The sequence below is a fragment of the Electrona antarctica genome (genome assembly GCF_951216825.1).
Source record: "Electrona antarctica genome assembly, chromosome: 17".
Taxonomy (NCBI): Eukaryota; Metazoa; Chordata; class Actinopteri; order Myctophiformes; family Myctophidae; genus Electrona; species Electrona antarctica.
In genome coordinates, this window is record NC_136798.1 from 8568543 (window position 1) to 8712721 (window position 144179).

Here is a 144179-nt window from a genome sequence, read left to right on the forward strand (position 1 = left end):
TGCCGTTCCCAAACTCCTTTACTTCACATTCTAGCCTGTCCTCCCCCTCCCCCTCCCCCTTGCGTCTTCGTGGCCTGCTGTGATTAATCATGTCCTTATAATTCTACATTGATATTCCTATTCCGTTAGTCCCTCAATCCTCACCTCTTCCCCCCGATGTGTCCTCTATACCTATCTTTATCTGCCTTCCTTTCTTTCTTAATTACACCCAGAGTATACAAATTAGAGTAACTATATTGGATAAATAACAAAAACTCCCTTTCTCCATCGCCCCACATTTATTTTGCCCTCTGTATTTGCCTCTATGTGTGACACTCTGCACTTGCATCAGTCAGTGCTTTCATGTGTCCCTGCTCAACATTTCACGAGGAAGAAAAATGCCTGTCCTTGGCAAGTAATATGGCAATCTCTGTATTCAGCATCCATCCTTCTCCTCCCCCGGCGCGCGCGCGGCTCAGGCAGAGACGTTGCGATGTGTCACCGCGCGTCGGCTGCAAGGACGGAACCCGCGCAAAATTATGTAATACACAGAAACCTGGGGAGAGTGAGGGAGGGGACGTAGGCACAGAGGGAGAGAGGGACACCCCCCCCCCCCACCACCCCCTATCTCTGTATTCACAGCAGGAGAATTCACAAAACATGCAAATGGAAATGCTCACAGACATGCCTGCATGAAAAAAACCACCACCGCAAAGCCAAGCCAGGCAGGGAGAGGTGGGTAGGACCTCTAAAAATAACCATGTATAAGAGAATAGAAGAAAGAGCATACCTTGCTCTGCTTTCAGGTGCGCGAGGCCTTGAAGAAAAATATGGACAGACAGGGACAGAGAGAGGATTTCAAAACACTGACACGCCAATACTGCAGTTGTATTGATATTATGCATGCTTTGCATGAAGGCAAACCATGGCTATCACACCTAAGATGAAGTTTTCTCTAAGTGCATGAGAAAGCTTTCTGCAAAGAATAGACAAGTATAGGGAAATATATATACTGTATATACAGTATAACATTATCTATGAAATGTTTGTGTTTAAATGTATTATAATGATACAATGCATTTACTCATTTAATAACTAGGCTTAAACTGAAGAATGAAAGTGTTGTCAAAGCTATACTAGTTAAGACAAATTACTATCACGGGTGGCTTGTGTTCTACAGTTGGAGGCCATCGATATTGTCCTTTTCTTTTAGCTGAGGTTTGCGTGATCTGCGCAAAAGGACAGTTAACCCATTTTGGGCGGGAACCCCTTTTGGTGTTTTAAACATTGTTATAATTTAGCTATTGAAAAATAGCAGATCTACAAGCTCATAGCGCGCCACCGAGTGGCGCGCTACGAGCTTGTAGGTCTGCTATTTTTGAAAAATTGTGAATGTAGAAGGATTTTTTCAGGATTTAGAAGGATTTTTAAAAGTTTTGAGGTCAGGCCTAAATGGATCAAATGATAAGGGACAATATCGGTGGCACCCAACTGTACTAGTTAAGACAAATGACTATCACGGGTGGCTTGTGTTCTATCATGTCAATCATTACTCAGTCCTGGTGACTCACCTGGTGTTCTCTGGACTGCTGTGGAGTTGAAGAAGGAAGAGGAAGAGGAAGAAGAAAGAAGATGCCTCGCATTAGAAACACACTATTCCTGCTGTTGCATGGGGTCTATCATGCAAACCAAAGTTTCCACACCGCTAAGCGAAATACCGTCATGTAAGGGGCAGAGTTGTGCCCCTTGACATGCCAAATAAACATTTCCAAAACAAATCCTGTGGAGAGAGATTGTATTATGTTCATGTAAGGGGGGCTCCTTGACATGCGAAATACCGTCATGTAAGGGGCAGAGTTGTGCCCCTTAACATGCCAAATAAACATTTCAAAACAAATCCTGTGGAGAGAGTTGTATTATGATCATGTAAGGGTGGGCCCCTTGACATGCCTGATTTAAATAAAGACAATCCTGTGGGAAGAACAAAAACAAAATCATCATCTGTTCAATCTGTTCAGGGAACCAGATCCACACTATTATTACATTCACATTTTGCAAACAACACTTTCACATTTTTCGAATATCGTTACAGAGACATAATATTCTGCATCTTGAATCTCACAAGGTGCCGCACACACACACACACTAACAGAGACTCATAAATCCAAAGATCCAGAGGATTTATAGTGTTGTGAGGGTTGTGGCTCTTTCAGACCCAGAGGTCTGCCCTCCACCGCTGTACCTCCACATCTGCTTCCATACTGACCCAAATCCATGTGCCACAATCTCTCCCACCCACCCGCTCCCAGCCTCCCACCCACCCGCAGTGTCTCGTTTATAGCTAGAGGAATGCTCGCTGTTGTGCTCCAGCAGTTCACAGTGTGGTTTTAACATGAAGATAAACCACGAGATAAATTCCAGATGAAACGGCATTTCGTACTTCCGTATATCGTGATGTATTTCTGAATGAAGGGGGAGAGGCAAGCGGCATATATACAGCAATAATTCATTTGAACGTTGAAACGTGACATGACAGACATGGCGAATTACAGTTAAAGATTGATTGATGGGTGGAATTATCATGATATTATTGGTCAACCGTGGCTGGTTCAAGCCCGTCATATTTTGTTTTACAGGAGGAAAACACGATTGGATTTTGATATTATATTACAAAGAAATTGATCTTTGATTTTTGCCAACAACATATTGTTTATTGGTGCACATTAATGACCTGGGATGTGATCAAAAAGTGTTAAAAGGGCATTTCCTTTTATTGCCTCGTGCATTTAACCCATTTTGGGCGGGAACCCCTTTTGGTGTTAGCATTATGTTATGCTTTAGCCATTGAAAAATAGCAGACCTACAAGCTCGTAGCGCGCCACCGAGTGGCGCGCTACGAGCTTGTAGGTCTGCTATTTTTGAAAAATCTGGGGTGCTGCTCGCCTTTCCTTTGGTTTCCCATCGCTGCATGGAACTGGGGGATATTCGTCCCATGTGTTTGTTCCTCTGCGTTCCATGTTCAATGTAAAATGCTCAACAAGGGCCAGAAATACCCTTCAGGAAAGGCAGAGGGGGGAGGAGGAGGAGGAGGAGGAGGTGGTAGTGGTGGTGATGAGGACTAACTAAGACCACATCTCCTTTAGGGAACCCAAAATGGCTGCCACTACTCATCCTCCTCTTGCACGTGAAGGATGACATTGGCAGAGGCGGGAAGGACGGTGGAGGGAGGTGGGGGAAGGGATATTATGGTGGCTAACTTAGGGACAGAACACTGCTCCAGCTCCCCACATGCATGGATGCTGAGCCCCTATTAGTGGTCTGTTCGTGCGTGCACCCACACACAAAAGCACGTGTTTTTGCCCTATACGTGCAACGACAAACGCAATTTTAATTTGTATGTTGATGATGAGTGTGACTGCTAATATTTACAATGCATTATGTACCGTGTGTGTGCGTGTGCGTGCTTGCGTGCGTGTGCACGTACGGGTGTGCGCGCAGCCGCGCACGGGGTGTGTGCACTTGCGTTAACGCTCAGTCACCCATGTAGATGAATCTCTCTTTCTTTGATGGGCCAACAGCGTGCAGGACAAGCCTCTCAGGACATGTGGTCCTATTGTAATCCCCTGCTCCATTTTTACCAGCATCTTCACCGTTCAAATCCAAACATTCCGAGCTTGGCCACTAGACACAGATGCCCTCTGCGGATGAATCAGGCCCTACATCCCGTTTGTCCTTTTTTCCTCCCCCCCCACTGACCTATTTTTTACAGTAAGATTATTGTAACTGTCATTTTTTCCCATGTCTGTTTATTAATCCCCAAAGCTAAGCCCGAAGGCACCGTTTCAGCACTTACTTTACCAGTTAGCTTTTCCCCCGGCTTTCAATTACTATAGTAGTCTCCCATCAATTGTTTTTTTTTCTTCTCCTTAACATTAAAATGGAGCCTTAAACTGCTCATTAAAACAAAACAGGACATAGGCTATAGTGATGGAGGCGACGGCCGTTCATTTTACACATCCATTCAACAGTCCGATGTACTGTAGCTCTTAATATCCTTAACCTTACGCATATCTCATTGTAATAGGAAAAACCCCAAGGTATTCACAGACTTCAAGATGTCAGCTCTATTAATATAATTGAATAGAGCGATGAACAAAAAGACTTCCAGGCCATTTCCATTAAAGATATTGTAGTTTGGGGAGCCAATAATGGGGAGGACAAATTAAGTCGTCTTTAGAGATGACTCAGCAGAAGTTGAGTTTTTCCATCCTTTATTTCCCCCTTCTTCTTTTTTCTTTAGGGTTAATAACGTTGTGCGGCACATGCGGCGACAGGCAGCGGATTTGGCTGCCAGCACTGAGTCGTGAGGAGAGTGAGCGAGCGGTGTGTGAGTGGTGTCTAATTTCAGCTCCTCACACTGACACACTCGGTCACAGCAGATACACCCTGATCCACAGGGAGGGACAGATTGAACATGTGTTTTATGGCCCTAATCTGCCTGCTTCTCCGTGGACGGTTCGGGGATGGTCACAGCGCTGCAGGAACTGAAGAGGAGAGCGGAGGAGAGAGCGAGAGAGAAAGTAATGGGGGTGGTGAGACTGAGAGAGATAGAGTAATCTCTTGATTATCTCACGATTATCATGCCACTAAAAATTATGATTTAGCAGCAGGCAGATGAAATGGGCAGGCTGTGTATGACAGACTAGTGGGTACATTTTTGATTATCTTGATGCTGACGTAATTGAAGAAAAGAAACAATTAATGCATTCCCTTGCTGAAATTCATTTCAGCAGTTGCACCCTCGGGATTTTCGAATTAACCGAACATCACTGTAGATTAAACCAATGTGAACATTGTGTGGTATGATTGGCCATAAATTCAAGGTGATTAGTTTAGTATTATTTCTGCAATCTGCACGCAAAGCTTAATTGGCTGAGGAGGTTAGGATGTACAAACCTCTATAAAGACAACCATATTATGGCCATTCATTCATGGATAACATAAACTTCACAGTATAGCATTGTGTCAAAGCGTGTCTGAGATTGACCAAAGCAAAGAGAGGAGATTCAGGTGGCAAAATCCTCACTGTATACGGTGGGCGCGGTCTAACGCTCAGAACAAAGCAGAGCTCCATCGACTAGAATCATTTTGTCCGCAGAGAACATGTTTGGTTTACTGCAAGAAATGAAAATGGACTTATTTTGAAGAATGCTTCCAGCGTCATTCTGTAGACCGTTTTTACCTTCCAGACTAGCGGGCTAGCAGGCTATCATACAACATACGGCTGGCTAAATGCTTCCTAGACCCAGCCCAGTCAGTCAGTCAGCCCGCCATCTGCCCATTTTAAAGAGACACTCCGGGGGCCTTGCTGATGTGCGTGTGCGTGCACATGCCATGTGCGTGTGAGGGGCGTGTTCGAGTGTGGCTATGCTAGGGCAAGTGCTGGGTGTCTGTGTGAGGCTTTGGCCACACATAGTTTACAAATATATACTCAGAGGTTTGACAGATTGCACTCATTGCCAATTAGCATACGGCATAATCATCTGTGTACACATTGCCGCATTAAGTAGCTATCCACCTCTAATTACACTAATGATGAGCAAATGTTAGGTGAAAATATGTTGCCGTTGAATGACCCACAGAAAGCTTGCTTGCGGGCAGAATGAGGAAGGAACAAGTGCTCGGGCACTTGTAGACATAACGGAAAAAAATCTCTCAGCAGTTTGCTGACGGATGGGCTGAATTTACAACGGTGTTTGTGCAGGCGTTTCCTGGGCAAATTAGCCATCTCTGTTCTCATTATCCTCATAATTATGGCTCCCAGTCTCAGCGGTGTAATCAACAATCCGCCACATCAGTTAATGGGAACTAACAAAGAGCGTGAGACAGATCAGCTATAGCGACATGGGTAGAATGAGAGGAAGAGAGAACGCTGTGGAGGGAGAGAGGGTGAGTGGTATGTGAAAGGTTTTTGGGAGGATAGGGGGTCATGGGCACAGGTAAACTCAGTGCTCCCTTCTGCTCTGATGGCAAATCACCCAGGGACAGATTGGGGTACAGGCAGGCTATGGCGAGTTCAGCCTTTGTACCGTCTCTGCCCTGAGGATGAGGGGTCATCTCTCTTTGTCAAAGCTGCCCAGCCGAATCACAGGCACCCTCTTAAAAACATTGATTGTTTTAATACAAGTTTGTCATCGCTCCCCCTGTGAGCTCTTAAAGGCTCCCAGATGAATGAGCCTCCTTCTCCATTGACCACTCGGATAAAGGTGATGAGCAAATGGGATGAAGCGAATAGGGGCAAGCCCGGTCTGTCCGCCTGACTACCCCGCAATCCGTACGCCACGTGCCGTCATGAGCAATGCCACAGGCCAGTGCCTGGACCTTTTCAGCAACAAAAAGCTCTGTTTGAGCTCCATGATTATTATTATTATTTTTTTAATATCTTTTTTTGTGGCTTTCGCCTTTATTTTATATATTTTTATGGAGGGACAGACAGTAGGCTGACAGGAAATGGGGAGAGAGATGGGGGGAAGACATGCAGTAAAGGCCGTCGGGATCGGGAGTCGAACCCGCGGCACACTGCCAGACTGGATTACCAGCCAAGGTGCCTGGACCACTGAGCCATGGCCCAGGCTCCAAGATTATTATTATGAAGCCGTGACACGCACGCAGCAGAGACCATATAGTGTACCAATCGCTATATGCAACACATGAAAACCCTCCCTTGTTCTAATACCGTAGTAGCCCATAACCGTGGAAATGTAAAGGCTAACAAATGGACACAGGTTGAAAGATGCTGAACGGCCAGTGCTGGAGCATTCTGCGAGCATTCCTCTTATTTGTTTGTTTGTTTGTTTGTTTGTTTGTTTGTTTGTTTGTGTCATCCCTCAGCAACGTCAGACAGGATGTGGGTCAGCAGTGGAGGAAACTCGACATGGGTCTGTACAAACACCCTTTATAGCCCTCACACACAGAAAGAAGAGCCAGAGAAGGAAAGTTGCTGTTGGAATGCATTGTCTGTAGTATTACTAGTAGTCTGAATATTGTGAAGCAGAATCAAGTTCCTAGATTTGAGAGGTACAACAACTTGGCAAGGGCAACGTTATTATTGGCGTTAAGTAGGCATTGATCTCAAAGCCATGGCCAAGGGTGTGTTTTCCAACTTCAAGCTGTTCTATAATAATCAGGCCTTGTTCGGCAGGGGGTCTATAATAACTAGCACTATTATTTAAATCATTTACTGCCTCTGAGGAAATATTGTATTTTGAAGAAATGTAGAGAGAGCTACTGTGTGCAGAGAAGGAACTACAGCAAATTAGGGAGCATCGCAATTCTTAAAATGGTTTGTAGGAATAAGTTTGAAAATGCATGACTTAAAAAGTAGTCAGTATATATGAACCACTGTGAGAGGGATGGAGGTTATTAAATGGCCTAATAGAGATGGCCTTGTCATAGCATCAGAGAGGAGGAAAGATACGTGAATATGTTTTTCATTCAAGCATTGTTGCACAGTACTGTATACCTCCGGGTCCCAGCACCACCTTGCAAGAGCTGAATACATTTGATGGAGAGAGGGTTGAAGGTTGAAATTTCAGTCTTATCACATTCATAGGCAATACTTGACTGTATCCCTGCATAGTTTCCTCATGAAAAGTAATAATGCATAAGCCTCAAATTCGGCACCCACATGAAACACAGTATCTAAATACAGCTCTAATATACAATCCCTATACAACACACATTCTGCACAGTACGATCCTCAGTGTAAATTATCTGATTTTAACTAGAGTGTACATATGTAACCAAATGGACCCATAGGGCAGTATTATGCGTGTCTTAAGTACCAGGTCTTATGACTTAACTTAAGACCTGGAGGCGTGATCAATGCCATTTGGCTATTCTGAGTGGCCAAACAGCATTGACCACGCCTCCAGGTCTTAAGTTAAGTAATAAGACCTGGTACTTAAGACACGCATAATACTGCCCTATAGGGTCCACTTTGTATGCTCTCAGAGTTAAATGAACACAGAGGATTATGGAGTGGTGTCCTATGGGAATTATGTAAATCTTTGGAAACATGCAAGTTATCCTCAGAATTGTCCCGCTTTGGACATGGTTGGTATGGCACAACCAAGGCTCGCTTGTACATGTGACAGATTCTTGATACTAGAGCAGTGCACATTGAGGAGAATAATGTAAAGCAAATCATTGCTTGGCTGTAATATTATTATGAAATTATACAAAAATAGTAAAAAAGTAAAAAAGTGTCAATTTAACTCTACACTTTCAGAGTTAAATTAACACTCAGGATTCTGCACCGTACAACCACCCACTTTGCAGAATGTACAGTTGGAGGCCATCGATATTGTCCTTTTCTTTTTGCTGAGGTTTGCGTGATCTGCGCAAAAGGACAGTTAACCCATTTTGGGCGGGAACCCCTTTTGATGTTTTAAACATTATGTTATAATTTAGCTATTGAAAAATAGCAGATCTACAAGCTCATAGCGCGCCACCGAGTGGCGCGCTACGAGCTTGTAGGTCTGCTATTTTTGAAAAATCGTGAAGATTTAGAAGGATTTTTTCAGGATTTAGAAGGATTTTTAAAAGTTTTGAGGTCAGGCCTAAATGGGTCAAATGATAAGGGACAATATCGGTGGCACCCAACTGTACAACCACCCACTTTGCAGAATGTAAGCAAAGGTGGAGTTATATTACATTAGATTACTTCTAAATTGAGAAAGATTCCCTCTGAATTTTTAACTAGTCCTTTAATCAATATTCAACACTTGACACAAACAGCTGGAGTCAGAGGGCTTACCTTCGGAGCAGTATCGACCTACATATCCCGTTTTGGAGCAGTCACAGTAGCGTTCTCCATCCGCCAGGGAGCAGGTCCCACCGTTCTCACAGGGGTTCTCCGTGCAAAGGCCCAGCATCTCCAAACGCACCTTCCGGCTGTCGATGAGCGTGGCCGGCTTGTTCCCGTAACTGAGGTCGCTGATAATTCCCTTGAACGGCGGCAGCTCGCGTACCGAGGGCAGGGTGATGGCCGACGTGCGGATGTCCCCCGGGAGGCCGCCGAGGAACAGGTCGCTGATGATCTTCATGAACTGGCGCTGGGGCCGCACCTCGTCCGCCTTGGTATGGCCGTCCAGGGCCAGGACCGTCCGCAGGTTGTGCCTCGCGACGGTGACAAAGTGCCAGCGGCTGTCATTGACCATTTTGTCAGAGGTGACGGTGGTCTCGGCACAGTCGATGCTGAAGTGCAACTGCAGCTTCCCGTCCGCTACCGTCAGAATGAGGAAGTCACAGAACCCACCGTCGTCGAAGTATAGGAGCAGCCCGTCGGAGGTGGCTGTCTTGAACTGGAACATCAGGTCACTTCTGGTACTGGCATCCCAGCGCAAGAAACGAGCCCACTGGCCCTCCGAACCAGTGAACTCAATGCTCACGTTCAGGCCAAGCATGGTACTGAGCAGGAAGAGAACATGACCGAGGCTACTGGAGGGATTCATTGTAGTGAACAGTTGAGCGTGCCGGTATAAGGATAGAGATCGGAGAGAGATCCTCAAAGTGATAATAACATTTGACTATATGTGGGCTCCAAGATTTATCTGCTGAATGTTGTATTCCATAAAGGTAATCTTATAGTCAAGTAGAGGATGCAATATTGTTTTGATTTGAGATGCAGATCTAGTACTGGTAATGGACAGAATCTAATCTTCTCAGCGGAGTCTGAGCAGAGTCTTATGGGAAAATATCCAATTCAAACGGCTAAGATGAAGCTGATCCTTAGTGTATTCTGTCAGTGATTCAGAGCTCCGTTTGATGATTTTTCTTTGAGGCGACTTCCTGGATATAAGCACATTGCCTCCATCTTTGGACCAGTGCCGTGTCCGTGACCCATGGTTTGATCTCTGGTTTCAGGCCCACCTCTGATGCAACTGTGAAGACAATAAATGAATAAATAAATATACAGTCAGTTCAACAAATAAAACTATATTTCAAGTTAACTGTGAATGGTTTTCCTAAAAAGATTGAAACATGGCTTGGCATGATATACAGTATAAAAATCACACCCGTGTGAACTGAGTGGTGTAAGGTCTTATATAGACTGATCAGCTGTGGTCTGACGTAATGTCTGACGTAATGAAATCAGCATCAACCAATCAGCATCAACCATGCTCATTTGTTGGTACGAACAGACGGACAGACAGACGGACAGACACGTAAACTAACAAAGCCAGTTGTAGGAGTGGTTTACACCACTCAAAAAGCAAGTAGTGTCTACACTTACAAAGCAGTCACATACTGTAATTGGCATTTAATGAGTCCTAATGATTAAGCAAAATAGAGTGATTAATGCTTGCTTTTATGCCAGAAAATCAAATAAACAAACAAATAAATAAAGCCACAGTATGGGATTTACATCCAACAATAAAGAGGGACAGTGGGCGGAGAGTTTAAATGCTGATTTGATCACTTCTCAGTGGTCATTAAATAACACTAAGTAACCAATATTAATGTCCATTAAAGGTTTACGAGCATCTTTATGTGGCCCGCCATGTCTTTCCAATTACCCATTTTATTTGAATTGCAACTCAATTCATTCTAAACTTTTTACGGCTAATAGTCCAGGGTGTTTAAGTCGAGAACAGTGTTGGTCCATCATTGAAGGTGCTGCCAATACACAGCAAAGTCCCGAGTGTATAGCTATGATGGGTCATTTTACGCTTTCAGAGCTCAATTAACACTCTGATTATCTGAATTTTACAGTGTTCTCGTTGATAAAATGATGAGTGGAAATCCAATAAGGTGAGCCGAGACATGTGTTTAGCTGCATTACATCAGGCCGCTATCTCTAAGGGCCTGCTGGGAACCTGATAAATAAGATTAATTATCCGCCACCACTTTCCCTCTCATTTGCATGTCTTTGGGGGATTACAATCATAAAGAGCTATTCACAAAGATGTTAGGATGGGTAACCAATTCATATTGAAATATCCCATCACTCTGGCCATTTATATTCTCTATGCATATTCAAGCCCAGCACACTTTCTCCCCACAGAAACCCTACTGGCGTACTGTAGGGGAATGAGCAATAGGATATTCTGCTTGAACAGAATAATAACCATCAGTTTATAGCACACGCAAGCCATGTTCAAAATGTGCTCAATAGGCCCTCAGTTGATTCACATGGAGAAACCTTATATGTGTGTGTACTCTTCCAGGCCTTTGCCCTTGCAGTTGTTTTGGCAGGGGGCTGCCCACCAGACAATGGCTTTGTCCAATCATGACGGTGGCAGAGCACCGTGCAACACAATCGGCCCTTTAACCACCTGCCCTGAATAGTTAATCTAGCTGCAGCAGGCAGGCTATTGAGTTCTAGTAACCGATACCTATGCTAATGCACTGTGTAGTGTGTGTGTGTGTGTGTGTGTGTGTGTGTGTGTGTGTGTGTGTGTGTGTGTGTGTGTGTGTGTGTGTGTGTGTGTACGTACGTGCATGCGTGCGTGCGTGAATGCATGTGTGTCTATCTTTGACAATGCTGCGATGCCTGGCTGGATCATTGTGTTTGTCTTAAAGGTGACTATGAGACAGCGGGCGAGGTTAAAAGGTTCTGAGAGGTTGAAACCACCCCTAAACAACGGCACGTCCATTCAGTCCCCTGTCCATAGATGCGCTGTGGGGCTGATAAGGCGCAGGCGGGGCTATTTGTATACGCCATTTCAATAAAGCGACGTTCTGAACAGCCCGTGAAACCTGAGATGCAGGCTCCTATGAAGAGTGCCTGCGCGCCCTCTATGCAATTAACATGACTTATTGTGTGCATTGCCTATACAGTATATGTAGTATCAGATGTCCCATTGAATAAGGAACCCTAACACCACTGACAAGGGGTTTCTTTGTTACCTAAAACACTGACGGAGAAACACCTTTTATTCTGTCAAATTGGCGAATGAAGAAGAAAAAAAAGCTGCATTCAATTGTGTGTTTATTCACGAAGCCTGATATGTGACTTATGTCAATGCTTTCTAATCAATCACTGTCTGTACTAGACTTGTTGTAGGTACTGTATACCTGAGGTGTCATGTCACACTATATAGGGCTGTATTTTGCGTGTCTTATAAGTACCAGGTCTTATTACTTAACTTAAGACCTGGAGGTGTGGTCAATGCTCTTTGGCCACTCAGAATAGCCAAATGGCATTGATCACGCCTCCAGGTCTTAAGTTATGTAATAAGACCTGGTACTTAAGACACGCAAAATACAGCCCATAATATATGTCCCAACTCAATCTCCAGTGTTGGGAACATCGTCAGCCTGCATGTCGTGCATGAAAACACCATTTAATGTAAAGTGATGCATTGTTTTTGCCTGTCCAGTGTTACTCTGCAGTGATCTAGTCCATACACGAGAAATTACCCTCATTATGGTCAGTTAGCAACTTAGCATTGCTAGCATTCCCATCCAAACCAAGGTGGAGACAAGCTTCCATTCAAAAGGTCACTATTGCTTCATATAGCCTACCACAAGGTCCCATACTCCATAGGGTATGGAGTTATATGCTATATTTCTTAATTTCAAGAGGGGGGAAGCCTGAAGCCTGAAGTGTCTACTGGAGACTGACCAGCTCAGTGGCCTTGTGGTTAGAGTGTGTGCCCTGAGACTGGAAGGATGGGGTGTGATCCCCAGCCGGGTCATATATACCAAAGACTGTAAAAAGATGGGACCCAATGCCTCCCTGCTTTAACCTGACTCCGCCAGATGGGGCAGCAGAGAGTACACTGGGTTCCCCCCTCCTGCTCCCATCTGGGAACTCTCAGGCAGACTTGATGCCCGGCCACAAAACGGCCTGGCCAAGCTAGAAGCTGCTGCTAGAAGCTGCTAGAAGCTGCTGCTGATTGGCCAGGCCGTTTTGTGGCCGGGCATCAAGTCTGCCTGAGAGTTCCCAGATGGGAGCAGGAGGGGGGAACCCAGTGTACTCTCTGCTGCCCCATCTGGCGGAGTCAGGTTATCCCTGCTTGGCACTCAGCAGCAAGGGTTGGACTCGGGGGTTAGATCAACTACAAATGATTCCAGAGCGTGACACGGCTGCAGCTCACCGCTCCAAGAGATGGGTCAAATGTGGAGATTTCGCATACAGCACCAAAGGCCGACCAACGTGCTGTAGGCTATACAGCAAAATAAATAGATAAAATAGTAAAAAGTATACACATCACACAAAACATCAAGGTTAAAACACAGCCTTGAATTGAGTCGTTATGTTAATTATGTTACAATGCGCATATTCTCCGGGATAATACATGTTGCATTATTAAATAGCAGAGGATATGAGACATCATAGACACTAAACTGGGCATAAATGATGCATCTAATGTTAATATGTGTGGATTTATTGACGTGGTCTTTAAATGCATGGCCTTGTGTGTTCCCACTCCAGCTGTGCTCCCAGTCTGTGACAGACTGTCTGTCTGAACTTCAGACCTGAGGAACCAGTTTGACTGAAATCACGACAGACAGGATAGCCTCGGAAAGCCTCGGCTACTATATACTATTTATATTAGCCTATCGTTCAGTATAGTTAATTTGAGAAATGATGTGAAATGGCAGTGAAACTGTAGCGTGGCCTGATCTGTAAGGCCAAATAATTAAATAAAATGATAGATAGATAGATAGATAGATAGATAGATAGATAGATAGATAGATAGATAGATAGATAGATAGATAGATAGATAGATATACACTACATTATAGTCTGAAGTAGCATAAATTAACCCACGCGCAGAAATACAAATCCCAAAATTAATCCGTTGGATACAATCCATCAGACACACGTGCATGCGCATATAATGCACTATATCCCAGCAAGGCTCTGTATAGCCTATAAAGGGAATGATGTTGCTCTTTTTAATCATTTAAAAAATATATAGAAATATATAGTATAGCATAGGCTAAAACACACACACACACACACACACACACACACACACACACACACACACACACACACACACACACACCTACCCACCCGCGCACAGTCACACACACAGTCATACACACACACAGTCACACACACACACACACACACACACACACACAGTCTCACACAGTCTCACACACACACACACACACACACACACACACACACACACACACACACACACACACACACACACACACACACACACAGTCTCACACACACACACACACACACACACACACACACACACACACACACACACACACTACACTTCTGCACCAAAAGCATCTATAAGAGCGGACTCTTTTTTTTCGCTCTCTCTCTCTCTCTCTCTCTCTCTCTCTCTGTGCAGCTTTATTCCCTCAGTTTCTCGCATGGTGGCAGTCTGACATGAAAACCAAACGTTGTTCACAACGATTCGTTAATTGCTTAAAATATTAACCAGAAACGCTGCCGTTTTCTGTTAGTTATTTGCAGCAATGGTAACCCCACCAATGACTAATTATGTCGTTTATTATGTCTTTGTCTCAGATCCAGTCCCTATCGGTTTAGAGGTATAGTATAAGCTACGCATTTCGACATCGTTCAGTCAGGTGAAACTTTCGGTCTCCGCGCTCTGATCCTCTCGTGCGTCGAGAGACGGTCGAGTCACGGAATTTCAAGTATAGCTATGCCTAAATTCACTTTTGACACTTTTTACACCGTCATATATTGAATGATTTATAGCCTATTATGATTGTGTGCTGGTTTCTCCCGTCGTTGTTCGTTTAACTGAAGATAAAGCACACAGACTATAATCCTATATATTAAAATCAGTATAGCGCTTGCTTGCTTTCCTATAAATCCACGGCGCATCAGCATCACAAACTCACCAAATTCTATATAAGCAGCAGCACACAAAACCAACAAACCTCGCCAAAAAAAACTTCCAGGCACGGACCATCACAAATTAATGTTTTTTCCCCTTCTTCATCACATTAAGTGAACAAATAAATAGCAGCAGTCTTACCTTTTGTACCAGTAGTAAATGATCCCGGCTAGATGTGTATAGCCTATAAAATTAGAGCAACAATCCCGTCTAAAAATGAAAAATCCAACATGAAATAGCGCTTTAAAAATGATATCGTCGTTATTATAATCGTCCGCAGTCAGTCCTGCATGTGCCAGAGGCGGAGAGAGAGAGACGGCGAGGTGATGGGAAGGTTATTACCAATGAAGCGCGATAGAAGGAATGGTCCTCCTTCCCTGATGTGAACGCGCATATCGCTCAGCTCAGCTCAGCTCGGCTCGGCTCGGTTCGGCTCACTCAGCGCAAGTGATGATGGGCCGGTGCTGGATTCTCCCACACAAGCTGTGCTGCTGGCCCGCCCTATAGGCATGCATGGTGGAAAAAGTATAGCTATAGCCTATATATACTCACATTTTGTACTTGAGTAAAAGTATAGCCTGTCAATACAAATACTTGATTACATGTAAAAGTGCGGAATTCAAATTGTAGCCTGAGTGAAAGTACAAAAGTATTGGCATCGAAATGTACTTATAAAGTACTAAAAGTAAAAGTAGGCTATACTTAACTTAAAGTTGTAAAATAAATGTAGTGGAGTAAAAGTACAATATTTGCCACTGTCTGAAATGTTGTGGAATTTAAGAAAAGATTACTGAAAATTGGAAATACTCCAGTAAAGTAAAAGTACCTCAAAACTGTACTTAAGTACAGAGTACTTAAGTAAATGTACTTAGTTACTTTCCACCACTGCCTATAGTCTAATCTAACGTAAAACCCATAGAGTATTCAACGCTCGGGAGTTTACAGTATAGGCTAAAAAAGGGGGGAAAATACAAAGGGGAGAAAAAAAGATCATCATTCCCCATCTTTCTGATTTTAATGCCCGCATAGCAGGGATAGGCTATGAAATATATGGAAAGTAGGCCCTCAGGAAAACTACCATTAACGCAATTGATATGAGTTGTGATAATACGTTTTCAGTGCTGTTTGAAGCAAACAGCCCCAGCGCTGTGTCTGAGAGACGTTTTGTATAATGTCCCCCTGAGTTAAGCGTGTAGTGTGTGTGTGTGTGTGTGTGTGTGTGTGTGTGTGTGTGTGTGTGTGTGTGTGTGTGTGTGTGTGTGTGTGTGTGTGTGTGTGTGTGTGTGTGTCGTGTCTGGATGCTGGCGTGGAGTGGAGGAGTGGCTCTCTCTAGTCTCTGTATGCGGCATGCCAGTGGTTCCCAAACTTCTTCTTGTAAAGGGCCGGCCCCCACATTGACACTAAATAGCCTGTGGACCCCCATTTGAAAATATATGCTGCCACTAATGCCATGGACCCCCATAAGAGAAGATTTTTGGGCTCTAGCAGAGATTCTCAACCCGTTAAATTTCAGGGACCCCCAGTTTGACATGAATTAGTCTACAGACCCCCATTTAATGCCATTTCTATCGTTGGGACCCCCAATTCATATTGTAAAATCAATGTTAATTTAACTCTGAGAGTGTACAAATGGAACCAAATGTAGGCTACCCATTTGTACACACTCAGAGTTACAGACCCATAATGGTCCATTTGGTTCCAAACTATCATTTATCTGTGGACCCCCTGGAACTGCCTCAAGGACCCCTGGGGGTCCCCGGACCCCACTGTGGGAACCACAGTTCTATACTGGATCAGCTGGGCCCAACAAGCAGCTGCTATATACGACGACGAGACAGTGAAAGTGAAAATCCGACCTGTTTTTGCGGTGTCATTCAAGGAACGTGACCGTTTCACTCCGTTTCAGCAACACAAACACCATATAGGTGCTGTCCGGAGTTCTGAATTCTATGAAATGACACGGTGCTGTCCATGGTACTGAAGTCTACTCGAGCGTAACGAGGGCAGAGTGGAGGACTGGCTCAGCTGCTGCAGCCTACTGCCCTACTACTGTACTACTAGTAGCCTAATGATGGCCAGTGGTCAGTGGAGAATAGTAAAGTAAAGTAGCAAAGTCAATATTAGTATTAAAAAGTACAAATTACTATAAGTAATATCAATGTTATATTATTTGCTATGCTGAAATTTAGAACATTTTCTCAAAAATTTCAGACATTTTCTTAAATTGTGAAAACTGTACAAGCTCACAACGCATTGCAATTGGATGCATTGTGAGCTTGTAAAGCTGCAATTTATATTTGAAATGGGACCCTATATAAGTGGTTCATTCATATAATATAATAAAGTGTCCAGTTCTACAGACTTATAGGCTACTGTCCATCATTGCAAATCATTTTCATGGCAGCCATACTGACATGTAATAGGGTTAACCCAGGTGCCACCAATGGTGCTAATTAATGTTCCATTTAGTAGCAAGAGCCTTTCCAGTGAGCCAGCATGCACAGTAGCAGGTAGCAGCACCCTGACTGTTTGATTTGAACCTGTTTCCCTCCTTACTATTTCATGTAAAAAATCCATGAGATGGTCCGGGGACCCCCAGGGGTCCATGAGGCAGTTCCAGGGAGTCCACAGATAAATGATAGTTTGGAACCAAATGGACCATTATGGGTCTGTAACTCTGAGTGTGTACAAATGGGTAGCCGACATTTGGTTCCATTTGTACACTTTTGTTTGTTGCCTTTATGCAACAAACGTTGAGCCATATATATATATATATATATATATATATATATATATATATATATATATATATATATATATGGTTTTAATTGTGTCAGACAGAATGCTGACTATTTGCTGATTGCCAGTAAAATGTATGACTCATCCAAGGACTCACCATTAGAGTTAATCCTGTGTGGTGACATAATATGTCACCACAATATTAATATTATTAGGCAGGTCCCAGGGGCTAATTAAAATGGAACAGCCCTGAAAAGATCACCAGCTCTCCCTAATGAGAGAGACTAGAGACAGAGAGGGAAAAATACAGAGACAAGCCCTTCCCCACAGAGCGTTCTGGGGAAGCACGGCTTGTGTGCACACGCTTGTGTGACACGCAACAACACAGTCCGCCCAACCTATCCCAACACAGGCAAGGTTGGGTGTGCAAACAAACTGTAATTTAATAAGCAATTTAAAACACACAAATAAAAAGAACACGCCCGAAGCGCTCTCGACTCCCCTCTTACACATGCATGCATAGTGCTCGCGAGCTCTTTTCCCTTGCCCTGTAAGAAAAAGCATATTAAATTCAAACTCCATCCCTGATGACTGCAGCAGACTTGGCTTCTTGTTTTGCTTTGATACTGTATAGCATGCTACTGTACTAATGCTAAAAACCTAATATTCAAATGCTCAGAGCTGTTGTAATATTTAACAAGTGTATTTTATACATGCAAAGTCTCCCATTAAACATGGATGAAACATATAGTATGTCTGTGTGGCTCTGCGCTTAGTCACTATGTGGTAGCACAGTGTTGCAGCAGCCAAACCCTCAGTGGCTGTGACATCATGTGCCTTGGCTTCCTGATCCAAGAGGTGACAGGTTGTCCCAGGCAATCCAGCAGGGGCTTCTGAGTCATGACATGCCCCCTTCCACAGTTTCTGCCCTCTCATCTCTTACTGCTTCCCTGTCTGTCTAGTGTCTACAGTACATCTCACATTCCGCCGCACATGCTGCCATATCTGTGTGTGCATTCCTCTCGGCATGCAGCTTCAGCCTTCATTGTACATATCTGTGTGTGTGCATTCCTCTCGGCATGCAGCTTCAGCCTTCATTGTACATATTTTCTTCTTCTCTGCCTCGCCTTTCTTTCTCTTTCATCGTCACATCTTTGTTTATTGAAAGGTGTGTGGGACAAATTTGTTTTGGTGAAATTGGTGGATATTTGTATTTAATTATTTGCAGCTATTTACTTAAAGGTATGAACATGAGCAGAAATATAAAGAACTATAATACAATATATACATTATGTGTCTACTACAGACAGGCGTATACAGTAGCAGTGTACCAGCCAGCCAGGTAGATATTCTTTTTCTCACTGTCAGGAGTATTTTAGCAGGAACGAATTCAAAGTGCAGGATAGAGTAGACATTTATCTTTCCAGTCACCCAGAAATACAGGAACATACAGGCATGGGTACAGCCAAGAAGTGTAAGCAACAGGCTTACTCACAAGGCAAAGGACAGCAGCAGGGCTACTCATATAGACACAGAGGGCAGCAGGGCCGGATTAACACCTCTGAGGGCCCCTGGGCACTGAAGCTCGAAGGGCCCCCCCTTCACGCACGCGCAACATTTTTGCGGTTTTGGGGCAGTTTTATGCCGTTATATTTAGTGATCGACCGATATGGTTTTTGGCCGATATATCCGATCACCGATTAGTGGACAATCAAAAAGCCGATAGCCGATATTATGAACCGATTAATTTAAGTTAAAACATTTTTCTTTTTTACAGTAACATAAATTCCAACACAAGAATTCCTTTAAATGCATTGGAGAATATTTATCGCTTATAAAAAAGTGCAAGAAGCACCAACATCGTTTCAGTAACACTTCCCCCCTCCATCAAATGCAGCTTTTTTTTTAAATTCAAGTGCAAACATGTACTGTAGCAGCATATATATTTTTTTCCCCTCTATCTATCTATGAATGCACCAAGTGTGTGTGTGTGTGTGTGCGTAATTGTCCAGAACCACCCCAAAAAGGCCTCTGCCCGGGCTCTGGGCCGGGCCCATGCGGCGCCCAGCGTCCATATATGGAGCTGGCCTGTTCTGACCTCACAGCACTCCATATTTGGGCATGCCTGACACAGAAGACAGAACTCCACAAGCTGGCTGCATACTCCCTATTTGGGCATGCCTTACAAAGAACTCCATATATGGGCATAAAAGGGAGACAGACATAATATCTGGGTGGGGCATTCATTTCCAACTTGTATCGTTCCAAGTAGGTCAGTGCCCAATGGGCTGTAGAGGCCCTACGGGCACCGTTCTAGTTTATCAAAATTGGTGATCTACAAGCCCACAGCACATTGCAGCATGACATGTTGAGAGCTTGTAGATCTGCTCCCCAAACTCTCCAAAGCCATGTGACCTTGTTATTTTTGCTCCACCACTGAAATTTGCCACTTTCAAGATAGTGATCTTTTTTAATGCATGTAGAATTTGTTTTTACCATTCATTTATAGCAATAAAAGACAATATGTCTCAAAACACTGGCCAACAGTAAAATTATTGGCAACTAAATTAATATGAATTAGAAATTAAGACTGACAATGCTAATGATTGGTCCATTCTTCATTGGCTTGCAGTTAGTTATTGCATATAGCCAAAATGCAATAATCATAATTAGGCTGGTCAGGATGGGGGGGAAACGTTGTCCTTCAGTTGGCTGACACAAACACACACACACACACGACAGGCAATCAATAGACAACGTGTTACAGCTGTTGTTTGCAGCGTTAGCAGGCAGCAGCTAGCTTGGCTAACGTAGTTCTACCACTACTCTCTGTGCCTCTCGCGTGTGGATTTTATTTTGGTTAATTGAAGATAAACAGCAAAGCTTTTTATGGTTACAAGGTTAGTAGACTATAATCCTTTCTCCTTCCTGCAGTCAGTGCAGTGGCCCTCTCTCTGACTCCGTGTGTGTGTGTGTGAGAGGAGACGTCAGTGCAGAGTGTGTGTCTGACTGTCTGTAGAGCGGAGCCGTGTCTGTCTACTCCTCCGGGGGTGGAGTGGAGGCGGAGCACTGGGAGAGTCAGACACGCAGCTATACATCTCCTTACAACCGTACTCTACCGGATTTTCAATGAAAGTGGTTGTTTCACCATGTTTGCGCATTTATGAGAAATATAATAATCGGCCGTTTTTTTGTTTTTTTTTTTTTTAGGGGCCCCTGGTGGCCAAGGGCCCCTGGGCACGTGCCCAAAGTGCCCATATGGTAGATCCGGCCCTGGAGGGCAGTATTATGCGTGTCTTAAGTACCAGGTCTTATTACTTAACTTAAGACCTGGAGGTGTGATCAATGCCATTTGGCTATTCTGAGTGGCCAAACAGCATTGACCAGGTTTTAAGTTAAGTAATAAGACCTGGTACTTAAGACACGCATAATACTGCCCAGAGTGCAGTGAATTTACTCACAGTACATAAAACGACTGACACCAACAGACACAGGAGGACAGGGCTTTTTAAATTTGATAAACACAGCAGGTAATGAGGGAACACGCAGCAGGACTTTGAATGGTCTGTTTGTAAATACATCAAAGATGCGATTCTAATCCATTTCTAATGGATTGGAAGAGAGGTCATCAGGTGGATCCAACGTTCTTCAAGGAGACACTTCATGCCTTTTGCAACCAGATCTTATTTTAATGATGTTACAAGATACAAGAAACACTTTCCTGGGGTTTTTGTGTGTGTAATATGTGTTTTTAGATATTTTAGTATTTCAAAGTGTCCATGATGTCATGGACACAATTCTCATAATGCTTTGGTGCACTGCTCCTCCTTGTGGATAGGGGGGGGGGGTGGGGGGGGGGGGGGCTGTCTTACTGAGACAATATGTAGTCCAGGAAGTAGGTGAGCCCAGTGTCCATGACATCATGGACTAAAATATCTAAAAACACATATTACACATAAAACCCCCAGGAAAGTGTCCCAAGCTAGGTAACATTATTAGGAGACGGGAAGAATGTTGGAGTCTATTCATTTCCAATGGGAGAATGAACGTGAACACAGCTTCTGAACCATTCCTTAACTCCATGGTCACTGAACTAAATACTGGACCCAATCATCACAAGGCACACAATATTTACAAGATATTCATAGTAAAATGGATTCTTTTAGCGAGACAAATCAGGTGAAAATCTACTTTGTTAATGGCATTTCTATATCCCAGCAACAAACTCTCGTAAGATTTGAGATGAGTCCGGAAGCCTCTCTCTGTCCATCTGCAATTTGACAGACAACACATAGGGGGCTCTGGCCCCAAATTTATGATGATAATATGTGAATATTAATAATATTCACATAACGTGAAATTAATTAACATACTGTATTACAAGTGAAATAAAATGTGTGTTCCAATGCTTAATAATATGATGTTCCATAACTGTCTTAGACTCTTGGTTGATGGGGGCTGATTTGGGAAATGGCATTTGACATTTGCCAAATCATGCTCTCAATGCTCCACATGATCTGTCCTAGTGAGTCTCTCTGCCTCCCCTCCTCTCTGATAGGTTCAGGAATGTGGGAGTGACCATTCAGTGAAAGACAGACAGATGAAACGGGAAAAGCACATGGTGGCAGAAGAGGCGGGAAACAGGAAATAGGTAGCAACCTATTTTCACATGAGGGTCGACAGTCAATAACATATCATTTTTGGGGTATAGAAACATACGTTTTTCAGAAAACTGCCATGATTTAGAAGACATTTGTAATATCGGCCTCAGGTCTAAATGGGTTAAAAAGGAGAAGAATCTTCATGTATGTGAAAAAATGCGAAGAAAAATGCGAAGAAAAAATGCGAAGAAAATGCGTCTGCAAAATGCCTAAATTGTAATTGCAGAAACGTTGTATGTTCAAAGTGGTTACTTTTCAGGAAACAAACAAACAAACAAATAAGATTTAACCTGTAAAATACACAATAAAGTGCACAACATGGTTGTACTATTTCGCTAATTATGTGCCTATAATAATGCATTATGAAAAGACAAAAAGCTGAAATATTATGGAGACACAAGGTTTCTGCTATAGACAGCGACAATAAGTAAGAGGCAAGCGTGATCTGCGTTTGTTCCGACGTGTGCTTAGCTTACAGTATATATACCTGGTATACGTTACCTGTAACTGCAATACATGTCAAGCCCCCCCCCCCCCCCCCCCCCCCTAACTGGCTGCCACCTGTTCCTACAGTATCCATTAACAATGAGTGCCTAATTATGCTGTATCATGGTTTACCACCCCCATGTTGCCATATGGTCCCATTATACACGCAGACACATACAGTATACTGTATACACAGCTATGCATCGATACAAACACACACAATTTATCCTGATTGCACTTTATCCCATTCTGGACGGGAACCCGTTTGTGTTTTAACTAAGCATCATTTAGCTATTGAAAAATAGCAGATCTACAAGCTCGTAGCGCGCCACCGAGTGGCGCGCTACGAGCTTTGTAGGTCTGCTATTTTTGAAAAATCGTGAAAATGTGGCACAAATCTTTGAATATATATTCTTTCAGAATACTTTTTATTATCCATGGTCAGGCAATGCCCTTTTGATTGTTTACTGTATTACGCCAGGGCTCCACCGGACGCGTTGCGTTGCGTCTGCGTCGCGTCAAAAAACGCACCGGTTCAATTTTAATGCACGCGTCGCGTCTCCGTCAACGCGGGCAGTGGAGCCACCCTTCATTGATTAAAAAGGGAACATTCCCTGACGGTGACGGAGACGCGACGCTGACGCGCCCGGTGGAGCCCGGCCGTTAGTATACATATGATACGGTTGATGATGCTGCGTGTTTGGTCGTGTAAACTAATTTAAACTTTTAATTTGATTTATTTGTATTTTTATTTGTTTATCTTGTCTATCCTTGTTTTATATTATGTTTCTGTGTTCATATATAATGTCCATGCATACGTATTATGTTGTTGTTGTTGTTGCTTGTGTTCGTTTTTTCTGTTTTCTGTTTTTGTAAAAAATCCAAATAAAGTACTGATCATAAAAGAAAAGAAGACTTTTTATTTATTTCGACGTCAGGCCTAAATGGGTTATATCAAAGCCCAGCTGCCCACGCCTACGTCTGCCTCCCTGACCGACTGGCTATGAGGACAATCACCGACGGTGTCGTTGGTGGGTCAAAGTGATTACACTACCAAGGACATCTATTAAATACTGATTGGGCCAGGTTGGGGTCGTAAACAGTCACGGCGTATCCACCATTAATGGACAATGGACATCCATTTATCTTCCATTGTTTGAGAGCCGTTGCATGCGCGAGGTCCACAGCTTTAGGTGCTAAGCAGGATGGATGTGGTAATTTAGATCAATAGGCCTCTCTTCTTATGGGGGAAAATATGACGAAACATCAATGATAAGAGGGCGATATTTCTTTATAAGTGTCAGCGTAATGTAGCCATCAGCGCCCAGGGCATAAGACGATACGTTGTGCATGTACAGTATGGTCATAGAGTATATATATATGATGTGGCTCGCCTCTTACAGTATGGGGTATATGGAACTTAACCCATTTTGGGAGGGAACCCCTTTTGGTGTTAGCATTATGTTATGCTTTAGCTATTGAAAAATAGCAGATCTACAAGCTCATAGCGCGCCACCGAGTGGCGCGCTACGAGCTTGTAGGTCTGCTATTTTTGAAAAATCGAAGAACGACTGACATAGAAACATAGCTTTTTCAGAAAACTGTCAGGATGTAGAAGACATTTGTAGAATCTGATCTCAGGTCAAAATGGGTTAAAGGCTCAGCTTCCAGCTCCACCACTCACACTGGTGAGAGTCAATTGGAATAATGAAGAGAAGCAGCTGTCACTCTTGGTTATCTTGAGACACCAACCGCAGTCCCAACACCTACTTCTGAACGAGAGAGAGACTTACACTCAGACAAAGAGAGAGAGAGGTACTGTACAAAGAGAGAGAGAGAGAGAGAGATCATGCATACTATGAACTCACTGCACTACCTGCATGTTTATTTAACAGCATCCCTCTGAGCTTGCATAGACAAACGACAGAGAGGTTCTGCAGCGCGTTAGTCAGCCGCGGCACGTGAACCTGCTGCCTTACTGAGATCAGATCCCTGTCTCCCTCCATGACCAGCGCTAATGTATGCCACTTGAAGTAAGTGCACATGCCTTTCATACGAAAAGAGCCTGGCAGTGTAAGGCATGAGTACACATGTGTAGGTTCATTTCAGATCATTAGCTGACTGACACCACTATGATGATCACCCTATAGCACACAACGGTATAGCAGCAGAGCTCAACCCTGTGACTTGTGAGTTTTTTGATTGATTGAAATATTTATTAACAGTTTGCAGAATTACAGTACATTTCAAGCACAAACTCAATACAAAGACTGTTAACTGTGAGTGGACGACCCAATTAAGCAATTAAGCTGCTTGAGTCTTGAGGTGACAAATCTATCTTGAGTGGTCATTCCCAAAAATAGAAGCAATGGTACCAAAGGCATTTGTTTTAGAGACTTGACTTCTGCTTGGGCATTGATGGCCACAATGAAAAGTTCTATTACCCGTTGTTCCACTGTGAATCATCCCTTTAACCTCGACTGGCAGTTTTAGTGTCATGTTCAACCCATTGAGCCAGATACGATTCAGTAATTAATTCTGAATGGTCCTTCATTCTGTCTCAACCATTCTTAGAAACAATATAGCCACACTAATTACAGCCAATTGCTTAATTAAGGACACTTCACTTGATTTGACTGCTGCTTTGGTACTGATGGCAAAGGCAAACTGGCCAATATTTTCTTGTCACAGCACCAGTGGCGGCATTATAACACCTGAACCCTACAGTCCCTATTCTGGGCATGTCAATAGGCAAACATTAGGCAAACATAGCCAAACAATTATCTCTGTGAAAAAATAGCAGATTTACAAAGTCACAACGCTTCGCAATGCGACACGTTGTGAGCTTGTAGATTTGGTGGAGGAGGGACCAAGCACAGACTCTAGCCTAGGAGACCACAGTCAACTATATGGGAGAAGACGTTCAGAGGCGGCTGTTGAGTCAGTACTGCTGTATGTATGGGGCCGAGACATGGACCCTCACAGTGGAGTCAGTACTGCTGTATGGGGCCGAGACATGGACCCTCACAGTGGAGTCAGTACTGCTGTATGGGGCCGAGACATGGACCCTCACAGTGGAGTCAGTACTGCTGTATGGGGCCGAGACATGGACCCTCACAGTGGAGTCAGTACTGCTGTATGGGGCCGAGACATGGACCCTCACAGTGGAGTCAGTACTGCTGTATGGGGCCGAGACATGGACCCTCACAGTGGAGTCAGTACTGCTGTATGGGGCCGAGACATGGACCCTCACAGTGGAGTCAGTACTGCTGTATGGGGCCGAGACATGGACCCTCACAGTGGAGTCAGTACTGCTGTATGGGGCCGAGACATGGACCCTCACAGTGGAGTCAGTACTGCTGTATGGGGCCGAGACATGGACCCTCACAGTGGAGTCAGTACTGCTGTATGGGGCCGAGACATGGACCCTCACAGTGGAGTCAGTACTGCTGTATGGGGCCGAGACATGGACCCTCACAGTGGAGTCAGTACTGCTGTATGGGGCCGAGACATGGACCCTCACAGTGGAGTCAGTACTGCTGTATGGGGCCGAGCCAGGGACCCTCACAGTGGAGTCAGTACTGCTGTATGGGGCCGAGACATGGACCCTCACAGTGGAGTCAGTACTGCTGTATGGGGCCGAGACATGGACCCTCACAGTGGAGTCAGTACTGCCGTATGGGGCCGAGACATGGACCCTCACAGTGGAGTCAGTACTGCCGTATGGGGCCGAGACATGGACCCTCACAGTGGAGTCAGTACTGCCGTATGGGGCCGAGACATGGACCCTCACAGTGGAGTCAGTACTGCCGTATGGGGCCGAGACATGGACCCTCACAGTGGAGTCAGTACTGCCGTATGGGGCCGAGACATGGACCCTCACAGTGGAGTCAGTACTGCCGTATGGGGCCGAGACATGGACCCTCACAGTGGAGTCAGTACTGCCGTATGGGGCCGAGACATGGACCCTCACAGTGGAGTCAGTACTGCCGTATGGGGCCGAGACATGGACCCTCACAGTGGAGTCAGTACTGCCGTATGGGGCCGAGACATGGACCCTCACAGTGGAGTCAGTACTGCTGTATGGGGCCGAGACATGGACCCTCACAGTGGAGTCAGTACTGCTGTATGGGGCCGAGACATGGACCCTCACAGTGGAGTCAGTACTGCTGTATGGGGCCGAGACATGGACCCTCACAGTGGAGTCAGTACTGCTGTATGGGGCCGAGACATGGACCCTCACAGTGGAGTCAGTACTGCTGTATGGGGCCGAGACATGGACCCTCACAGTGGAGTCAGTACTGCTGTATGGGGCCGAGACATGGACCCTCACAGTGGAGTCAGTACTGCTGTATGGGGCCGAGACATGGACCCTCACAGTGGAGTCAGTACTGCTGTATGGGGCCGAGACATGGACCCTCACAGTACAACAGGAAAAAGCCTTGGATGGAGTCTACACAAGAATACTACTGGCACTAGATGTCACATGGACGGACCGCATGATAAATGTGGACCTCTATGGGGACCTATACCACGGGTAACGGACAAAGTCAGAGAGAGAAGGATGAGGCTGGCAGGGCACTGCGTCAGGCACCCAGAACTTGAGGCAAGTAAATTGACCCCATGGGAGCCAACCCAGGGCAAAGCCAGGAGGGGAAAGAAGCGTACCACCTATGTAGACGAGACGTGCTGCGGGGCAACAGCTTGGCTGACAACACTGCTCAAGAACCTGATGATGCATAGGAAATTGTGGAGGGCAGCGATCCAGGAATCCCGAGTTGGTGTTGGCTAGACCTCACTCTCACAGCAACAAACAACAATAGGGTTTAAGTGGGCATGTTTCAAGAGCTAATGTAGAGCCCCTTCCTTGTTATTCATGCACTGTTTTCCTGGTAAGAGTGTTTAACCTTAAATTATTGCTTACAGATTACGTGTACTTCATTTGCTTGCTTTAGTTGGAGAATGTATGAGTTTGACAACATTATTAGTGTTCATGGAGTGTAAGAAATGACTTGCCATATACCATTTTGCTGCGCATGTTGAGTTGCTTACTCGTGACCGCAATTAAAGCCTCCAATTAGCTTTGAAATGTTTAGCCAAGTCTTCTGGGAATGCGGGGCCGGTGAAAAATAGCTAAAGCCACCAATGCACATAATGGAACACTGTTAATGCTGGAAAACGTACGAATGGCATTTTATATAATAGTTTTTCATTGTGTGCTGTGGCCTTGCAAAACAACACTTAAAACACAATAAAAGGTGGCACAGTGGGTCATAATAGTTGATTTCCTACTGAACTGGAGACTACAGAGGCTTGCAGTGACTAAAGATCAGACTGAAAATAGATTTTTCAGGCCATGCTGTTCCTTACACTCAACCAGAATCAAGTGACCCCTTAAAGGAGTAGTTCACCCAAAAATATATATATATTATAGTATTTTCTAACAATCACACACCCCATGAAGCCTTCAAATAATGGAGATTTGTTTGGTTTTCGTCGCATTGCTGAGCCAATAATTTGATGACCCTGTGGCTGGCTAGTAGGAGACTCCTCCACTCATCAAATTATTGGCTTAGGAACCAAACAATCTGCATTAATTCAAGGATTCATGGGGTGTATAATCTACCCTTTAAGGCCACTTAAAGGGTACAAACAAATATGTTTATATATTCACATTTGAACCGCATACCGACGACCGACCCAAACAAAACAATGGACGTACCACTCACATGCACACGCGGCACACGCACGCACGCACGCACGCACGCACGCACGCACGCACGCACGCACATGCACATGCTGGGAGACTGAGAGAAAACATCTGAAGATGTCACATCTAGTTGTACACAGGTGATGGCAATATTATGATCAAGGCTTGTTCCTGTGAGTGGAGTCATGTCTTTGATCCACTTTCTAGTTCCTCCGTATACCTACTTTAATGTCTGTTATCCAGTCTCAAACTTAATATCTTGTCAACTGTCTCGTCAACAAGAACGGACCACGCTCCTTTTATTGACAATGAAAGAGGCCTTCAAAGTGTTATGTTAGTAGTAACTTCTTGTCTCTGCAGCCTGCCTTTTGGGGAGTGAGAATGTGCTGTGGTGCATGAGAAGTATGGCTCCCTCGTAGACCGCCACAAAAGTAGAACTGCACTCTTGGAGAAGCGTCAACAGGCTTCGGGGGGTGTGTGTGTGGGGGGGGGGGGAGTTAAGTGTCGTGCTCAGGGACACATACAGTTGGAGGCCATCGATATTGTCCTTTTCTTTTTGCTGTGGTTTGCGTGATCTGCGCAAAAGGACAGTTAACCCATTTTGGGCGGGAACCCCTTTTGGTGTTTTAAACATGTTATAATTTAGCTATTGAAAAATAGCAGATCTACAAGCTCATAGCGCACCACCGAGTGGCGCGCTACAAGCTTGTAGGTCTGCTATTTTTGAAAAATCGTGAAAATATTTATTTCAGAAAACTGGAGGATTTAGAAGGATTTTTAAAAATGTTGAGGTCAGGCCTAAATGGGTCAAATGATAAGGGACAATATCGGTGGCACCCAACTACTCACATGAACCGGGGACATTCTGTTTCCCAGACAGCCTCTCTGCCCATTCTTCAGCTATGGCCAAAGTAAACGTTAGTGTCCTGTGGAGGATGAATGCACTGAGAAAGCGCACGCCATTGATTAAACCTTGTATTCATCTTATAAGTAAGTGTACTGTAAATGTTGGCCTATCCGTGGGGCTACACGAAAGCCCATGGGGTCACCAAATGTTGGCCTATCCGTACGTGGGGCTACACGAAAGCCCATGGGGTCACCAAATGTTGGCCTATCCGTACGTGGGGCTACACGAAAGCCCATGGGGTCACCAAATGTTGGCCTATCCGTACGTGGGGCTACACGAAAGCCCATGGGGTCACCAAATGTTGGCCTATCCGTACGTGGGGCTACACGAAAGCCCATGGGGTCACCAAAGTCAGGGCTCAAGTTCATTCATAAACTGTATGCACATTACTGTGATCTCACAATCTAATAGGCATCTTATGTGAAAAATAAAAACATTGACCTAAGCCGGGTAAATGGTAAATGGTGCATTTATATAGCGCCTTTATCCAAGGCACTTTACATAGATTGTGTATTACATTCCACCCATTCACACACACATTCATACACCGATTGCAGCGGAAGCCATGCAAGGTACCAACCAGCACATCGGGAGCAATTTGGAGTTCAGTGCCTTGCCCAAGGACACTTCGACATGTAGACAGGAGGAGCCGGGATTCGAACCGCCGACCCATGGATCATTGGACGACCTGCTCTACCTCTTGAGCCACAGTCGCCCCAGGGTGGCACTAGACTAGAGGAAAGGTCATGGGGTCACCACAGTAAGCAGAATCCTTAGAGTTGTCATGCAGGGACCAAAGTGGATGGAACAGACTGACAACACCTTCCTTCAAAATAGTGACACATAGTGTACAAAGCCAAGTACTGTACATCATGTGTCATGTCACATGTGGCTGTAGAGGTAAAACTTGTCACTTGTCACATATAATTGTCACATATAATCCTCAACACTACTACTGGCTCAGACAGCAGATGTATCATTAATACAGTGTGTTGGAGCTCACACACTTCACAGCTGCGATATGTACTGGTATCTATCTTCCATTTTAAACAAATTATAGATGTGTTCCTGTTCCTTATAAGAAACACGTACTACATGTGAGAATGCTATTCGTTGACCACAGGTAAGCATTCAACACCACTGTGTCCTTTAACCCATTCTGACCTGAGATCAGATTCTAAAAATGTCTTCTACATCCTGATAGTTTTCTGAAAAAGCTATGTTTCTATGTCAGTCGTTCTTCGATTTTCTTGAAATAGCTTTTTTTTTTTGGAAAAAGCTATGTTTCTATGTCAGTCGTTCTTCGATTTTCTTGAAATAGCTTTTTTTTGGGGGAAAAGCTATGTTTCTATGTCAGTCGTTCTTCGATTTTCTTAAAATAGCTTTTTTTTTTGGAAAAAAGCTATGTTTCTATGTCAGTCGTTCTTCGATTTTTCAAAAATAGCAGACCTACAAGCTCGTAGCGCGCCACTCGGTGGCGCGCTATGAGCTTGTAGATCTGCTATTTTTCAATAGCTAAAGCATAACATAATGCTAACACCAAAAGGGGTTCCCGCCTAAAATGGGTTAAGCATTCAACACCACTGTGTCCTCTAAGCCAGTGGTTGCCAAACTGTGGCTCAGGACCCACGCGAGGCGTTGTGAGCTACTAGGTCACAATATGTATCTGTGAAACCGAGTCAAACTAAACGCATTGCCTAATTCCAAGTGCTTGTCAGGGTCCCCAGTGACTCCCCAGTTCAAATATGATTATTTTCGAGGGTTTGTGGCCTGAAAGCTCTAAGCTTGTCGCTGAGCTCAATCACCCAGGACTCCACACTGTCCTGTGCAACAGGATATTGGACTCCCTGACACTGGTGCAGTACAGTGGCACCAACAAGTATTACAAGTATAATATTGAATCTAAAGCCCAAACCACAACAAAGGGTCGCGTTGGGACAAAACAGTTTTTAACCCATTTTGACCTGAGATCAGATTCTAAAAATGTCTTCTACATCCTGACAGTTTTCTGAAAAAGCTATGTTTCTATGTCAGTCGTTCTTCGATTTTCCAACAATAGCAGATCTACATCTAGATCTATAGCAGATCTAGATCTGCAGATCTAGAATAGCAGATCTAGATCTGCTATTTTTCAATAGCTAAAGCATAACATAATGCTAACACCAAAAGGGGTTCCCGCCCAAAATGGGTTAAGGTAAACCACACCAATGCAAGTCATTGAGTTGCAATGAGTTGCATTGGTGTGGTTTACCTTAAAAAAAACGTTTTGTCCCAACGCGACCCTTTGGTGTGGTTTGGGCTTAATTTAGCACTGGAGACAAGGAGGTGTGATCCTCTGCCTCCTGTGCATCCTGTCCATGGCCACAAACAATGCAGGTTTACAGACAATACCACCTCCATTGGTCTGCCCTGATTACAGACGATGATGAGTCGGCTTACAGAGAGGAAGTGAGGGCCCCGACACTGTGGTGTCAGGATAACAAGCTCGAGGTCAGCAAAACAGGAGATATATCGTGCACTACAGCAGGCAGCAGGGATCAAACACCTCTATTTACATAAACAGGACTACACTGGAGAGAGTGAACCATTTCATGTCCCCCAGAGTTCACATCAGCGAGGGCCTGGGCTGGTCACATCACGACTCCTCTTCCTCCACAGCCTGAAGTGGTACGACAAGGACTACAGAGTACTCCTGGCAACTTCTGCAGGTGAACTGCTCAGATCGGTGAAACAATATTATACAGCGGTAACTCCATGCGCTACCCACCCCTCTAGACCAGAAAGCACGCTGGCTGGGCCAGGCTACCATGCACCTAAAGACTCTCCGTTTAGCTTTTGGGGTGTTGCAGGCATTCTGTTTTCTCAACTCCTACAGGTGCACAATATAGTGTCTCGACACCCAGATGAGTACCGTCAAGGGCCCAGAGGCTCGTCAAAGATCCTAGTTACCCATGTGACAGTCGGTTCACTTGGCTACGGTCTGGTAAATGTTAGCAGAGCATCGGAATTTGGTTACTATCCCCTGGCTGTAGGCCATGAACTGTGATCTTCTACAAATGTGATACAGATTCTTCTGTTCACATTTTAAAATGTTGACTTTACTGCCACCAGTTCACTTTACTGCCACCAGTGTACTTTACTGCCACCGCTGCAGAAACTGGGCCTTTAAGTCTGGTTTATTTTATTCTTCGTTTTACTTTCTGAGAAATCTGCCTGAGCAGTAATTCCACTGTCTGAGTGCGTGCGTGTGTGTGTGCGTGCCTGTCGGAGGGGGGGATTGGAGTGTGGGTGGGTTAAAAAAAGAAAGTACAAAGGGTTTCCTGTTAGTCGCTTTAATTGCTGAAGTTTTTATAGGCATTTCTAAAGGCTTTGTCTAGCATGGTGATTATATACAAGCAAGTCAGTGCATCCATTTGGTGGTTTCAGATAGTTCTGAGGTTGTGTATATAGTTGGAGAAATAAAGCACTACATTGTTATAAAAAAAAGAAAATGTACTATTGAATACTTGAGTATTTTTTAAAAGCAAATGCTCCAGTACCTTAACTCAGGTAAAAACACTGACTGGGCAACTACTACTTTGGTTGCCTAAAATGGTAAATGATAAATGGTGCATTTATATAGCGCCTTTATCCAAGGCGCTTTACAGAGATTGTGCATTACATTCACCCATTCACACACACATTCATACACCGATGGCAGCGGAAACCATGCAAGGCTCCAACTAGCACATCGGGAGCAATTAGGGGTTCAGTGTCTTGCTCAAGGACACTTCGACAGTAACTCTGGGGGAGCCCGGGTTCGAACTGGCAACCTTACGGTTACCATGCACTGCAGGCACTCTACCCCTGAGCCACCGCCGCCTCCTAACATTTGACCAGGAGTAGACTATCTTTACTTTGACTCACATAACAGGCTTATGTACTTTTTCCAACACAGGTCATGTACAAAACAAAATTGGTCAATGATAGTTCTGTGCTTTTTCTCCTTTCATTATGAACGTGATAATTCTTCTCTTAACGTCACACTGAAGCTTGGCACGAGCACTGTGAAAATCATAATTAAATACAAACCACTACAGCAGGGGTGGATGCCCACACATTATATACAAACCACTACAGCAGGGGTGGATGCCCACACATTTATATACAAACCACTACAGCAGGGGTGGATGCCCACACATTATATACAAACCACTACAGCAGGGGTGGATGCCCACACATTTATATACAAACCACTACAGCAGGGGTGGATGCCCACACATTTATATACAAACCACTACAGCAGGGGTGGATGCCCACACATTTATATACAAACCACTACAGCAGGGGTGGATGCCCACACATTTTATATACAAACCACTACAGCAGGGGTGGATGCCCACACATTTTATATACAAACCACTACAGCAGGGGTGGATGCCCACACATTTATATACAAACCACTACAGCAGGGGTGGATGCCCACACATTTATACAAACCACTACAGCAGGGGTGGATGCCCACACATTTATAATACAAACCACTACAGCAGGGGTGGATGCCCACACATTTATATACAAACCACTACAGCAGGGGTGGATGCCCACACATTTATATACAAACCACTACAGCAGGGGTGGATGCCCACACATTTATATACAAACCACTACAGCAGGGGTGGATGCCCACACATTTATATACAAACCACTACAGCAGGGGTGGATGCCCACACATTTATATACAAACCACTACAGCAGGGGTGGATGCCCACACATTTATATACAAACCACTACAGCAGGGGTGGATGCCCACACATTTATATACAAACCACTACAGCAGGGGTGGATGCCCACACATTTATATACAAACCACTACAGCAGGGGTGGATGCCCACACATTTATATACAAACCACTACAGCAGGGGTGGATGCCCACACATCAAACCACTACAGCAGGGGTGGATGCCCACACATCAAACCACTACAGCAGGGGTGGATGCCCACACATCAAACCACTACAGCAGGGGTGGATGCCCACACATCAAACCACTACAGCAGGGGTGGATGCCCACACATTATACTGTATACAAACCACTACAGCAGGGGTGGATGCCCACACATTATACTGTATACAAACCACTACAGCAGGGGTGGATGCCCACACATTATACTGTATACAAACCACTACAGCAGGGGTGGAAGCCCACACATTTTTGACATGAGAACTACATTTAATATGACCAGCTCAACAAGATCTACAGTACCAACAAAAAATAATTATCCTGTTGCTGAAAATACAGAATGTACCTGAGGGGGCTGTTAAAAATGTCCCTTCCCGTTTTACCTGGTGACGCTGGCATTACATAATGGCAAACTCACTCACTTCCTCCCATTCGTTATGGAACTGGTATAGGTTTTTGTCTTCTTTATTATGTTTGCGCTCAACACTCTTGAAAACAAAGCATTGCATTGTGGGTTTGTCTACTATAGACGGTGCAAAGGGAACAGACATGCAGTCCTTCATGTCAATCAATCAAATCACCTTAATTCAAGTGACAGAAGCCAAAAGGAGTTGGAGTTTTGTGATTTATTTTCATTCATTCTTCAGGGGCATGGTGTGTGTGAGTGTGCGTACATGTGTCTACCTGCACAGCCTTTGTGAAATTGTGATCTAGTGGTACTACTGGTAGCCATCTACCTATTTTTGGACAACTGCACTACAGCATGATCAAGATTGTGCCGTCTTTTGCTGCCCCATTATCAATGTCATTGTGCCTCGGGGGCTGGATACCGTGTCATCGTGCCTCGGGGACTGGATGCCGTGTCTATACTTTGGTAGGAAATGCACATTTCACATGAGCGTACTGCTGTTTATTTAGTCAAGACGAGGTGAGCAACTTGGGAGGATGCTTTCCAAAGTGAAATACTACTTCCTGTGCCATGAATCCAGATGGGCAGAGGTCTTGGCGAGACAGCCCTGCCACCTGGGTACCCGACTCCCTGACACCTGGCAGGGCCCATCGTGGGTTACCTAAGTGCTTCAGACTGTATGTGGCCAGATGGTTGCGTGAAGATACATCACACACAGAGACACACACACTCACATACACACACACATTCATGATACTCATGCGCACACACACTCACATACACTTTGGCATACAGGTGCCTGGTATACAAATTATTAATGTGAGCCAGACGCAATGCTATCTACTGTACACTGTCTCACTCATAGGTGCAGGCAGACGTGCGCACTGCGCACACACACACACACACACACACACACACACACACACACACACACACACACACACACACACACACACACACACACACACACACACACACACACACACACACACACACACACACACACACACACACACACACACACACACACACACACACACACAAGGCTTTATACTGTATATCCACATGGTATCCATTTGAGATGTATTTTTTATAGACTTCCTCTTAGTCTTTATACTCATATTATGAAATGTAATGTTATCACTACTGTACATTGACAACTTTACTGACTCAACACGAGACCTTTGGCAAGACTTCAGCCCTAGTAATTAATACTGTTGTCTCCCATGAACGTCTTGGGATTGAATCCCACTCGGGGACAACTGAGGCCATTCCGTGTGGAGTTTGTGTCTTCTCCTGGTGTCTTGTGGGTTTCCTCTTGACCAAGACCTGACACTAAGCAGAAAACACTCTGTATATTCATACAGTAAATGGCCATGTGACGAGTGGATTTCGAGCATATCCATATTTGGCCCGTCGTTTTCCTGCCATTGCTGAGGTTAATTTGTTTACAACATGAGTGTCCAGAGAGAAGGGGAATGAGAGAGAGAGATAATTAACAGAGTCCGACACAATCAAACCCTACATTTCACCCTATATACATTAAACCAGGGCTCATAGAAGACGTGATCAATTCATTATTTTCAGAAGGCAAGAAGAGAGAGAGAGAGAGAGAGAGAGAGAGAGAGAGAGAGAGAGAGAGAGAGAGAGAGAGAGAGAGAGAGAGAGAAAGTAAGATAAAAGAGGGACAAACTGAAAACCAGTCCAAAAGCAGTGACACATCTCTTACAGTCTTGGAGAGAGCACGTACTTATCAAAGCTCCATACAACACAACACAGACGGGACATGACTCATTTCTCCCTTTGTTCTCCCAGCTATTGCGACAGGATTCATATGGCACATAAATCATGTGGACATTTCCTTGTTTCCAACACATGCAAAATGCCATATGCTTTCAAGAGGCCAGAGTCTGTTATTCGAGGGGCCCCTTGGAAATAAAAGATGGTTTGTGTGTACAGTATGTGTACTGGTGTGTGTGTATGTGTACTGGTGTGTGTGTGTGTGTATGTGTACTGGTGTGTGTGTGTGTGTGTGTGTGTGTGTGTGTGTGTGTGTGTGTGTGTGTGTGTGTGTGTGTGTGTGTGTGTGTGTGTGTGTGCAACAGTACATGCGTGTGCGTGCATGTGAGATGAAGGCAGAAAAAGCACAAAAGCAACGGACATAAAATTCCCAGTTATATTGAAGTTGCCTCCTATCGAAAGATAAAACCCGATGTGTATTATGAGTATGTACTATACTTCTGTCTTCTATCAAAGCTACGCTGTGACGCTACACAGGGGGGTTCAGTTGGAGGTACAGAGCAAGGGGAGAGGGAAGAGGAATCCCACTGTTCCTACTTCCCACAACGCTCTGATGTGGGACTGGTGCGATCCGACTGCCTCAGTAGCACTGCAGCTCCTGTTTCTTTATCACTTCTCGACCCTCTGTCTCTCCGCGATCACTTCATTCATATTCTCCACCTTCCGCCTGCGAGGCAATCACTCACGTCCTGGTGGTAATGGAAGGTACAGCAGTCACTCACGTCCTGGTGGTAATGGAAGGTACAGCAGTCACTCACGTCCTGTTGGTAATGGAAGGTACAGCAGTCACTCACGTCCTGGTGGTAATGGAAGGTACAGCAGTCACTCACGTCCTGGTGGTAATGGAAGGTACAGCAGTCACTCACGTCCTGGTGGTAATGGAAGGTACAGCAGTCACTCACGTCCTGGTGGTAATGGAAGGTACAGCAGTCACTCACGTCCTGGTGGTAATGGAAGGTACAGCAGTCACTCACGTCCTGGTGGTAATGGAAGGTACAGCAGTCACTCACGTCCTGGTGGTAATGGAAGGTACAGCAGTCACTCACGTCCTGGTGGTAATGGAAGGTACAGCAGTCACTCACGTCCTGGTGGTAATGGAAGGTACAGCAGTCACTCACGTCCTGGTGGTAATGGAAGGTACAGCAGTCACTCACGTCCTGGTGGTAATGGAAGGTACAGCAGTCACTCACGTCCTGGTGGTAATGGAAGGTACAGCAGTCACTCACGTCCTGGTGGTAATGGAAGGTACAGCAGTCACTCACGTCCTGGTGGTAATGGAAGGTACAGCAGTCACTCACGTCCTGGTGGTAATGGAAGGTACAGCAGTCACTCACGTCCTGGTGGTAATGGAAGGTACAGCAGTCACTCACGTCCTGGTGGTAATGGAAGGTACAGCAGTCACTCACGTCCTGGTGGTAATGGAAGGTACAGCAGTCACTCACGTCCTGGTGGTAATGGAAGGTACAGCAGTCACTCACGTCCTGGTGGTAATGGAAGGTACAGCAGTCACTCACGTCCTGGTGGTAATGGAAGGTACCTAGCGCTAAGGTAAAAGTGCAATATATCAGCTACCTAAGGAAATAGGCAGGGCTGGACTGGGACAAAAATTCGGCCCGGGCATTTTCGCGTGAATTTGGCCCAGACCGGCCCACCACAACCAGCGCGCAGATAGGCAACATAATATTATGTGGCCCCCCCCCTGCACTGCACCGCCGGGGGGGGGGGTCAGGGGGGGCGCTACCCCAGAATGGCAGCACGCCCGGACCTTTCCTGGTGGCCTGCCGCCTATTGGCCTGACTGCCTGTGGGCCCCCTACGGTCGCGGCCCACCGGGAAAATGCCCGGTATGCCCGGTGGCCAGTCCAGCCCTGGAAATAGGTAGCTGATATATTGCACTTTTACCTTAGCGCTAGGTATACTCTTGGTTGCTTGTTCTTGCAGAAAATGCACTAAAGACTTATGGTGATTAGTAGTTTTTGTTCCCTACCTATGTTGAATACACTTATTGTAAGTCGCTTTGGATAAAAGCGTCTGCTAAATGACTGTAATGTAATGTAATGTACAGCAGTCACTCACGTCCTGGTGGTAATGGAAGGTACAGCAGTCACTCACGTCCTGGTGGTAATGGAAGGTACAGCAGTCACTCACGTCCTGGTGGTAATGGAAGGTACAGCAGTCACTTCACTCACGTCCTGGTGGTAATGGAAGGTACAGCAGTCACTTCGACCTGCTGAGAGGGAACTCCTATTATTTCCCCATCACACTGACGGATGATTCTTGGATGCGATAGAGGGGGGGGGGGGGGGGGGGATTAGACAGAGTGGGGGAAAGAAAGAGTGAGAGAGAGAGAGAGAGAGAGAGAGAGGGCGGGCGGGTTAGAAAGAGTGGGGAAAGGAAAGAGAAAATAAGGAGGCAGAAGTATGATACGCGGCCCACTAATGTTTGCTTTCAGATTTGAAATAAAGCTGCTGGCGCATGCAGGGAGATGGGAGGCAGATCCATCAGTGCGTGCAGGGGAACAGGGAACAGGGCTAGCATTGCGGGGCTAACCAGCAGATTCGTCTCTCGGGGGGCTGAGATGAAATTGGACATTCATATACAGAGATGATGGGTTATGAATATCGGACCGAGCAGTTGATGAAGAGCCACAGCGATTTGGTCTGCCATGTGGCCATTTCTACAAAGAGCCAGGAAAGATTGGTCATATATAGGCCTACTGTAACTAAACACATTGGGCAGTATTATGCGTGTCTTAAGTACCAGGTCTTATTACTTAACTTAAGACCTGGAGGCGTGATCAATGCCATTTGGCTATTCTGAGTGGCCAAACAGCATTGACCACACCTCCAGGTCTTAAGTTAAGTAATAAGACCTGGTACTTAAGACACGCATAATACTGCCCATTAACTCTGGCGTCCCGGTTCTGGGCAAGTTTTCTAGAATTTTCCATTTAAAAATACAAAAATAAAAAGGACTATAAAACTAGTGAAAATAGCAGATCACAACACGTCATGATATGACGCTTGTGTGATTGTGTGTATACTGACATCTTTATATAATGCTTTTCCTTCCTTTTTTTGCTTTCATCTATCTTCTTATCCTCTATGTATGTTTTCAATATGCTCTGTGATGTGAAGCACTTTGGTTCGACCTCGGTCGTTGTTAAGTTTGATTTGCTTTGCTTTGATTTGATTCAGGTATTTGTTGCTACCAGCTCATAGGAATTGAGAAGCAATTGAGTGCAACTGTTTTGCTGTTAAATCATGCCGGTGGCGTGCTATAAGCTGTGTCCTATGAATCAGCCTTGTCCTTGTGATTCATAGGAGCTGATGTGGATCTGAAATGTCCTTCCCTTCCCATTCACGCTATCTGATTGGCCTCCTAATGCGGCTTCCTCCCATCTTCTTCCATTTATCTAATGAAGAGACTATTGATCAGTGACAGACAGATGGATGGACAGATGGACCACTAAGGTCTAGGAAAGAAGGCGCATGCAGACTCCAGACCGATAGACAGGAGGGCAGCTAGCTAGTTAGGGCTGGGCAATATAGAGCGTCGCAGTCCCTTTCATGACGACGCCAGGCCCAGGAAATAATTCACAATTCATTTTTCCCGTAGACATTTCAAAAGGTATTTATTTAAAGACCTTTTAAGCGTTGTACAAAACCAACTCGAGTCGTGACAAATCATGACAATAGAGGGTATGCGCATGCTTAAAGTGAATGGCACATCGAGTGGCAAATCGAGTGGCAAAGCAACATGCAAAGTGAGTTTAACATTGTTTAACGTTGTTTAATGCAATCAGATATAGGACTTTTCTGTTTGGATGCATGGGTTGTCAAGGCCAGAAAGTAGTTTTTGCCACTCAGTAGGCATTCCTGCCTAACTTCCGGGTTTGATGATGATGTCACGCGCATACCCTCTATTAACACAATATTTTAGACCAAACAAATAATTACAAAGAAGAAAAACAAGAAAAAAAACCTGCCATTTTCTTCTTATTTCTAATTATTTGTTCGGCCCGAAAAATTGTGTTTGTTGTCATGATTTCTCACAACTCGAGTTGGCTTTGTACGACGCTTAAAAAGGTCTTTAAATAAATACTTTTTTAAATGTCTATGAGGAAAATGAACTGGGAATCATTTCCTGGGCCCTGGTAGGGGGCGGGACTGCGACGCTCTATAGACAACATCAAATATCACGGTATATGTTTCACCAAATACCTCAATACTGATATTGTGGCGATAATAACAATTATTTTTTTTTGAAAATTTCAAAACAATTGCTAAAATAGCAGATTTCAACATGACGGATTGCTAAAAGAATGCAAAAAATTATCTCTCTCTATAGGTCGTCCTCAGACTCAGACGAGCCCTCCATCGTCGCTTCCTAGTCATCTCGGTTCTCCATACATCTGGCCAGTTCGTTGGTACTTTGCGCTCCTCCATCGTTCTTGAGTACATCCACGTATGTTAGTGTGGGACGTCCTTGTGATGGATGCCCGTGTGTTGGTTCCCAGAGCTCCAGTCCGCTGGCCAGCAGCTCCTGTTGCCTTTGGCAGTGTCCTGCTAGTCTCATCCTCCTGGCTGCCGTGTTCTGGCTCACCCTTGGTATTCCCTCATACAGAGTCTTGTTAGTAATGTACAGTCTTGCTGATGTTAAGTACTGCACGCAGCATTCTGGTGTAGCACCCGTCAAGGGACTTCTGCAGGGTTGGCTTCAGGGTCCAGCATTCACTGCCGTATAGGAGAACAGACGTAGAAAAATTATGCTATATTACAATATATACCAGATATCTACTCTCATATCACTCTTTAATAATAATATAATGTATAATAATATTATGGGTATACACAATATTATATTGAGCTTGAAAAACATAAATTTACAGTCAATATTGACAGAAATTGGGTTTCTTTTGAGAAATGATCTTGTTTCCCATTTTCACAGGACAATTATTGTTGAAGCAGTTAGGCCCAAACCACACCAATGACTCGCCATGCAACTCCTTGCCTTATAAAGCTATCCTTCAATGAATTCCGCACATCTCTGTGCACATGCTTGTGAGTGTGCATGTGTATCTGTCCTTCACGCCCAATGGATCATGAACTCGCCGTGCGTTTCACTGTCACTGAGGACCCGAGGGGAGTGCGGTGCGCGCCATTAAGTCGTCGATCGGCGGTTGTCCATAACTGCGGAGCCGACCGATATACAGTATGCCCTATGGGGATATATGGAGAATAAGAACGCGTCCGTGTGTATCTGTTTGTCCCCATTATATCTTAAAAATCACACCCGTGTGAACTGAGTGGTGTAAGGTTTTATATAGCATGATCAGCTGTGGTCTGACGTAATGTCTGACGTAATGAAATAAGGTAAGGTATTATGTAGCCTGATCAGCTCTGATCTGACGTAATGAAATCACACCCGGATGTGATTTCACAACTGGCTTTTTCTGTGCAGAGAAAATGACCATGGTTGCTACGGTCATCCAGTTCACCCGGGTGTGATTTAATTACGTCAGAAATTATTTTGAACATAGCAACCATGCTCATTTTTTTCTGCACACAAAAGCCAGTTGTAGGAGTGGTTTACACCACTCAAAAACAGTCCAAACAATCAACCTTGGTCAGTACCTAGCTCTGGTCCATAGCCTTCTACTGCTTCTACGATTCTGCCCTGCAGTATAAGGCTATGGGAATTTCATAGATCTCATAGATTTAAATCTTAAATGGAAATCAGACCAGCCTCTCCTCTTTTGTGGAAATCTCACAAACGTTTGACCAAAAAGGGATTTTGTTTCCACCGACAAAAAAAAACTTTTAGTTACTCCAATGCGCCCTCTACCGATATTGCCCAGAGAACTGCCTCATAGAGAATATTTTTCCCCCGGTGAAAAAAAAAACCCTTTCTGGCCAAAAAGTACCGTTTATACGTGTGGTGGGGGGCTCCACTAAGGAAAGTAGGCTTTCTATTGACACAACCCGTCTTTGTATTGGTGAGTAGGTCAAACGTTCGTGAGATTTCCACAAAAGAGGAGAGGCTGGTCTGATTTCCATTTGAGATTTAAAACTGAAAGTCCCATAGCCTTATACTGCAGGGCAGAATCGTAGAAGCAGTAGAAGGCTATGGACCAGAGCTAGTCAGTACCCATGACCCAACTTAGTGCAGTAGGCTACCCATTTCATTGTACTTGGAGGCCAGTCTATGATGTGATCACTCCATGTATGGGCATAAAAGGGACACAGGCAGACAAGACAGACATGTATATAGGCTAGAGATCTCCATATACATTTATGCCCATATCCGTCAGTCTGCTGGAATGTTGCTAACAAACACGCTCCCAAACATGGTTCACCATGAAGGTTCCAAGAATCAGTACAGAATGATTTAGATCGGCCGTCTGCTACTATGTTCCACATGTTTGGAATACGCTTAGAAACACTGGTTGTCCACGTTAACCCCACTGCAGTTCCAAGGTTTCATTATTGATTTTAATAACATTGTATACTCTTTTTACATTATGTTGTGTTTTTCTTTAGCTACGGTTCCTACATTTTATTTTTTTATTGTCTGCATTTGCATGTCAATATATTGTATTGTACCTTGAAATTGAGAGTTCAAAAGGTGGTGTTACTGATAGCAGAGGGTATATCATTTATATGAATCATTGTCACATGACCCAACTAAGCTGTTTGTTCTTTTAACAGGAATGCTAAGAGACACCTTGACGTAACGCACGCACGCACGCACGCACGCAGGCACGCACGCACGCACGCACGCACGCACGCACGCACACACGCACGCACACTGTGATGAAATTCCGACAACAGTTATATTTCCAACATTGTCAAACAGTTGCAGCATACAGAGCCTTCCAGCATCATTTGTAAAACAGCTGAGAACACGATCCCATGATGACTGCCCCCCCCCCCCCTTTTGCCCTGTGAGTCACTCTCATCAGATTAGATCGCCCTGCTCTACGTCTCTCACTTCCCCACTTCCCTCCCTCTGTAGTCAAACCCCCTGCAAGACTGGACTGTGAGGGAGCTGATCTCCCATGATTCCCCAGGACTAGCAGAGAGAGAGAGAGACTATGGAGAGAGAGAGAGAGAGAGACGGAGAGAGAGAGAGAGAGAGAGAGAGAGAGAGAGAGAGAGAGAAAGAGAAATAAAGAATGAAGAAGGGGAGGGGGGAGGGATGGAAACTGTATATATTCACTCAGCGGCAGACTTGTTCGTCTGAGTCAGAGCACATTGCTCTCCCTCCTTCAGAACTTTTGTATTCTTCCCAGAAGCATGCTATAGTATAGGGCTACACTACAGCGATGGATGGAAAGGGAGGGGCGAGACAAAGAGGTGTGCGGGTGGTGGTGGGCCGGGGTAGGGGTGGGGTGGCAGAAAGAGTGCCTCTGCATACAGAGGGAGATCTGGTACAGGGGGGAAAGGAGAGAGAGAGAGAGAGAGAGAGAGAGGGTATATGCACAGGAAAAGAGACAGGAGCCAGGTGGTACAAGGAATGGAATAAAAGAAAAGAGAATTGAGCCCCACTTGTCCTCGTTCCGTATTGAGTCTCTGAAGGTTACTTGAATATATTTCCATACATCAAGTAAAAAAAAGAAGAGAAAGAAAGCTGATTAGATTTTGAGACTGATGCTATATAAGTATATATGGAGTCGCAGTGCACCTGCACGCACACACATGCACACAGACAAAAATGGTGCACTTTTGGTAGATGTATATGCCGTCTGCTTTTCCACAGACCCTAAGTATGTTATTTAAATGTAGATAGTATGCTATTCAGATGTACGCTACGTTTGAGATGGTTACCTGCTGTCCTTGTTACTTTCTAGCACGTACTTGTTCTCAAATTCATAGAATTCTTTCTATCTGTAGTTCAATCAGGACAACTCATGAATGGACGGAATATATATTTGTTGAATATAAAATGAGCAAAATATTTATTATGGTTTGGCGATGAATTGGATCTGCTTTTTAGGTACTCTGATCAAGCGCATCGGTCCCAACCAGTGGCATGGATCACTAACTATACCTCTCAGGCAGACTGCAGTATGTGAGACTGCAGGGTTGTCGGTCAGAGTTGCTGGTGAGCAACACGGGTGGCCCCCAGGGCACTGTGCTTTCACCCTTCCTGTTCACCCTCTACACATCGGAGTTTTGCTTCAACTCTGACACCTGTCACCTTCAGAATGACAACGTGGTGGTCAGCCAAATCTCCGGCGACAACACTACGGAGCATGATGGTGTAAGTAAGTAGCCTTGCCGAGCCATGAGGCCCATAGGGGCAGGAGCCTATCTCCTGTTTCTGTAGCGTGAGGCAGCTTGATGTACAAGTACACCCCCTGGACATGACGCTAGTATGTCGCAGGGACTTACCCCCAATCCAACCCTTGATGCTGAGTGTCAAGCAGGGAGGCACTGGGTCCCATTTTTAGAGTCTTTGGTATGACCCGGCCGGGGATTGAACCCCGACCTCCCAGTCTCAGGGCGGACACTCTAACCACAAGGCCACTGAGCTGGTGAGCATGATGGTGTGGTGAGGGACTTTGTGCAGTGGAGTGAGGCAAACCACCTCCGGCTCAATGCCAGCAAGACCTCGCAGATGGTGGTGGATTTCCGCAAGATCAGGAGAGAACCTCCGGTGCCCAGCACCATAAAGGGGGAGGTGGTGGAGGCAAGTGGCATGGCCACCGGTCGCGGTCGAACTTAGATCTCGCCCCTCCTGGGTGGTGGACAGGTACAAATGTCTTGGAATACACCTAAACAACTCACTGGACTACGCTGGACAACGCTGAGGCACTTCACAGCAAAGGAAAGAGCAGGTTGTTCTTCCTAACCTGACTCCGCCAGATGAACTTGAAGCCTGGCCACAAAACGGCCTGGCCAATCAGCAGCAGCTATCCCGCCTTTAGCTGCTGCTGATTGGCCAGGCCGTTTTGTGGCCGGGCTTCAAGTCTGCCTGAGAGTTCCCAGATGGGAGAAGGAGGGGGGAACCCAGTGTACTCTCTGCTGCCCCATCTGGCGGAGTCAGGTTATGTTCTTCCTGAGGAGGCTGAGATCGTTTGGCATGTCTAACAGAATGTTACATACAGTATGTTCTACCAGTCTGTTATGGCGAGTGTTCTCTTCTTTGGAGTAACGTGCTGGGGCGGGAACAACAGAGCGGGTGACACTCACAAACTAAACAGGCTTGGGAGAAAGGCAAGGTCTGTTGTGGGGTCTCGCCTGGTGGCTGTGGAGGAGGTGGCTAGGGTGAGAACAGCAAGGACGCTGGATGCCATCCAAAATAATACCTCCCACCCCCTCCACCTAGAGATAACTGGGTGCTGGAGTAGGCGCGGGAACGACAGATTCACCCTCCCTCATATACAGTTGTTTCATGACTCTGACCTCTTAAGACATTCCTAGGGGGGGGGTTCTTGTGGTGTCTTGTGTGTTTTCACGTATCACGCTTTCTTGCACTGACCATTGGACACTTTATTGTTTGTCTTTGCACTGTTGACTGTTTTTTCTCTTGTCTTTCTTATGACAAGATGTAGAGATACACTTTATGACACACTGATTAACTGTATATAGACACCTTATTTGTTTACCTTTGTTTGCTCTGTAGTATTTTTATTATTATTATTATCCCTTGATGGATCTTGTCTTTCTTTTGCCTTGTTTCTACTGTATAGTACAGTACTTTTTATTCTTTCCTTATACTTACATGTAAGTTGTAACCAGTGGCGTTTCCAGGAATTACATTTTGGGCAGGCAAGAATTACATTTTGGACAGGCAAGATGTGTTAATTGTCGTCTCCCCGTGCACAATCGTAGCACTAAAGGTTTTCAAAGAGATATACCTGCCAGACGAGTAGTATACAAAGGCTGAGAGGCTTGCATTTATGGGTTATTGAGGGTCGCGCTCTACCGCGACGGCCAATCAGCTGTCCACTAATAGTTCTCATGTCTTGTTTTTGTCCTCTTTTTTTCTCATTGTATGGATTTTGCCCTCGCCTTATTGTAGATACGCCTCTGGTTGTAACCTTAACTGCTGTGCCACCTCTGGGCGACTGATTTCCCCCCGCAGGATAGGTATCTATCTAACCATAGGGACTCCGAATCCCCCGTACCTAAACAGCAGATCCAAAACGACAGGTGGTAGCTGGGGTGGAGGAGGGTGAGCAGCAGCAGCAGAGCAGTATCAGTGTGCAGCACTGATAAATAAGCCGGTATGAAGATGGAATGAGTGTGTGATTGGACGAGTGAATCATGTGAATGAGAACGTGATGCTGAGGCAGTCCAATGAACGATGAGCTTATGTCATTAAAGGCTGTGACGCAAGCATGGGCGCGCGCCGTCACGAGCAAACAAAAATGTTCGTTGCTCCAACTCATTTGAGTTGGTCTGTGCCTCATGTCGATGCTCCAAAATAGAGATATAATCATCCGAGTGATGCGTCAGCAGGTTGTGATGCGTCAGCAGGTTGTGATGCATCCGACAGATGCCTCCAGTGTGGCTGAAGCCAATGTAACTAATGGGTGTGTTTGATAACGCACCCGTCTGACGCTTGCAGTGTGTCAGACACTTCACTCTGATCTGGCAATTTGTCTAAATTGTAAATTAAAATGGATCAGGGTGTATATAATCAGAGCGAGCGAGCGAGCGAGCGAGCGAGAGAGAGAGAGAGAGAGAGAAAGAAAGAAAGAAAGAAAGAAATAGAGGGCGGGAGGCTGAGTGACAGAGGGATTGAAAGATTGAGAGATGGAGAGCGAGGAAAGAGAGAAATGGAGAGAGGGAGTACTTCTCTGCTGCAGCTTCTAATTGATTTGGCTTCCTAATCCCCGTTGGATTGAGTGAGCAGAGAGTGCAGTGTGATTGAGGCATTTGCATTTCCCCTGTGAGATGCAGAGAGACAGCACAGAGGTCAACTTCAACTGACTGTGGATCAGTCAGTCTCTGTGTTGACTCAGAGCATTAAGCCGGATTTATATTTGGTCGTGGGCCAACGTCATGCATCAACAATAGCAGATGTACAGGCTTGCAACGTGTCACAATACAGCATGTTGGGAGCTTGTCGATCGGCTCTTTTCAGTGTGCGACACCACAGCACAGTGAAGTATATATCAAGCCGTTTAGGCTGTGGCTGACAATCAAAAATGTTTATACAGAGGATCAGCAAGTCCATCTATGACTGCAGTGTGTGTGCGTGTGCGTGTGCGTGTGCGTGTGCGTGTGTGTGTGTGTGTGTGTGCGACTGTGCGTGTGTGTGTGTGTGTGTGTGAGTGAGTGAGAGAGACACCATGTCACTTCCGTTGCATTAGTGTGACATGTTATTCACAACAGTACTGACATGTGATGCCAGACATGGATTATTAACATAAACACTGCGTAAGGAGGAGGCACCGTTCACACTGTATCCACATCAAACAGTACAGTGAAGAATGTGAGCGGTTGTTTGGTGTCCTGGTTCGATCCCCGCATTCTCCTGGCTTCAAAGGTGTCCTTTTTTCCCTACATTTTTATCCCACAATTTTTGTGTCCCATTTTTTTCCACCCAATGTCAATTATCTAATGTAATCCTGGGCGCTACACTCCCTCTGCCAACCTGGGGAGAGCAACGGACTGACCGCATGAGCAGCTAATCGCTTCTTTTCAACTGACATGGGGGAGTTTCCCCGGTTGGACGTAGCACATGGAAGGAACACGTTATTCCAACCAGTTCCTTCCCCCTCCATCAGGCGCATGCAAACTCCATACAGAAAGACCCTTTTACCATTCAAAAGTGTCGTTGACTAATACAGTGCATTTGCCGGAAATTTTTCCTTTCAAGCGGCAGTCAATCTAAACCAGGTTAGGTTTAGGCAGTAGGTCGCATATTACTATAACAACCTGCAAAACCTGTCCGTCGTTCCGTCAGTCACGCCACCATATATGGCCGTCAGTCCCTCACGCCTTGCGACACGTCACACCACCATATGTATGGCGCCGTCTCCATATGTGACTGAGGCTCACAAAATGAGGCTCAACTCGGCTAGAATGAAAAGGCAGAAAAATAAATTCGATTTTGTTTTTGTGTGATTTTCGTTATTTTTTTCTTCATATTATATTAACACAGTTTGAATGTTGAAGAAGGTTTATATTCCAACAGATGGTTGATTTAATGTCATTAAATGGTTACATTCATTATGCTTGTTTTTTCGGTTACTTGATCCGTGTTTGGGGGGAGAGGTACAAGAAGTATTGGACTTCGTTTGGTCTTAGAATGCATTGTCCTCTGGTTTCACTCTGAGCACCTCCCATACGGCGTGTTTGCTTGTAAACACGTATTCTTCAACATGGCTATAGTAACTCGAGCGACATCTTGCTTAGTTCATGATTTGAATAAGTAAGTAGCCTTGCCGAGCCATGAGGCCCACAGGGCAGGAGCCTATCTCCTGTTTCTGTAGCGTGAGGCAGCTTGATGTACAAGTACACCCCCTGGACCCCCAATCCAACCCTTGATGCTGAGTGTCAAGCAGGGAGGCACTGGGTCCCATTTTTAGAGTCTTTGGTATGACCCGGCCGTGGATCAAACCCCGACCTCCCAGTCTCAGGGCAGACACTCTAACCACAAGGCCACTGAGCTGATTTGATTTGAATGGAGGAGCATTTTTTATTTTATAGCTACACGGTGGAAGTAACTCCGAGTCTCTCTCGGCTGGAGATAAATAGACACCTGCTTTGAATATCACAACACTGACCTCATCAAACCCTGGATAGCCATATATGGAGAAGACTGGATCATGCACCTAGATCTGCATATATGGAGCCGGGCCAGCAACTCTACATCTGACCTCAAACCTCAAACCCTTAGATCTCCATACTATATGGAGCTGATCCTTAATGCGTGGTTGTCACAAAAAAATCCCAAGCCACAACTACTTACGGCACCCCAATGAGACTCAGCACACTGTTCTTTCACTGTACCCTGCATGGTTTCAATGTACCAACAAGCGGTTCCACTGTTGTAGTGTGTGTGTGAAAGTGAAATACATTGTATAGCCTTTGAGTGGTCAGAAGACAAGAAAGGCGCTATAAAAATGAAGTCCTTTTACCATTTACACAATCATGCTCATGCTCCGGCTACTCGTCATCAAGCTCTTCCAAACAGTTTGGGATGCCTGGCGCATAGCGCGAAGAGAATATCGCCACAGCCAGCAGTGACTATGGCTTCTCTTTGACATTATGAGGTTAAGCACAAAAGGAGCACGTATTGAGGCTTAGCTCCGGACTAATATTGGAATGTGACCATGAAAGACATTTCTAATCTGCTCAACCAAAATCACATTAACTCCCACTAATGTATTTTCTCCACACTAACAGAACCCGATCCCGGAACATTTTTTTTTAATGGGAAACTTTTTGTGTTGGTGGGTTAGGGAGGGAAGGAGTGGAAGAGAATGAGAGAGAGAGCAAGCGGAGGACAGTAAAAGATGAGGGACGGTGACGGGGGACAGTGGTAGAAAGAGATGTGTAGAGAGTGCTAAAGAAAAGGCAATCTTCTTGCTCCACTGCTTGCTCCGTAACTAATCCATGGCAATTTTTTGGTAAACTGGTTAAAAAAAAAAAGAAAGAAAGAAAGAATGTGTACACTTGAACACAGACAGAACTGCCATTGAATAAGTGTTTTGCTTAAATACAAGTAGAAATACACAAATTCTCTTACAAGTAAAAGGCCTTTATTCTTAGATTTCACTTAACCCATTTTGGTTGTAGATCTGCTATTTTTGAAAAATCGTGAAAATATTTATTTCAGAAAACTGGAGGATTTAGATTTTTTTTTAAATTTCGACGTCAGGCCTAAATGGGTTAAAATAAAACGAGTGGGCATCAAAGTACAAAAAAGGGCTTAAGTGGTAATGTTATAATGTTCTGTAATAGTAATCTAAATCTGCAAAATAACTTGTAACTAAGGTTTTCAAATAACTATAGTGGAGCTAGAAGCATCATATTTGCCTCTGAGATGTAGTGGAGTGCAAGTATAACATTTTGGAAAATGGAAATAATAATAATAAAAAGAAAAGGTAAAATACTTCAAAATTGTACTTAAGTACAGTACTTGAGTAAATATACTTCCACCACTGCAGACAGATTATGAAGGGTTGCACACACCTCCACCACCAGCACCATCACCATCAGCAACACATGGCCACAAATCTGTCAGGGTCACTCCCTCCACACCGCCACTCTCACACCCCCAGGCGGTCGTCATTGCCACAGGAAGAAAAAAGAGAGAAAAACCCCACTCTGTTGCGACTGCAACAGCCCTCCGGGGCAGGCGGGAGGAACGGTGAAAAATGGCCTCCTCCTGGAATGTGAAGTGGAACAGGAGCGCCCACTTGGAAGACAGATGATTGGCTGCTGGGATCTCTCTAAGTCTCGCAGATCACCACACCGATCACGCAGCAACTCCACCCAGGTGCCCCGGGGGGACTGGGAGTAGAGTCCACACAGTGAAGAGGAGGTCATTAGGAGTTGCTTTAGCAAGTGAGGAAGAGAAGAGGAGTTTATGTGTGTGTGTGTGTGTGGGGGGGGGGGGGATTGTGGTAGCGGTGGTATTGGTGGGGGTTTGAGATGAGCCACAAGACACTCTCCTACAGACACACTCCTACAGGCCTGCATCACTTTTATGAGTGGTGTACTGTAAACCACTCCTACAACTGGCTTTGTTAGTCTGTCTGTCTGTCTGTCTGTCTGTCTGTGCAGAAAAAATGAGCATGGTTGCTACGGTCACCCAGTTCACCCGGGTGTGATTTCATTACGTCAGACATTACGTCAGACCACAGCTGATCAGGTTATATAAGACCTTACACCACTCAGTTCACACGGGTGTGATTTTTATGACTAGAAGGTGCATCATATGCTATATCGTTTTCAGAAGCACGGCACACAGCAACAAATGCAATGAAATGTACACAGTTACGGTTATTTGATTTTGGCTTCTGTAGTACATAATTTCAGTTCGGGGACTTTAACTTTCAAAGTCCCCTTTGGTTTGGCTACAGTTGCACGTTGTTGGCTTACACTTACAGTACCGTTATAGCCGTGGAACTTGGAAGTCACACAATGGGATTCTTTGAAGTGATATTAGGCAGGCCTGGAAGCCCGCTCTGACGCAGGTTATGGTGATGAAAGGCCACAGTTGAGAGCCACCCGGTTTTGTTTACTGCAGAAGAAGTGGAAAGCCTGATCATTAACTTTGAACTATGAAGCTCTATTTTAACAACATTATAAACTAGTCTAGGTTTCAGATCTAGTAGTATCAAGGAGCCCAGACTAACAGCATTCATTTTTTTGAGCAACACAATTCAATATTGCGCCAATGTAAAATGTGACATGAGCAACATTTCACTTTTCATGCCACCCGTGGTGAAGTGAATCACCCCCACACTCCCACCCACAGGCTGGCGTGGAATTGTGACAGAATGGTGGCTGACGTTATGTTAATTTAAATAGCATGTAATATTTACATTCATGTATTATGTGATATTGACAGCCCGGTGGACTGTTATGAAGCGACAGTGGGGCATGTTGGAGACACTACAAAGGGACTCTGTAGTATGAATGAATGAATGGACCATATTGTAAAGCGCTTTGAGTAAGCACGTAGTGCATAGAAAAGTGCTATAAAAATGCAATCCATTACTTTGTGGTAGACTGTATTTTGTGATGCACTAGCTTTTACCATAGGGAACGATTTCAGAGGTAGATACTATAAAGTAAAGTACTGCTTGCTGTGCATTCAAGATTGGCGCTTTAGATACAGTGACTGTGATAATAACAGGCGTAGCAGCAATGCTGATAGCCCACTAAAGCCATTCTAAAATAGAACAAACGTAGATAAGACGCTAATCTCAATAATGGCAGAAATGGCTTTTGCTATATTGCCATGGAAAAGAATAGGGTAAGAATTGGTAAAGCCTAATGTATGCTCAGTCGCCGTACAAGCTCACAACGTTCATTGCCCCTCTGAGAGCTGACTTTGTGTGATCTCACTGGTCCTAATAGCCTGCTTTATGATCTTTGTAGAAAATGTTTAAGACACCCTTCCTCTTCTCATGGTCGAAGTCCAAAGCTGTTTTGTTTTTGTCCCCCTCAGCAATATTGTAAATACTTTCGTTTCTTGGTTGTTGTTGTTTTTTTGTCTTTTGTCTGCCCACTCTTTCTTCTTTTTCTCCTTCTGAAATGTTCACTCTGAAGCGATATTGCCCTTTGCCCCTGTTAAGTGTTGACCTGATGCCATATGTAGTCCTGAAGAAAGCAAGGATGTTACAGAGACACTGGAGATGGAGTCACTTGGAGGGGGGAGGGAGGGAAGAGGGGTGAAAAAGAAAATCCTGGGAATTGCACTTGTGTCCTATGAATACATAGAAATGTTGTTATTGTACTGCTTTTTCCAAATAAAATAAATATTATAAAAAAACAAAACAAGCTCACAACGTTACGTGCCATGCATGTGCCACGCGTTGCATCGAACATCGCGATGATTCAGGCAGGCACGGCAGTCAGGTGGTTCTCCACACTCACTCAATCTCACTCGCTAACAAATACACCCTCAATTCTTCCTGGGTGGTCTTTTTAAGCAGAACACTTTTTCATTTTTCATCACTTCAAAGTTCACATGCTTTTCTCACAGCACCGTTCCTGCAGCCGGTCTGTCAGTGATCAAACTCCCCGTTCTCCAACCGCCTCCTTGTGCCATCTGTTAGATCTGTACATTTTAACTTATGAACTTGAATTGTTCTGTATTATTTTCATGCTATCTGCTTCAGGGGGGTAGGTGATCTTAGATTCTGTGTCATGCTTTTGCGCAGATAATCTGTAGTATCACACGAGCAGTCACACCCCCAAACTAATACAATGTCATTGCAATAAATGGTCAGTCCTGATGAAAGTGCGATGTACGAATCAGGCTTAAAGGACCACTTCACCACTTCACCACTTTTCAACCCATCTTCATATAATTGGTCCTCACTAATAATCATGATAAAATGGCACCATTTTTTTCTACTCAGTCTGCAGTCTTCTCATAGGAGGACTGTGGGCAGTTCAGAAACCCGTCCACCAGTGACATCATCGTTAGGCAGATTTTTTTTAAACAATATTTTTCTACAAAAATGTTTAGATTTGTATTATCGTGAGAACGGTGGCTTCCATTTTCGCATTGCAACTTTTCAGGACTAGAAAGCCTGCAGTTTCTAATAGCTTGGATTCCCCATCGATGATGTCACTGGTGGACGGGTTTCTGAACTGCCCACAGTCCTCCTATGAGACACAGACCGAGTAGAAAAAAATGGTAGCCATTTTATCATGATTATTAGTGAGGACTAGTATATGAAGATAGGTTGAAAAGTGGTGAAGTGGTCCTTTAAAGCCTCAACAACAAAATGGCTGACCGTCAGCAAGATCAGTTCTTCTCAGAGACCTTTTCAGCATTGCAGGGGGAAAGGGAGAATGTCACATTACCTCACCAATGGCGGGGTCAGAAGTGTACAGTTGACCGAACACTGGCAAATAGACCAACTATTACAGATGCAGTTGAAAACAATTGCCTACCAGAGTCAGGGAGATTGTGCCAAAGGTCAAGTCTCAGAAATTGTTAGAACGAAAGAGCTAAAATGTGGTTTCTCCAGGCATTCTGAGGCGTGATACAGCTAATTGCAAATTACCTCAAGTAATATAATACAATGGCAACTGTGTCTCACAAGAGTGGGTAATGAGACCAGTCGGGATGCCACGGAAACAGCTGACTCGTGATTTAAACATGGTGGAAATTAAAATGTGAGGGCACAATAGCATTTAGCACCCTGCCGAGGTAATGGAGAAATTCAGCGAGGCAGAGGAGAGATTTGTTCCAATAAAGAATTCAGGGATCCAATTATGTATTTCAGACTCGACTACCCCCCACACCTCAATCATCTGTGGGAGAGAGAACAAGACCAGAGACAGAGTGACAGGAGAGAGAGAGCGAGAGAGAGAGAGAGAGAGAGAGGCCAGAATGGAAAAACCAGGTGTGTGTCCGTGCTTCATGCGACCATAACATTCCCTGGTTTTATTCTCTGACCTGGAATTAATTGACACGAGGTGCCATTAATCCATTTTGACCTGAGATCAGATTCTATAAATGTCTTCTACATCCTGACAGTTTTCTGAAAAAGCTATGTTTCTATGTCAGTCGTTCTTCGATTTTTCAAAAATAGCAGACCTACAAGCTCGTAGCTCGCCACTCGGTGGCGCGCTACGAGCTTGTAGATCTGCTATTTTTCAATAGCTAAAGCATAACTAATGCTAACACCAAAAGGGGTTCCCACCCAAAATGGGTTAATCTTGATGGACTTGGTGGAGCATTGTAGTGAGTCTATTGTCCGCCAGGCCCAGTATACCACCTCAATTACCGCCTGCTCAATTCAGCGGTGCCCACTTGCAGTGCAGGGCCTTTATTATTCAGACGAAAGGCCCATTTTATTCAGCACAGCATTCAATATTAATAGGACAAACACAAAATTACAAACACCCGGGCCATTGTGAATCCTCCTTCATGAAATGGGTTTCAGCTCGGAGGAGGATAATATCATTGAATAAAATCTCAGTGGACACAGTAATATGTAGATTAAGCTCCTTGATGCGGCGGCTCTCTAGAAATTACCTAGATGCTGTTTAAAGTGCTTGTGCTAATGTATTTATATCCACACAAATTGAGTAGAGAGGGTTCAAATGTATGACAATGGCTTGAAATGCCATGAGATAACAATGGCTGTATGAGCACGCACGCACGCACGCACGCACACACGCACGCACGACTCACACACACACAACACGCACGCAACAGTGTGCTCTCTCTCATATCGTTTATGCAAAGCACTTCAACCAGCATTTATCTGCACTGTGTCAATCCAAGGTCAACACGTTCAAAAAAGTCAAGTCAAAGAGGAAAAAAAGGGATTTCCTCTTGACTTTTTCAATAGAAGAGAATAATGCACAGCAACCTGTTCTTGTGACTATCTAGATAAGAGTGTCTGCTAAATGCCTGCATTGTAATTGTAATTATATTTGATTAGCACTCAACACGTCCCCCAGCTTAGTTCCGGTTGTTGAGTTCCTGATTTGCATTATCATCAACAACCCAGTCGTTGCTTTCCTGTACTTCTATAGTGTCCTGTCTAAATAAAGAAATGCAAAAAATATACAGTATAATTATACTGAGAAAAATAGTATCATACAAATCAAAAGAAAATGCATGCAGTGAAATTCCCCAGTGGTTATTTAAGTCAAAAGGAACCCGTACTGTAAGTATCCCCACTGTAGATTTTTCCTACTGTATGTCCCTCAGCTAAACCTTGCACCCTGACCCTACACTTTAAGTCATACATGGGCAACTGGCGGCCCGGGGGCCACATGCGGCCCCCACCATCACTTAATGCGGCCCGCACCATCACTTAATGCGGCCCGCAGGTTAATATCACAATACTAAGATATTATTGATTTCAGCTAATTACTAGTATTAAAATGTTATGGTCTTTTTTATGCCCAATGTATTTAGTTCATAAAGTTAACATAACTATAACTAAATGCATTTGAAATTAAATAAAAAGGTTACTTTTCAGGATTCCAATTCAAAAATAGCAAAAAATGTATTCAAATATAGCAAAAATAGCTGCTCTACAAGCTCAAAATGTGTCGCACTGCGACACGTTTTGTGCTTGTAGATCAGCTATTTGTGCTATGACATTATGCAATGTGGCCCTCTGGAGTGAGTGTAGAAATATAGTGGCCCTCTCCATCGTCAAAGTTGCCCACCCCTGCTTTAAGTAAAAGTTACATTTGAATGCCTTACACATTAAAGTCATCCATTAAATTTCGTCTGATTTGCATCCCCTTATACCATTTTGTGTCCCCAGTTGAATTGGACCATAATGCTAATGAATCTTGATGGGCAAAATGTCTGCCAAATGCAAATAGTGCAAATGGAAGCTACACCACATCAACCGAATGCAAAGGAAGGACACTTGGGCCACAAAGAAGACATGAGTAATCTGAGTGTCCAAATGTCCCTTTGGACCCCGCCGTGTTTGCATTGATTGGATGGAGACGTAATTAAAAGTGACAGCCACACAATCAATAACAAACCTCCTTCCTATTGGGAAGATTGCTGCAGACCACCTAGGAGACACACACGCACGGGCACGCAAGCAAGCACGCACGCACGCACGCACGCACTCACGCACGTGTTGGGCCAATAGTGAGGTGATTTACTTTAGAACAGTGGTTCTGAACCTTTTCCCTTGGACCCCCCCTTCTTACATTTTGAAGACGCTATAAGACCACCCCCAGAAAATAGCGAAAAATACCCAATCTGCAAGCTCACAATGCATCTCGTTGTGAGCATGTAGATCGGATATTTTCACAATTTTTGAAACCTTTTGAAATAACGTTGACTATACTGTATTTGACTATTTAAGAGAATATAATGACATACCCAAAATAGGGATGCAAGGTTACATTTTGACTATGTTTTCTTTCTGTCCGTCCGTCCGTCCGTCAGTGTGTGCAGCTGTATCTGTCAGATTTTTCATATTCCATCCTTTATCCATCCTGATTGGCCAAGATGGCGGCACAATGTTGCAGGAATAGGCACCCTGGGCAAGACCTACGCTGAAAAGACTATCAGCGGAAGTGGCGGAAGTGTTGCGTGTAAGATAACTACGTCACGCGATGCGGCTGTGTAGGAAATGTGGAAATGACGTTGATGCTTTACAAATCAGTTCACATTCTCCGCGAATGAAACAAGTGTTGTGATTGGTCGGGAAAATATCGTATCCGGGGGAAATACATCTGATGGATGTTCCGGAGGATACGTCCGCCGATAGCTTCTTTGCCTTACGTTGTGACCAGGCTCTTCTTTTCGCAGATAAGTGAGCATGGGACCGAGGCTAAGGAATAGGCCGTTTTGAACGAAATGCCTCAAACCCCATTGGACACATCGTCCAATTAATTGCAGTGAAACTTTGCCCACACATTTCCCACTAGGCCAGAAATCACCTGATGGTAGCACTACAACCGCCCACTTCACATTTTTGCCTATAACACTACAGCCATGAGCACACACTGCCCAGATCTCCTTCCGTACCTGCGATGCTCCAACTACAGTATTGGTTGAGGCATTGTGGGAAAGTTGCATAGGTGGGATTGCATAGGTGTTTTCAACATAACAATAATTAATAAACATTACCACATATACCCTGATTGGCCCACTATACTGTATATTATATGGCAGCTGAGCAATCAGCACAGCTGGAAGGGGCTGAGCTGGCACCATGAGCAACCTCTCTGCTTAACTCAGAGGTCTCTAGAACTTATATTAAGGAGCTAACCGTGTCAAAAGTAATGGTGTGGTAGAATTCTCAGCTGAGGAGATGTTGGAGTTCATCCGGGTGCAAAAGAACCAAAACAAACTAGGGACATTTGACGGTTCACAGAATGGCTGTGTAATGGCGAGGTTGGCTGCCAGCCAGCCAGCCAGCCAGCCAGCCAGCCAGCCAGCCAGCCAGCCAGCCAGCCGTGTTTTCAAACAACTCACTTCCTACACTGTCAAAAAATCCCAGCAGGACCACCTTTTCATTTGTCTGGGCAGTTTTCCACAGTAGTATGCGAAATCTTGGATGTTGTTCAAGTTCTTATTAAGCCACACAGCAGGTTTTGACAGCATGTCAAGCAAAGAGAAGCCATGGAAGTACATACGTGTGTACAGTTGGGTGCCACCGATATTGTCCCTTATCATTTGACCCATTTAGGCCTGACCTAAAAATGTTAAAAAATCCTTCTAAATCCTCCAGTTTTCTGAAATAAATATTTTCACGATTTTTCAAAAATAGCAGACCTACAAGCTCGTAGGTAGCTTGTAGATCTGCTATTTTTCAATAGCTAAATTATAACATAATGTTTAAAACACCAAAAGGGGTTCCCGCCCAAAATGGGTTAACTGTCCTTTTGCTCAGATCACGCAAACCTCAGCAAAAAGAAAAGGACAATATCGATGGCCTCCAACTGTATGTATGCACTTGAGAACTAACGTTAAACCACACTGATTCATGTTTCAATTATACTGTTCAGTAAGTAAGAAATTCAAGGTTACATTAATGTTGATTTATATAAGCAATAACCATGCATATTCTCCCCCTTGTCTTTGAGAATAATATAAATTATTACCCAGCTTTCGTCATTGCCCTCACATCCATGGCAACAATGACATATCAGCCCGAGCGATGTTACGGCTAAAAAAGCTAAACAATCATCTGTGGTAGTTGTACCTGAGGATGAATGATTATAACATTGAAAACATTAAAATGTCTACTACAGTATATAATCATTTACACATTGATTGTATTTTTTTTGTTCACTTCCTATATTTGTGTCTCATGACATTCTCACGTACAGCACAGTGAACCGAACTATGGTGGTAGTGTACATACTGCATACTTCGGAAGCATGGGTCATCAATACAGTATGTCCATACACGGACAAAATGTGTCCAATATGACATGACTTGTCAGCTTGTCTGTCGCAAATTTCATATTTTGTTTTTAACAGTCTGCCAGTACAGTGGTTCTCAAACATTTTATTTTCAAGGACCACCTCTTATTGTGTACAAAATGACCCTACGGGCCATTTGGTTCCATCTGAACACACTCAGCGTTACAGAACTGTAATGGTCCATTTGGACCACCTTCAAGGAACCCTGCATGTTCCTCAACCCACTTTTAGGACCACAACACTAGTAGTATACATTTAGGGCTACTGTAGCTCTGTTTCTGTAATATTTGTATTATCCATGACAAAAGAAATGTCCTGTGGTGGACATTCAGAACGAAGCCATAAATCCTTGTTGTGCAGGTGGAAAAAAATGTGTCAAAACTAATTCTGAAAACAGTGTTGCCATGATTGGCAAGAAGCAAGATTAGCCTTCATTCTTTCTGGCAGACCAAGCTCTCAATGTGAACAAAGTAAGATATTTGGGTCATGTTATCAGGAATGAGTTATGTGATGATGACGATGTGCGGCGCCAGTGTTGCAAATTGTAAGCACAATCCAATATGCTGGCATGCAAATTTCTGTCTGTACTCTCTGTATGTCTACAGATTATATTAAAACAGCTCTTTTTAAAGCCTACTGTACTCCACTCTATACAGACCGCCTGTGGTGCCAGTTAGAGTACAGCGAAAATATAAACGCTTCAGGTGGCATTTAACCCATTCTGGACTGAGGTCGATTAAAAAAAAGGCTTCTAAATCCTAACATTTTTCTGAAAAACCCATGTTTCTATGTCAGTGGTCCTCAACCTTTTTCATGTCAAGGACCCCCAGAATTATCTCTATTGGGCCACGGACCCCCATCTCAAAATATGTAGTTTCAGGGACCCCCCACAAGCCACATTTTCACGACTTTTCAAAAATAGCAGACCTACAAGCTTGTAGATCTGCTATTTTTCAATAGCTAAAGCATAACATAATGCTAACACCAAAAGGGGTTCCCGCCCAAAATGGGTTAATGAGGCTTTCTTTTAAGCTCCCAAGTGCAAGTCACATGTACTGTATGTGTAATGTTCCCACCTTTCATGTTGTGTTCATGTGGATTTCAAGAGGGGAGACGACCGTATAGTCAGAGTGTGCCAAGGTTGGCCTTCGGATAAATGCCAAGAAAACTGAGGTCACCACCTATAACATCTTATTGGAACATCCACAACAGGAGGAACTGCTCTGAAGGAAGTCAAGGACTTCAAGTCCATGGGTCAACTCAACCGAGCAAGCTCTGAAAGTGAGGAAGGCACTTGCATGCAGGGCCCTGAATGGCATGACCAATGTATAGAACTCCTCCATCTCCCCCAACAAATCAAACTCAGCTTCTTCTATTAAATCTATTCAACAGAGAGTTTGTTCTTCTCTGGCAGTGAATGCTGGACCCCGAAACCAACCCTGCAGAAGTCTCTAGACTACACCAAAATGCTGCATGCAGTACTTAAAGGACCACTTCACCACTTTTCAACCTATCTTCATATAATAGGTCCTCACTAATAATCATGAAAAAATGGCGCAATTTTTTTCTACTCGGTCTGTGTCTCATAGGAGGGCTGTGGGCAGTTCAGAAGCCCCTCCATCAGTGACATCATTGATGGCGAATACAAGCTAATAAAAACTGCAGGCTTTCTTGTCCTGAAAAGTTGCAATGCGAAAATGGAAGCCATCGTTCTCACGGTAATGAAAATCTAAACATATTTGTAAAAAAATATTGTTTCAAAAATAATCTGCCTAATGATGATGTCACTGGAAGACGGTTTCTAAACTGCCCACAGCCCTCCTATGAGACACAGACAAAAATCGTGCCATTTTATCATGATTAAAATGTATTAGTGAGGACCTATTATATGAAGATAGGTTGAAAAGTGGTGAAGTGGTCCTTTAATATCAACAAGAATGCATTGCACATGTTGCCAACAAGAATCTGTATGAGGGAATACCAAGGGTGAACGAGAAAATAGCAGCCAGTCAACAAATTGATGCTGTAGGAACCAACACATGGGCACCCACCAGTCCCAAGGACGTCCCACACTAACAAAAGCAAAAAGGAAAACACAAACTATTTATTTTTAAATTAAATTGCAATATCGTTATCCATATTAAAGATCAAACAAAAATAATACAATTGGACAATCTTTTCAAAATATAACTGAAAATGTTCAACCTCAGTTTTTCCCCCCTCAATGTTCCTTTAGATGTGTTCCAAGAAAGAATAAAGTATTTCAAAGTAATCTCAAAAAAGTAATCCAAGCGTTGTAGTTCTTCTCTTTTCTCAAATCAAGTAGTAAGTTATAAAACAAAAATGATTTGTTCAACAAAAAGCATTGCCCACCGAAAAAGGAAAAGGTAAATATCCTCCTTACCCAATGTCAGGAGTCGTCAGCTGGTTCCTTTTTTGTTCATAAAGTTCTCCGTTCAAAGGTTTATTATTGGTTTAGTTCTGATTTATTGCTTAGTATTGGCTTTAAATTAGTTTGTTTACCACCAAACACAAACACTCTTCTTACTGCCCCTCACTTCCTGTACCATTATAGCTTCCTGGCACCTCACTTCCTGGAACTATTTCTGGAACTACTATTGCTCACGTTGTTTTTTCCCCCACAGCTCCCCCTATGATCAAACGTAGTCAACAGAAAATGGATGACCAATGTCACAAAACACAATGTATTCTCCGTACACTACACATGGGGTTAAATATTCAACCATATTTTAACCAATATATTCCCTTGTTATCCCCCAGTATCATTTTCATCATCAGTTTCATTTTCTTTCAATACTCATACCACGACAGGAAATACATTTGTTCACACATTTATGTGGCAGTGTCACAATTGGAACAGATGTTGGTACAGTATGAGTTTTAATTTAACATATTTCTTAATTGTGTGGCCTTGTATTGTATTTTATAGTTTTTACTTAGTTGTAAAGCCATGTAACCTGACTCCGCCAGCTGGTGGCAGCAGTGAGTTCCTCCTCCTGCTCCCATCGGGTCCCTCTCGGGCAGAGACCATGTACTCCGAGCCATTTCTGACCGGAGAGATGTGGCCGTATGCGGCCGCTAGAGGCGGGATCAACGCGATACCGATGACGCATTGAAGCGCTGCCACAATGCAAATGTAAACACAACCTAACAAGACTACAACTACTGCCGCAATCTGGCAGGTTATAGAAGCCATGTGCGACTAGAAATAAAGATAAAACATCAGTATTCAGAGTAGGTCTGAAGAAAGACATTAAATTAAAGCAAGTGAATGCATTAGAGGAAAAGGGTAATATTATGTGAGGATCTGGCAGAACCACTGCATAAAGAACAAAATGTTGGAAGTTATGTTAAATGTGATGGTGAGGACTCGGAGCAGTTAGACTGTGAGCAGGAGGCAGGTGAACAGGATGAGAAGAACACTCCCGCTAGGGATCAATTAAGTCACACTTAAAACTTCAGTTGAGGATGTTGGAGGTCAAGGCAAAGGAAAAGGGACAGGTAAGACAGTTTAAGATGGAACGTGAGCGATTGAGGTTGGCACATGAGAGGGAACTGAAGGGGATAGAGTTTAACATCTAATCCTGGAACTGGCTCAGTTTCTTCTCGGTTTGATGTTGAGTAAAAGTCAGAATTTGTTTCCCCCTTTCAATGAGAAGGATGTTGAAAAGTACATGTGCACATTGTGAATGAGTAGCTACAGTACCACTCTGAAATTGCCAAATGAACACTGGACATTATTTTTGGCAGAGATTGTATTTTCGGTGGGGAAAAAAACTGAAACTACTAAAGTGGCTATTTTGCACACTTATACGTTGGTGCCAGAAGCTTAGGCAGCAACTCTGAAGCTACACTATCAGAAGGTAGAAAGGCAGCCCCCATGTAGAGTGCCAGCCCAGAATCCGATTCAATAGATCTACTTCTCAGAAAGTTGAGACTGCAGGGTTGCAACAGTTGATTCAGTTAGAGGACTTTAAAAAACAGGGCGTCAGATCTATCTATTTGAGTGAGCAACTTAAATGACTGATCGAGACAATGGCTGCGACAACGGAGACAAAGAAGCATAACTTAACAGACCGTGAAACAGAAACATTCCCTGAGGAGGAAGCAAATGAAAAACAGTATTATTTGGCAGCGTAGTAGTGGCATATATATGAAAATAAAAAAAGGAGTGGGTGAAATTGGCTCATGCTGTACTTTAAATATATTTAGGCTATAGAGCTGGCTCAGAGCGATGCTTTGAGGAAGAAATAAAAAGGTGCTGTGACTTCAAGGCTGGGTCAAAAAGAAAATGAGTGCCCATAAAGCACGTGTCACATTCACTGGAGGAGAGGTGACTGTATCATAATAACAATTAAAAGTGTGTTAAATAAATTGCATTGCGTATAAATACATGTTTTTACCCTTCTGCAGGTTTTAACCACATCCCAAAAACAAACTACACAATCAGCAGTGTTATTATGCCCCTTTCATAGCCTTATACACCTTTTTCTTCAATGCACCTTAAAGGTATATTCAGTGATTTCACTTAATTCAAATATCACATATTTTTTCTTATTTTTTGGATAATCCTCCCTACTATAAAGTGTGCTGACCATATAAGGAGTTCCTCCCTGTCCCCAGTGAGCCCCTGGGGTCAAAAACCCTAGTTTCGGTTTGGGCTTTGGGTGGCAAAGCCTTCATCCAATCAGGATGAGAGGGGCCTTCTTCCAATCATGATCGAGTGGGGCGGGCATTGGTGCACGTGCTGTTGGTCTGTTGTACTTCCCCCACTGTAGAGCGTGTGCATGTGCACATCTTGTTACCGGGTGGACCGGGTTTTTTTCCAAATCACCCAAATCACTGAATGCTCCTTTAAATCTGATGTGTCTGTTATAATGCTGAGAGAGTAAGAAACAAATGTAATAACAAAACTGAACAGAACAGTCAAGCGTCGTCGCAACTGTTACCAAACATTAAAGTTAAACTGTCTATACTGCAACGTTCTGTAATTTCACTGAACAAGTGAAGCTTTTGTTTCAGGAGGACAGCTTTGAAGCATGACTCCACGTTTTTGCATTACACATTCAGGTGGCTCTTCGCCCAGAAGTTGCGCTCTAAGAACCAGCTGAAACTGGTATGCATGTCTGCTCCCAGATGCCACGTGCCAGGCTGACATCAGAAAAATGAACCCACATCTAATGGAAAACAAAATGGGAAATGTGGAAGCAACCACAACATGTTTCAGAATTCTTGATGAAAACCTGAGATGGATGCTCCTGTGAGTGACTGCACTTTATTAAGTGGGCTACTGTATATCATGAACAAATCAAATTTTCGACAGCTGTGTTAGCAATGACTTACACATTGTTAATTCATATTCCACAGGCGTCAGACCCTGTGTAACATACCCGGCTTGCACAATAATGGGAAAGTGATCAATGTGTACTAAATCTACAGTGTTAAAGTCATAACGGTGTCAGAAATGGTATATGTGTTAATAATTTCTCGTACACCAAAAAACATTTATGTGGAATGGCTATTGTGAAAAATATATTTGCCTGATGAAGACCTTGTAGGTCGAAACGTTGCAATTGTTGCCTCTTAATAAAGTAAGTCTCGGAGCTCTAGAAACTAGTGGGCGGATGTTTTTTCTCCGCTTTATTGTGAACAATATACCAGTGAAAAACAACAGTTTAACAGTATGACTTTAATTTAGCACCCAGATTATAGTGTGGGTGCTAAATTATACTTTTTCCCATAATGTTTCCTATATAGACTTTAGTTCAAAGTGTTTTACAATAGACAATGGAGAATAGACAATACAGTATGGTTTGATCATATTATTGTTATTGCTATCATACTGCATATACAGTACAGCACAGTTTTTACTGTTGTTGCTCTTTGTTGCTTTTGCTTGTATCTCCTCTCTGTCTCTCTCTTCCTCCTCCACTCATCCCCCCCCCCCCCCCCCGACATGGTCGAGGCAGATGTCCGCCCACCCGCCCACCAGTCTAGACATTTCTTCCATTTTCTTTTTAATTCATTTGCCACTGTTGCAAAAATTGCTTGCTCAGGGTGGGACATTAATGTCGGTTCTCTGCTCTATTATGTAAAGAATTAGAATTTAATCAGACTGATTTCTACAAATTATATGAGCTTGTACAGTAGATTGGATATTTGTGGTGCTCCACTCAGCGTACAGCCAAGTAAAAATCAGGCATAAAAATGGTGCATTTATATAGCGCCTTTATCCAAGGCGTTTTACATAGATTGTGCATTACATTCACCCATTCACACACACATTCATACACCGATGGCGACGGAAACCATGCAAGGCACCAACCAGCACATCAGAAGCAATTAGGGGTTCAGTGTCTTGCTCAAGGACACTTCGACACTAACTCTGGGGTGCCCGGGTTCGAACTGGCAACCTTGTGGTTGCCATCCAGCCACTCTACCCCTGAGCCACCGCCGCCACCGGCATAATGCCATTGTCACCTAATTATAATATATATATAGAGTATATGGTAGATTATGTCTGTATCCGTGTTTGTGCACTCCTTTGCTACACCATCCTAGTGTATGATGATGCAAATAGTGAACCGTAGGAAATGTTGATGTATTTTTACTTCCTTGCCGTCTGGTGACACACAGATAGACTCAAAAGAAAGGCTTCCCTGAGGATTCATGACATTTATTTATGTCATATTGATTACGTCAGTCTCAAAATGTGAAAAATATTAATCCATTCTGGTCGGGAACCCCTTTTGGTGTTTCAAGCATTATGTTATTCTTTAGCTATTGAAAAATAGCAGATCTACAAGCTTGTAGCGCGGCACTCGGTGCCGCGCTACGAGCTTGTAGGTCTGCTATTTTTGAAAAATCGCGAAAATGTGGCACAAATCCTTTGAATATATATTCTTTCATAGTGAACTTATTTTTTTTTTATAATATTTATTTTATTTGGAAAAAGCAGTACAATAACAGCATTTCTATGCATACAAAGGACACAAGTGCAGTTCCCAGGATGTTTTTTTTTCACCCCTCTTCCCTCCCTCCCCCCTCCAAGTGACTCCATCTCCAGTGTCTCTGTAACATCCTTGCTTTCTTCAGGACTACATATGGCATCAAGTCAACACAGTGAACGTTTTTAACTCAAATCTTTGCTTCTGAGGGGTTCCTGGAAGTAACAAAATATTTTCAGATGCGGCTCGGTGGCCATTTAAATTACATATCATTTTTGGGGTCGTTGACATGAAATATTGAGCACCACTGATACAGAAACATGAGGTATCTCAGAAAACTGTCAGGATTTAGAAGATTTTTTAAATTTCGAGGTCAGGCCTAAATGGGTTAAAGGTGCATTAAATAGCACTATACAGTTGGAGGCCATCGATATTGTCCTTTTCTTTTTGCTGAGGTTTGCGTGATCTGCGCAAAAGGACATGTAACCCATTTTGGGCGGGAACCCCTTTTGGTGTTATAATTTAGCTATTGAAAAATAGCAGATCTACAAGCTCATAGCGCGCCACCGAGTGGCGCGCTATGAGCTTGTAGGTCTGCTATTTTTTTAAAATCGTGAAAATATTTATTTCAGAAAACTGGAGGATTTAGAAGGATTTTTTTAAATTTTGAGGTCAGGCCTAAATGGGTCAAATGATAAGGGACAATATCGGTGGCACCCAACTGTATGCATTGCTGATAGCAATGCTTGCTATAGACTAAAGTGTTTGTTCGCTACCGGCCGCATCCCTGTCTCTCCAGCGCTTTAGTAAACAGATGTGCTTGTTTATTTTCAGGACAGGATATCAATTGTATCCAATCGGGTAAGAGAACTCATGCAGGATAGTGACATTGGAAGTGATGATGACACAAACAAGCGAGCAGACAAATTGGAATTGGAGTTCTGTATGCATTTTAAGCTGATAAATGTCTGTCCTGATTGTCTGAAATTGGCAACCTGCCTGAAATAATATTTTCTGATTATTAAAGAGGTGGAAAGACAGAAGATCCTGTCATTGAACAAATACTATACTGTAGCAATGATCAGACTATTTACCCATTCAGGACGGGAACCCCTTTTGGTGTTTTAAGCATTATGTTTAATTATGTTAATTATGTATGACTTTAGCTATTGAAATAGCAGATCTACAAGCTTTGTATTAATTGTAGATCTGTTATTTTTGAAAAATCTTTTAATATATATTCTTTCAGAGTGAACGTTTTTAACTCAAATCTTTACTTCTCGGGGGGGGGGGGGGGGGGGTCCCTGGAACAACATATTTTCAGATGGGGGTCCGCGGCCAAATACAAAAAAAATCCGGGGGTCCTTGACATGAAAAAGGTTGAGCACCACTGACATAGAAAACATCCTAAAGAAAACTTTTAGGATTAGAAGACTTTCTTTTTTAGAATCGGCCTCAGTCCTAAATGGGTTAAACGAGTATAAGTTCAACCCAAAAATGACTTCTTTATTTTCTACCACACCCCATGAAGCCTTGAATTCATGGGGATTCTTTTGTTTTTGTCACAATAATGAGCCAATAATAATGAGCCGGTAGGACACTCATGGAGACACTCATCGAGACTCCACTGCTAATCAAATATGTGGCTTAAGAATGCGACAAAAACAAAAACATCTCCATTAATTCAAGGCTCCATCTCATGAGTATTTAATCCCTTTAACCTTTTCATTTATATATATTTTTTTGTATGATATATTATCCAAAAACCTTCTCCCTACTATATTTGCTATATAGTCGACAGGATCACTTGAGCATGGAAATTAAATTGTGTGCATAATGTTTTTTTTCTTTTTGTACTGGGCACCATGCCACAATGGGACGTTTTGAAAAATAGGCTAAATATTGACATTGATTGATGCTTTTGGGATCAGTGTTGTGTTTATTTGCTTAAATTGTTGATGGAGCGTTATTTTTATCTACTTATTTATTTATTCATTCAGAGTCGCTGGTCAGGAGCCAAGCAGATGTATAGGCCTACAGTATGTTGCTGGCTTGTAGTCTGTTTGACTGGATGTAGCTAACTAGCTATACTAAAATCACATAATATGTTGGAGGTACGTACATTAGCAGCTAAGCTACCTATCTGTCTAATAGCTTTATTATTTATGCTGTATTATTAACGTTAATTTGAGATGCTTTATACAATATATGACAGTGTGAACACTATTTTGTAAAGGCAAATGATGAGAATATATATATACGGAAATCTACTCTTTTTTGCGTTTATAAGAGACGAAAACTTTAAGTGGAGGCGAAATTTCAAAACTTTTTTGGGGCGAGAACCCCTTTTGGTGTTTTAAACATGTTATAATTTAGCTATTGAAAAATAGCAGATCTACAAGCTCATAGCGCGCCACCGAGTGGCGCGCTACGAGCTTGTAGATCTGCTATTTTTGAAAAATCGTGAAAATATTTATTTCAGAAAACTGGAGGATTTAGAAGATATTTTAAAAAATTCGACGTCAGGCCTAAATTACATGAGGTCTGCACAAAATGATGCCTGGTGGTGCTTGAGCATATACAGTACGAGTCACACGGTGAGCATGACATCAGACAGTAGAAAGGGGCGCTCAGTGGAACACAAGTCTCCACCAGGAGGCATGTGCCCTACCTCTCTCTCCATCTGTCTCTCTGTCTGGGGGATGTGATGACAGACAATGTTTTGGAGTTGTTTGAGAGAAGGAAAATGCTTTATGAAAGGAATAAGGATTAATAAACAACTGTTATTGCATCACTATGGTGCAAACCGGTCCATTCATCAATTCAAAGTCCAGACAGTTGTTGTATTGAGTTGTACTTGAAATGTACTGTAATTCTGCCAACTGTTAATAAATCAATCAATCAATCAATCAATCAATCAGACAAACGCAGATACAGATCATGGGTAAAAGAAACGTTTAACTATATAATAAATGTAAACCGTAAATTAGGCATAAAATCCTCTTCCATACAGTATAAACTAGAAAAAGTGCCCTTCTGGGCACAGGTCTCCACCAGGAGGATAGGAGTGTGTGTGATGTTTGGCAAAATGTTTAGGAGTAATATAAACATGTTTATTTGGGTTTTTGTGTGTGTGTGTGTGTGTGTGTGTGTGTGTGTGTGTATGTGTGTGACGCGACTTGGCCTGTTGTAGCGCCACCATGAGGCTGATTTGAAAACTGTAAGTGGCATTTCTTCCTCGGCCTAGTAGTGGGAATAGGCAAGCACAGTTTCACCGTAATCGGACGCTGCGTTGAGGAGTTGTGGCGATTTGCACAAAACGGGTACAAAACGGGCTACTCCTGAAAACTTTAGAAGCCAATCGTAGCCAATCAGGATGGATAATTATGAGAAATCAAACAAATCACATGATCACATGACTATGGAGAGCATGTCTACCGATTTGCGTGGAGTAATATTAGAAAATGTGTTTTACATATGTCGGCCTCCTGGTGGCGCTATAAAGAGCAGATGTGAAAAATTCCAGGCAAAGGTTTTTCCTTGGCCTCTAGGGAGTGTGCATACATGGTTTTACACAGATCGGTGTAGTTATAGGTAAAAACACAAATCGGCCAGTTATAGCGCCACCATGAGGCTGAGTTGAAAATATTCAAGTGGCATTTCTTCCTCTGCCTAGTGGGAATGTGCATGCAAAATTTCACGGAAATCATACGATGTGTTCATGATTTGCAGCATGGATGGAGTCTGAAAAATACCTGTTTCGTTGAATGGCTCTAGAGAGACTGTGTACCAATTTGCGTAATGTTTGGACAAGATCTGTAGGTGTACTGTCAAAACATTTGTTTTGCACAAAGCGGCCTCCTGGTGGCGCTATAACAGGCCAATGCCAAAACTGGAGCAGAGGTTCAGCTCTGGCATTCAGGGAGTGTGTGTGCAGAGTATGGCTGCGATCAAGCCAACGGTGCCAGAGATTAGCTGTTCACAGATGGACGGACACACGGACACACGGACGGACACACGGACGGACGAACGGACGGACGGACGGACGGAGTGCAAAACATACTCTCTCCCCATGCCTTCGGCCTGGTGGAGATAATAAAATCAAACCTGTGTGAAGTGAGGGGCGCTCTTATCATACATCCTCGTACCGAGTAAAAAGCATGCAACGGCTCAGTGGCATATAACGATGCCATGAGGTTACTTCTCTGTGTTCCTAGGTGGCACAGTGCCAGTCAGTTGTTTACCTCTGTTGGTGTGCCCACCTGTGATGCTTTTTTAAGAAAACTGTATAAAATTGTATAATTTTATGCAACGCCTAGAGGTGTCTAGTAACAGTATCATAGTGGCACTAACAAACCCTATAAAGAGCTGTTACCGGGTCATGTCCAGGCTACGCAAGCACTGGCTCAGCAGCCTGCTGCTGATTAGGTAGATCAGTACTTGTATATGCACTACTGTACTTTGTTTTGTGTTAATTGCTCACTTTGATCCTTTTCCCATGTTGTTTGTCTTTTTGTGTTGATATGGACTCCTGTCTGAAATAAAGATTATATATACATCATCTCATTCCGGCCAATAACAATTTACGTAATGTTTGCAAAAAAACTGGCCATTCATTGTCAATGGCATTTCATGTTTGTGTTGGGACAATGACGTAAAAGTGGCCAATGACATTTAATTTAATGTTTGTGTTAGGAATAGGATAAAGTTTGTGTTTACACAGACACTAAAAGCTGGACATAGCACCAAAATAAAACGAATATAAGAAATGGACGTAGGCTAGAAGGAAATACTTCAACGTGTCACTCCTAATCTGGGTGTATTTCACACCTAGACAAACCCATCAACAGTCATCAATCATCTCCCATCCAGTTTCTGGACTGTTTCAGCACTAAGCTATGGGCCATTTCATTAGAATTCAAAGTCTGTCCACTTTGTTAACACCATGCTATGTAAATTCAATATTCACGTTGGGTATAGTGTAAGTACGTTATTCTTGGAAATACTTTGCAGACTGTGATCTGTTGACCTGAATAACACTATACTCAACATGAATATTGAAATGGCATGGCATGATGTTAATTTTGTCCCCATTAACAAAGTGGGCAGACTATTCAAATTGGTATCAGACGCATACCATTCCATTCAAATGAAATGGGCCATAGCTTAGTGCTGCAAACGTCCAGAAACTGGATGGGAGATGATTGCTCAGACTGTTGATGGGGCTTTGTCCAGGTGTGAAATACACCCAGATGAGGAGAGACATATAAACTCCAGCCAAAGTCAACCACAGTCACAGTTCTTCAGCAATGGAGATAAGACCATGTTACCAGGAGGGAAGTTCTGCTACACCATCTACCACCAACAAACGAAAGGTATGGAATTAAAGACTATTGGTGCGTGTGTAATCTTTCTGTTTTCAAACTATATCCAGTTACATATAATCTACCACAGCTATGTGCTAACAACAGTGCCTTTTTGTCCCAATAGCGTGATGATGAGAATGACCAGTGCCATCTAAAGACAACTAAGAGGAAGAAAATGGTGAGTTGTCAATGTCATAACATATTGTAGTAGTGTGGCCATCATTCTGAGTAGTTGGAGAGAACAACTGAACATTACCACATTTATTCAAGGCAAATCAACAAACACAACATTATAAACATTATAAATTGCCATCTGCAACGTGCAGTGTGTAATTACTCAAGAGTTACAGTGTAATCATATGTAGTAACAGTCTACATAATGTACACTATAGCTTGTGATGTTATGGAATAAGGGTGTAACAGTGTTCATTTACAAAGAACATCAATTGCAGTTATTATTTAACTCCTGCTTATATTCAATAATTACAGGGTACATAATGGAAACTGAGTTTTTTCCCCATATACTGCATGAGTATGCAGGCTGTAATCTACTGTATACTATTGTGTGGACTAAGGTTTGTTCTATTCACGATTCAGGCTGCCGTGTTGAGAAGGCTCTACCCACCAACCAGAGTGACCCAGAGGCAGAGCACCAGAGAAAGCACATTTGCTTTGTTAATGACCAGGAGAAAAGATGAGGTAGCACAATTAACGGAAACGTACCTGGCCTTGAATGACCAGCTTGAAGAACAGACAGAGGTTGTGGAGGAGGAAAAGGACAGACTGGAGGACATGGAGGAGCTGGACGAGAGAAGGTTGGAGCAGATGAACAGGTTGCTGGAAGAGCTGCACGAGAAATACAGACAGCTGGAGGAGCTGGACGAGTTGCTGGACCAACTGGTGGAGAGAGAGACACAGCTGGAGGAGCTGGAGGAGAGAGACAGGCGGCTGAAACAGAGAGAGAGACTGGAGCAGAGAGACAGATGGCTGAAGCAACTGGAGCAAGAGCGAGAGATGGCTGAAACAGAGGGAGAGACTGCTTGAGCAGAGCGTGAGACACGCATGTGGCATCAGCAGCAACATTTTCTTAACACATTGTGTGCCCACACAACACTTAAAAAAAAACAAACAGGGTGCCCACTTTTTACATTACTTTTTACATTACATTTTGTTTTACATATATATATTTTTTTTGCTAAGGCGTCCACAGACGTCTTGGGCACCACATAACGGTAATTCCCAGGACGTCTGTGGACGTCTTGGGCACAAATTAACAGCATAAAACTTGCTAAAGTTATCAGCAAATGTGGCTTGCCACCCATCAGTCTCTAACTGTATATGTGGTGAATTTGTGGATCTTCACTTGGAAGAGAAATACGTTGCTTGGTGTCACAAAGACAACAATACCAGAGCAAAGACAAGATTCCACAGAACCGTTATGTTACAGGAATTCATTATGAACTGTTTCCCAGCATAGATCAGAAAGATTATTATTTATTTTTGTCATTGCTTTTTTTGCATTGCGAGAGGTTTGACTAACTGGTTTACTGTTTACCAAGTCATTCTTTATTTTTGTATATACATTTTTGTATTTTTGTATTTTTGTATTTATTTTTTATTTTTCAATTGTACATTGACTGGTCAGTGCATACCATAATTTGTATCCACTGAATTTCTTTTAAAATAAACCTCTTACAATTAAGTTGTCTGTCTTGGATTACTCAATGTCAAATCGTCTTTGATTTGGCACATATGCTACTTAAATTAGCATCTGGGATATGACACGTGGAGGATGCCACTCACAGTGATGCAAATATCCTGCATCCTTAGACGCACTAAATTGAGAGGACGCAATCATGTCACCCTCCGGGGGTCCTGGGATGCAATACTGTACTCTAAAATGTTGAAGTGGGACTCATAAAATGTCCCTGCCTGGGACCCATCTAAAAGACCACTACTGCGTCCTGGGACCCATTACATTGAAAACATATTTACATCACTGCACTCATAAGAGGCATATCAAAGCTCACCACAGCACGCCACTGTGTGCACCCCTTGTGGTGCGCAAGCGCCTTCTAGGGGGTGCACGACATGAAAAGGCTAATGGTGGTGCTATGGTTTTATTTTAAATATATTAGCATATTATGCCAATATATGGCAAGTACTGTATATGCAGAATATAGCCTATATGCTGCATATATTATGCCATATTGGTTCATATACAGTATGTGCAAATATGTGGATAAAAAGGAAATATATGTCTCTATATAGCTTATGCAATTCATATTTCCATGTGGGGGGGGGTGCGTCAGCTAGGTCGGGACGTAACAGGGTCTGCATGGCCAAAAAGGTTTGGGAACCGCTGCTCTAAGCCAATGGGAGACTTACCCATAAAACCCATATAGTCTGAATGGCATAAAACCAAGGGGCCAGTGAGGCTATTCAACGTTGAAGCTCTCCTCCCTAGTGGTAGGAGGAGGGACTACAGGCGGACCCGTGGATTCATGGCCGGGAAACCCCGTGCAGCTGGGCTTTAACATTGAGCGCTCGGTTGCACTTCCGCATTTGACCACCAAAATTTGGTGGTCAAATGCGGAAGTAGATGTTCTGAGACGGTACTTCCGGCAGTCTTCCGGGTGCTTCAAAACGCCACTGAGCAACTTCCACTGACATGAATAGCTGGGGGGGCGGAGCTTCGCGCCAGTTCAGTCTCTATCCTTTTATATACTCTATGCATAAAACCCATACTCTGAACGCCGCAACGTAAAGCTGTGAGCTGAGGCAGAGGCTGTGGCACACAAACTAATTATACTGTAGATGTTCATAAACAAGAGCTTTCTGCACCTGGCAGTTATGAGTCATTCTTGTTTATATTACGCCTTCAGATTTTATCCAAATTTTATTTTTCATATTCCATCCTGATTGGCTATGATCTAAAATGTGCATGCCTGTTTAGAACAAAATGCTATTTGACTATTTATATTTAGTCCCTAACTAATATGGAAATGCATAATTACTTCAAATTCCGTCAATTTAAACTGGTGTGGTTTATAACCTCATGATTCTAAATGGTATTTCATATGAAACACACACACACACACACACACACACACACACACACACACACACACACACACACACACACACACACACACACACACACACACACACACACACACACACACGATTTGTGGTTTGTGTGTTCAACACAGAGCTTTCTTATGTCTATCCCCTTGACAGTTTTCTGTGTGCATGCCCTTGTCCTGTGTATATTGTCAATAAATAATATAATCAAGCATTAAATCAATCTGAATGTTTATTACAAGACAACAATGAACATTACAGAATGCCTACCAAAGGGTAGTCGCTGTGGTCCATAATGGTCCATGATACCACCCCCTGAAATTATAACAACAATGCCTACACTGGAATAAAAACTGTGGAGAAAAACAGGTAGGCAGTCATATCAAATACTCACATTAAAAAAGAAAAACATTAAAAAAAAAAGAAAAACATAAAAAAAAAAACTTGCTGATAAAAAAAGGTAATAGTAATTAAAATGAAACTGATGTGGATATGTGTGGCCTTAAAATACATCAGATCATTCACACTGTATTTCATGGGTGCCAGACACTGCAGTTTTCACTCACTACAGTGAAAACAACAAAGTGAAAAGGAACCGTTGTGTCAGCCATATGCAAATACAAAATGTGACTTCACAAATCTTAATAGCAGTTGAATTCTAAAGTAAAACAATACATGAACAAAATGTGCAGTATTAAAAGAGACAGAAATGCTATAAATCCAACTTGTAACAAAGCTGTCAAGTTACAATTATACAGAATGCTAAAAGGAACATCCTGATGTACATTTAATTCTGAGAATAAACACGTCTGTGTTTATTCTCAGAATTAAATGTACATCATTAAAACGTGAGCTTTTAGATCTGCTATATTTGAAAAATCAATGCCGTTTATTATTTTTGCACAATTTCAAGGAGGAAAGCCATTGTCATTGCATTGTTGTTGGAACAACTGTTCTGTTCCATATAAATAAATGTTCATGGAACATGAAATACTGTTGTGATTATAATTTATAGTTTAATTTAGGACAATTGTTTGAGTTGACATAATACATATTTAATTAATCATTTTAAAAGGTAATGTAGAACAAAAAAACATGTCCAGTAACTACAAGGTTTAAGTTATGAATACATCTAATATTTGAGTTTCATAGCTAAAAAGGTTAAGTTATGAATACATCTATGTTTTGAGTTTCATAGCTAAAAGGGTTAAGTTCTGAATACATCTAATTTTTGAGTTTCATAACTAAAAGGGTTAAGTTCTGAATACATCTATTTTCTGAGTTTCATAACTATAAAGGTTAATTTCTGAATACATCTATTTTTTGAGTTTCATAGCTAAAAGGGTTAAGTTCTGAATACATCACATTTTTGAGTTTCATAACTAAAAGGGTTAAGTTCTGAATACATCTATTTTTTGAGTTTCATAACTAAAAGGGTTAAGTTCTGAATACATCTAATTTTTGAGTAGTATAACTTAAAAAGGTTAAGTTCTGAATACATTAATGTTTTGAGTTTGGTCATCCAAATATTGAAGTACAATTTACTTAAAAACTTCAAGTAATGAGTTACTCTAACTTTTAAGTTTGCCAACTCAAAAAAATTGAGGCAAATGCTTCCGCTAAAAGATTTGAGTATTTCGTACTCATTGGGGTTTACAGTGAATGCTTAAAACACCAAAAGGGGTTCCCGCCCAAAATGGTTTAAGGTTATTGTAGCAGTCAATTTATATTGGGGGTCGGGAGGGCGCCCCCCCCCCCCCCCGAGACATTGCCAAAGCATTTCCGGGGGTCCCCGGCCAAAAACGTTGAGAACCCCTGTTCTAGGGGGTGCACGACATGAAAAGGCTAATGGTGGTGCTATGGTTTTATTTTAAATATATTAACATATTATGCCAATATATGGCAAGTACTGTATATGCAGAATATAGCCTATGCTGCATATATTATGCCATATTGGTTCATATACAGTATGTGCAAATATGTGGATAAAAAGGAAATATATGTCTCTATATAGCTTATGCAATTCATATTTCCATGTGGGGGGGGGGTGCGTCAGCTAGGTCGGGACGTAACAGGGTCTGCATGGCCAAAAAGGTTTGGGAACCGCTGCTCTAAGCCAATGGGAGACTTACCCATAAAACCCATATAGTCTGAATGGCATAAAACCCATACTCTGAACACTGCAACGTAAAGCTGTGAGCTGAGGCAGAGGCTGTGGCACACCAACTAATTATACTGTAGATGTTCATAAACAAGAGCTTTCTGCACCCATGGCCACGGGAAGATATTTACAGTAGGAGGTGCTGAATGGTTAGCAGGGGGTGCGCCGCAAAATGTGCGTGCACACGCCTCGTGCACGCGCATTTTCGCGCATTTTCACGTGGAAAAGTGGCTTTTACTTTCCCTCTCCACACCCATGAGCAAACTGACTCAGGCAATTAACCAGGATAAGGTGCCGATACTGTGATACAGCATATTTATTAGGCTTAGTAACATCTGTTTGGATTAAATGTATTATTACTTTCCCCCTCCTGTCCGAGGGTGGGCTGTGCCTGGGGGGAGGGGGTGCTCCAGCCCCCTCAGCACCCATACTTCCCTCAGCCATGTCTGCACCTGGCAGTTATGAGTCATTCTTGTTTATATTACGCCTTCAGATTTTATCCAAATTTTATTTTTCATATTCCATCCTGATTGGCTATGATCTAAAATGTGCATGCCTGTTTAGAACAAAATGCTATTTGACTATTTATATTTAGTCCCTAACTAATATGGAAATGCATAATTACTTCAAATTCCGTCAATTTAAACTGGTGTGGTTTATAACCTCATGATTCTAAATGGTATTTCATATGAACACACACACACACACACACACACACACACACACACACACACACACACACACACACACACACACACACACACACACACACACACACACACACACACACACGATTTGTGGTTTGTGTGTTCAACACAGAGGACCATGATGGAAATAATCTTTTAGCTTTCTTATGTCTATCCCCTTGACAGTTTTCTGTGTGCATGCCCTTGTCCTGTGTATATTGTCAATAAATAATATAATCAAGCATTAAATCAATCTGAATGTTTATTACAAGACAACAATGAACATTACAGAATGCCTACCAAAGGGTAGTCGCTGTGGTCCATAATGGTCCATGATACCACCCCCTGAAATTATAACAACAATGCCTACACTGGAATAAAAACTGTGGAGAAAAACAGGTAGGCAGTAATATCAAATACTCATTATTAAAAAAGAAAAACATAAAAAAAAAAGAAAAACATAAAAAAAAAAAAACTGATAAAAAAAGGTAATAGTAATTAAAATGAAACTGATGTGGATATGTGTGGTGTTGTGTAGAGTTGCTAACTGTGGTGTTCCAGAGTGACATGTACATTCCACAGCCATATGCAAATACAAAATGTGACTTCACAAATCTTAATAGCAGTTGAATTCTAAAGTAAAACAATACATGAACAAAATGTGCAGTATTAAAAGAGACAGAAATGCTATAAATCCAACTTATAACAAAGCTGTCAAGTTACAATTATACAGAATGCTAAAAGGAACATCCTGATGTACATTTAATCAACAGTCATCAATCATCTCCCATCCAGTTTCTGGACTGTTTCAGCACTAAGCTATGGGCCATTTCATTAGAATTCAAAGTCTGTCCACTTTGTTAACACCATGCTATGTAAATTCAATATTCACGTTGGGTATAGTGTAAGTACGTTATTCTTGGAAATACTTTGCAGACTGTGATCTGTTGACCTGAATAACACTATACTCAACATGAATATTGAAATGGCATGGCATGATGTTAATTTTGTCCCCATTAACAAAGTGGGCAGACTATTCAAATTGGTATCAGACGCATACCATTCCATTCAAATGAAATGGGCCATAGCTTAGTGCTGCAAACGTCCAGAAACTGGATGGGAGATGATTGCTCAGACTGTTGATGGGGCTTTGTCCAGGTGTGAAATACACCCAGATGAGGAGAGACATATAAACTCCAGCCAAAGTCAACCACAGTCACAGTGCTTCAGCAATGGAGATAAGACCATGTTACCAGGAGGGAAGTTCTGCTACACCAGGCCTATCTACCACCAACAAACGAAAGGTATGGAATTAAAGACTATTGGTGCGTGTGTAATCTTTCTGTTTTCAAACTATATCCAGTTACATATAATCTACCACAGCTATGTGCTAACAACAGTGCCTTTTTGTCCCAATAGCGTGATGATGAGAATGACCAGTGCCATCTAAAGACAACTAAGAGGAAGAAAATGGTGAGTTGTCAATGTCATAACATATTGTAGTAGTGTGGCCATCATTCTGAGTAGTTGGAGAGAACAACTGAACATTACCACATTTATTCAAGGCAAATCAACAAACACAACATTATAAACATTATAAACTGGGCAATTCTATACATTGCCATCTGCAACGTGCAGTGTGTAATTACTCAAGAGTTACAGTGTAATCATATGTAGTAACAGTCTACATAATGTACACTATAGCTTGTGATGTTATGGAATAAGGGTGTAACAGTGTTCATTTAAAAAGAACATCAATTGCAGTTATTATTTAACTCCTGCTTATATTCAATAATTACAGGGTACATAATGGAAACTGAGTTTTTTCCCCATATACTGCATGAGTATGCAGGCTGTAATCTACTGTATACTATTGTGTGGACTAAGGTTTGTTCTATTCACGATTCAGGCTGCCGTGTTGAGAAGGCTCTACCCACCAACCAGAGTGACCCAGAGGCAGAGCAACAGAGAAAGCACATTTGCTTTGTTAATGACCAGGAGAAAAGATGAGGTAGCACAATTAACGGAAACGTACCTGGCCTTGAATGACCAGCTTGAAGAACAGACAGAGGTTGTGGAGGAGGAAAAGGACAGACTGGAGGACATGGAGGAGCATGGAGCATGGAGGAGCATGGAGGAGCAGATGAACAGGTTGCTGGAAGAGCTGCACGAGAAAGATAGACAGCTGGAGGAGCTGGACGAGTTGCTGGACCAACTGGTGGAGAGAGAGACACAGCTGGAGGAGCTGGAGGAGAGAGACAGGCGGCTGAAACAGAGAGAGAGACTGGAGCAGAGAGACAGGCTGAAGCGTAGAGAGAGACTGGAGCAAGAGCGAGAGATGGCTGAAACAGAGGGAGAGACTGCTTGAGCAGAGCGTGAGACACGCATGTGGCATCAGCAGCAACATTTTCTTAACACATTGTGTGCCCACACAACACTTAAAAAAAACAAAACAGGGTGCCCACTTTTTACATTACTTTTTACATTATTTTTTGTTTTACATATATATTTCTTTTTTGCTAAGGCGTCCACAGACGTCTTGGGCACCACATAACAGTAATTCCCAGGACGTCTGTGGACGTCTTGGGCACAAATTAACAGCATAAAACTTGCTAAAGTTATCAGCAAATGTGGCTTGCCACCCATCAGTCTCTAACTTTATATGTGGTGAATTTGTGGATCTTCACTTGGAAGAGAAATACGTTGCTTGGTGTCACAAAGACAACAATACCAGAGCAAAGACAAGATTCCACAGAACCGTTATGTTACAGGAATTCATTATGAACTGTTTCCCAGCATAGATCAGAAAGATTATTATTTATTTTTGTCATTGCTTTTTTTGCATTGCGAGAGGTTTGACTAACTGGTTTACTGTTTACCAAGTCATTCTTTATTTTTGTATATACATTTTTGTATTTTTGTATTTTTGTATTTTTTTTTAAAATTTTCAATTGTACATTGACTGGTCAGTGCATACCATAATTTGTATCCACTGAATTTCTTTTAAAATAAACCTCTTACAATTAAGTTGTCTGTCTTGGATTACTCAATGTCAAATCGTCTTTGATTTGGCACATATGCTACTTAAATTAGCATCTGGGATGACACACGTGGAGGATGCCACTCACAGTGATGCAAATATCCTGCATCCTTAGACGCACTAAATTGAGAGGACGCAATCATGTCACCCTCCGGGGGTCCTGGGATGCAATACTGTACTCTAAAATGTTGAAGTGGGACTCATAAAATGTCCCTGCCTGGGACCCATCTAAAAGACCACTACTGCGTCCTGGGACCCATTACATTGAAAACATATCACTGCACTCATAAGAGGCATATCAAAGCTCACCACAGCACGCCACTGTGTGCACCCCTTGTGGTGCGCAAGCGCCTTCTAGGGGGTGCACAACATGAAAAGGCTAATGGTGGTGCTATGGTTTTATTTTAAATATATTAGCATATTATGCCAATATATGGCAAGTACTGTATATGCAGAATATAGCCTATATGCTGCATATATTATGCCATATTGGTTCATATACAGTATGTGCAAATATGTGGATAAAAAGGAAATATATGTCTCTATATAGCTTATGCAATTCATATTTCCATGTGGGGGGGGGGTGCGTCAGCTAGGTCGGGACGTAACAGGGTCTGCATGGCCAAAAAGGTTTGGGAACCGCTGCTCTAAGCCAATGGGAGACTTACCCATAAAACCCATATAGTCTGAATGGCATAAAACCAAGGGGCCAGTGAGGCTATTCAACGTTGAAGCTCTCCTCCCTAGTGGTAGGAGGAGGGGCAACAAAATGTGCAGTATTAAAAGAGACAGAAATGCTATAAATCCAACTTATAACAAAGCTGTCAAGTTACAATTATACAGAATGCTAAAAGGAACATCCTGATGTACATTTAATCAACAGTCATCAATCATCTCCCATCCAGTTTCTGGACTGTTTCAGCACTAAGCTATGGGCCATTTCATTAGAATTCAAAGTCTGTCCACTTTGTTAACACCATGCTATGTAAATTCAATATTCACGTTGGGTATAGTGTAAGTACGTTATTCTTGGAAATACTTTGCAGACTGTGATCTGTTGACCTGAATAACACTATACTCAACATGAATATTGAAATGGCATGGCATGATGTTAATTTTGTCCCCATTAACAAAGTGGGCAGACTATTCAAATTGGTATCAGACGCATACCATTCCATTCAAATGAAATGGGCCATAGCTTAGTGCTGCAAACGTCCAGAAACTGGATGGGAGATGATTGCTCAGACTGTTGATGGGGCTTTGTCCAGGTGTGAAATACACCCAGATGAGGAGAGACATATAAACTCCAGCCAAAGTCAACCACAGTCACAGTGCTTCAGCAATGGAGATAAGACCATGTTACCAGGAGGGAAGTTCTGCTACACCAGGCCTATCTACCACCAACAAACGAAAGGTATGGAATTAAAGACTATTGGTGCGTGTGTAATCTTTCTGTTTTCAAACTATATCCAGTTACATATAATCTACCACAGCTATGTGCTAACAACAGTGCCTTTTTGTCCCAATAGCGTGATGATGAGAATGACCAGTGCCATCTAAAGACAACTAAGAGGAAGAAAATGGTGAGTTGTCAATGTCATAACATATTGTAGTAGTGTGGCCATCATTCTGAGTAGTTGGAGAGAACAACTGAACATTACCACATTTATTCAAGGCAAATCAACAAACACAACATTATAAACATTATAAACTGGGCAATTCTATAAATTGCCATCTGCAACGTGCAGTGTGTAATTACTCAAGAGTTACAGTGTAATCATATGTAGTAACAGTCTACATAATGTACACTATAGCTTGTGATGTTATGGAATAAGGGTGTAACAGTGTTCATTTACAAAGAACATCAATTGTAGTTATTATTTAACTCCTGCTTATATTCAATAATTACAGGGTACATAATGGAAACTGAGTTTTTTCCCCATATACTGCATGAGTATGCAGGCTGTAATCTACTGTATACTATTGTGTGGACTAAGGTTTGTTCTATTCACGATTCAGGCTGCCGTGTTGAGAAGGCTCTACCCACCAACCAGAGTGACCCAGAGGCAGAGCAACAGAGAAAGCACATTTGCTTTGTTAATGACCAGGAGAAAAGATGAGGTAGCACAATTAACGGAAACGTACCTGGCCTTGAATGACCAGCTTGAAGAACAGACAGAGGTTGTGGAGGAGGAAAAGGACAGACTGGAGGACATGGAGGAGCATGGAGCATGGAGGAGCATGGAGGAGCAGATGAACAGGTTGCTGGAAGAGCTGCACGAGAAAGATAGACAGCTGGAGGAGCTGGACGAGTTGCTGGACCAACTGGTGGAGAGAGAGACACAGCTGGAGGAGCTGGAGGAGAGAGACAGGCGGCTGAAACAGAGAGAGAGACTGGAGCAGAGAGACAGGCTGAAGCGTAGAGAGAGACTGGAGCAAGAGCGAGAGATGGCTGAAACAGAGGGAGAGACTGCTTGAGCAGAGCGTGAGACACGCATGTGGCATCAGCAGCAACATTTTCTTAACACATTGTGTGCCCACACAACACTTAAAAAAAACAAAACAGGGTGCCCACTTTTTACATTACTTTTTACATTACATTTTGTTTTACATATATATTTCTTTTTTGCTAAGGCGTCCACAGACGTCTTGGGCACCACATAACAGTAATTCCCAGGACGTCTGTGGACGTCTTGGGCACAAATGAACAGCATAAAACTTGCTAAAGTTATCAGCAAATGTGGCTTGCCACCCATCAGTCTCTAACTGTATATGTGGTGAATTTGTGGATCTTCACTTGGAAGAGAAATACGTTGCTTGGTGTCACAAAGACAACAATACCAGAGCAAAGACAAGATTCCACAGAACCGTTATGTTACAGGAATTCATTATGAACTGTTTCCCAGCATAGATCAGAAAGATTATTATTTATTTTTGTCATTGCTTTTTTTGCATTGCGAGAGGTTTGACTAACTGGTTTACTGTTTACCAAGTCATTCTTTATTTTTGTATATACATTTTTGTATTTTTGTATTTTTGTATTTATTTTTTATTTTTCAATTGTACATTGACTGGTCAGTGCATACCATAATTTGTATCCACTGAATTTCTTTTAAAATAAACCTCTTACAATTAAGTTGTCTGTCTTGGATTACTCAATGTCAAATCGTCTTTGATTTGGCACATATGCTACTTAAATTAGCATCTGGGATATGACACGTGGAGGATGCCACTCACAGTGATGCAAATATCCTGCATCCTTAGACGCACTAAATTGAGAGGACGCAATCATGTCACCCTCCGGGGGTCCTGGGATGCAATACTGTACTCTAAAATGTTGAAGTGGGACTCATAAAATGTCCCTGCCTGGGACCCATCTAAAAGACCACTACTGCGTCCTGGGACCCATTACATTGAAAACATATTTACATCACTGCACTCATAAGAGGCATATCAAAGCTCACCACAGCACGCCACTGTGTGCACCCCTTGTGGTGCGCAAGCGCCTTCTAGGGGGTGCACGACATGAAAAGGCTAATGGTGGTGCTATGGTTTTATTTTAAATATATTAGCATATTATGCCAATATATGGCAAGTACTGTATATGCAGAATATAGCCTATATGCTGCATATATTATGCCATATTGGTTCATATACAGTATGTGCAAATATGTGGATAAAAAGGAAATATATGTCTCTATATAGCTTATGCAATTCATATTTCCATGTGGGGGGGGGTGCGTCAGCTAGGTCGGGACGTAACAGGGTCTGCATGGCCAAAAAGGTTTGGGAACCGCTGCTCTAAGCCAATGGGAGACTTACCCATAAAACCCATATAGTCTGAATGGCATAAAACCAAGGGGCCAGTGAGGCTATTCAACGTTGAAGCTCTCCTCCCTAGTGGTAGGAGGAGGGACTACAGGCGGACCCGTGGATTCATGGCCGGGAAACCCCGTGCAGCTGGGCTTTAACATTGAGCGCTCGGTTGCACTTCCGCATTTGACCACCAAAATTTGGTGGTCAAATGCGGAAGTAGATGTTCTGAGACGGTACTTCCGGCAGTCTTCCGGGTGCTTCAAAACGCCACTGAGCAACTTCCACTGACATGAATAGCTGGGGGGGCGGAGCTTCGCGCCAGTTCAGTCTCTATCCTTTTATATACTCTATGCATAAAACCCATACTCTGAACGCCGCAACGTAAAGCTGTGAGCTGAGGCAGAGGCTGTGGCACACAAACTAATTATACTGTAGATGTTCATAAACAAGAGCTTTCTGCACCTGGCAGTTATGAGTCATTCTTGTTTATATTACGCCTTCAGATTTTATCCAAATTTTATTTTTCATATTCCATCCTGATTGGCTATGATCTAAAATGTGCATGCCTGTTTAGAACAAAATGCTATTTGACTATTTATATTTAGTCCCTAACTAATATGGAAATGCATAATTACTTCAAATTCCGTCAATTTAAACTGGTGTGGTTTATAACCTCATGATTCTAAATGGTATTTCATATGAAACACACACACACACACACACACACACACACACACACACACACACACACACACACACACACACACACACACACACACACACACACACACACACACACACACACACACACACGATTTGTGGTTTGTGTGTTCAACACAGAGCTTTCTTATGTCTATCCCCTTGACAGTTTTCTGTGTGCATGCCCTTGTCCTGTGTATATTGTCAATAAATAATATAATCAAGCATTAAATCAATCTGAATGTTTATTACAAGACAACAATGAACATTACAGAATGCCTACCAAAGGGTAGTCGCTGTGGTCCATAATGGTCCATGATACCACCCCCTGAAATTATAACAACAATGCCTACACTGGAATAAAAACTGTGGAGAAAAACAGGTAGGCAGTCATATCAAATACTCACATTAAAAAAGAAAAACATTAAAAAAAAAAGAAAAACATAAAAAAAAAAACTTGCTGATAAAAAAAGGTAATAGTAATTAAAATGAAACTGATGTGGATATGTGTGGCCTTAAAATACATCAGATCATTCACACTGTATTTCATGGGTGCCAGACACTGCAGTTTTCACTCACTACAGTGAAAACAACAAAGTGAAAAGGAACCGTTGTGTCAGCCATATGCAAATACAAAATGTGACTTCACAAATCTTAATAGCAGTTGAATTCTAAAGTAAAACAATACATGAACAAAATGTGCAGTATTAAAAGAGACAGAAATGCTATAAATCCAACTTGTAACAAAGCTGTCAAGTTACAATTATACAGAATGCTAAAAGGAACATCCTGATGTACATTTAATTCTGAGAATAAACACGTCTGTGTTTATTCTCAGAATTAAATGTACATCATTAAAACGTGAGCTTTTAGATCTGCTATATTTGAAAAATCAATGCCGTTTATTATTTTTGCACAATTTCAAGGAGGAAAGCCATTGTCATTGCATTGTTGTTGGAACAACTGTTCTGTTCCATATAAATAAATGTTCATGGAACATGAAATACTGTTGTGATTATAATTTATAGTTTAATTTAGGACAATTGTTTGAGTTGACATAATACATATTTAATTAATCATTTTAAAAGGTAATGTAGAACAAAAAAACATGTCCAGTAACTACAAGGTTTAAGTTATGAATACATCTAATATTTGAGTTTCATAGCTAAAAAGGTTAAGTTATGAATACATCTATGTTTTGAGTTTCATAGCTAAAAGGGTTAAGTTCTGAATACATCTAATTTTTGAGTTTCATAACTAAAAGGGTTAAGTTCTGAATACATCTATTTTCTGAGTTTCATAACTATAAAGGTTAATTTCTGAATACATCTATTTTTTGAGTTTCATAGCTAAAAGGGTTAAGTTCTGAATACATCACATTTTTGAGTTTCATAACTAAAAGGGTTAAGTTCTGAATACATCTATTTTTTGAGTTTCATAACTAAAAGGGTTAAGTTCTGAATACATCTAATTTTTGAGTAGTATAACTTAAAAAGGTTAAGTTCTGAATACATTAATGTTTTGAGTTTGGTCATCCAAATATTGAAGTACAATTTACTTAAAAACTTCAAGTAATGAGTTACTCTAACTTTTAAGTTTGCCAACTCAAAAAAATTGAGGCAAATGCTTCCGCTAAAAGATTTGAGTATTTCGTACTCATTGGGGTTTACAGTGAATGCTTAAAACACCAAAAGGGGTTCCCGCCCAAAATGGTTTAAGGTTATTGTAGCAGTCAATTTATATTGGGGGTCGGGAGGGCCCCCCCCCCCCCCCGAGACATTGCCAAAGCATTTCCGGGGGTCCCCGGCCAAAAACGTTGAGAACCCCTGTTCTAGGGGGTGCACGACATGAAAAGGCTAATGGTGGTGCTATGGTTTTATTTTAAATATATTAACATATTATGCCAATATATGGCAAGTACTGTATATGCAGAATATAGCCTATGCTGCATATATTATGCCATATTGGTTCATATACAGTATGTGCAAATATGTGGATAAAAAGGAAATATATGTCTCTATATAGCTTATGCAATTCATATTTCCATGTGGGGGGGGGGTGCGTCAGCTAGGTCGGGACGTAACAGGGTCTGCATGGCCAAAAAGGTTTGGGAACCGCTGCTCTAAGCCAATGGGAGACTTACCCATAAAACCCATATAGTCTGAATGGCATAAAACCCATACTCTGAACACTGCAACGTAAAGCTGTGAGCTGAGGCAGAGGCTGTGGCACACCAACTAATTATACTGTAGATGTTCATAAACAAGAGCTTTCTGCACCCATGGCCACGGGAAGATATTTACAGTAGGAGGTGCTGAATGGTTAGCAGGGGGTGCGCCGCAAAATGTGCGTGCACACGCCTCGTGCACGCGCATTTTCGCGCATTTTCACGTGGAAAAGTGGCTTTTACTTTCCCTCTCCACACCCATGAGCAAACTGACTCAGGCAATTAACCAGGATAAGGTGCCGATACTGTGATACAGCATATTTATTAGGCTTAGTAACATCTGTTTGGATTAAATGTATTATTACTTTCCCCCTCCTGTCCGAGGGTGGGCTGTGCCTGGGGGGAGGGGGTGCTCCAGCCCCCTCAGCACCCATACTTCCCTCAGCCATGTCTGCACCTGGCAGTTATGAGTCATTCTTGTTTATATTACGCCTTCAGATTTTATCCAAATTTTATTTTTCATATTCCATCCTGATTGGCTATGATCTAAAATGTGCATGCCTGTTTAGAACAAAATGCTATTTGACTATTTATATTTAGTCCCTAACTAATATGGAAATGCATAATTACTTCAAATTCCGTCAATTTAAACTGGTGTGGTTTATAACCTCATGATTCTAAATGGTATTTCATATGAAACACACACACACACACACACACACACACACACACACACACACACACACACACACACACACACACACACACACACACACACACACACACACACACACACACACACACACACACACACGATTTGTGGTTTGTGTGTTCAACACAGAGGACCATGATGGAAATAATCTTTTAGCTTTCTTATGTCTATCCCCTTGACAGTTTTCTGTGTGCATGCCCTTGTCCTGTGTATATTGTCAATAAATAATATAATCAAGCATTAAATCAATCTGAATGTTTATTACAAGACAACAATGAACATTACAGAATGCCTACCAAAGGGTAGTCGCTGTGGTCCATAATGGTCCATGATACCACCCCCTGAAATTATAACAACAATGCCTACACTGGAATAAAAACTGTGGAGAAAAACAGGTAGGCAGTAATATCAAATACTCATTATTAAAAAAGAAAAACATAAAAAAAAAGAAAAACATAAAAAATAAAAAAACTTGCTGATAAAAAAAGGTAATAGTAATTAAAATGAAACTGATGTGGATATGTGTGGTGTTGTGTAGAGTTGCTAACTGTGGTGTTCCAGAGTGACATGTACATTCCACAGCCATATGCAAATACAAAATGTGACTTCACAAATCTTAATAGCAGTTGAATTCTAAAGTAAAACAATACATGAACAAAATGTGCAGTATTAAAAGAGACAGAAATGCTATAAATCCAACTTATAACAAAGCTGTCAAGTTACAATTATACAGAATGCTAAAAGGAACATCCTGATGTACATTTAATTCTGAGAATAAACACGTCTGTGTTTATTCTCAGAATTAAATGTACATCATTAAAACGTGATGAAAACCTAAAACAAATAGTCTATAGGCCTACTACACCCCCAACCATTGCTTCAAACTCCAGTTTGACTCCTGATGTGTGACTTATCACATGTCGTTTTAACTTAGACAAGCTAGTGAAATTTTGCCCACATTGGTCACAATGGAATGGTTGGTGGCTTCTATGCATTCTCTGGTGAACATGCAGGTTATTCATGTAGATGAAACTGCATCCACATTCTTCACATTGGAAATCCCCTATGTGGTCTCGCTGATGAGCCTTGAGAGCTCGTTTCGAGGCAAAGCTCCGTCCACATTGTTCACAACCGTGGGGGCTCTCTCTCTGACCACACTTGTGGTAAATTAAACTGGTCAGTTTAGTAGTCAAGCTTTTTCCACATTTATTACACTCATGGGGGAGATGAATGATCTGGTGGATTTTAAGGCCAGACTCCAAAGTGAACTGTCTTCCACACTGGTCACAAGAGTGGCGTTTTGGTTTAGGACAGTGTCTTTTTTGGTTTGCTGCTCGGCCTCGTAGGACAGGTTTCTGACAAGAGTCTGATGGAGAATCCAAAACTGAAAATAAAGAGACAAGGAAGACATTTAAAACCACATTGACACATTTAGGCCTGAGACTACTACTTCTAAATAAGTAAATTATAACTAATTTATAACCATGGCAGCATAATCCATGAGGCACATACTTTATATCAAATATCTAGGATATAATAAAATAATACAAGTTGATTTAAGTAATCCTAATGGCACTTGGATTCTATTGAGACATGGTCAACATTTGGGACATAGTTTTTAGATGATTGATTGTGTAGGTGACTAACTATGTAGCTTTAAGTAACTTGTAGCTTTGTTATATAATTATATTTGTTATATTATTATAACAAAAAGATATTATAAAAAGCTACAGGTCAAATTTAAACCTTACACAACAAGCAGAATTAAGAATATAATTATACAATGTTTCTTTTCAGAATTTAATGTACATCAGTAAAACAAGATGAACATATGGCATGAATAAAGAGAAAGGCAGGAGAGAAAGTAACTTACTCAGACGTGAGTCAACAGGGTAAAGGCGATCCTCCTGTTCAGCAGAATTGTCCCTGGTAGAGTCAAGAGAGTTCATCTTCACCTGAAGTCTGGAGTTCACAGTCAGTTCAAGTTGAAATGACTGATATCCTGGAGGAACTACACCCTGTTTTTATACTAGAGACCCTGAGGTGGAGGCACTAACTGCTTGGAATGATTGGCCAACTAGAGGAACAATAGAACCATCTCTTCACCAATCACAGCCTACCTAGACAATAGACATGCTCCTACATGCCCCCACATTCAATCTTCTCCTTTTAATGAAATAACCAGCAGTTAATTTACCTTATTGTACTCAATGAGTTATTTCTCTGCCAAAGACTGTAACCACTGTTATATTTGTAACCACTGTTACAAATACATCTTTTAACTTAGACAAGCTAGTGAAATTTTGCCCACATTGGAATGGTTGGTGGCTTCTATGCATTATCTGGTGAACATGCAGGTTATTCATGTAAATTAAACTGCATCCACATTCTTTACAAACCAAACAAATTATTGAAGACCTTTCTGTTTCCCACTGCCTTTGGACCCTATGGATGTGATCAATGTGGACAACACTTCTCTCAAATGTCCAGTCTTAAAAGCCACCAGAGAATTCACACTGGAGAGAAACCATATGAGTGTGATCTGTGTGGACACAAGTTCTCTGACATGTCCAGCCTTAAAAAACACCAGAGAATTCACACTGGAGAGAAACCCTATGGATGTTATCAATGTGGACAACACTTCTCTCAAATGTCCAGTCTTAAAAAACACAAGATAATTGTCTCCACCAGGCCGAAGGCATGGGGAGAGAGTATGTTTTGCACTCCGTCCGTGTGTGTGTGTGTCCGTCCGTCCGTCCTTCCTTCCGTCCGTCTGTGTACAGCTAATCTCCGGCACCGTTAACCCGGTCGATGCCAAACTTTGCACACACACTCCCTGGATGCCAACGATGAACCTCTGCCCCGCATTTTCCAGAACGGCCTGTTATAGCGCCACCATGAGGCAGCTTTTCACATGTTTTACCTAAAACTGCACCGATCTGCGTGAAACGTTGCATGCACACTCCCTAGAGGCCAAGGACAAACCTTTCACCTGCATTTTCCGCATTTTCCTCGACCATGTCGGGGGGGGGGGGGGGGGGATGAGTGGAGGAGGAAGAGAGAGACAGAGAGGAGATACAAGCAAAAGCAACAAAGCGGCCTCCTGGTGGCGCTATAACAGGCCAATGCCAAAACTTTGGAGCAGAGGTTCAGCTCTGGCATCCAGGGAGTGTGTGTGCAGAGTATGGCTGCGATCAAGCCAACGGTGCCAGAGATTAGCTGTTCACAGATGGACGGACACACGGACGGACACACGGACGGACGGACGGACGGACGGACGGACGGAGTGCAAAACATACTCTCTCCCCATGCCTTCGGCCTGGTGGAGATAATAAAATCAAACCTGTGTGAAGTGAGGGGCGCTCTTATCATACATCCTCGTACCGAGTAAAAAGCATGCAACGGCTCAGTGGCATATAACGATGCCATGAGGTTACTTCTCCGTGTTCCTAGGTGGCACAGTGCCAGTCAGTTGTTTACCTCTGTTGGTGTGCCCACATGTGATGCTTTTTTAAGAAAACTGTATAAAATTGTATAATTTTATGCAACGCCTAGAGGTGTCTAGTAACAGTATCATAGTGGCACTAACAAACCCTATAAAGAGCTGTTACCGGGTCATGTCCAGGCTACGCAAGCACTGGCTCAGCAGCCTGCTGCTGATTAGGTAGATCAGTACTTGTATATGCACTACTGTACTTTGTTTTGTGTTAATTGCTCACTTTGATCCTTTTCCCATGTTGTTTGTCTTTTTGTGTTGATATGGACTCCTGTCTGAAATAAAGATTATATATACATCATCTCATTCCGGCCAATAACAATTTACGTAATGTTTGCAAAAAAACTGGCCATTCATTGTCAATGGCATTTCATGTTTGTGTTGGGACAATGACGTAAAAGTGGCCAATGACATTTAATTTAATGTTTGTGTTAGGAATAGGATAAAGTTTGTGTTTACACAGACACTAAAAGCTGGACATAGCCAGATAGCACCAAAATAAAACGAATATAAGAAATGTACGTAGGCTAGAAGGAAATACTTCAACGTGTCACTCCTAATCTGGGTGTATTTCAGACCTAGACAAACCCATCAACAGTCATCAATCATCTCCCATCCAGTTTCTGGACTGTTTCAGCACTAAGCTATGGGCCATTTCATTAGAATTCAAAGTCTGTCCACTTTGTTAACACCATGCTATGTAAATTCAATATTCACGTTGGGTATAGTGTAAGTACGTTATTCTTGGAAATACTTTGCAGACTGTGATCTGTTGACCTGAATAACACTATACTCAACATGAATATTGAAATGGCATGGCATGATGTTAATTTTGTCCCCATTAACAAAGTGGGCAGACTATTCAAATTGGTATCAGACGCATACCATTCCATTCAAATGAAATGGGCCATAGCTTAGTGCTGCAAACGTCCAGAAACTGGATGGGAGATGATTGCTCAGACTGTTGATGGGGCTTTGTCCAGGTGTGAAATACACCCAGATGAGGAGAGACATATAAACTCCAGCCAAAGTCAACCACAGTCACAGTGCTTCAGCAATGGAGATAAGACCATGTTACCAGGAGGGAAGTTCTGCTACACCAGGCCTATCTACCACCAACAAACGAAAGGTATGGAATTAAAGACTATTGGTGCGTGTGTAATCTTTCTGTTTTCAAACTATATCCAGTTACATATAATCTACCACAGCTATGTGCTAACAACAGTGCCTTTTTGTCCCAATAGCGTGATGATGAGAATGACCAGTGCCATCTAAAGACAACTAAGAGGAAGAAAATGGTGAGTTGTCAATGTCATAAGATATTGTAGTAGTGTGGCCATCATTCTGAGTAGTTGGAGAGAACAACTGAACATTACCACATTTATTCAAGGCAAATCAACAAACACAACATTATAAACATTATAAACTGGGCAATTCTATAAATTGCCATCTGCAACGTGCAGTGTGTAATTACTCAAGAGTTACAGTGTAATCATATGTAGTAACAGTCTACATAATGTACACTATAGCTTGTGATGTTATGGAATAAGGGTGTAACAGTGTTCATTTACAAAGACCATCAATTGCAGTTATTATTTAACTCCTGCTTATATTCAATAATTACAGGGTACATAATGGAAACTGAGTTTTTTCCCCATATACTGCATGAGTATGCAGGCTGTAATCTACTGTATACTATTGTGTGGACTAAGGTTTGTTCTATTCACGATTCAGGCTGCCGTGTTGAGAAGGCTCTACCCACCAACCAGAGTGACCCAGAGGCAGAGCAACAGAGAAAGCACATTTGCTTTGTTAATGACCAGGAGAAAAGATGAGGTAGCACAATTAACGGAAACGTACCTGGCCTTGAATGACCAGCTTGAAGAACAGACAGAGGTTGTGGAGGAGGAAAAGGACATACTGGAGGACATGGAGGAGCTGGATGAGAGAAGGTTGGAGCAGATGAACAGGTTGCTGGAAGAGCTGCACGAGAAATACAGACAGATGGAGGAGCTGGACGAGTTGCTGGACCAACTGGTGGAGAGAGAGACACAGCTGGAGGAGCTGGAGGAGAGAGACAGGCGGCTGAAACAGAGAGAGAGACTGGAGCAGAGAGACAGGCTGAAGCGTAGAGAGAGACTGGAGCAAGAGCGAGAGATGGCTGAAACAGAGGGAGAGACTGCTTGAGCAGAGCGTGAGACACGCATGTGGCATCAGCAGCAACATTTTCTTAACACATTGTGTGCCCACACAACACTTAAAAAACAGGGTGCCCACTTTTTACATTACTTTTTACATTACATTTTGTTTTACATATATATATTTTTTTTGCTAAGGCGTCCACAGACGTCTTGGGCACCACATAACGGTAATTCCCAGGACGTCTGTGGACGTCTTGGGCACAAATTAACAGCATAAAACTTGCTAAAGTTATCAGCAAATGTGGCTTGCCACCCATCAGTCTCTAACTGTATATGTGGTGAATTTGTGGATCTTCACTTGGAAGAGAAATACGTTGCTTGGTGTCACAAAGACAACAATACCAGAGCAAAGACAAGATTCCACAGAACCGTTATGTTACAGGAATTCATTATGAACTGTTTCCCAGCATAGATCAGAAAGATTATTATTTATTTTTGTCATTGCTTTTTTTGCATTGCGAGGGGTTTGACTAACTGGTTTACTGTTTACCAAGTCATTCTTTATTTTTGTATATACATTTTTGTATATACATTTTTGTATATACATTTTTGTATTTTTGTATTTTAATTTTTCAATTGTACATTGACTGGTCAGTGCATACCATAATTTGTATCCACTGAATTTCTTTTAAAATAAACCTCTTACAATTAAGTTGTCTGTCTTGGATTACTCAATGTCAAATCGTCTTTGATTTGGCACATATGCTACTTAAATTAGCATCTGGGATATGACACGTGGAGGATGCCACTCACAGTGATGCAAATATCCTGCATCCTTAGACGCACTAAATTGAGAGGACGCAATCATGTCACCCTCCGGGGGTCCTGGGATGCAATACTGTACTCTAAAATTGTTGAAGTGGGACTCATAAAATGTCCCTGCCTGGGACCCATCTAAAAGACCACTACTGCGTCCTGGGACCCATTACATTGAAAACATATTTACATCACTGCACTCATAAGAGGCATATCAAAGCTCACCACAGCATGCAGTTGATGTTGTACTGAAGGATTTGAAGCCAGTGTTTCCATTTTAGTGATTTGATTGGCCAATCATAACTGGAGAAAGTAACTAAATATAAACGAAAAGAGTTTTACATGCCAACTAGAAAAAGTGCCCTTCTGGGCACAGGTCTCCACCAGGAGGATAGGAGTGTGTGTGATGTTTGGAAAAAAATTGTTTAGGAGTAATATAAACATGTTTATTTGGGTTTTGTGTGTGTGTGTGTGTGTGTGTGTGTGTGTGTGTGTGTGACGCGACTTGTCCTGTTGTAGCGCCACCATGAGGCTGATTTGAAAACTGTCAAGTGGCATTTCTTCCTCAGCCTAGTAGTGGGAATAGGCATGCACAGTTTCACCGCAATCGGACGCTGCGTTGAGGAGTTGTGGCGATTTGTACAAAACGGGCTACTCCTGAAAACTTTCGAAGCCAATCGTAGCCAATCAGGATGGATAATTATGAGAAAATCAAACAAATCACATGATCACATGACTATGGAGAGCATGCGTACCGATTTGCATGAAATTTGGATAAAATCTGAAGGAGTAATATTAGAAAATGTGTTTTACATATGTCGGCCTCCTGGTGGCGCTATAAAGAGCAGATGTAAAAATTCCAGGCAAAGGTTTTTCCTTGGCCTCTAGGGAGTGTGCATACATGGTTTTACACAGATCGGTGCAGTTATAGGTAAAAACACAAATCGGCCAGTTATAGCGCCACCATGAGGCTGAGTTGAAAATATTCAAGTGGCATTTCTTCCTCTGCCTAGTGGGAATGTGCGTGCAAAATTTCACGGAAATCATACGATGTGTTCATGATTTGCAGCATTTTGTTTGAAACGGAGCACTCCTGCGAACTTTGGAAGCCAATCGTAGCCAATCAGGATGGAGTCTGAAAAATCTGAAAGACCCGTTTCGTTGAATGGCTCTAGAGAGACTGTGTACCAATTTGCCTAATGTTTGGACAAAATCTGTAGGTGTACTGTCAAAACATTTGTTTTGCACAAAGCGGCCTCCTGGTGGCGCTATAACAGGCCAATGCCAAAACTTTGGAGCAGAGGTTCAGCTCTGGCATTCAGGGAGTGTGTGTGCAGAGTATGGCTGCGATCAAGCCAACGGTGCCAGAGATTAGCTGTTCACAGATGGACGGACACACGGACGGACACACGGACGGACGGACGGACGGACGGACGGACGGAGTGCAAAACATACTCTCTCCCCATGCCTTCGGCCTAGTGGAGATAATAAAATCAAACCTGTGTGAAGTGAGGGGCGCTCTTATCATACATCCTCGTACCGAGTAAAAAGCATGCAACGGCTCAGTGGCATATAACGATGCCATGAGGTTACTTCTCCGTGTTCCTAGGTGGCACAGTGCCAGTCAGTTGTTTACCTCTCTGTTGGTGTGCCCACATGTGATGCTTTTTTAAGAAAACTGTATAAAATTGTATAATTTTATGCAACGCCTAGAGGTGTCTAGTAACAGTATCATAGTGGCACTAACAAACCCTATAAAGAGCTGTTACCGGGTCATGTCCAGGCTACGCAAGCACTGGCTCAGCAGCCTGCTGCTGATTAGGTAGATCAGTACTTGTATATGCACTACTGTACTTTGTTTTGTGTTAATTGCTCACTTTGATCCTTTTCCCATGTTGTTTGTCTTTTTGTGTTGATATGGACTCCTGTCTGAAATAAAGATTATATATACATCATCTCATTCCGGCCAATAACAATTTACGTAATGTTTGCAAAAAAACTGGCCATTCATTGTCAATGGCATTTCATGTTTGTGTTGGGACAATGACGTAAAAGTGGCCAATGACATTTAATTTAATGTTTGTGTTAGGAATAGGATAAAGTTTGTGTTTACACAGACACTAAAAGCTGGACATAGCCAGATAGCACCAAAATAAAACGAATATAAGAAATGTACGTAGGCTAGAAGGAAATACTTCAACGTGTCACTCCTAATCTGGGTGTATTTCAGACCTAGACAAACCCATCAACAGTCATCAATCATCTCCCATCCAGTTTCTGGACTGTTTCAGCACTAAGCTATGGGCCATTTCATTAGAATTCAAAGTCTGTCCACTTTGTTAACACCATGCTATGTAAATTCAATATTCACGTTGGGTATAGTGTAAGTACGTTATTCTTGGAAATACTTTGCAGACTGTGATCTGTTGACCTGAATAACACTATACTCAACATGAATATTGAAATGGCATGGCATGATGTTAATTTTGTCCCCATTAACAAAGTGGGCAGACTATTCAAATTGGTATCAGACGCATACCATTCCATTCAAATGAAATGGGCCATAGCTTAGTGCTGCAAACGTCCAGAAACTGGATGGGAGATGATTGCTCAGACTGTTGATGGGGCTTTGTCCAGGTGTGAAATACACCCAGATGAGGAGAGACATATAAACTCCAGCCAAAGTCAACCACAGTCACAGTGCTTCAGCAATGGAGATAAGACCATGTTACCAGGAGGGAAGTTCTGCTACACCAGGCCTATCTACCACCAACAAACGAAAGGTATGGAATTAAAGACTATTGGTGCGTGTGTAATCTTTCTGTTTTCAAACTATATCCAGTTACATATAATCTACCACAGCTATGTGCTAACAACAGTGCCTTTTTGTCCCAATAGCGTGATGATGAGAATGACCAGTGCCATCTAAAGACAACTAAGAGGAAGAAAATGGTGAGTTGTCAATGTCATAAGATATTGTAGTAGTGTGGCCATCATTCTGAGTAGTTGGAGAGAACAACTGAACATTACCACATTTATTCAAGGCAAATCAACAAACACAACATTATAAACATTATAAACTGGGCAATTCTATAAATTGCCATCTGCAACGTGCAGTGTGTAATTACTCAAGAGTTACAGTGTAATCATATGTAGTAACAGTCTACATAATGTACACTATAGCTTGTGATGTTATGGAATAAGGGTGTAACAGTGTTCATTTACAAAGACCATCAATTGCAGTTATTATTTAACTCCTGCTTATATTCAATAATTACAGGGTACATAATGGAAACTGAGTTTTTTCCCCATATACTGCATGAGTATGCAGGCTGTAATCTACTGTATACTATTGTGTGGACTAAGGTTTGTTCTATTCACGATTCAGGCTGCCGTGTTGAGAAGGCTCTACCCACCAACCAGAGTGACCCAGAGGCAGAGCAACAGAGAAAGCACATTTGCTTTGTTAATGACCAGGAGAAAAGATGAGGTAGCACAATTAACGGAAACGTACCTGGCCTTGAATGACCAGCTTGAAGAACAGACAGAGGTTGTGGAGGAGGAAAAGGACATACTGGAGGACATGGAGGAGCTGGATGAGAGAAGGTTGGAGCAGATGAACAGGTTGCTGGAAGAGCTGCACGAGAAATACAGACAGATGGAGGAGCTGGACGAGTTGCTGGACCAACTGGTGGAGAGAGAGACACAGCTGGAGGAGCTGGAGGAGAGAGACAGGCGGCTGAAACAGAGAGAGAGACTGGAGCAGAGAGACAGGCTGAAGCGTAGAGAGAGACTGGAGCAAGAGCGAGAGATGGCTGAAACAGAGGGAGAGACTGCTTGAGCAGAGCGTGAGACACGCATGTGGCATCAGCAGCAACATTTTCTTAACACATTGTGTGCCCACACAACACTTAAAAAACAGGGTGCCCACTTTTTACATTACTTTTTACATTACATTTTGTTTTACATATATATTTTTTTTTTGCTAAGGCGTCCACAGACGTCTTGGGCACCACATAACGGTAATTCCCAGGACGTCTGTGGACGTCTTGGGCACAAATTAACAGCATAAAACTTGCTAAAGTTATCAGCAAATGTGGCTTGCCACCCATCAGTCTCTAACTGTATATGTGGTGAATTTGTGGATCTTCACTTGGAAGAGAAATACGTTGCTTGGTGTCACAAAGACAACAATACCAGAGCAAAGACAAGATTCCACAGAACCGTTATGTTACAGGAATTCATTATGAACTGTTTCCCAGCATAGATCAGAAAGATTATTATTTATTTTTGTCATTGCTTTTTTTGCATTGCGAGGGGTTTGACTAACTGGTTTACTGTTTACCAAGTCATTCTTTATTTTTGTATATACATTTTTGTATATACATTTTTGTATTTACATTTTTGTATTTTTGTATTTTAATTTTTCAATTGTACATTGACTGGTCAGTGCATACCATAATTTGTATCCACTGAATTTCTTTTAAAATAAACCTCTTACAATTAAGTTGTCTGTCTTGGATTACTCAATGTCAAATCGTCTTTGATTTGGCACATATGCTACTTAAATTAGCATCTGGGATATGACACGTGGAGGATGCCACTCACAGTGATGCAAATATCCTGCATCCTTAGACGCACTAAATTGAGAGGACGCAATCATGTCACCCTCCGGGGGTCCTGGGATGCAATACTGTACTCTAAAATTGTTGAAGTGGGACTCATAAAATGTCCCTGCCTGGGACCCATCTAAAAGACCACTACTGCGTCCTGGGACCCATTACATTGAAAACATATTTACATCACTGCACTCATGGGGCTGTTGATGGGGCTTTGTCCAGGTGTGAAATACACCCAGATGAGGAGAGACATATAAACTCCAGCCAAAGTCAACCACAGTCACAGTGCTTCAGCAATGGAGATAAGACCATGTTACCAGGAGGGAAGTTCTGCTACACCAGGCCTATCTACCACCAACAAACGAAAGGTATGGAATTAAAGACTATTGGTGCGTGTGTAATCTTTCTGTTTTCAAACTATATCCAGTTACATATAATCTACCACAGCTATGTGCTAACAACAGTGCCTTTTTGTCCCAATAGCGTGATGATGAGAATGACCAGTGCCATCTAAAGACAACTAAGAGGAAGAAAATGGTGAGTTGTCAATGTCATAAGATATTGTAGTAGTGTGGCCATCATTCTGAGTAGTTGGAGAGAACAACTGAACATTACCACATTTATTCAAGGCAAATCAACAAACACAACATTATAAACATTATAAACTGGGCAATTCTATAAATTGCCATCTGCAACGTGCAGTGTGTAATTACTCAAGAGTTACAGTGTAATCATATGTAGTAACAGTCTACATAATGTACACTATAGCTTGTGATGTTATGGAATAAGGGTGTAACAGTGTTCATTTACAAAGACCATCAATTGCAGTTATTATTTAACTCCTGCTTATATTCAATAATTACAGGGTACATAATGGAAACTGAGTTTTTTCCCCATATACTGCATGAGTATGCAGGCTGTAATCTACTGTATACTATTGTGTGGACTAAGGTTTGTTCTATTCACGATTCAGGCTGCCGTGTTGAGAAGGCTCTACCCACCAACCAGAGTGACCCAGAGGCAGAGCAACAGAGAAAGCACATTTGCTTTGTTAATGACCAGGAGAAAAGATGAGGTAGCACAATTAACGGAAACGTACCTGGCCTTGAATGACCAGCTTGAAGAACAGACAGAGGTTGTGGAGGAGGAAAAGGACATACTGGAGGACATGGAGGAGCTGGATGAGAGAAGGTTGGAGCAGATGAACAGGTTGCTGGAAGAGCTGCACGAGAAATACAGACAGATGGAGGAGCTGGACGAGTTGCTGGACCAACTGGTGGAGAGAGAGACACAGCTGGAGGAGCTGGAGGAGAGAGACAGGCGGCTGAAACAGAGAGAGAGACTGGAGCAGAGAGACAGGCTGAAGCGTAGAGAGAGACTGGAGCAAGAGCGAGAGATGGCTGAAACAGAGGGAGAGACTGCTTGAGCAGAGCGTGAGACACGCATGTGGCATCAGCAGCAACATTTTCTTAACACATTGTGTGCCCACACAACACTTAAAAAACAGGGTGCCCACTTTTTACATTACTTTTTACATTACATTTTGTTTTACATATATTTTTTTTTTTTGCTAAGGCGTCCACAGACGTCTTGGGCACCACATAACGGTAATTCCCAGGACGTCTGTGGACGTCTTGGGCACAAATTAACAGCATAAAACTTGCTAAAGTTATCAGCAAATGTGGCTTGCCACCCATCAGTCTCTAACTGTATATGTGGTGAATTTGTGGATCTTCACTTGGAAGAGAAATACGTTGCTTGGTGTCACAAAGACAACAATACCAGAGCAAAGACAAGATTCCACAGAACCGTTATGTTACAGGAATTCATTATGAACTGTTTCCCAGCATAGATCAGAAAGATTATTATTTATTTTTGTCATTGCTTTTTTTGCATTGCGAGGGGTTTGACTAACTGGTTTACTGTTTACCAAGTCATTCTTTATTTTTGTATATACATTTTTGTATATACATTTTTGTATTTACATTTTTGTATTTTTGTATTTTAATTTTTCAATTGTACATTGACTGGTCAGTGCATACCATAATTTGTATCCACTGAATTTCTTTTAAAATAAACCTCTTACAATTAAGTTGTCTGTCTTGGATTACTCAATGTCAAATCGTCTTTGATTTGGCACATATGCTACTTAAATTAGCATCTGGGATATGACACGTGGAGGATGCCACTCACAGTGATGCAAATATCCTGCATCCTTAGACGCACTAAATTGAGAGGACGCAATCATGTCACCCTCCGGGGGTCCTGGGATGCAATACTGTACTCTAAAATTGTTGAAGTGGGACTCATAAAATGTCCCTGCCTGGGACCCATCTAAAAGACCACTACTGCGTCCTGGGACCCATTACATTGAAAACATATTTACATCACTGCACTCATGGGGCTGTTGATGGGGCTTTGTCCAGGTGTGAAATACACCCAGATGAGGAGAGACATATAAACTCCAGCCAAAGTCAACCACAGTCACAGTGCTTCAGCAATGGAGATAAGACCATGTTACCAGGAGGGAAGTTCTGCTACACCAGGCCTATCTACCACCAACAAACGAAAGGTATGGAATTAAAGACTATTGGTGCGTGTGTAATCTTTCTGTTTTCAAACTATATCCAGTTACATATAATCTACCACAGCTATGTGCTAACAACAGTGCCTTTTTGTCCCAATAGCGTGATGATGAGAATGACCAGTGCCATCTAAAGACAACTAAGAGGAAGAAAATGGTGAGTTGTCAATGTCATAAGATATTGTAGTAGTGTGGCCATCATTCTGAGTAGTTGGAGAGAACAACTGAACATTACCACATTTATTCAAGGCAAATCAACAAACACAACATTATAAACATTATAAACTGGGCAATTCTATAAATTGCCATCTGCAACGTGCAGTGTGTAATTACTCAAGAGTTACAGTGTAATCATATGTAGTAACAGTCTACATAATGTACACTATAGCTTGTGATGTTATGGAATAAGGGTGTAACAGTGTTCATTTACAAAGACCATCAATTGCAGTTATTATTTAACTCCTGCTTATATTCAATAATTACAGGGTACATAATGGAAACTGAGTTTTTTCCCCATATACTGCATGAGTATGCAGGCTGTAATCTACTGTATACTATTGTGTGGACTAAGGTTTGTTCTATTCACGATTCAGGCTGCCGTGTTGAGAAGGCTCTACCCACCAACCAGAGTGACCCAGAGGCAGAGCAACAGAGAAAGCACATTTGCTTTGTTAATGACCAGGAGAAAAGATGAGGTAGCACAATTAACGGAAACGTACCTGGCCTTGAATGACCAGCTTGAAGAACAGACAGAGGTTGTGGAGGAGGAAAAGGACATACTGGAGGACATGGAGGAGCTGGATGAGAGAAGGTTGGAGCAGATGAACAGGTTGCTGGAAGAGCTGCACGAGAAATACAGACAGATGGAGGAGCTGGACGAGTTGCTGGACCAACTGGTGGAGAGAGAGACACAGCTGGAGGAGCTGGAGGAGAGAGACAGGCGGCTGAAACAGAGAGAGAGACTGGAGCAGAGAGACAGGCTGAAGCGTAGAGAGAGACTGGAGCAAGAGCGAGAGATGGCTGAAACAGAGGGAGAGACTGCTTGAGCAGAGCGTGAGACACGCATGTGGCATCAGCAGCAACATTTTCTTAACACATTGTGTGCCCACACAACACTTAAAAAAACAAAAACAGGGTGCCCACTTTTTACATTACTTTTTACATTACATTTTGTTTTACATATATATATTTTTTTTGCTAAGGCGTCCACAGACGTCTTGGGCACCACATAACGGTAATTCCCAGGACGTCTGTGGACGTCTTGGGCACAAATTAACAGCATAAAACTTGCTAAAGTTATCAGCAAATGTGGCTTGCCACCCATCAGTCTCTAACTGTATATGTGGTGAATTTGTGGATCTTCACTTGGAAGAGAAATACGTTGCTTGGTGTCACAAAGACAACAATACCAGAGCAAAGACAAGATTCCACAGAACCGTTATGTTACAGGAATTCATTATGAACTGTTTCCCAGCATAGATCAGAAAGATTATTATTTATTTTTGTCATTGCTTTTTTTGCATTGCGAGGGGTTTGACTAACTGGTTTACTGTTTACCAAGTCATTCTTTATTTTTGTATATACATTTTTGTATTTTTTTTTAATTTTTCAATTGTACATTGACTGGTCAGTGCATACCATAATTTGTATCCACTGAATTTCTTTTAAAATAAACCTCTTACAATTAAGTTGTCTGTCTTGGATTACTCAATGTCAAATCGTCTTTGATTTGGCACATATGCTACTTAAATTAGCATCTGGGATATGACACGTGGAGGATGCCACTCACAGTGATGCAAATATCCTGCATCCTTAGATGCACTAAATTGAGAGGACGCAATCATGTCACCCTCCGGGGGTCCTGGGATGCAATACTGTACTCTAAAATTGTTGAAGTGGGACTCATAAAATGTCCCTGCCTGGGACCCATCTAAAAGACCACTACTGCGTCCTGGGACCCATTACATTGAAAACATATTTACATCACTGCACTCATAAGAGGCATATCAAAGCTCACCACAGCATGCAGTTGATGTTGTACTGAAGGATTTGAAGCCAGTGTTTCCATTTTAGTGATTTGATTGGCCAATCATAACTGGAGAAAGTAACTAAATATAAACGAAAAGAGTTTTACATGCCAACTAGAAAAAGTGCCCTTCTGGGCACAGGTCTCCACCAGGAGGATAGGAGTGTGTGTGATGTTTGAAAAAAAAATGGTTTAGGAGTAATATAAACATGTTTATTTGGGTTTTGTGTGTGTGTGTGTGTGTGTGTGTGTGTGTGTGTGTGTGTGTGTGTGTGTGTGTGTCGCGACTTGTCCTGTTGTAGCGCCACCATGAGGCTGATTTGAAAACTGTCAAGTGGCATTTCTTCCTCAGCCTAGTAGTGGGAATAGGCATGCACAGTTTCACCGCAATCGGACGCTGCGTTGAGGAGTTGTGGCGATTTGTACAAAACGGGCTACTCCTGAAAACTTTCGAAGCCAATCGTAGCCAATCAGGATGGATAATTATGATAAATCAAACAAATCACATGATCACATGACTATGGAGAGCATGCGTACCGATTTGCATGAAATTTGGATCAAATCTGAAGGAGTAATATTAGAAAATGTGTTTTACATATGTCGGCCTCCTGGTGGCGCTATAAAGAGCAGATGTAAAAATTCCAGGCAAAGGTTTTTCCTTGGCCTCTAGGGAGTGTGCATACATGGTTTTACACAGATCGGTGCAGTTATAGGTAAAAACACAAATCGGCCAGTTATAGCGCCACCATGAGGCTGAGTTGAAAATATTCAAGTGGCATTTCTTCCTCGGCCTAGTGGGAATGTGCGTGCAAAATTTCACGGAAATCACACGATGTGTTCATGATTTGCAGCATTTTGTTTGAAACGGAGCACTCCTGCGAACTTTGGAAGCCAATCGTAGCCAATCAGGATGGAGTCTGAGAAATCTGAAAGACCCGTTTCGTTGAATGGCTCTAGAGAGACTGTGCACGCGCATTTTCGCGCATTTTCACGTGGAAAAGTGGCTTTTACTTTCCCTCTCCACACCCATGAGCAAACTGACTCAGGCAATTAACCAGGATAAGGTGCCGATACTGTGATACAGCATATTTATTACGCTTAGTAACATCTGTTTGGATTAAATGTATTATTACTTTCCCCCTCCTGTCCGAGGGTGGGCTGTGCCTGGGGGGAGGGGGTGCTCCAGCCCCCTCAGCACCCATACTTCCCTCAGCCATGTCTGCACCTGGCAGTTATGAGTCATTCTTGTTTATATTACGCCTTCAGATTTTATCCAAATTTTATTTTTCATATTCCATCCTGATTGGCTATGATCTAAAATGTGCATGCCTGTTTAGAACAAAATGCTATTTGACTATTTATATTTAGTCCCTAACTAATATGGAAATGCATAATTACTTCAAATTCCGTCAATTTAAACTGGTGTGGTTTATAACCTCATGATTCTAAATGGTATTTCATATGAAACACACACACACACACACACACACACACACACACACACACACACACACACACACACACACACACACACACACACACACACACACACACACACACACACACGATTTGTGGTTTGTGTGTTCAACACAGAGGACCATGATGGAAATAATCTTTTAGCTTTCTTATGTCTATCCCCTTGACAGTTTTCTGTGTGCATGCCCTTGTCCTGTGTATATTGTCAATAAATAATATAATCAAGCATTAAATCAATCTGAATGTTTATTACAAGACAACAATGAACATTACAGAATGCCTACCAAAGGGTAGTCGCTGTGGTCCATAATGGTCCATGATACCACCCCCTGAAATTATAACAACAATGCCTACACTGGAATAAAAACTGTGGAGAAAAACAGGTAGGCAGTAATATCAAATACTCATTATTAAAAAAGAAAAACATAAAAAAAAAGAAAAACATAAAAAATAAAAAAACTTGCTGATAAAAAAAGGTAATAGTAATTAAAATGAAACTGATGTGGATATGTGTGGTGTTGTGTAGAGTTGCTAACTGTGGTGTTCCAGAGTGACATGTACATTCCACAGCCATATGCAAATACAAAATGTGACTTCACAAATCTTAATAGCAGTTGAATTCTAAAGTAAAACAATACATGAACAAAATGTGCAGTATTAAAAGAGACAGAAATGCTATAAATCCAACTTATAACAAAGCTGTCAAGTTACAATTATACAGAATGCTAAAAGGAACATCCTGATGTACATTTAATTCTGAGAATAAACACGTCTGTGTTTATTCTCAGAATTAAATGTACATCATTAAAACGTGATGAAAACCTAAAACAAATAGTCTATAGGCCTACTACACCCCCAACCATTGCTTCAAACTCCAGTTTGACTCCTGATGTGTGACTTATCACATGTCGTTTTAACTTAGACAAGCTAGTGAAATTTTGCCCACATTGGTCACAATGGAATGGTTGGTGGCTTCTATGCATTCTCTGGTGAACATGCAGGTTATTCATGTAGATGAAACTGCATCCACATTCTTCACATTGGAAATCCCCTATGTGGTCTCGCTGATGAGCCTTGAGAGCTCGTTTCGAGGCAAAGCTCCGTCCACATTGTTCACAACCGTGGGGGCTCTCTCTCTGACCACACTTGTGGTAAATTAAACTGGTCAGTTTAGTAGTCAAGCTTTTTCCACATTTATTACACTCATGGGGGAGATGAATGATCTGGTGGATTTTAAGGCCAGACTCCAAAGTGAACTGTCTTCCACACTGGTCACAAGAGTGGCGTTTTGGTTTAGGACAGTGTCTTTTTTGGTTTGCTGCTCGGCCTCGTAGGACAGGTTTCTGACAAGAGTCTGATGGAGAATCCAAAACTGAAAATAAAGAGACAAGGAAGACATTTAAAACCACATTGACACATTTAGGCCTGAGACTACTACTTCTAAATAAGTAAATTATAACTAATTTATAACCATGGCAGCATAATCCATGAGGCACATACTTTATATCAAATATCTAGGATATAATAAAATAATACAAGTTGATTTAAGTAATCCTAATGGCACTTGGATTCTATTGAGACATGGTCAACATTTGGGACATAGTTTTTAGATGATTGATTGTGTAGGTGACTAACTATGTAGCTTTAAGTAACTTGTAGCTTTGTTATATAATTATATTTGTTATATTATTATAACAAAAATATATTATAAAAAGCTACAGGTCAAATTTAAACCTTACACAACAAGCAGAATTAAGAATATAATTATACAATGTTTCTTTTCAGAATTTAATGTACATCAGTAAAACAAGATGAACATATGGCATGAATAAAGAGAAAGGCAGGAGAGAAAGTAACTTACTCAGACGTGAGTCAACAGGGTAAAGGCGATCCTCCTGTTCAGCAGAATTGTCCCTGGTAGAGTCAAGAGAGTTCATCTTCACCTGAAGTCTGGAGTTCACAGTCAGTTCAAGTTGAAATGACTGATATCCTGGAGGAACTACACCCTGTTTTTATACTAGAGACCCTGAGGTGGAGGCACTAACTGCTTGGAATGATTGGCCAACTAGAGGAACAATAGAACCATCTCTTCACCAATCACAGCCTACCTAGACAATAGACATGCTCCTACATGCCCCCACATTCAATCTTCTCCTTTTAATGAAATAACCAGCAGTTCATTTACCTTATTGTACTCAATGAGTTATTTCTCTGCCAAAGACTGTAACCACTGTTATATTTGTAACCACTGTTACAAATACATCTTTTAACTTAGACAAGCTAGTGAAATTTTGCCCACATTGGAATGGTTGGTGGCTTCTATGCATTATCTGGTGAACATGCAGGTTATTCATGTAAATTAAACTGCATCCACATTCTTTACAAACCAAACAAATTATTGAAGACCTTTCTGTTTCCCACTGCCTTTGGACCCTATGGATGTGATCAATGTGGACAACACTTCTCTCAAATGTCCAGTCTTAAAAGCCACCAGAGAATTCACACTGGAGAGAAACCATATGAGTGTGATCTGTGTGGACACAAGTTCTCTGACATGTCCAGCCTTAAAAAACACCAGAGAATTCACACTGGAGAGAAACCCTATGGATGTTATCAATGTGGACAACACTTCTCTCAAATGTCCAGTCTTAAAAAACACAAGATAATTGTCTCCACCAGGCCGAAGGCATGGGGAGAGAGTATGTTTTGCACTCCGTCCGTGTGTGTGTGTGTCCGTCCGTCCGTCCTTCCTTCCGTCCGTCTGTGTACAGCTAATCTCCGGCACCGTTAACCCGGTCGATGCCAAACTTTGCACACACACTCCCTGGATGCCAACGATGAACCTCTGCCCCGCATTTTCCAGAACGGCCTGTTATAGCGCCACCATGAGGCAGCTTTTCACATGTTTTACCTAAAACTGCACCGATCTGCGTGAAACGTTGCATGCACACTCCCTAGAGGCCAAGGACAAACCTTTCACCTGCATTTTCCGCATTTTCCTCGACCATGTCGGGGGGGGGGGGGGGGGGATGAGTGGAGGAGGAAGAGAGAGACAGAGAGGAGATACAAGCAAAAGCAACAAAGCGGCCTCCTGGTGGCGCTATAACAGGCCAATGCCAAAACTTTGGAGCAGAGGTTCAGCTCTGGCATCCAGGGAGTGTGTGTGCAGAGTATGGCTGCGATCAAGCCAACGGTGCCAGAGATTAGCTGTTCACAGATGGACGGACACACGGACGGACACACGGACGGACACACGGACGGACGGACGGACGGACGGACGGAGTGCAAAACATACTCTCTCCCCATGCCTTCGGCCTGGTGGAGATAATAAAATCAAACCTGTGTGAAGTGAGGGGCGCTCTTATCATACATCCTCGTACCGAGTAAAAAGCATGCAACGGCTCAGTGGCATATAACGATGCCATGAGGTTACTTCTCCGTGTTCCTAGGTGGCACAGTGCCAGTCAGTTGTTTACCTCTCTGTTGGTGTGCCCACATGTGATGCTTTTTTAAGAAAACTGTATAAAATTGTATAATTTTATGCAACGCCTAGAGGTGTCTAGTAACAGTATCATAGTGGCACTAACAAACCCTATAAAGAGCTGTTACCGGGTCATGTCCAGGCTACGCAAGCACTGGCTCAGCAGCCTGCTGCTGATTAGGTAGATCAGTACTTGTATATGCACTACTGTACTTTGTTTTGTGTTAATTGCTCACTTTGATCCTTTTCCCATGTTGTTTGTCTTTTTGTGTTGATATGGACTCCTGTCTGAAATAAAGATTATATATACATCATCTCATTCCGGCCAATAACAATTTACGTAATGTTTGCAAAAAAACTGGCCATTCATTGTCAATGGCATTTCATGTTTGTGTTGGGACAATGACGTAAAAGTGGCCAATGACATTTAATTTAATGTTTGTGTTAGGAATAGGATAAAGTTTGTGTTTACACAGACACTAAAAGCTGGACATAGCCAGATAGCACCAAAATAAAACGAATATAAGAAATGTACGTAGGCTAGAAGGAAATACTTCAACGTGTCACTCCTAATCTGGGTGTATTTCAGACCTAGACAAACCCATCAACAGTCATCAATCATCTCCCATCCAGTTTCTGGACTGTTTCAGCACTAAGCTATGGGCCATTTCATTAGAATTCAAAGTCTGTCCACTTTGTTAACACCATGCTATGTAAATTCAATATTCACGTTGGGTATAGTGTAAGTACGTTATTCTTGGAAATACTTTGCAGACTGTGATCTGTTGACCTGAATAACACTATACTCAACATGAATATTGAAATGGCATGGCATGATGTTAATTTTGTCCCCATTAACAAAGTGGGCAGACTATTCAAATTGGTATCAGACGCATACCATTCCATTCAAATGAAATGGGCCATAGCTTAGTGCTGCAAACGTCCAGAAACTGGATGGGAGATGATTGCTCAGACTGTTGATGGGGCTTTGTCCAGGTGTGAAATACACCCAGATGAGGAGAGACATATAAACTCCAGCCAAAGTCAACCACAGTCACAGTGCTTCAGCAATGGAGATAAGACCATGTTACCAGGAGGGAAGTTCTGCTACACCAGGCCTATCTACCACCAACAAACGAAAGGTATGGAATTAAAGACTATTGGTGCGTGTGTAATCTTTCTGTTTTCAAACTATATCCAGTTACATATAATCTACCACAGCTATGTGCTAACAACAGTGCCTTTTTGTCCCAATAGCGTGATGATGAGAATGACCAGTGCCATCTAAAGACAACTAAGAGGAAGAAAATGGTGAGTTGTCAATGTCATAAGATATTGTAGTAGTGTGGCCATCATTCTGAGTAGTTGGAGAGAACAACTGAACATTACCACATTTATTCAAGGCAAATCAACAAACACAACATTATAAACATTATAAACTGGGCAATTCTATAAATTGCCATCTGCAACGTGCAGTGTGTAATTACTCAAGAGTTACAGTGTAATCATATGTAGTAACAGTCTACATAATGTACACTATAGCTTGTGATGTTATGGAATAAGGGTGTAACAGTGTTCATTTACAAAGACCATCAATTGCAGTTATTATTTAACTCCTGCTTATATTCAATAATTACAGGGTACATAATGGAAACTGAGTTTTTTCCCCATATACTGCATGAGTATGCAGGCTGTAATCTACTGTATACTATTGTGTGGACTAAGGTTTGTTCTATTCACGATTCAGGCTGCCGTGTTGAGAAGGCTCTACCCACCAACCAGAGTGACCCAGAGGCAGAGCAACAGAGAAAGCACATTTGCTTTGTTAATGACCAGGAGAAAAGATGAGGTAGCACAATTAACGGAAACGTACCTGGCCTTGAATGACCAGCTTGAAGAACAGACAGAGGTTGTGGAGGAGGAAAAGGACATACTGGAGGACATGGAGGAGCTGGATGAGAGAAGGTTGGAGCAGATGAACAGGTTGCTGGAAGAGCTGCACGAGAAATACAGACAGATGGAGGAGCTGGACGAGTTGCTGGACCAACTGGTGGAGAGAGAGACACAGCTGGAGGAGCTGGAGGAGAGAGACAGGCGGCTGAAACAGAGAGAGAGACTGGAGCAGAGAGACAGGCTGAAGCGTAGAGAGAGACTGGAGCAAGAGCGAGAGATGGCTGAAACAGAGGGAGAGACTGCTTGAGCAGAGCGTGAGACACGCATGTGGCATCAGCAGCAACATTTTCTTAACACATTGTGTGCCCACACAACACTTAAAAAACAGGGTGCCCACTTTTTACATTACTTTTTACATTACATTTTGTTTTACATATATATATTTTTTTTGCTAAGGCGTCCACAGACGTCTTGGGCACCACATAACGGTAATTCCCAGGACGTCTGTGGACGTCTTGGGCACAAATTAACAGCATAAAACTTGCTAAAGTTATCAGCAAATGTGGCTTGCCACCCATCAGTCTCTAACTGTATATGTGGTGAATTTGTGGATCTTCACTTGGAAGAGAAATACGTTGCTTGGTGTCACAAAGACAACAATACCAGAGCAAAGACAAGATTCCACAGAACCGTTATGTTACAGGAATTCATTATGAACTGTTTCCCAGCATAGATCAGAAAGATTATTATTTATTTTTGTCATTGCTTTTTTTGCATTGCGAGGGGTTTGACTAACTGGTTTACTGTTTACCAAGTCATTCTTTATTTTTGTATATACATTTTTGTATATACATTTTTGTATATACATTTTTGTATTTTTGTATTTTAATTTTTCAATTGTACATTGACTGGTCAGTGCATACCATAATTTGTATCCACTGAATTTCTTTTAAAATAAACCTCTTACAATTAAGTTGTCTGTCTTGGATTACTCAATGTCAAATCGTCTTTGATTTGGCACATATGCTACTTAAATTAGCATCTGGGATATGACACGTGGAGGATGCCACTCACAGTGATGCAAATATCCTGCATCCTTAGACGCACTAAATTGAGAGGACGCAATCATGTCACCCTCCGGGGGTCCTGGGATGCAATACTGTACTCTAAAATTGTTGAAGTGGGACTCATAAAATGTCCCTGCCTGGGACCCATCTAAAAGACCACTACTGCGTCCTGGGACCCATTACATTGAAAACATATTTACATCACTGCACTCATAAGAGGCATATCAAAGCTCACCACAGCATGCAGTTGATGTTGTACTGAAGGATTTGAAGCCAGTGTTTCCATTTTAGTGATTTGATTGGCCAATCATAACTGGAGAAAGTAACTAAATATAAACGAAAAGAGTTTTACATGCCAACTAGAAAAAGTGCCCTTCTGGGCACAGGTCTCCACCAGGAGGATAGGAGTGTGTGTGATGTTTGGAAAAAAATTGTTTAGGAGTAATATAAACATGTTTATTTGGGTTTTGTGTGTGTGTGTGTGTGTGTGTGTGTGTGTGTGTGTGTGACGCGACTTGTCCTGTTTTAGCGCCACCATGAGGCTGATTTGAAAACTGTCAAGTGGCATTTCTTCCTCAGCCTAGTAGTGGGAATAGGCATGCACAGTTTCACCGCAATCGGACGCTGCGTTGAGGAGTTGTGGCGATTTGTACAAAACGGGCTACTCCTGAAAACTTTCGAAGCCAATCGTAGCCAATCAGGATGGATAATTATGAGAAAATCAAACAAATCACATGATCACATGACTATGGAGAGCATGCGTACCGATTTGCATGAAATTTGGATAAAATCTGAAGGAGTAATATTAGAAAATGTGTTTTACATATGTCGGCCTCCTGGTGGCGCTATAAAGAGCAGATGTAAAAATTCCAGGCAAAGGTTTTTCCTTGGCCTCTAGGGAGTGTGCATACATGGTTTTACACAGATCGGTGCAGTTATAGGTAAAAACACAAATCGGCCAGTTATAGCGCCACCATGAGGCTGAGTTGAAAATATTCAAGTGGCATTTCTTCCTCTGCCTAGTGGGAATGTGCGTGCAAAATTTCACGGAAATCATACGATGTGTTCATGATTTGCAGCATTTTGTTTGAAACGGAGCACTCCTGCGAACTTTGGAAGCCAATCGTAGCCAATCAGGATGGAGTCTGAAAAATCTGAAAGACCCGTTTCGTTGAATGGCTCTAGAGAGACTGTGTACCAATTTGCCTAATGTTTGGACAAAATCTGTAGGTGTACTGTCAAAACATTTGTTTTGCACAAAGCGGCCTCCTGGTGGCGCTATAACAGGCCAATGCCAAAACTTTGGAGCAGAGGTTCAGCTCTGGCATTCAGGGAGTGTGTGTGCAGAGTATGGCTGCGATCAAGCCAACGGTGCCAGAGATTAGCTGTTCACAGATGGACGGACACACGGACGGACACACGGACGGACGGACGGACGGACGGACGGACGGACGGACGGACGGACGGACGGACGGAGTGCAAAACATACTCTCTCCCCATGCCTTCGGCCTGGTGGAGATAATAAAATCAAACCTGTGTGAAGTGAGGGGCGCTCTTATCATACATCCTCGTACCGAGTAAAAAGCATGCAACGGCTCAGTGGCATATAACGATGCCATGAGGTTACTTCTCCGTGTTCCTAGGTGGCACAGTGCCAGTCAGTTGTTTACCTCTGTTGGTGTGCCCACATGTGATGCTTTTTTAAGAAAACTGTATAAAATTGTATAATTTTATGCAACGCCTAGAGGTGTCTAGTAACAGTATCATAGTGGCACTAACAAACCCTATAAAGAGCTGTTACCGGGTCATGTCCAGGCTACGCAAGCACTGGCTCAGCAGCCTGCTGCTGATTAGGTAGATCAGTACTTGTATATGCACTACTGTACTTTGTTTTGTGTTAATTGCTCACTTTGATCCTTTTCCCATGTTGTTTGTCTTTTTGTGTTGATATGGACTCCTGTCTGAAATAAAGATTATATATACATCATCTCATTCCGGCCAATAACAATTTACGTAATGTTTGCAAAAAAACTGGCCATTCATTGTCAATGGCATTTCATGTTTGTGTTGGGACAATGACGTAAAAGTGGCCAATGACATTTAATTTAATGTTTGTGTTAGGAATAGGATAAAGTTTGTGTTTACACAGACACTAAAAGCTGGACATAGCCAGATAGCACCAAAATAAAACGAATATAAGAAATGTACGTAGGCTAGAAGGAAATACTTCAACGTGTCACTCCTAATCTGGGTGTATTTCAGACCTAGACAAACCCATCAACAGTCATCAATCATCTCCCATCCAGTTTCTGGACTGTTTCAGCACTAAGCTATGGGCCATTTCATTAGAATTCAAAGTCTGTCCACTTTGTTAACACCATGCTATGTAAATTCAATATTCACGTTGGGTATAGTGTAAGTACGTTATTCTTGGAAATACTTTGCAGACTGTGATCTGTTGACCTGAATAACACTATACTCAACATGAATATTGAAATGGCATGGCATGATGTTAATTTTGTCCCCATTAACAAAGTGGGCAGACTATTCAAATTGGTATCAGACGCATACCATTCCATTCAAATGAAATGGGCCATAGCTTAGTGCTGCAAACGTCCAGAAACTGGATGGGAGATGATTGCTCAGACTGTTGATGGGGCTTTGTCCAGGTGTGAAATACACCCAGATGAGGAGAGACATATAAACTCCAGCCAAAGTCAACCACAGTCACAGTGCTTCAGCAATGGAGATAAGACCATGTTACCAGGAGGGAAGTTCTGCTACACCAGGCCTATCTACCACCAACAAACGAAAGGTATGGAATTAAAGACTATTGGTGCGTGTGTAATCTTTCTGTTTTCAAACTATATCCAGTTACATATAATCTACCACAGCTATGTGCTAACAACAGTGCCTTTTTGTCCCAATAGCGTGATGATGAGAATGACCAGTGCCATCTAAAGACAACTAAGAGGAAGAAAATGGTGAGTTGTCAATGTCATAACATATTGTAGTAGTGTGGCCATCATTCTGAGTAGTTGGAGAGAACAACTGAACATTACCACATTTATTCAAGGCAAATCAACAAACACAACATTATAAACATTATAAACTGGGCAATTCTATAAATTGCCATCTGCAACGTGCAGTGTGTAATTACTCAAGAGTTACAGTGTAATCATATGTAGTAACAGTCTACATAATGTACACTATAGCTTGTGATGTTATGGAATAAGGGTGTAACAGTGTTCATTTACAAAGACCATCAATTGCAGTTATTATTTAACTCCTGCTTATATTCAATAATTACAGGGTACATAATGGAAACTGAGTTTTTTCCCCATATACTGCATGAGTATGCAGGCTGTAATCTACTGTATACTATTGTGTGGACTAAGGTTTGTTCTATTCACGATTCAGGCTGCCGTGTTGAGAAGGCTCTACCCACCAACCAGAGTGACCCAGAGGCAGAGCAACAGAGAAAGCACATTTGCTTTGTTAATGACCAGGAGAAAAGATGAGGTAGCACAATTAACGGAAACGTACCTGGCCTTGAATGACCAGCTTGAAGAACAGACAGAGGTTGTGGAGGAGGAAAAGGACATACTGGAGGACATGGAGGAGCTGGATGAGAGAAGGTTGGAGCAGATGAACAGGTTGCTGGAAGAGCTGCACGAGAAATACAGACAGATGGAGGAGCTGGACGAGTTGCTGGACCAACTGGTGGAGAGAGAGACACAGCTGGAGGAGCTGGAGGAGAGAGACAGGCGGCTGAAACAGAGAGAGAGACTGGAGCAGAGAGACAGGCTGAAGCGTAGAGAGAGACTGGAGCAAGAGCGAGAGATGGCTGAAACAGAGGGAGAGACTGCTTGAGCAGAGCGTGAGACACGCATGTGGCATCAGCAGCAACATTTTCTTAACACATTGTGTGCCCACACAACACTTAAAAAACAGGGTGCCCACTTTTTACATTACTTTTTACATTACATTTTGTTTTACATATATATATTTTTTTTGCTAAGGCGTCCACAGACGTCTTGGGCACCACATAACGGTAATTCCCAGGACGTCTGTGGACGTCTTGGGCACAAATTAACAGCATAAAACTTGCTAAAGTTATCAGCAAATGTGGCTTGCCACCCATCAGTCTCTAACTGTATATGTGGTGAATTTGTGGATCTTCACTTGGAAGAGAAATACGTTGCTTGGTGTCACAAAGACAACAATACCAGAGCAAAGACAAGATTCCACAGAACCGTTATGTTACAGGAATTCATTATGAACTGTTTCCCAGCATAGATCAGAAAGATTATTATTTATTTTTGTCATTGCTTTTTTTGCATTGCGAGGGGTTTGACTAACTGGTTTACTGTTTACCAAGTCATTCTTTATTTTTGTATATACATTTTTGTATATACATTTTTGTATATACATTTTTGTATTTTTGTATTTTAATTTTTCAATTGTACATTGACTGGTCAGTGCATACCATAATTTGTATCCACTGAATTTCTTTTAAAATAAACCTCTTACAATTAAGTTGTCTGTCTTGGATTACTCAATGTCAAATCGTCTTTGATTTGGCACATATGCTACTTAAATTAGCATCTGGGATATGACACGTGGAGGATGCCACTCACAGTGATGCAAATATCCTGCATCCTTAGACGCACTAAATTGAGAGGACGCAATCATGTCACCCTCCGGGGGTCCTGGGATGCAATACTGTACTCTAAAATTGTTGAAGTGGGACTCATAAAATGTCCCTGCCTGGGACCCATCTAAAAGACCACTACTGCGTCCTGGGACCCATTACATTGAAAACATATTTACATCACTGCACTCATAAGAGGCATATCAAAGCTCACCACAGCATGCAGTTGATGTTGTACTGAAGGATTTGAAGCCAGTGTTTCCATTTTAGTGATTTGATTGGCCAATCATAACTGGAGAAAGTAACTAAATATAAACGAAAAGAGTTTTACATGCCAACTAGAAAAAGTGCCCTTCTGGGCACAGGTCTCCACCAGGAGGATAGGAGTGTGTGTGATGTTTGGAAAAAAATTGTTTAGGAGTAATATAAACATGTTTATTTGGGTTTTGTGTGTGTGTGTGTGTGTGTGTGTGTGTGTGTGTGTGTGTGTGACGCGACTTGTCCTGTTGTAGCGCCACCATGAGGCTGATTTGAAAACTGTCAAGTGGCATTTCTTCCTCAGCCTAGTAGTGGGAATAGGCATGCACAGTTTCACCGCAATCGGACGCTGCGTTGAGGAGTTGTGGCGATTTGTACAAAACGGGCTACTCCTGAAAACTTTCGAAGCCAATCGTAGCCAATCAGGATGGATAATTATGAGAAAATCAAACAAATCACATGATCACATGACTATGGAGAGCATGCGTACCGATTTGCATGAAATTTGGATAAAATCTGAAGGAGTAATATTAGAAAATGTGTTTTACATATGTCGGCCTCCTGGTGGCGCTATAAAGAGCAGATGTAAAAATTCCAGGCAAAGGTTTTTCCTTGGCCTCTAGGGAGTGTGCATACATGGTTTTACACAGATCGGTGCAGTTATAGGTAAAAACACAAATCGGCCAGTTATAGCGCCACCATGAGGCTGAGTTGAAAATATTCAAGTGGCATTTCTTCCTCTGCCTAGTGGGAATGTGCGTGCAAAATTTCACGGAAATCATACGATGTGTTCATGATTTGCAGCATTTTGTTTGAAACGGAGCACTCCTGCGAACTTTGGAAGCCAATCGTAGCCAATCAGGATGGAGTCTGAAAAATCTGAAAGACCCGTTTCGTTGAATGGCTCTAGAGAGACTGTGTACCAATTTGCCTAATGTTTGGACAAAATCTGTAGGTGTACTGTCAAAACATTTGTTTTGCACAAAGCGGCCTCCTGGTGGCGCTATAACAGGCCAATGCCAAAACTTTGGAGCAGAGGTTCAGCTCTGGCATTCAGGGAGTGTGTGTGCAGAGTATGGCTGCGATCAAGCCAACGGTGCCAGAGATTAGCTGTTCACAGATGGACGGACACACGGACGGACACACGGACGGACGGACGGACGGACGGACGGACGGACGGACGGACGGACGGACGGAGTGCAAAACATACTCTCTCCCCATGCCTTCGGCCTGGTGGAGATAATAAAATCAAACCTGTGTGAAGTGAGGGGCGCTCTTATCATACATCCTCGTACCGAGTAAAAAGCATGCAACGGCTCAGTGGCATATAACGATGCCATGAGGTTACTTCTCCGTGTTCCTAGGTGGCACAGTGCCAGTCAGTTGTTTACCTCTGTTGGTGTGCCCACATGTGATGCTTTTTTAAGAAAACTGTATAAAATTGTATAATTTTATGCAACGCCTAGAGGTGTCTAGTAACAGTATCATAGTGGCACTAACAAACCCTATAAAGAGCTGTTACCGGGTCATGTCCAGGCTACGCAAGCACTGGCTCAGCAGCCTGCTGCTGATTAGGTAGATCAGTACTTGTATATGCACTACTGTACTTTGTTTTGTGTTAATTGCTCACTTTGATCCTTTTCCCATGTTGTTTGTCTTTTTGTGTTGATATGGACTCCTGTCTGAAATAAAGATTATATATACATCATCTCATTCCGGCCAATAACAATTTACGTAATGTTTGCAAAAAAACTGGCCATTCATTGTCAATGGCATTTCATGTTTGTGTTGGGACAATGACGTAAAACTGGCCAATGACATTTAATTTAATGTTTGTGTTAGGAATAGGATAAAGTTTGTGTTTACACAGACACTAAAAGCTGGACATAGCCAGATAGCACCAAAATAAAACGAATATAAGAAATGTACGTAGGCTAGAAGGAAATACTTCAACGTGTCACTCCTAATCTGGGTGTATTTCACACCTAGACAAACCCATCAACAGTCATCAATCATCTCCCATCCAGTTTCTGGACTGTTTCAGCACTAAGCTATGGGCCATTTCATTAGAATTCAAAGTCTGTCCACTTTGTTAACACCATGCTATGTAAATTCAATATTCACGTTGGGTATAGTGTAAGTACGTTATTCTTGGAAATACTTTGCAGACTGTGATCTGTTGACCTGAATAACACTATACTCAACATGAATATTGAAATGGCATGGCATGATGTTAATTTTGTCCCCATTAACAAAGTGGGCAGACTATTCAAATTGGTATCAGACGCATACCATTCCATTCAAATGAAATGGGCCATAGCTTAGTGCTGCAAACGTCCAGAAACTGGATGGGAGATGATTGCTCAGACTGTTGATGGGGCTTTGTCCAGGTGTGAAATACACCCAGATGAGGAGAGACATATAAACTCCAGCCAAAGTCAACCACAGTCACAGTGCTTCAGCAATGGAGATAAGACCATGTTACCAGGAGGGAAGTTCTGCTACACCAGGCCTATCTACCACCAACAAACGAAAGGTATGGAATTAAAGACTATTGGTGCGTGTGTAATCTTTCTGTTTTCAAACTATATCCAGTTACATATAATCTACCACAGCTATGTGCTAACAACAGTGCCTTTTTGTCCCAATAGCGTGATGATGAGAATGACCAGTGCCATCTAAAGACAACTAAGAGGAAGAAAATGGTGAGTTGTCAATGTCATAACATATTGTAGTAGTGTGGCCATCATTCTGAGTAGTTGGAGAGAACAACTGAACATTACCACATTTATTCAAGGCAAATCAACAAACACAACATTATAAACATTATAAACTGGGCAATTCTATAAATTGCCATCTGCAACGTGCAGTGTGTAATTACTCAAGAGTTACAGTGTAATCATATGTAGTAACAGTCTACATAATGTACACTATAGCTTGTGATGTTATGGAATAAGGGTGTAACAGTGTTCATTTACAAAGACCATCAATTGCAGTTATTATTTAACTCCTGCTTATATTCAATAATTACAGGGTACATAATGGAAACTGAGTTTTTTCCCCATATACTGCATGAGTATGCAGGCTGTAATCTACTGTATACTATTGTGTGGACTAAGGTTTGTTCTATTCACGATTCAGGCTGCCGTGTTGAGAAGGCTCTACCCACCAACCAGAGTGACCCAGAGGCAGAGCAACAGAGAAAGCACATTTGCTTTGTTAATGACCAGGAGAAAAGATGAGGTAGCACAATTAACGGAAACGTACCTGGCCTTGAATGACCAGCTTGAAGAACAGACAGAGGTTGTGGAGGAGGAAAAGGACATACTGGAGGACATGGAGGAGCTGGATGAGAGAAGGTTGGAGCAGATGAACAGGTTGCTGGAAGAGCTGCACGAGAAATACAGACAGATGGAGGAGCTGGACGAGTTGCTGGACCAACTGGTGGAGAGAGAGACACAGCTGGAGGAGCTGGAGGAGAGAGACAGGCGGCTGAAACAGAGAGAGAGACTGGAGCAGAGAGACAGGCTGAAGCGTAGAGAGAGACTGGAGCAAGAGCGAGAGATGGCTGAAACAGAGGGAGAGACTGCTTGAGCAGAGCGTGAGACACGCATGTGGCATCAGCAGCAACATTTTCTTAACACATTGTGTGCCCACACAACACTTAAAAAAAAAAAACAGGGTGCCCACTTTTTACATTACTTTTTACATTACATTTTGTTTTACATATATATTTCTTTTTTTCTAAGGCGTCCACAGACGTCTTGGGCACCACATAACAGTAATTCCCAGGACGTCTGTGGACGTCTTGGGCACAAATTAACAGCATAAAACTTGCTAAAGTTATCAGCAAATGTGGCTTGCCACCCATCAGTCTCTAACTGTATATGTGGTGAATTTGTGGATCTTCACTTGGAAGAGAAATACGTTGCTTGGTGTCACAAAGACAACAATACCAGAGCAAAGACAAGATTCCACAGAACCGTTATGTTACAGGAATTCATTATGAACTGTTTCCCAGCATAGATCAGAAAGATTATTATTTATTTTTGTCATTGCTTTTTTTGCATTGCGAGAGGTTTGACTAACTGGTTTACTGTTTACCAAGTCATTCTTTATTTTTGTATATACATTTTTGTATTTTTGTATTTTTGTATTTTTGTATTTTTGTATTTTTGTATTTTTGTATTTTTTTTAATTTTTCAATTGTACATTGACTGGTCAGTGCATACCATAATTTGTATCCACTGAATTTCTTTTAAATAAACCTCTTACAATTAAGTTGTCTGTCTTGGATTACTCAATGTCAAATCGTCTTTGATTTGGCACATATGCTACTTAAATTAGCATCTGGGATATGACACGTGGAGGATGCCACTCACAGTGATGCAAATATCCTGCATCCTTAGACGCACTAAATTGAGAGGACGCAATCATGTCACCCTCCGGGGGTCCTGGGATGCAATACTGTACTCTAAAATTGTTGAAGTGGGACTCATAAAATGTCCCTGCCTGGGACCACTACTGCGTCCTGGGACCCATTACATTGAAAACATATTTACATCACTGCACTCATAAGAGGCATATCAAAGCTCACCACAGCATGCAGTTGATGTTGTACTGAAGGATTTGAAGCCAGTGTTTCCATTTTAGTGATTTGATTGGCCAATCATAACTGGAGAAAGTAACTAAATATAAACGAAAAGAGTTTTACATGCCAACTAGAAAAAGTGCCCTTCTGGGCACAGGTCTCCACCAGGAGGATAGGAGTGTGTGTGATGTTTGGTGTGGTTTATAACCTCATGATTCTAAATTACATGAGGTCTGCACAAAATGATGCCTGGTGGTGCTTGAGCATATACAGTACGAGTCACACGGTGAGCATGACATCATCAGACAGCAGAAAGGGGCGCTCAGTGGAACACAAGTCTCCACCAGGAGGCCTGTGCCCTACCTCTCTCTCCATCTGTCTCTCTGTCTGGGGGATGTGATGACAGACAATGTTTTGGAGTTGTTTGAGAGAAGGAAAATGCTTTAAAAAAGGAATAAGGATTAATAAACAACTGTTATTGCATCACTATGGTGCAAACCGGTCCATTCATCATTTCAAAGTCCAGACAGTTGTTGTATTGAGTTGTACTTGAAATGTACTGTAATTCTGCCAACTGTTAATAAACCAATCAATCAATCAATCAATCAATCAATCAATCAATCAATCAATCAATCAGACAAACGCAGATACAGATCATGGGTAAAAGAAACGTTTAACTATATAATAAATGTAAACCGTAAATTAGGCATAAAATCCTCTTCCATACAGTATAAACTAGAAAAAGTGCCCTTCTGGGCACAGGTCTCCACCAGGAGGATAGGAGTGTGTGTGATGTTTGGCAAAATGTTTAGGAGTAATATAAACATGTTTATTTGGGTTTTTGTGTGTGTGTGTGTGTATGTGTGTGACGCGACTTGGCCTGTTGTAGCGCCACCATGAGGCTGATTTGAAAACTGTAAGTGGCATTTCTTCCTCAGCCTAGTAGTGGGAATAGGCATGCACAGTTTCACCGTAATCGGACGCTGCGTTGAGGAGTTGTGGCGATTTGCACAAAACGGGTACAAAACGGGCTACTCCTGAAAACTTTAGAAGCCAATCGTAGCCAATCAGGATGGATAATTATGAGAAATCAAACAAATCACATGATCACATGACTATGGAGAGCATGTCTACCGATTTGCGTGAAATTTGGATAAAATCTGAAGGAGTAATATTAGAAAATGTGTTTTACATGTCGGCCTCCTGGTGGCGCTATAAAGAGCAGATGTGAAACATTCCAGGCAAAGGTTTTTCCTTGGCCTCTAGGGAGTGTGCATACATGGTTTTACACAGATCGGTGTAGTTATAGGTAAAAACACAAATCGGCCAGTTATAGCGCCACCATGAGGCTGAGTTGAAAATATTCAAGTGGCATTTCTTCCTCTGCCTAGTGGGAATGTGCGTGCAAAATTTCACGGAAATCATACGATGTGTTCATGATTTGCAGCATTTTGTTTGAAACGGAGCACTCCTGCGAACTTTGGAAGCCAATCGTAGCCAATCAGGATGGAGTCTGAAAAATCTGAAAGACCCGTTTCGTTGAATGGCTCTAGAAAGACTGTGTACCAATTTGCGTAATGTTTGGACAAAATCTGTAGGTGTACTGTCAAAACATTTGTTTTGCACAAAGCGGCCTCCTGGTGGCGCTATAACAGGCCAATGCCAAAACTTTGGAGCAGAGGTTCAGCTCTGGCATTCAGGGAGTGTGTGTGCAGAGTATGGCTGCGATCAAGCCAACGGTGCCAGAGATTAGCTGTTCACAGATGGACGGACACACGGACGGACACACGGACGGACGGACGGACGGACGGACGGACGGACGGACGGACGGACGGACGGACGGAGTGCAAAACATACTCTCTCCCCATGCCTTCGGCCTGGTGGAGATAATAAAATCAAACCTGTGTGAAGTGAGGGGCGCTCTTATCATACATCCTCGTACCGAGTAAAAAGCATGCAACGGCTCAGTGGCATATAACGATGCCATGAGGTTACTTCTCCGTGTTCCTAGGTGGCACAGTGCCAGTCAGTTGTTTACCTCTGTTGGTGTGCCCACATGTGATGCTTTTTTAAGAAAATTGTATAATTTTATGCAACGCCTAGAGGTGTCTAGTAACAGTATCATAGTGGCACTAACAAACCCTATAAAGAGCTGTTACCGGGTCATGTCCAGGCTACGCAAGCACTGGCTCAGCAGCCTGCTGCTGATTAGGTAGATCAGTACTTGTATATGCACTACTGTACTTTGTTTTGTGTTAATTGCTCACTTTGATCCTTTTCCCATGTTGTTTGTCTTTTTGTGTTGATATGGACTCCTGTCTGAAATAAAGATTATATATACATCATCTCATTCCGGCCAATAACAATTTACGTAATGTTTGCAAAAAAACTGGCCATTCATTGTCAATGGCATTTCATGTTTGTGTTGGGACAATGACGTAAAAGTGGCCAATGACATTTAATTTAATGTTTGTGTTAGGAATAGGATAAAGTTTGTGTTTACACAGACACTAAAAGCTGGACATAGCCAGATAGCACCAAAATAAAACGAATATAAGAAATGTACGTAGGCTAGAAGGAAATACTTCAACGTGTCACTCCTAATCTGGGTGTATTTCAGACCTAGACAAACCCATCAACAGTCATCAATCATCTCCCATCCAGTTTCTGGACTGTTTCAGCACTAAGCTATGGGCCATTTCATTAGAATTCAAAGTCTGTCCACTTTGTTAACACCATGCTATGTAAATTCAATATTCACGTTGGGTATAGTGTAAGTACGTTATTCTTGGAAATACTTTGCAGACTGTGATCTGTTGACCTGAATAACACTATACTCAACATGAATATTGAAATGGCATGGCATGATGTTAATTTTGTCCCCATTAACAAAGTGGGCAGACTATTCAAATTGGTATCAGACGCATACCATTCCATTCAAATGAAATGGGCCATAGCTTAGTGCTGCAAACGTCCAGAAACTGGATGGGAGATGATTGCTCAGACTGTTGATGGGGCTTTGTCCAGGTGTGAAATACACCCAGATGAGGAGAGACATATAAACTCCAGCCAAAGTCAACCACAGTCACAGTGCTTCAGCAATGGAGATAAGACCATGTTACCAGGAGGGAAGTTCTGCTACACCAGGCCTATCTACCACCAACAAACGAAAGGTATGGAATTACAGACTATTGGTGCGTGTGTAATCTTTCTGTTTTCAAACTATATCCAGTTACATATAATCTACCACAGCTATGTGCTAACAACAGTGCCTTTTTGTCCCAATAGCGTGATGATGAGAATGACCAGTGCCATCTAAAGACAACTAAGAGGAAGAAAATGGTGAGTTGTCAATGTCATAACATATTGTAGTAGTGTGGCCATCATTCTGAGTAGTTGGAGAGAACAACTGAACATTACCACATTTATTCAAGGCAAATCAACAAACACAACATTATAAACATTATAAACTGGGCAATTCTATAAATTGCCATCTGCAACGTGCAGTGTGTAATTACTCAAGAGTTACAGTGTAATCATATGTAGTAACAGTCTACATAATGTACACTATAGCTTGTGATGTTATGGAATAAGGGTGTAACAGTGTTCATTTACAAAGACCATCAATTGCAGTTATTATTTAACTCCTGCTTATATTCAATAATTACAGGGTACATAATGGAAACTGAGTTTTTTCCCCATATACTGCATGAGTATGCAGGCTGTAATCTACTGTATACTATTGTGTGGACTAAGGTTTGTTCTATTCACGATTCAGGCTGCCGTGTTGAGAAGGCTCTACCCACCAACCAGAGTGACCCAGAGGCAGAGCAACAGAGAAAGCACATTTGCTTTGTTAATGACCAGGAGAAAAGATGAGGTAGCACAATTAACGGAAACGTACCTGGCCTTGAATGACCAGCTTGAAGAACAGACAGAGGTTGTGGAGGAGGAAAAGGACAGACTGGAGGACATGGAGGAGCATGGAGCATGGAGGAGCATGGAGGAGCAGATGAACAGGTTGCTGGAAGAGCTGCACGAGAAAGATAGACAGCTGGAGGAGCTGGACGAGTTGCTGGACCAACTGGTGGAGAGAGAGACACAGCTGGAGGAGCTGGAGGAGAGAGACAGGCGGCTGAAACAGAGAGAGAGACTGGAGCAGAGAGACAGGCTGAAGCGTAGAGAGAGACTGGAGCAAGAGCGAGAGATGGCTGAAACAGAGGGAGAGACTGCTTGAGCAGAGCGTGAGACACGCATGTGGCATCAGCAGCAACATTTTCTTAACACATTGTGTGCCCACACAACACTTAAAAAAAAAAAACAGGGTGCCCACTTTTTACATTACTTTTTACATTACATTTTGTTTTACATATATATTTCTTTTTTGCTAAGGCGTCCACAGACGTCTTGGGCACCACATAACAGTAATTCCCAGGACGTCTGTGGACGTCTTGGGCACAAATTAACAGCATAAAACTTGCTAAAGTTATCAGCAAATGTGGCTTGCCACCCATCAGTCTCTAACTGTATATGTGGTGAATTTGTGGATCTTCACTTGGAAGAGAAATACGTTGCTTGGTGTCACAAAGACAACAATACCAGAGCAAAGACAAGATTCCACAGAACCGTTATGTTACAGGAATTCATTATGAACTGTTTCCCAGCATAGATCAGAAAGATTATTATTTATTTTTGTCATTGCTTTTTTTGCATTGCGAGAGGTTTGACTAACTGGTTTACTGTTTACCAAGTCATTCTTTATTTTTGTATATACATTTTTGTATTTTTGTATTTTTGTATTTTTGTATTTTTGTATTTTTTTTTAATTTTTCAATTGTACATTGACTGGTCAGTGCATACCATAATTTGTATCCACTGAATTTCTTTTAAATAAACCTCTTACAATTAAGTTGTCTGTCTTGGATTACTCAATGTCAAATCGTCTTTGATTTGGCACATATGCTACTTAAATTAGCATCTGGGATATGACACGTGGAGGATGCCACTCACAGTGATGCAAATATCCTGCATCCTTAGACGCACTAAATTGAGAGGACGCAATCATGTCACCCTCCGGGGGTCCTGGGATGCAATACTGTACTCTAAAATTGTTGAAGTGGGACTCATAAAATGTCCCTGCCTGGGACCACTACTGCGTCCTGGGACCCATTACATTGAAAACATATTTACATCACTGCACTCATAAGAGGCATATCAAAGCTCACCACAGCATGCAGTTGATGTTGTACTGAAGGATTTGAAGCCAGTGTTTCCATTTTAGTGATTTGATTGGCCAATCATAACTGGAGAAAGTAACTAAATATAAACGAAAAGAGTTTTACATGCCAACTAGAAAAAGTGCCCTTCTGGGCACAGGTCTCCACCAGGAGGATAGGAGTGTGTGTGATGTTTGGTGTGGTTTATAACCTCATGATTCTAAATGGTATTTCATATGAAACACACACACACACACACACACACACACACACACACACACACACACACACACACACACACACACACACACACACACACACACACACACACACACACACACACACACACACACACACACACACACACACACACACACACGATTTGTGGTTTGTGTGTTCAACACAGAGCTTTCTTATGTCTATCCCCTTGACAGTTTTCTGTGTGCATGCCCTTGTCCTGTGTATATTGTCAATAAATAATATAATCAAGCATTAAATCAATCTGAATGTTTATTACAAGACAACAATGAACATTACAGAATGCCTACCAAAGGGTAGTCGCTGTGGTCCATAATGGTCCATGATACCACCCCCTGAAATTATAACAACAATGCCTACACTGGAATAAAAACTGTGGAGAAAAACAGGTAGGCAGTAATATCAAATACTCACATTAAAAAAGAAAAACATTAAAAAAAAAGAAAAACATTAAAAAAAAGAAAAACATAAAAATAAAAATAAACTTGCTGATAAAAAAAGGTAATAGTAATTAAAATGAAACTGATGTGGATATGTGTGGCCTTAAAATACATCAGATCATTCACACTGTATTTCATGGGTGCCAGACACTGCAGTTTTCACTCACTACAGTGAAAACAACAAAGTGAAAAGGAACCGTTGTGTCAGCCATATGCAAATACAAAATGTGACTTCACAAATCTTAATGGCAGTTGAATTCTAAAGTAAAACAATACATGAACAAAATGTGCAGTATTAAAAGAGACAGAAATGCTATAAATCCAACTTATAACAAAGCTGTCAAGTTACAATTATACAGAATGCTAAAAGGAACATCCTGATGTACATTTAATTCTGAGAATAAACACGTCTGTGTTTATTCTCAGAATTAAATGTACATCATTAAAACGTGATGAAAACCTAAAACAAATAGTCTATAGGCCTACTACACCCCCAACCATTGCTTCAAACTCCAGTTTGACTCCTGATGTGTGACTTATCACATGTCGTTTTAACTTAGACAAGCTAGTGAAATTTTGCCCACATTGGTCACAATGGAATGGTTGGTGGCTTCTATGCATTCTCTGGTGAACATGCAGGTTATTCATGTAGATGAAACTGCATCCACATTCTTCACATTGGAAATCCCCTATGTGGTCTCGCTGATGAGCCTTGAGAGCTCGTTTCGAGGCAAAGCTCCGTCCACATTGTTCACAACCGTGGGGGCTCTCTCTCTGACCACACTTGTGGTAAATTAAACTGGTCAGTTTAGTAGTCAAGCTTTTTCCACATTTATTACACTCATGGGGGAGATGAATGATCTGGTGGATTTTAAGGCCAGACTCCAAAGTGAACTGTCTTCCACACTGGTCACAAGAGTGGCGTTTTGGTTTAGGACAGTGTCTTTTTTGGTTTGCTGCTCGGCCTCGTAGGACAGGTTTCTGACAAGAGTCTGATGGAGAATCCAAAACTGAAAATAAAGAGACAAGGAAGACATTTAAAACCACATTGACACATTTAGGCCTGAGACTACTACTTCTAAATAAGTAAATTATAACTAATTTATAACCATGGCAGTATAATCCATGAGGCACATACTTTATATCAAATATCTAGGATATAATAAAATAATACAAGTTGATTTAAGTAATCCTAATGGCACTTGGATTCTATTGAGACATGGTCAACATTTGGGACATAGTTTTTAGATGATTGATTGTGTAGGTGACTAACTATGTAGCTTTAAGTAACTTGTAGCTTTGTTATATTATTATATTTGTTATATTATTATAACAAAAAGATATTATAACAAAGCTACAGGTCAAATTTAAACCTTACACAACAAGCAGAATTAAGAATAGAATTATACAATGTTTCTTTTCAGAATTTAATGTACATCAGTAAAACAAGATGAACATATGGCATGAATAAAGAGAAAGGCAGGAGAGAAAGTAACTTACTCAGACGTGAGTCAACAGGGTAAAGGCGATCCTCCTGTTCAGCAGAATTGTCCCTGGTAGAGTCAAGAGAGTTCATCTTCACCTGAAGTCTGGAGTTCACAGTCAGTTCAAGTTGAAATGACTGATATCCTGGAGGAACTACACCCTGTTTTTATACTAGAGACCCTGAGGTGGAGGCACTAACTGCTTGGAATGATTGACCAACTAGAGGAACAATAGAACCATCTCTTCACCAATCACAGCCTACCTAGACAATAGACATGCTCCTACATGCCCCCACATTCAATCTTCTCCTTTTAATGAAATAACCAGCAGTTCATTTACCTTATTGTACTCAATGAGTTATTTCTCTGCCAAAGACTGTAACCACTGTTATATTTGTAACCACTGTTACAAATACATAGTGGAATTGTGTTAAACTGGAAACATCATAGGCCTAGTACTTTCAGATGTGATAAAAAAGCAGTGGTCTTTTCATTCATTAGAAGATGAATGTGTATGTGTCTTGAACAATGCAGAATTGTGCCAATTTTCTTTCTGCCTTTTTAACTTAGACAAGCAAGTGAAATTTTGCCCACATTGTTAGTTAGCTAAGTGGAGGCGAAATTTCAAAACTTTTTTGGGGCGAGAACCCCTTTTGGTGTTTTAAACATGTTATAATTTAGCTATTGAAAAATAGCAGATCTACAAGCTCATAGCGCGCCACCGAGTGGCGCGCTACGAGCTTGTAGGTCTGCTATTTTTGAAAAATCGTGAAAATATTTATTTCAGAAAACTGGAGGATTTAGAAGATATCAGGCCTAAATTACATGAGGTCTGCACAAAATGATGCCTGGTGGTGCTTGAGCATATACAGTACGAGTCACACGGTGAGCATGACATCAGACAGTAGAAAGGGGCGCTCAGTGGAACACAAGTCTCCACCAGGAGGCATGTGCCCTACCTCTCTCTCCATCTGTCTCTCTGTCTGGGGGATGTGATGACAGACAATGTTTTGGAGTTGTTTGAGAGAAGGAAAATGCTTTAAAAAAGGAATAAGGATTAATAAACAACTGTTATTGCATCACTATGGTGCAAACCGGTCCATTCATCATTTCAAAGTCCAGACAGTTGTTGTATTGAGTTGTACTTGAAATGTACTGTAATTCTGCCAACTGTTAATAAATCAATCAATCAATCAATCAGACAAACGCAGATACAGATCATGGGTAAAAGAAACGTTTAACTATATAATAAATGTAAACCGTAAATTAGGCATAAAATCCTCTTCCATACAGTATAAACTAGAAGAAGTGCCCTTCTGGGCACAGGTCTCCACCAGGAGGATAGGAGTGTGTGTGATGTTTGGCAAAATGTTTAGGAGTAATATAAACATGTTTATTTGGGTTTTTGTGTGTGTGTGTGTGTATGTGTGTGACGCGACTTGGCCTGTTGTAGCGCCACCATGAGGCTGATTTGAAAACTGTAAGTGGCATTTCTTCCTCAGCCTAGTAGTGGGAATAGGCATGCACAGTTTCACCGTAATCGGACGCTGCGTTGAGGAGTTGTGGCGATTTGCACAAAACGGGTACAAAACGGGCTACTCCTGAAAACTTTAGAAGCCAATCGTAGCCAATCAGGATGGATAATTATGAGAAATCAAACAAATCACATGATCACATGACTATGGAGAGCATGTCTACCGATTTGCGTGAAATTTGGATAAAATCTGAAGGAGTAATATTAGAAAATGTGTTTTACATATGTCGGCCTCCTGGTGGCGCTATAAAGAGCAGATGTAAAAAATTCCAGGCAAAGGTTTTTCCTTGGCCTCTAGGGAGTGTGCATACATGGTTTTACACAGATCGGTGTAGTTATAGGTAAAAACACAAATCGGCCAGTTATAGCGCCACCATGTGGCTGAGTTGAAAATATTCAAGTGGCGTTTCTTCCTCTGCCTAGTGGGAATGTGCGTGCAAAATTTCACGGAAATCATACGATGTGTTCATGATTTGCAGCATTTTGTTTGAAACGGAGCACTCCTGCGAACTTTGGAAGCCAATCGTAGCCAATCAGGATGGAGTCTGAAAAATCTGAAAGACCCGTTTCGTTGAATGGCTCTAGAGAGACTGTGTACCAATTTGCGTAATGTTTGGACAAAATCTGTAGGTGTACTGTCAAAACATTTGTTTTGCACAAAGCGGCCTCCTGGTGGCGCTATAACAGGCCAATGCCAAAACTTTGGAGCAGAGGTTCAGCTCTGGCATTCAGGGAGTGTGTGTGCAGAGTATGGCTGCGATCAAGCCAACAGTGCCAGAGATTAGCTGTTCACAGATGGACGGACACACGGACACACGGACGGACACACGGACGGACGGACGGACGGACGGACGGACGGACGGAGTGCAAAACATACTCTCTCCCCATGCCTTCGGCCTGGTGGAGATAATAAAATCAAACATGTGTGAAGTGAGGGGCGCTCTTATCATACATCCTCGTACCGAGTAAAAAGCATGCAACGGCTCAGTGGCATATAACGATGCCATGAGGTTACTTCTCCGTGTTCCTAGGTGGCACAGTGCCAGTCAGTTGTTTACCTCTGTTGGTGTGCCCACATGTGATGCTTTTTTAAGAAAACTGTATAAAAATGTATAATTTTATGCAACGCCTAGAGGTGTCTAGTAACAGTATCATAGTGGCACTAACAAACCCTATAAAGAGCTGTTACCGGGTCATGTCCAGGCTACGCAAGCACTGGCTCAGCAGCCTGCTGCTGATTAGGTAGATCAGTACTTGTATATGCACTACTGTACTTTGTTTTGTGTTAATTGCTCACTTTGATCCTTTTCCCATGTTGTTTGTCTTTTTGTGTTGATATGGACTCCTGTCTGAAATAAAGATTATATATACATCATCTCATTCCGGCCAAAAACAATTTACATAATGTTTGCAAAAAAACTGGCCATTCATTGTCAATGGCATTTCATGTTTGTGTTGGGACAATGACGTAAAAGTGGCCAATGACATTTAATTTAATGTTTGTGTTAGGAATAGGATAAAGTTTGTGTTTACACAGACACTAAAAGCTGGACATAGCCAGATAGCACCAAAATAAAACGAATATAAGAAATGTACGTAGGCTAGAAGGAAATACTTCAACGTGTCACTCCTAATCTGGGTGTATTTCACACCTAGACAAACCCATCAACAGTCATCAATCATCTCCCATCCAGTTTCTGGACTGTTTCAGCACTAAGCTATGGGCCATTTCATTAGAATTCAAAGTCTGTCCACTTTGTTAACACCATGCTATGTAAATTAAATATTCACGTTGGGTATAGTGTAAGTACGTTATTCTTGGAAATACTTTGCAGACTGTGATCTGTTGACCTGAATAACACTATACTCAACATGAATATTGAAATGGCATGGCATGATGTTAATTTTGTCCCCATTATTAAAGTGGGCAGACTATTCAAATTGGTATCAGACGCATACCATTCCATTCAAATGAAATGGGCCATAGCTTAGTGCTGCAAACGTCCAGAAACTGGATGGGAGATGATTGCTCAGACTGTTGATGGGGCTTTGTCCAGGTGTGAAATACACCCAGATGAGGAGAGACATATAAACTCCAGCCAAAGTCAACCACAGTCACAGTGCTTCAGCAATGGAGATAAGACCATGTTACCAGGAGGGAAGTTCTGCTACACCAGGCCTATCTACCACCAACAAACGAAAGGTATGGAATTAAAGACTATTGGTGCGTGTGTAATCTTTCTGTTTTCAAACTATATCCAGTTACATATAATCTACCACAGCTATGTGCTAACAACAGTGCCTTTTTGTCCCAATAGCGTGATGATGAGAATGACCAGTGCCATCTAAAGACAACTAAGAGGAAGAAAATGGTGAGTTGTCAATGTCATAACATATTGTAGTAGTGTGGCCATCATTCTGAGTAGTTGGAGAGAACAACTGAACATTACCACATTTATTCAAGGCAAATCAACAAACACAACATTATAAACATTATAAACTGGGCAATTCTATAAATTGCCATATGCAACGTGCAGTACTCAAGAGTTACAGTGTAATCATATGTAGTAACAGTCTACATAATGTACACTATAGCTTGTGATGTTATGGAATAAGGGTGTAACAGTGTTCATTTACAAAGAACATCAATTGCAGTTATTATTTAACTCCTGCTTATATTCAATAATTACAGGGTACATAATGGAAACTGAGTTTTTTCCCCATATACTGCATGAGTATGCAGGCTGTAATCTACTGTATACTATTGTGTGGACTAAGGTTTGTTCTATTCACGATTCAGGCTGCCGTGTTGAGAAGGCTCTACCCACCAACCAGAGTGACCCAGAGGCAGAGCAACAGAGAAAGCACATTTGCTTTGTTAATGACCAGGAGAAAAGATGAGGTAGCACAATTAACGGAAACGTACCTGGCCTTGAATGACCAGCTTGAAGAACAGACAGAGGTTGTGGAGGAGGAAAAGGACAGACTGGAGGACATGGAGGAGCATGGAGCATGGAGGAGCATGGAGGAGCAGATGAACAGGTTGCTGGAAGAGCTGCACGAGAAAGATAGACAGCTGGAGGAGCTGGACGAGTTGCTGGACCAACTGGTGGAGAGAGAGACACAGCTGGAGGAGCTGGAGGAGAGAGACAGGCGGCTGAAACAGAGAGAGAGACTGGAGCAGAGAGACAGGCTGAAGCGTAGAGAGAGACTGGAGCAAGAGCGAGAGATGGCTGAAACAGAGGGAGAGACTGCTTGAGCAGAGCGTGAGACACGCATGTGGCATCAGCAGGAACATTTTCTTAACACATTGTGTGCCCACACAACACTTAAAAAAAAAAAAACAGGGTGCCCACTTTTTACATTACTTTTTACATTACATTTTGTTTTACATATATATATATTTTTTTTGCTAAGGCGTCCACAGACGTCTTGGGCACCACATAACAGTAATTCCCAGGACGTCTGTGGACGTCTTGGGCACAAATTAACAGCATAAAACTTGCTAAAGTTATCAGCAAATGTGGCTTCCCACCCATCAGTCTCTAACTGTATATGTGGTGAATTTGTGGATCTTCACTTGGAAGAGAAATACGTTGCTTGGTGTCACAAAGACAACAATACCAGAGCAAAGACAAGATTCCACAGAACCGTTATGTTACAGGAATTCATTATGAACTGTTTCCCAGCATAGATCAGAAAGATTATTATTTATTTTTGTCATTGCTTTTTTTGCATTGCGAGGGGTTTGACTAACTGGTTTACTGTTTACCAAGTCATTCTTTATTTTTGTATATACATTTTTGTATTTTTGTATTTTTGTATTTTTGTATTTTTGTATTTTTGTATTTTTTTTTAATTTTTCAATTGTACATTGACTGGTCAGTGCATACCATAATTTGTATCCACTGAATTTCTTTTAAAATAAACCTCTTACAATTAAGTTGTCTGTCTTGGATTACTCAATGTCAAATCGTCTTTGATTTGGCACATATGCTATTTAAATTAGCATCTGGGATATGACACGTGGAGGATGCCACTTGTGTGCAACGCAAGTAGGCACTCGACAGAGTGCAGTTCTAGTTTTATCTGTTGTCATCATGTTATGTTGTAATGTTACATACAAGGTTTGCTATTGATTTCCAACAGCTCTTTCATTCTGATTGACAGACTCTAATATTATATAGCACACACCTAGCCTGAGTATCAGACTCTGAAGCTTCTTGAAGCTACTCCACTTAGAGAGTGGGCGGGGTCTATGGGCTGGATCCAGGCTAGCACACGCCACAAACCACCACACATATAGTCAAGGTCATCTCTGTAAAATAAATAATCAGCATTGTGTATCTGAGCCAATGAGGCATGGATACATCAAAGCAAATCAAAACCAATCAAACCAAATATTCACATGGTATTAAAATAATCTGCACAAGAACATTGTAACGGCATCACACGGTTCACAGTTTGACAGTGCTAAATTCACGAGACATTGTTGGTGTACTGTCTGTTATTATTATACATGATGTTATACTTTTTAAATGCAAATTGGTACACACGATCTCTATAGTCATGTGATCAACACTGTCATATTTCCCATCCAGCCCAATTGGCTCTTGCCTTCCAAAGTTTACAGGGTTGCACATACATTAAACTAGGCAGAGGAAGACATGCCATCAAATCAGCCTCATGGTGGCACAATAACAGGCCGATTTGTGTTTTACTTATAACTGCACGCACAGTGATCTGTGTAAAACTTTGTATGCGCACTCCCTAGAGGCCACTGAAAAGTCTTTGCCCTGCGTTTTTCATATCTGCCCTTTATATATCAGGAGGCTGACTTATGTAAAACCCATTTTGCCAGGTGCTTGAAAAGCGCCTGGACTATATTTGCTACTACCTGTAGTAGCAACCGTAGTGGAGACTTTTTCATGGCTGCCTCTAAGCCAGTGGTCCCCAAACTGTGGTGTGTGAACCCCTTGTGGTGCGCAAGCGCCTTCTAGGGCAGGGGTTCTCAACCCGTGGGTCGCGACCCCTCGGGGGGTCGCCAAAATATTTTAGGGGGTCCCCAAATTATTTTCAAAAAAAAAAAAAAAAAAAAAAGAATTTTTTAAAATGTTATTTTCACGATGTTTCAAAAATAGCAGACCTACAAGCTCGTAGCTATCCAGTTTCTGGACTGTTTCAGCACTAAGCTATGGGCCATTTCATTAGAATTCAAAGTCTGTCCACTTTGTTAACACCATGCTATGTAAATTCAATATTCACGTTGGGTATAGTGTAAGTACGTTATTCTTGGAAATACTTTGCAGACTGTGATCTGTTGACCTGAATAACACTATACTCAACATGAATATTGAAATGGCATGGCATGATGTTAATTTTGTCCCCATTAACAAAGTGGGCAGACTATTCAAATTGGTATCAGACGCATACCATTCCATTCAAATGAAATGGGCCATAGCTTAGTGCTGCAAACGTCCAGAAACTGGATGGGAGATGATTGCTCAGACTGTTGATGGGGCTTTGTCCAGGTGTGAAATACACCCAGATGAGGAGAGACATATAAACTCCAGCCAAAGTCAACCACAGTCACAGTGCTTCAGCAATGGAGATAAGACCATGTTACCAGGAGGGAAGTTCTGCTACACCAGGCCTATCTACCACCAACAAACGAAAGGTATGGAATTAAAGACTATTGGTGCGTGTGTAATCTTTCTGTTTTCAAACTATATCCAGTTACATATAATCTACCACAGCTATGTGCTAACAACAGTGCCTTTTTGTCCCAATAGCGTGATGATGAGAATGACCAGTGCCATCTAAAGACAACTAAGAGGAAGAAAATGGTGAGTTGTCAATGTCATAACATATTGTAGTAGTGTGGCCATCATTCTGAGTAGTTGGAGAGAACAACTGAACATTACCACATTTATTCAAGGCAAATCAACAAACACAACATTATAAACATTATAAACTGGGCAATTCTATAAATTGCCATCTGCAACGTGCAGTGTGTAATTACTCAAGAGTTACAGTGTAATCATATGTAGTAACAGTCTACATAATGTACACTATAGCTTGTGATGTTATGGAATAAGGGTGTAACAGTGTTCATTTACAAAGAACATCAATTGCAGTTATTATTTAACTCCTGCTTATATTCAATAATTACAGGGTACATAATGGAAACTGAGTTTTTTCCCCATATACTGCATGAGTATGCAGGCTGTAATCTACTGTATACTATTGTGTGGACTAAGGTTTGTTCTATTCACGATTCAGGCTGCTGTGTTGAGAAGGCTCTACCCACCAACCAGAGTGACCCAGAGGCAGAGCAACAGAGAAAGCACATTTGCTTTGTTAATGACCAGGAGAAAAGATGAGGTAGCACAATTAACGGAAACGTACCTGGCCTTGAATGACCAGCTTGAAGAACAGACAGAGGTTGTGGAGGAGGAAAAGGACAGACTGGAGGACATGGAGGAGCTGGACGAGAGAAGGTTGGAGCAGATGAACAGGTTGCTGGAAGAGCTGCATGAGAAATATAGACAGCTGGAGGAGCTGGACGAGTTGCTGGACCAACTGGTGGAGAGAGAGACACAGCTGGAGGAGCTGGAGGAGAGAGACAGGCGGCTGAAACAGAGAGAGAGACTGGAGCAGAGAGACAGGCTGAAGCGTAGAGAGAGACTGGAGCAAGAGCGAGAGATGGCTGAAACAGAGGGAGAGACTGCTTGAGCAGAGCGTGAGACACGCATGTGGCATCAGCAGCAACATTTTCTTAACACATTGTGTGCCCACACAACACTTAAAAAAAAAAACAGGGTGCCCACTTTTTACATTACTTTTTACATTACATTTTGTTTTACATATATATATATTTTTTGCTAAGGCGTCCACAGACGTCTTGGGCACCACATAACGGTAATTCCCAGGACGTCTGTGGACGTCTTGGGCACAAATTAACAGCATAAAACTTGCTAAAGTTATCAGCAAATGTGGCTTGCCACCCATCAGTCTCTAACTGTATATGTGGTGAATTTGTGGATCTTCACTTGGAAGAGAAATACGTTGCTTGGTGTCACAAAGACAACAATACCAGAGCAAAGACAAGATTCCACAGAACCGTTATGTTACAGGAATTCATTATGAACTGTTTCCCAGCATAGATCAGAAAGATTATTATTTATTTTTGTCATTGCTTTTTTTGCATTGCGAGGGGTTTGACTAACTGGTTTACTGTTTACCAAGTCATTCTTTATTTTTGTATATACATTTTTGTATTTTTGTATTTTTGTATTTCTTTTTAATTTTTCAATTGTACATTGACTGGTCAGTGCATACCATAATTTGTATCCACTGAATTTCTTTTAAAATAAACCTCTTACAATTAAGTTGTCTGTCTTGGATTACTCAATGTCAAATCGTCTTTGATTTGGCACATATGCTATTTAAATTAGCATCTGGGATATGACACGTGGAGGATGCCACTTGTGTGCAACGCAAGTAGGCACTCGACAGAGTGCAGTTCTAGTTTTATCTGTTGTCATCATGTTATGTTGTAATGTTACATACAAGGTTTGCTATTGATTTCCAACAGCTCTTTCATTCTGATTGACAGACTCTAATATTATATAGCACACACCTAGCCTGAGTATCAGACTCTGAAGCTTCTTGAAGCTACTCCACTTAGAGAGTGGGCGGGGTCTATGGGCTGGATCCAGGCTAGCACACGCCACAAACCACCACACATATAGTCAAGGTCATCTCTGTAAAATAAATAATCAGCATTGTGTATCTGAGCCAATGAGGCATGGATACATCAAAGCAAATCAAAACCAATCAAACCAAATATTCACATGGTATTAAAATAATCTGCACAAGAACATTGTAACGGCATCACACGGTTCACAGTTTGACAGTGCTAAATTCACGAGACATTGTTGGTGTACTGTCTGTTATTATTATACATGATGTTATACTTTTTAAATGCAAATTGGTACACACGATCTCTATAGTCATGTGATCAACACTGTCATATTTCCCATCCAGCCCAATTGGCTCTTGCCTTCCAAAGTTTACAGGGTTGCACATACATTAAACTAGGCAGAGGAAGACATGCCATCAAATCAGCCTCATGGTGGCACAATAACAGGCCGATTTGTGTTTTACTTATAACTGCACGCACAGTGATCTGTGTAAAACTTTGTATGCGCACTCCCTAGAGGCCACTGAAAAGTCTTTGCCCTGCGTTTTTCATATCTGCCCTTTATATATCAGGAGGCTGACTTATGTAAAACCCATTTTGCCAGGTGCTTGAAAAGCGCCTGGACTATATTTGCTACTACCTGTAGTAGCAACCGTAGTGGAGACTTTTTCATGGCTGCCTCTAAGCCAGTGGTCCCCAAACTGTGGTGTGTGAACCCCTTGTGGTGCGCAAGCGCCTTCTAGGGCAGGGGTTCTCAACCCGTGGGTCGCGACCCCTCGGGGGGTCGCCAAAATATTTTAGGGGGTCCCCAAATTATTTTCAAAAAAAAAAAAAAAAAAAAAAGAATTTTTTAAAATGTTATTTTCACGATGTTTCAAAAATAGCAGACCTACAAGCTCGTAGCTATCCAGTTTCTGGACTGTTTCAGCACTAAGCTATGGGCCATTTCATTAGAATTCAAAGTCTGTCCACTTTGTTAACACCATGCTATGTAAATTCAATATTCACGTTGGGTATAGTGTAAGTACGTTATTCTTGGAAATACTTTGCAGACTGTGATCTGTTGACCTGAATAACACTATACTCAACATGAATATTGAAATGGCATGGCATGATGTTAATTTTGTCCCCATTAACAAAGTGGGCAGACTATTCAAATTGGTATCAGACGCATACCATTCCATTCAAATGAAATGGGCCATAGCTTAGTGCTGCAAACGTCCAGAAACTGGATGGGAGATGATTGCTCAGACTGTTGATGGGGCTTTGTCCAGGTGTGAAATACACCCAGATGAGGAGAGACATATAAACTCCAGCCAAAGTCAACCACAGTCACAGTGCTTCAGCAATGGAGATAAGACCATGTTACCAGGAGGGAAGTTCTGCTACACCAGGCCTATCTACCACCAACAAACGAAAGGTATGGAATTAAAGACTATTGGTGCGTGTGTAATCTTTCTGTTTTCAAACTATATCCAGTTACATATAATCTACCACAGCTATGTGCTAACAACAGTGCCTTTTTGTCCCAATAGCGTGATGATGAGAATGACCAGTGCCATCTAAAGACAACTAAGAGGAAGAAAATGGTGAGTTGTCAATGTCATAACATATTGTAGTAGTGTGGCCATCATTCTGAGTAGTTGGAGAGAACAACTGAACATTACCACATTTATTCAAGGCAAATCAACAAACACAACATTATAAACATTATAAACTGGGCAATTCTATAAATTGCCATCTGCAACGTGCAGTGTGTAATTACTCAAGAGTTACAGTGTAATCATATGTAGTAACAGTCTACATAATGTACACTATAGCTTGTGATGTTATGGAATAAGGGTGTAACAGTGTTCATTTACAAAGAACATCAATTGCAGTTATTATTTAACTCCTGCTTATATTCAATAATTACAGGGTACATAATGGAAACTGAGTTTTTTCCCCATATACTGCATGAGTATGCAGGCTGTAATCTACTGTATACTATTGTGTGGACTAAGGTTTGTTCTATTCACGATTCAGGCTGCTGTGTTGAGAAGGCTCTACCCACCAACCAGAGTGACCCAGAGGCAGAGCAACAGAGAAAGCACATTTGCTTTGTTAATGACCAGGAGAAAAGATGAGGTAGCACAATTAACGGAAACGTACCTGGCCTTGAATGACCAGCTTGAAGAACAGACAGAGGTTGTGGAGGAGGAAAAGGACAGACTGGAGGACATGGAGGAGCTGGACGAGAGAAGGTTGGAGCAGATGAACAGGTTGCTGGAAGAGCTGCATGAGAAATATAGACAGCTGGAGGAGCTGGACGAGTTGCTGGACCAACTGGTGGAGAGAGAGACACAGCTGGAGGAGCTGGAGGAGAGAGACAGGCGGCTGAAACAGAGAGAGAGACTGGAGCAGAGAGACAGGCTGAAGCGTAGAGAGAGACTGGAGCAAGAGCGAGAGATGGCTGAAACAGAGGGAGAGACTGCTTGAGCAGAGCGTGAGACACGCATGTGGCATCAGCAGCAACATTTTCTTAACACATTGTGTGCCCACACAACACTTAAAAAAAAAAACAGGGTGCCCACTTTTTACATTACTTTTTACATTACATTTTGTTTTACATATATATATATTTTTTGCTAAGGCGTCCACAGACGTCTTGGGCACCACATAACGGTAATTCCCAGGACGTCTGTGGACGTCTTGGGCACAAATTAACAGCATAAAACTTGCTAAAGTTATCAGCAAATGTGGCTTGCCACCCATCAGTCTCTAACTGTATATGTGGTGAATTTGTGGATCTTCACTTGGAAGAGAAATACGTTGCTTGGTGTCACAAAGACAACAATACCAGAGCAAAGACAAGATTCCACAGAACCGTTATGTTACAGGAATTCATTATGAACTGTTTCCCAGCATAGATCAGAAAGATTATTATTTATTTTTGTCATTGCTTTTTTTGCATTGCGAGGGGTTTGACTAACTGGTTTACTGTTTACCAAGTCATTCTTTATTTTTGTATATACATTTTTGTATTTTTGTATTTTTGTATTTCTTTTTAATTTTTCAATTGTACATTGACTGGTCAGTGCATACCATAATTTGTATCCACTGAATTTCTTTTAAAATAAACCTCTTACAATTAAGTTGTCTGTCTTGGATTACTCAATGTCAAATCGTCTTTGATTTGGCACATATGCTATTTAAATTAGCATCTGGGATATGACACGTGGAGGATGCCACTTGTGTGCAACGCAAGTAGGCACTCGACAGAGTGCAGTTCTAGTTTTATCTGCTGTCATCATGTTATGTTGTAATGTTACATACAAGGTTTGCTATTGATTTCCAACAGCTCTTTCATTCTGATTGACAGACTCTAATATTATATAGCACACACCTAGCCTGAGTATCAGACTCTGAAGCTTCTTGAAGCTACTCCACTTAGAGAGTGGGCGGGGTCTATGGGCTGGATCCAGGCTAGCACACGCCACAAACCACCACACATATAGTCAAGGTCATCTCTGTAAAATAAATAATCAGCATTGTGTATCTGAGCCAATGAGGCATGGATACATCAAAGCAAATCAAAACCAATCAAACCAAATATTCACATGGTATTAAAATAATCTGCACAAGAACATTGTAACGGCATCACACGGTTCACAGTTTGACAGTGCTAAATTCACGAGACATTGTTGGTGTACTGTCTGTTATTATTATACATGATGTTATACTTTTTAAATGCAAATTGGTACACACGATCTCTATAGTCATGTGATCAACACTGTCATATTTCCCATCCAGCCCAATTGGCTCTTGCCTTCCAAAGTTTACAGGGTTGCACATACATTAAACTAGGCAGAGGAAGACATGCCATCAAATCAGCCTCATGGTGGCACAATAACAGGCCGATTTGTGTTTTACTTATAACTGCACGCACAGTGATCTGTGTAAAACTTTGTATGCGCACTGGCCTAGAGGCCACTGAAAAGTCTTTGCCCTGCATTTTTCATATCTGCCCTTTATATATCAGGAGGCTGACTTATGTAAAACCCATTTTGCCAGGTGCTTGAAAAGCGCCTGGACTATATTTGCTACTACCTGTAGTAGCAACCGTAGTGGAGACTTTTTTATGGCTGCCCCTAAGCCAGTGGTTCCCAAACTGTGGTGCGTGCACCCCTTGTGGTGCGCAAGCGCCTTCTAGGGCAGGGGTTCTCAACCCGTGGGTCGCGACCCCTCGGGGGGTCGCCAAATTATTTTAGGGGGTCCCCAAAATATTTTCCAAAAAAAAAAAAATGTTTTTTTAAAATTTTATTTTCACGATTTTTCAAAAATAGCAGACCTACAAGTTCATAGCGCGCCACCTTGTAGATCTGCTATTTCCAGGAGGGAAGTTCTGCTACACCAGGCCTATCTACCACCAACAAACGAAAGGTATGGAATTAAAGACTATTGGTGCGTGTGTAATCTTTCTGTTTTCAAACTATATCCAGTTACATATAATCTACCACAGCTATGTGCTAACAACAGTGCGTTTTTGTCCCAATAGCGTGATGATGAGAATGACCAGTGCCATCTAAAGACAACTAAGAGGAAGAAAATGGTGAGTTGTCAATGTCATAACATATTGTAGTAGTGTGGCCATCATTCTGAGTAGTTGGAGAGAACAACTGAACATTACCACATTTATTCAAGGCAAATCAACAAACACAACATTATAAACATTATAAACTGGGCAATTCTATAAATTGCCATCTGCAACGTGCAGTGTGTAATTACTCAAGAGTTACAGTGTAATCATATGTAGTAACAGTCTACATAATGTACACTATAGCTTGTGATGTTATGGAATAAGGGTGTAACAGTGTTCATTTACAAAGAACATCAATTGCAGTTATTATTTAACTCCTGCTTATATTCAATAATTACAGGGTACATAATGGAAACTGAGTTTTTTCCCCATATACTGCATGAGTATGCAGGCTGTAATCTACTGTATACTATTGTGTGGACTAAGGTTTGTTCTATTCACGATTCAGGCTGCCGTGTTGAGAAGGCTCTACCCACCAACCAGAGTGACCCAGAGGCAGAGCAACAGAGAAAGCACATTTGCTTTGTTAATGACCAGGAGAAAAGATGAGGTAGCACAATTAACGGAAACGTACCTGGCCTTGAATGACCAGCTTGAAGAACAGACAGAGGTTGTGGAGGAGGAAAAGGACAGACTGGAGGACATGGAGGAGCTGGACGAGAGAAGGTTGGAGCAGATTAACAGGTTGCTGGAAGAGTTCTACGAGAAAGAGAGACAGCAGGAGGAGCTGGACGAGTTGCTGGACCAACTGGTGGAGAGAGAGACACAGCTGGAGGAGCTGGAGGAGAGAGACAGGCGGCTGAAACAGAGAGAGAGACTGGAGCAGAGAGACAGATGGCTGAAGCGTAGAGAGAGACTGGAGCAAGAGCGAGAGATGGCTGAAACAGAGGGAGAGACTGCTTGAGCAGAGCGTGAGACACGCATGTGGCATCAGCAGCAACATTTTCTTAACACATTGTGTGCCCACACAACACTTAAAAAAAAAAAACAGGGTGCCCACTTTTTACATTACATTTTGTTTTACATATATATATATTTTTTGCTAAGGCGTCCACAGACGTCTTGGGCACCACATAACGGTAATTCCCAGGACGTCTGTGGACGTCTTGGGCACAAATTAACAGCATAAAACTTGCTAAAGTTATCAGCCAATGTGGCTTGCCACCCATCAGTCTCTAACTGTATATGTGGTGAATTTGTGGATCTTCACTTGGAAGAGAAATACGTTGCTTGGTGTCACAAAGACAACAATACCAGAGCAAAGACAAGATTCCACAGAACCGTTATGTTACAGGAATTCATTATGAACTGTTTCCCAGCATAGATCAGAAAGATTATTATTTATTTTTGTCATTGCTTTTTTTGCATTGCGAGGGGTTTGACTAACTGGTTTACTGTTTACCAAGTCATTCTTTATTTTTGTATATACATTTTTGTATTTTTGTATTTTTGTATTTTTGTATTTTTGTATTTTTGTATTTTTTTTTAATTTTTCAATTGTACATTGACTGGTCAGTGCATACCATAATTTGTATCCACTTAATTTCTTTTAAAATAAACCTCTTACAATTAAGTTGTCTGTCTTGGATTACTCAATGTCAAATCGTCTTTGATTTGGCACATATGCTATTTAAATTAGCATCTGGGATATGACACGTGGAGGATGCCACTTGTGTGCAACGCAAGTAGGCACTCGACAGAGTGCAGTTCTAGTTTTATCTGTTGTCATCATGTTATGTTGTAATGTTACATACAAGGTTTGCTATTGATTTCCAACAGCTCTTTCATTCTGATTGACAGACTCTAATATTATATAGCACACACCTAGCCTGAGTATCAGACTCTGAAGCTTCTTGAAGCTACTCCACTTAGAGAGTGGGCGGGGTCTATGGGCTGGATCCAGGCTAGCACACGCCACAAACCACCACACATATAGTCAAGGTCATCTCTGTAAAATAAATAATCAGCATTGTGTATCTGAGCCAATGAGGCATGGATACATCAAAGCAAATCAAAACCAATCAAACCAAATATTCACATGGTATTAAAATAATCTGCACAAGAACATTGTAACGGCATCACACGGTTCACAGTTTGACAGTGCTA